Source organism: Excalfactoria chinensis, chromosome 24 (genome assembly GCF_039878825.1).
Source record: "Excalfactoria chinensis isolate bCotChi1 chromosome 24, bCotChi1.hap2, whole genome shotgun sequence".
NCBI classification, from domain to species: domain Eukaryota; kingdom Metazoa; phylum Chordata; class Aves; order Galliformes; family Phasianidae; genus Excalfactoria; species Excalfactoria chinensis.
The window spans coordinates 4,115,688-4,245,890 of NC_092848.1; the positions used below are offsets into that span (position 1 = coordinate 4,115,688).

Genomic DNA, 130,203 nt, shown 5'->3' on the forward strand with positions numbered 1-130,203 from the left:
ACATTGTGTTGCAACTGAAACAGGACTCAAGAGGTTTGTGGTTCAGTATTTCATTAACCCTGTGTGGAGAAAGGATATGGAGTTAACGGTTCTTGTCTCTTCTACCTCAGGGTATTCTATGATTCTGTGATTCCCTGCATTTCACACTTGATGAGACAATCTGTGGACATTGTGGTGTTTGTTTGTTTGTTTAAAAAAAAAAAAAAAAAGGGACCCGGGAGAGGCCTGGCTGAAGGTGTGATTTTAAGTTGATAGGTGGAAAACAGCAGGAAAGGCAAGGCACAGGGATCCTGTGGATTCTCTCATCTTGGGAACAACTGGAACAAGCAAGACACTGCTGAAGAGTGCTATGGTTGGGACATACATCTGCAACAGCATCCAAATCCAGACTTGCCATCATCCCCCAAACACGACCTCTGCACTGTTGAGACTTGGCTGAAGTGTAGGAGATCTGATTGCAGGTGCAAATAGCCTGGAGCTCATGTTAAGCAACTTGTCAATCAACCCCCCCCCCTCCCCCCCCCCCCAGATCCTTTTACTATGCAGATTTTGGCATCACTGGACCAAGGAAAGGTAACTGTGTCTAGACTTCTTCTAGATCCTTGATATGGTCCCACAAAACATTTATTCCTCTAAACTGGAAGTATATGACTTGTGGGACATTCAGTGGATAAGGAATCAGCTGGGTGGTTGCAGCAATTTTGCTGATACCACTAAGCATAGTGGCGCATGGAATGAGTGCATTAAAAAGAGCGTGGCTAGCAGATTGAGGGAGGTGATCCTCCACCTCTACTCTGCCCTGGTGAGGCCTCATCTGGAATACTGTGTCCAGTTCTGGGCTCCTCAGTACAAAAAAGACAGGGATCTCTTGGAAAGAGTCCAGCAGAGGGCCACAAAGGTGGGGAAGGGCCTGGAGCATCTGCCCTATGAAGAAAGGCTAAGTGAACTGGGTCTGTTTAGCCTTGAGAAAAGGAGACTGAGAGCGAACCTGATCCAGATCAGTAAATATCTAAGGTGTGGGGGAAAAGTGGTGAGGCCAGCAGTGTCTGGGGACAGGACAAGGGGAAACAGACAGAAACTGGAGCATAGGAAGTTCTGCACGAATGTACACAAGAACTTCTTTATGGTGAGGGTGACAGAGCACTGGAACAGGCTGCCCAGGGGGGCTGTGGAGTCTCCTTCTCTGGAGATATTCAATACCCACCTGGATGCCTACCTGTGCGACCTGGTGTAGGGAATATTCTTTGTCAGGGGGGTTGGACTCGATGATCTCTGGATGTCCCTTCCAACCCCTATGATTCTGTGATTCTAGGAATGCAACAGAAGGAAGGGATGCCATCCAATGGGATCTTTACAACTCAAAAGAGGGACCCGGGGGAACCTAATGAAATTCAACAAGGCCAAGTGCAAGCTGTTGTATTTGAGCTGGTGCAATCTCAGCTATGTGTACAGAGTGGAAGAAGAACTCTTTGAGAGCATTCCTGTAGAGAAGGTCTTGGGGATCTTGGTGGATAAAGAGCTTGACATGATACAGTGATGGACAGCCAATGGTATTCTGGGCAAGTGAGGTGATTGTTATAAACCCAGGTTAGCCAAGAGTGGCCTGGCTGAAGACTCCACCCAGTAAACAGAGTAGACCAACAGAGAGCCTGGCCAAACTAGGAAGTCAGCAGATGACCTAAGCAGGTTCTCTCATTTGACAGTTTTTTCACTCAAATGACATGCTCCAGGGTCTAGAGGACGTGTCTAAGCAGAGATGCAAGAAGACAACAACTGACAGCCATTAGTTACAAATTAACTGGGGGTGATTTCCTCTGCTTCAAAAGATGGTGACTGAAAAATGAAATCTCTGCAGTGTGCTCTGGCCTCCAGTATCTAGACAAGTGATCAATGCACAGACAGTAAAAAAGCAGGGAGGGACACACTGAAGGATGCAGCAAATGTTTAATAAGTCTGAAGAGGGAAATGATGTCACTCCAAGTGCAGACACCAAGTGTGGGGAGCAGTAGGAACAGACAAGAATCTGTTTTACCTTCCTATATTAGGGCCCCAATTTCCTGGCCAAGGATTGTAAAGAGGCAAGCAGGTCACTTGAGGCTTGTTTTCAGGGGTACTAACAGAGATTAAAAATTAGAAATGATAGCAAAGTAATTAGATAAGAAGAATGAAAGAAAGGAAGGGTTAAGAGACATCTCCACATTGTCAGAGAAGTCAGACTGCCCCCTTCCTTTGTTTCTTGTTCTGCCCACTCTACAGAGTTCTTGTGTGTCCTTGCCTGGGGCAGTGTCCAGCACCTTTAGCAGGGGTTGCACCTTCTGCTACAGTAGCGGTTGGAAATGCAGGAGAGGTCAAGGCTCCCAGAGGAGATGGGCACTCCCTCACAGCTGAGGATGCTGCCAACAGCAGCAGAGGTGGAGGATCCCACGGCGGTGTTCTGTGGGAAGGAGCTGAGGATGGGTCCGGGCAGGGTCACCACCACAGGAGAGGGCTGGATGACAATGGTGGAGGGCGGGCACTGCCTGACACAGGGCTCATTGCAGCTGCTGGCCAGAGGGGTTGGGCCACAGGGCTGGCATGGCTGGCACTGGTCACAGCTGGACATGTCTCAGGGATGGAGGTACACCTGGGAGAGGGGACAGGGAGGAAGCAGAACATGGGAATGCATGAGAAACAGCCTATCATCATGCTGTGAGGGAATCAATGCACATACAGTGCTGGGAACTGAAGACAGTTCAGGGATGTGCAAGGCATTCTTGGTCTCATCCTGACAGAGTGCAATAAAAACCACTGGGACTTATCCAGCTACTGACACAACCATAAGCCATATGGCCATATGCTACCTCCTTACAGGCCCACCCTCCTCCCATGAGAAATGTTCACCTCAGTTCCCTCTCTCATGATAAGCAGAACCAGGCATGGAACAGAGATAATAGCAGCTGAGAGTTCTGCTGAGCTCAAAACTGTTCAGAGAATGAAAAGAACTAGAAGGGGCTTAACTCTCACCTGATTCCCAAGAAGATGAAGACGAGAGAAGTGGATGAGGCAACAAGGAAATGGGCTGGCTTTTATAATGGACCCAAGCTGCCCCATTTCCAGGGGCCTCCCTTACAGCAGTGATTATTTTCTGAGAAGATCCTCATGAATGCAAAACATCCCAGCTAATCATATGGGCTGTTTGTTGGTTTCCTGTGCTGCTGTTTTTCACATCCTGATTTATGTCACTCCCATTCCTCACTGAAGGCATCTGCTGAGTGGCAGAAAGAAAGACCGAGTTTATCCAGGCAGCACACGTCACTGTGGGCAGAACACTCAGTTCACATGCTGAAAGAATCCAGCATAGGCAAATGATATCAGCATGCTTAGTAGGCCATTGGAGTGAAACAATTAAACCCTTTCTGCTATATATATGCAGGTGCCTCTGGGTATAGGTGTTGGCATGATTCCACACATGTGCCTGAGCAGGTGAGTGTTTGTGTGACATGCGTGTCCCACATAACAACACATTCTGGTCACATCAGGGACACTTCAGGATACAGCTGATTCTGTTAATCTCTGTCTTCCTACTAACAGAGCTAATAGAGTGGGAAGAAACTGGAAGTCACGTTCAAAGTTTATGTAGAAGTTGTTAGAAGAATGGGGATTGCAGACACTGTGTCTGGAATAACAAGGCCTATGAAGGCCATAAAGATAAGGCAACAGCCCGAGGATAGTGAGGTGATTAGATGTCCACAGGGCAAGCTGGAACTGGTCTGGGGGGTGTCCATCCCACTGTGCCGAAAGTTTACAGCCAAGAAGAGGAGGAAGACAATGAGACTCCATCCCATGACCACCCCCATGACTCACTATGCACATGCAAGAGGGTGGGACTGCATGCTAATAGGGTCTCAGGAATGTAATGAATACGTATCTGAATTCCTGACAACTACTGATTATGTATTAGTTCAGCCTGTATCTGTAGCACGCTTTCTCCTAATGGTGTGCAAGTACCCTTGCACCAGGGTGTGCATGCATCATTCGTTAAACATACCTGCTTTACGACTACTTTGTGGTTATGGAGTTTGATTTCCACACATCACCACCACCGCAAAAATGTGAACATGTGTGACGAGGCAGAACCCTACATTAACAATTTTGTTGATAAGTATGGAATATCTATGTACTGTCTAGGAAAATGTTTGCATGTGTAACATTGTCAATTGTTTACGGGCTGGTTCAGCCCAGTTACGTGACTAGTGGGGAGGAGGGATTTCTCAAAATCTGTGCCTCCAGAAAAGGGAAACAGGATATATATATAAGCTGGGGATATTTAATGCAACATACGCATGATAGGTGGAGCTTATCCCCCAGATTTCCAACACAGAAAATAATTAATGCCTGCTTTCTAACACTCCAGTTTGAGTCTTAGATAATTTAATCATCGACCAATTTACAGTATCACTACTGTCAGTCCTGAACATCTCCTGGTCCAGTTTTGCGCCAGTCTCCCACATGTCCTGTCATCAGACAACAGGGAGAAGAGACCAGCACCTCCCTCTCTGCTTTCCCTCTTTGGAAAGTTGTAGAGAGCAACAATGTCCCTAAGCTTTGTGTTCTCCAAACTGCACAACCCACATGTCCTCAGGCTCTCCTCATAGAACATGAGGAGGCCATTTCAGCCAAGCCCCACTCAGGCATGATCAGAAAAGGATGTGGGGGAAGGGCCTCAGACTCACGTGGATTCCAGGAAGAAATAGGTGAGAGATGTTGATTAGAGGGTGAAGGAATCAGGCTGCCTTTAATGTAGACCCTGCACTACCCCAGGCCCAGACGTAGCCCTCATGGAAGTGACAGTTTTCTAAGGTGCTTGTTATGAATGGAAAACAGACAATGTCATGAGCTGTGTGTCTGCTTTCCTTAATGCTGTTTGTTCACTTCCTGGCTTATTCCACACCTATTGCCTCATGGAGGCTTCTTCTGAGCACTGGGATTGAGAAGCCTAGGTGTTTGTGGGCTAGGAATGAGTCAGTGATGGCATAGGACTTAGTTCAAAGTGCTGAGATGGATCCATCTCAGACAAGTGATGCTGGCCTGAGGCTAACCTGTACACACATTTGTCTGTCTTTTTCTCCATCCCGTCTTGCTCCAGTGGGCTCATATGATTGGATGCTATAGCATGTGGGATGGACTGCTGGGTTTCAGATCTCTTTCTCATCATGTTGTCCAATGGATAAGTTGCATAACCTTTTGGGCTCCTCTCACTGGGCCATCTGTGTACATCCGCAGATGTGTCAGGGGCACAGTGCTGTCTGAGCCTGCAGTGAACACTGCCTAAAGTGTCACTGAACTCCATCCTGACCAGGGTGCACCTCCCTGAGTTCTCAAGAGAAATGAGCACTGCACCCACAGCAGTGATTCTCTGAGGCCAGTGTCAACCAGACACAGTCGATCCTGGGGTGGTCAGGTCTGCAAGCCATGCAACAGTAGGACTGACTGCATGAGGTGTGTTTTATACCAGGGGGACATTCATGCAATTTTGTTTCATCTCCTATCTTCTTTTCCTTCCCCAATGCAGGATGTATGAAAACAAAAGGACTTCCCTTCACAAGAGCCTGCTGGATGGCCTGAGCCCATGTCTTCCCACACACTCATAGTTTTTCATGTGGGGACAATGGAGGTTATGATCTCCATTTCCAGGACATGTGGGTATAGTGCAAGTGAAAGGCTGATTGTCTCTTACTCTGCAATAGCTAGGATACCTCTTTCAGAGGCAAGGTTTAGTGCCCAAGATTGGAGTCTCTGTAGTGTGACATAACCTCCCTTTTTTCAGGGAATGGAGAAAGGTCACCTTAAACACTCATATCCACTAAGAGCAAAGCCGTTCTCTCTGGGCAGCTCTGGAGAACATACATGGTGGGAGGTAACATAGAAAGCTCAAAGTGAGATGCCAGAGTCTTTACTTAAAGATGAAAAGGAAATCACTCAGAGCAGGGGCTCCACGGTATAGGATTTGTCTTATCCTGTGTTTGAGTTCATGCAGTGCATGGGCCTCCTTTTCCAGCAGATGCTGCTAAGGCAAATATAGGGGAAAAACAAAATGAAAAAAAAAAAAAAAAAAAAAAAAACAACGGAGAGAATGAGGTGGATGAATAGAGGGACATAAGCCATGTTTTCAGAAAGCCCAGGACTGCCCCTTCCTCTCAGCATTTCCTAGGACAGCTGAGTATGACCGGGTACTCTGTTAGCAGGAGCTTGAAGATTCCTTCTTGATACAGAACCGTGTTCATGGTGTACTGGAGAATTTCTCCAGGACCACGGCCAGCGCCTTTAGCAGGGTGGGCACCGTCTGCCGCAGTTGTTGCTGCCGAAGCTGGACAAGTCGAAGCTCTTTAGGTTGATGGGCACTCCCTCATAACTGAGGATTCTGCCATCAGCAGCGGAGGTGGAGGATCCCACAACGGTGTTCTATCACTATCAGTGTTGTCTATCAGATCACGTTCAACCTCAGTCTTCCTGCAGTTTATATGCACCCTTTAAGTACAGGAAGGCTGCAATGAGGTCTCCCCAGGGCCTTTTCATCTCCAGGCTGAACATACCCATTTCCCTCCACTTTTCCTCACAGGAAATGTACTCCAGCCCTTTGATGATCTCCACAGCTCTCCTCTGGAGCCACTCCTGCAACTCTGCATCTTTCTTATGCTGAGGACCCCAGGTCTGTATGCAGGATTCCAGACTGAATCTCACATCATTTAGCACCGCCTGGTACAGAACCTATCCTCAGTAAAGTTACTGACATCCTCACACCATATAGGAACGACCCCATGCTGCATCCGCTGCATCCCAGTTCTGTGGTGCTGGCAGCATATGGAATCTGTGTGGAAGTAAAGCACCCACAGCACAGATCCCTGGGGTGTGCTGATGTGGAAAGAGTCTGATCTCTCAGTGGAGAGCAGCAGTACTGCATGGAGCACATGGGCTGTTTCACCCCAGGGCTCAGGATATGCCGAAGGATCTTGGCACCTGGGGGAAGACATCTCAGTGTTTTGCATTTGAGCTGATGCATTCCCTGTGTGACTGAAGAACATGGATACTGCTGAGTGCAGAATTCAGTCATACTTTCAATGGCATGTCTCAGTGCAGGGGCTGATATCTGCTCTCACAGAGGGTCTTTCTTGGAGGAGGATAAGCTTGTAGCCGGTAGAGGTTCTAACTTCCACAAGCATTCAGCTGTAGGTAACTTCGCAAAATGTGGGCCAGGAAGAAGCTCTGCAGAAGATGTTACAACTGAAGAGGGAAGATTTACCCTGTCCATTCTCAGGCACTACAGATTGTTGTGTCCTGGATCTGGAGGCTGGATACATGGGAAAATGAAGGAGACAGAATGCCATCAAATATGAGAGAAATATACCTTTCCAGTTCCTGATGGCCTCAGAACCAACATTCTCTGAGTCTTTTTCCCCAGCACAGCTCCACCCAAACCATGAGGAACACTTCCCAAAGAGTTTGATGGGAGTTCTGATTTCCCTATGTCATCCTCAGGCACAGAAATCCTCTCCTGTGAATGACATTCATGAGCATTCCCATTCACATGGTGTTCTCAGGTGTTGAGGAGATCTGTGTAAGGAGATACACAGCAAGGCAGGGACAATGGTCATTGGCGGTGGAAGAACATCCTGGAATCTTTCTCCTTCATGTCAGCATGGTTAAAAAGTGATTGTCAGCAGTGTGCACAGACCTCCAATAAACTGAGGAGTGATGAGTCTCCCTAACTTGTTTTCACCAAAGGCATCACATTCTCCTGCTGTAATGTCTATGGTGGTAGGAAAACAAAAACAAGCACAAAAAACAAACAAACAAACAAAGAAAAAAAAAAAAAAAAAAAAAAAACCACCAACACAAAAGGAAACTCAGAAAGGAAACATTTCCCATCCCTACCCTCAGCATGGTTTTTGAAACTAGATGACCATGAGAGTCCCTTCCAACACAAGGACTTCCACGGTTCTGTGATTTCTTGATCACTGCAGTCAAGGCTGTCTTTGACATTCACGTTTCTAACAAACCCATCCTTGCTGATGAGTACGTGTCCTTCACAAGGATATTTCCTTTCAAGTAATACAGCAAGGTAAAGACTGATGGCATTTCCTTATGATGTAATTAAGAATTTCTTTCTCAACTTCAAGTGACAGTGCACGAAAGATTTATCCCTTCTGTGTGTCTCTCCCACCAGTGCCCACAGGAGTGATATAGTGCTCTCAGCTGATTCCCACCAAAGTGATTTTTTTCTCCTAAGGCCATCTCTGTGCAATATATATTTAAAAAAAAAAAAAAAAAAAAAAAAAAAAAAATCACACAGGAGGAAACAACACTTAGGGATGCAGAAAGTGTTTAATGAGTCTGAGAAATGATGTCACACCAAGCAGAGGCCCTGTGTGCAGAGAGCAGCAGAAACAGACAAGAATCTGTTCCCCTTTCCTATGGCAGCATTGCCATAGAGGCCTGTCTCCTAGCTCAGAGATTTAGGGAGATGAGCAGGTCACTCAGGGTTCATTTTGGGGACACTAACAGAGATCTCTAATGGGAAAACATAGTATTGACATGAGATAGGAAGAGTAAGTGGAAGACAGTATCAGTAGATGCTCTCCATGTTGTTAGAGGCACGAGGTGGGCCTGTACATGTCTATTACGCGCGGCAGCACCACAAAATTTTTTCTTCTGTCCATTGCCATTTTCAGCGTTCCTGGGTGTCCTTCTCTGGAGCAGTGTCCAGCTTCTTTAGCAGGGGTTGCACCTTCTGCTACAGTAGCGGTTGGAAATGCAGGAGAGGTCAAGGCTCCCAGAGGAGATGGGCACTCCCTCACAGCTGAGGATGCTGCCAACAGCAGCAGAGGTGGAGGATCCCACGGCGGTGTTCTGTGGGAAGGAGCTGAGGATGGGTCCAGGCAGAGTCACCACCACAGGAGAGGGCTGGATGACAATGGTGGAGGGCGGGCACTGCCTGACACAGGGCTCATTGCAGCTGCTGGCCAGAGGGGTGGGGCCGCAGGGCTGGCATGGCTGGCATGGCTGGCACTGGTTGCAGCAGGACATGTCTCAGGGATGGAGGTACACCTGGGAGAGAGGACAGGGAGGAAGCAGAATATGGGAATGCATGAGGAACAGAGGAACAGCCTATCGTCATGGTATGAAGGAATCAATGCACATACAGTGCTGGGAGCTGAAGACAGTTCAGGGATGTGCAAGGCATTCTTGGTCTCATCCTGACAGAGCGCAATAAAAGCCACTGGGTCCTGTTCAGCTGCAGCCTAGGCCCTAGCCCACGAGCCATCTCCTTACAGGCCCAGCCTCATCCATGATGAACATTCACCCTGCTTCCCTCTCTCATGATAAGCAGAGCCAGGCATGGAACAGAGCTAATAGCAGCTGAGAGTCCTACTGTATTTAGAACTCATTTTTTCAGAATGGAGAGAACAATAAGGAGCTTAACACTCACCTGATTCCCAAGAAGATGGAGGTGAGAGAAGTGAATGAGGCAGCAGGGAGCTTGACTGGCTTTTATAATGGACCCAAGCTGCTCCAGTTCCAGAGGCCTCCCTTACAGCAGTGATTATTTTCTGAGAAGATCCTCATGAATGCAAAACATCCCAGCTAATCATATGGGCTGTTTGTTGGTTTCCTGTGCTGCTGTTTTTCACATCCTGATTTACGTCACTCCCATTCCTCACTGAAGGAATCTGCTGAGTGGAAGGAAGAAAGACCCAGTTTAGCCAGGCAGCACACGTCAGTGTGGGCAAAGCACTCAGTTCACATGCTGGAAGAATCCAGCACAGGCAAATGATATCAGCATGCTTGGTAGGCCACTGGAGTGAAACAACTATAGCTTTTGGCCTGGATTTATGTAGGTGCCTATGGGTATAGGAGTTTGCGTGATTCCACACATGTACCTGAGTAGGTGAGTGTTTGTGTGACTTACATGTCCAACAGTCTCAAGCTGAACAACCTCAGAGCAAGCCTGGCAGAGATGTTTCCCAGCCCTGGCATAGAAATGCAAACTTTCGTATCTTCAGTCCTCTTTTTCTATGCCTGCAAAGTTCACCCTCTAATACTGCAGAACTTAGGCTTCAACAAAGACTGACTCACACCAATTTGTATCCTGAGCTGAATTGCCCATCATAGTACTAGGAATGTATGAGTGCAGTCACATTCACCCCTACTTCTCCAATTCCCACATCCCGCCTCTCCAGGCCAGGACAGAGTGGATCTCTCCAAGACTAAGGATCAAAAGGGTGGGGTCAGCTTAATGCACAGGGAGAAAGGATGAGAAATCCTGCCCACCACTGCTGAGTAGGCATGCTTCCATTGCATTCTCATTGCCACATATGGCAGGAATTATCTCCCATACTAAACCAATCACAAGTATACTTCTGCAGCTCATGGACCTGGTGTGAATTCATGCCAGGGCCAAACACTTGGGCAGTTGCAACATCAAACCAGAGGAACATGAGTCCCAGGGTTGCTGGGCCATGGGAAGAAGGACTGATTCAGTGTCAAATTGGTGAAGAGTTCTTTGGTCATCAGCCAACAGCACCTTCATGGCCCTCATTGGAATCTGAGTGCCCAGGAAGTGCTCCTGGATTGCAAGGGACACCCAATTCATGGCACACAGCCCAAGGCCTGCTACTATCCCCCAACCGTGTCAGGAGGAGGCTGTCTTTCTGAGAGGGTTACTGGGAAGTGTGTGAAGTTCCAGAGTGTGTTCCATCACCCTCAACTCTGTCTCCTTGGGCTCAGGTTCAGGTTAATGATAGCACAGCCAAGGAGCGACCCCTTCTGTTGGGTGACTGTGGAGTGGTTGTTCCCAGACAGCTGCCTGGGGAGGTCACAGGTACAGCTGACAGTTGTAGCACAGTGCACTATAAGGGGGTTCCCAGCCCAGGAGTAAGTAGAAATCTTAGTAGCAAATCTGTAGCCATCCATAATACACTTAAACTCAGAGGCTATATTCATTAAGGAATTAATTGTAGCAGCACATATAAGTAGTATAAAGAAATTCTGAGCTAATCTAACAAGTTTAGACTGATATAGATGTGTTTAACAAACCTATCAATAACAGTATGCATACCAATACATATACAGTATTTCACTGGAGATTCAAAGTGATCCCAGAAGCCCTGGTCAGACTAACATCAATGGGTGATGTTAAGAATCAGACATCAGAGTGACTGACCTCAAAAGTACCTATATAATGATCACAGGAGAGACCAGTTACACCCAGGAATGAGACCAGAAGGAAATCACAATAATGGAGAGAGTCTCTTTACAAAGCTGATCTCTGTTATGGTCTGTAGATTATCACAGAGTTCAGGAGTTGATAACGTAGCATTATGGAGTTAACTCCATGTTTCAGTGAATCTTTATCTTCTATAAGAAGAATAAAAAAAGGGGGAAAAGAAAGATGCAAACAAACAGTAGAGATAGAAGCATACTCAGTGTTGGAAGTAAATAAGAGAGAGAGTCTCCATTTGTGCAAAGTTCAAGTGCTATTCATATCACCGATGTGTAAATGGGTATAGGACATCATCCCCAATTCCGGTAACCAATAGATTCTGTTAATCTCTGTCTTCCTGGTAATACAGTTAGGGGAGAGGAGAGAAGAGGAACTGGAAGGGCACTTCAAATGTCACCAGGTTCATTAGCGCTAACTGCAAGGAAAAGCATATGGACGAAAGCACTGTCCAAACATCTGTCAACACTGACAGGCATGGGGTGTCACTCACATCACTAGGAAGCCTGTTCCACTGTTTGACCACCTACACATTCAACTAATTTTTCCTAGTGACAACAGTTGTGGCAATATTGTTAAGCTTGCTAATACTCCTTGATGGATACACTGGAGTTTGTTTACAAAACAGGAAGACTCTGTGCTCTTGTACCAAGTAGATTATAGTGAGACACCTTGAATTAAGTAGATAAGGGAAGTTCTACTTTGATTCAGCAAATATTGTGAATGCAGTTCTTGTGCTATCAAGTCAAAAAGCCAACTGAGCACTGGTGAAATGGGGTTCAAGCAGTGAGCACAGGAAGGAAAATCACTATGACTTCATCCAGAGGGCTGTGGGATCACCACCACAAAATGTCTGAACATGTGTGATGACACAGAGCCCTACGTTTGTCACCTCCCGATCCAGCGACAAGTTAAGGCTGCCATGTGAAAGTACCGTGCCTCAGCACACGGGGAACAGACGGGACTCACACACAGTGCGTAACGCCGAAAGTACAAGTTTAATGCCTTGCAACAAACCCTATATAGTGGTACAGGTGACTGCCCCTGTCAGACACTTGTGACCTCCCTGACTCCACCCCAGGTGCACGCAGGCACCAACTACCCAATACCCAACAACATTAATGGGAAGTATGGAATATCTATTTACTGTACAGGAAAATGTTTTCATATGTTGCATAAGCAAAGAATAAAAGCTGAAGATATTTTGTGCAACATACACATGATAGGTGGAGCTTATCCCCCACACATCCAGCACTGAAAATAAAGAATGCTTAGCTTCTAGTACTCCGTTTTGAGTTGTTGTGTGTTTCATGATCAACTGATTTACAGTATCGCTACTGTCTGACCTGAACATCTCCTGGTACAGTTTTGTGCCATTCCCCCACATGTCCTGTCAGCAGATAACAGGGAGAAGAGACCAGCACTTCCCTCTCTGCTCTCCCTCTTTGGGAAGTTGTAGAGAGTGATGAGGTCACCTCAGAGCTTTACAGCCCACATGTCCTCAAACTCTCCTCACAGGATATGCCTTCCAGTCCCCCTATCAGTTCTGCTGCCCTCCTCTGGCCGCTTTAAGCACCTTAAAAACCTGCTATGTTTTTGAGCCCAGTACTGCAAAATACATACCAGGTGGGCATACCAAGACAAACAATGGTGAGCGAATAACCTTTATTGATCAGTAGGCTATGGAGTGCTTAGTACATTCAAAAATTCAGTTGGACCCCTTGGCTGCCAGGGCACAAAGTCGTCTCTTGTTTAGCCCAGTGTCAGCCAGCACACCCAGAACCCTTCAGGATGTCTGTGCTACTCAGATGCTCAGCTGCACTTCAAGGGTTTCCCCAGTCTAAGACCAGAGGCTGAACAACACAAAGCAAGGAAGGCACAGAAATTGGTGGCCATGGCAAACACACTATAGATTAAGGTAGTCGGGATGATTAAGGCTGGAAGATGATGATATCCTGGAACAAGAAAAATGCTCTTGATTTAGTTACATAAATGCAGATTCAGAAGAGACACAGCCCTCTAGACCCTGAAAGAAAATATGAAATCCATTGAGGGGGCTCATCAGAAGAGGCTGAACTGGAACATTATCACTGTAGGAAGAAGAAAAGGTGAGTGAGACTTAAAAGAGACATCTCCCCTTCATAGTGGATTCTGCAATTTGATGAAGTCTTGGCTGTTTGATTTCCTTGGCAAGGAATGGCAACTCCAATGCTGCAAAAGGACCTCAAATGTTTGTCTGCATATCAGTGTGCAATCCCTTACAACTCTTCCATGTGTGTCTTCCAGTTCACCACCCCAACAAATGCTGGATTAGCACTATGGCTGCACATCAGGAATTCTGGAGATTTCTGAATTTAAAAGTGGCAGTCCAACTGTGAGCAGCCCTGAGACATTGCTGCCCATGCAGAGATGCAGTCAAGAACACTGCTGGCCAGCCTGACATGACAACTTGCCAGGGAAGAATAGTCAGAAAGGGGTCCTTAAGTCCAATGTGGCAGCAAAAAAGGAAGCTAAGGAGGTTGTATTTCCATGGGACCATGAGATGTCAGAAACAGTGAGAACTATAAGGCTAATAAAATGATTGCTTCTTCTTCCACCATTTTCATTATAATTCTTTTAGACAGACCTACAAGGCCCCTGAGATTCATTCACAAAATTCAAGGAATTGAAGAAACACTCCCTATGAAGAAAGAAAACCAAATGGAGGACTTAATCCAGTTGGACATACTTGTGAACTTGAGATGGTGTGGGATGTATCCAAGGGTGTTTGATAGGGTGCTGTCATTGTGACGCAGCTTTCTGTCATCTCTCAGGAGTCATGACATTGGACGGATGGAGGTCATAGATAGGAAAAAACAACATGCATCAAGAACATTCAGAAGAGCTAAGAAAAGGAACTCGGGGAATTACTGGCCAACTGCATTTAATTCAATCCTTCCTCAACGACGTGTTTCGGAGCACATATAATTAGATGCCATTACGAGATTCCAGAAAGACAACGAGATGGTTCCGAGCAGCCGCGAGGTGGAGCTGGTGGCGGCTGCGGGGTGGAGGCTCCGCGGGCGGAGCAGAGCCGGGGCAGGTGGGGGTAGAGCGGCGCGTGCGGCGGAGCAGCGGGATGCGGCAGTGCCGGGCTGAGGGGCTGGCGGGGCTGGCCGCTGTGCTCCTGGGTGCGTGGAACTGTCGTCGGCGGGGCCGGGAAGATGGCTGCCTGAGGCCGGGGCCGGGCACCTTTTCTGTCCTTCCGACATCTTTTCGACTTCGTGCAACACTCTCTCCTCCTTCATGAAATGTCAGTAGGAGAAAATGGATTTTCTCAGCTTGCTGCTTCTTTTCTTCTCTGCAGTGGTTGTGAGCAGAGCGCAGGTGCAACAGGAGCCGTCGGCAGAGACCAGAGAGGGCACCGGCATCAACATCACCTGCTCACACCCCAACATACAGTCCACTCAGGACATTTACTGGTATCGTCAATTCCCGGGCAGAGGCCCCGCATTCATTGTGAACGTTTTTAAAGGTTCCAAGGAGGTGCCGGACCCGGCGGGGCGGCTGTCGGTGTCGGAAGACCGCCTCTCCAGCGCCCTCTGGCTCGCCCGGCCCCGGCTCGCGGACGCGGCGGTGTATTACTGCGCCGTAAACCCACGGGAAATGAAGCCGGAGCTGCAGCCGGGCATGAACCGCTTTGGACGTGGCGGGGGCACAGTGCCGTCCGTGCCTGCGGGGAGTGCTGCATGTTAGGGCCGCCAAACTCCATCCTGACCAGGGTGCACCTCCCTGAGTTCTCGAGAGAAGTGAGCACTGCAGACATTGCAACCACTGACTGACACCAGTGTCAGTCAGAGTTCCGTTTGTGGTGGACAGGACGGCAAAACTGTCAATTTAAGCTGTGTTTGACATCAGAGAGATGTCCAAACAGTTCTATTCCATCTCCTACTTTCATATTTCCCCAGAGTACATACAAGAGCGGTAGGAGTCCTGTTCCTAAGAGCCTGCATGGTTGTTTATTCCCATGGCCTTACACACAGTCAGAACATTTTCTGTGAGTGCTGCAGAGGTTGTGTTCTCTCTATGTTGGACCTGTATAGTTGTAGGCATAAAAATTATAGTCAAAGGCCAATAGCTGCTTCCTCTGCCGTTCCCAGGAATATCTTCTACATCTGCAAGGGACAATGATGAAGAGAGCAGCCTCTGCAGTCTGTCACACCCTCTCATTCTAATGGGAATGGAGAAGGATCTCCATAAACATTCATCCTATACCCACCAGGAGTAAAGCCATTCTCTCTGGGCCGATCTCGAGGTCACTCAGAGTGGAAATAATATCACAGACATAAATTAAGATGCAGAAATCTTTAATGAATGTCTAAAAAGGAAAATGAGATCACTTTGAGCAGAGGCTCTGCAGTACAGGATTCACACAATCCCTCATTTGAGTTCATGCAGGGAATGTGCATTATTTTGTATTACATTTTGGATTGGTTCTGAGGAACCTCAAATCTCAGGGATCATAGGAAAAAAAAGGATTGGAGAATAAGTGGAGAAAGTGTTAGGTAGGTGAAATGAGGAATGGAAGGTGAGACATGAAGCAGGCTGTCAGAAACCCCATTCCTCAGCATTTCCCAGAGTAGATGAGGATGGTGAGGGCTTCTAAAAGCAGGGGCTTGAAGATTCCTTCTTCATCCAGCACCACATTCAAGGTTTATTATTGTATTTCTCCAGGATCATGGCCAGCGAATTTAGCAGGGCTGGTACCTTCTGCCACAGTAGCGGCTACCGATGCCGGACAAGTCAAAGCCCCCCGAGGTGATGGGCACACCCTCAGAGCTGAGGATGCTGCCAACAGCAGCAGAGGTGGAGGATCCCACAACGGTGTTCTGAGGGAAGGAGCTGAGGATGGGTCCGGGCAGGGTCACCACCACAGGAGAGGGCTCAATGGCAACATTGGAACTCTGGCACTGCCTGACACAGGGCTCATTGCAGCTGCTGGCCAGAGGAGTTGGGCCACAGGGCCGGCATGGCTGGCACTGGGTGTAGCAGGACATCACTTGGGAGAGAGAGATACAAGGATGTAAATCACAAGGATATGTGAGGGACAGCCTGGGTAGCCTCTCATAAGAGAACCAAGGCAGCTACTATGGATGGTCGTGAGAGCTGTAATATGGTGCCACATCCCTTCGTTGTGCCAGGGCCCTATACAGAACAGTGTGGCCCAGGGAGACTCTCACTGACCATATAAATCTGAAGCCATGTAATCTGTGTCACAAACACACTCTGCACAGACATTATCCGTTCTACACTCTCCACCACCACTATCTACTATCACTATCTGGTAACGTTTCTATTGAAGCAAAATCTCACTTTTCAAGAGTACAGCAGAGGGCTTCACACTTACCTGGTTCCCAACAAGGAGACAAGAGAAGAGGATGGAAAAGCTGGAATCTGGGCTGCCTTTTATACTGGTTCTGTATTGCTTCAGGCTAAGAGACACCCTTGATACAGGCAATAATTTTCTGACAAGCTAACCTGGAATACATGCCTTCCCTTCTCATCATATGGGCTCTCTTTTGATTTCCTGTGCTGCTTCCTATTCATTTCCAGGTGTTTTGCCCTGCCCATTCTCTAATGAAGGACTCTTTGAAGTGCTGCAATGAAATACCCAAAGATTTGTAGTGCATGATTGCAGTGTTGAGGCAGATGACACAGCTCATGTGCTGCATGGATCCAAAGCAGGCAAGTGACTTCAGCCTGGTTTACTGCAGTGGGCTGTAGGAAGTGCCTCCCTCACAATGGAGCTCCAGCAAGCATCAGCTGGTTACCCAATGTTTCCTGTACATGATGATGTGAGTTGTGATTCTCTTTCCCTGACTTCTCAGCTTACTATCACGGACACATTTCTTGACTTTGCCATGTGTGTAGATTCTCTGCTAGGATTTAACTCTATCCCATGAAACACTGGTCTCTGGAAGTCAGTTCTTGATTGTCTTGGCTTGTCCCTGCTCTGTGCAATCTGACAGTTCACATACACACACACAAAAATAGAAGAGTTAGTGTTGGAAGGAACCTGGAACATCTTCTAGATCCATTTCCTCCACTAGCAGGGATACATTCCACTAGATTTTATGCCTTGAAGTCTAATCCAACCCGGCCCTGAACACTTCACAGGATGGGGTACCCACAACATCTCTGGGCAGCCTGTTCCAGTGCCTCACCATCTTCATTGGACAGAACTTCTTCCTAATATCTCACCTAACTCTACTTGGTTTTACTTGAAAGCCAGTACACCTTGTCCTATCCTTACTATCACTGATTAAGAATGCCTCCCCATCTCTCTTATGAGCACTCTTACATAATGGAATGCTGTTCTAAAGTCCCCCCAGAGCCTTCTCTTCTCCAGGATAAACAACAACAACAAATCTCTCATAGCAGGAATGCTCCAGCTGTCAGATCACATTCATGGCCTTTCTCTGGAATCAGTCCAACACGTCAGTGTCTTTCGGATGATGGTGGTTGCACAGCTGAACGCTGTACTCCCTGTGGGGTCTCACAAGAACAGAGGAGGAAATTCACATCCCTTGATCTCCTGGTCACGATTCTTCAGATTTTCTCTCATAGCTACTTTGGTGCACTCAATACCAGTGCCCATGTCACTGAGAAGCTGTTTAATAATAACATGGATATTGGGGTCAACTGCATCCTCAGCAAGTTTGGGGATGACACCAAGCTCAGTGGTGCAGTTGATATAACAGAATAAAGAGATGCCATTTTAAGAGAACTGCACAAGCTTGAAGGATGAACCCTTATGCACATATGAGGTTCAACGATGCTGAGTGCAAGGTGTTCCATTTGTGTTGGGGAAACCCCAGATATCTATACCGACAGAGAGAAGGATGGCTTGAGAGCAGCCCTGTAAAGTAGAAATTGGGATGAAAAGCTTCACATGAGCCATCAGCGTTCACTTGCATCCCAGAAAGCCAGAAGTATCTGTGACTGGATCAAAAGTAAAGTTCCCAGCAGGACAAGGGAGGTGACTGTCAGCTCCATCTGGAGTTCTGCATCCCAATCTTCATCTCCAGGTATATCTTTTCACTGAGTGTGTGGTAAAGTGCTGGAACCAGCAACCCAGAGGATTTGTGGGTGCCCTACTCCTGGAGATGTTCACAGGCTAGGTAGGATGGGGCCTTTGGCAACTCATTCCTGTGCTTGATTTAGCAGTTTTAGCACCTGCCAATTTGTTATTTTTAAGAACTAGAAAGATCTCCCTGATGTTCTCAAGTCCCAGGACTCTCAGCCTTTCATCCAAAGGAAGATGTTTGTCACCCTGTAAAACTACACAGGGGACCAAAAGACGGTCTTCACTTAATCCAGAGATTATAATGAAAGGCTGGCCAGATGCAAGAGGGCTGCTGTCTTTCTCTTAGTGGAAAATCCATCCCAGCCAAGCCCAAGGCAGTCATGATCAGAAAAGGATGTAGGAGAAGGGCTTCAGACTCATGTGGCTACCAAGAAGAAAGAGGTGAGAGATGTTGATGAATCAGAAATCAGGCTGTCTTTAATGTAGACCCTGCACTGCCTCAGGCCCAGGCATAGCTTTCATGGAAGTGACAATTTTCTAAGGTGCTTGTGGTGAATGGAAAACAGAAAATGACATGAGCTGCTTCTCTTAATGCTGCTTGTTCATTTCCTGGCTTATGCCTCACCCATTCTCTCATGCAGGCTTCTTCTGAGAGCTGACATTGAGAGGACCCGGTACTTCTGGGACAGGAATGAGTCAGTCTTGGAAGAGAACTCAGCTCAAGTGCTGAGATGGATCCAGCTCAGGCAAGTGATACTGGCTGGGGCTACCCTGCACGCACATTTGCCTTGTCATCCTCTTTTTCTCCAACCCAACTTGGTCCAATGGTCTTATGAGTTCCGATACCAAGGCAGATGGCTTGGACTGCTGGGTTTCAGTTCTCTTTCTCAAACCAATGACCTACAAAGAAACTGTGTGACTTCCTTGGGCTCCACTCACTGGGCTGTCCCTGCACATCTACAGTCTGTGCTGTCATCTCATCTGGAGCCCTATCCTGCTCAGAGCACTGCAGCCTTGCCCTGCCAGAAAGGCCCCCAGTGTCTCCTCAGTCAGCATCCCATATACTCAGCCTGACCCTATCCAGCCATATGTGAGCATGTGCATTGGTGTTGAGTACACACATGTACCCGAAGTGTGCACAAGCTTCTGTTTGTGTGACTGCATTGATTGATTTTTTTCAATTATTTATTTATTTATTTATTTTTGCAGGGCATTGAAGTAACAACACTGGTGTGCAGGCACGGGTGTGTTTTAGTGCATGCACACATGATATGTGCTTCTGCAGAATTAGCCTGACCCCGTGCACAAGTCCAGCAGGTCCCAGGGCCTACAGTGTTCCCTGGCATCAGGTGCTGGTGCAGCCTGGATACCTCAAAATTTGAGCAAATCTAGAGAAGTCTGGAATGTTTGTGTTTATCTGATTAGTGCCTGCAGCCTAGATCTAGTCTTCCCTTGGTGCCCCTAACATCTCCCAACACCCACCTGCTTCCGTAAAGTCATCCCATCTCTCGACCCAGGCATAAAGAAGTTTCCATGGGAATCTGCTGGCTACTTTGAGATGAAGTAGTCCTTATTTTCAGAGGGCTGTTTGCCACAGGATGCAGCAACTGGGAGAGAAGGGAATACCTAGAGAGACCAGGAGAAGGGATATAGTGACACTTGGTCTGGGGACAATGGCTTCAACAAAACAGCAGTGACACTGCAAATTTTAGAGCCATGGCAAAGGAGAGCAGGACATAGGTGACCAAACTGATTCTTCTGGGCTTAAACAGACCACACCAGTTGACACGTGGGCTTGTTTTCATTATCTTTTCCACGTGTCTCCAAATCTTGATGGGAATGGCCTCCCCTTTGTCACTGTGGGAAGTGAAAGGCGCCAAAGAATCCCCTTGTATGTCTTCCTTAGTTCATATTCTTGAGATCTGGTATAGCATTGTTTTCAAAAGTGGAGAATTTCTGTGTCATCAGAAGAAACTTCTGTTTCCAGGTGAAGGACAGACATCTGAGTATCACTGAATGTCTAGTTTTCTCAGTGTTGCTCCTTGATTGACATACACAGTATTCTGAAATACAGCAGCAGTACCGTTGTGCACTTCGGCTGGGTTGCTGGGACTGTTCTTACCCTTGACTCTGGGAAATGAATTTCATGGTTTCTTCCTTATTGAGCAAATTGCTCTGCTTTTTATGGTTGTTTCTGACACCTGCATCATCTTCATAGTTCTCCCTGCTCCCTCTCCTCTCACTCACCAGAAGGCATTCTCCACTTGTGCTTTCGTCACACCACGACTCCCATTTTTTAGTAGATTTCTTGGAATAGACACAAAACAACGTGTTACAAAGGACACAGGACTCAAGAGGATTGTGGTTTACATTTTCTTAAGCCTGTGTGGAGAAAGGTGATGAAGTCACTGACTTTTATCTGTTTGCCTATTCTACCCCAGTGTATGCTATGATTCCCTGATTCCCTGCCTTTCACAGATGGCATGATAATCTGTGGACACTGAGTATTTTATAACAAAAAAGAAATAAAAAGGACCAGGAATGGTCTGGCTGAAGGTGTGACTGCAGGTTTTGAGGTGGAAAACAGCAAGAAAGTCAAGGAAACCTGTGGATTCTCTCATCTTGGAGACAACTGGGCCAAGCAAGACACTGTGCTGAAGAGTGCTGTGATTGCGGTACCCTCACATTCAACAGCATTCAAATCCAGCCCTGCCATCATACCCCAAATTGAACCTCACCTGAGACTCCCAGCAGCTGCTCTTCCATACTACTGAGGCTTGGCTGAAGTGCAAAAGATCTGGATGCAGGTGAATATAGCCCGGGGAATGCAGGGGAATTCCAGTATCAATTTACATCAACCCCCACGGATGAAAACACACTTGTTGTAATATGAAAACTTTCCCTGAAATAATATGCCTAGACACAATATTTTGGCAGATGCCAGATTTAATCTTTCCTTTGGCTACATTACATGTACTTGTTTTTAGCGTCTAAAGAGAACCACATCTATGTCCACTAAGCTTTTACCAACATTGCTGGATTTAGTAGAAGCCACTCTTCTTCCACACAGGCAGGGAAGGACACACTCAAGGATGCAGCAAATGCTTAACGAGTCTGAAGATGGAAATCAAATCACTCCAAGAATGGACACCAACTGTGGGGTGCAACAGGAACAGATGAGAACCATTCCTACGGCAGCATTGCCACAGGGCACTCATTTCCTGGACAAATACTATAGAGCGGTAAGCAGGTAACTTGTGGATGATTTGGAGGGTTATCAAGAGAGATCTCTGAGGGGAAAAGACAGCAATAATATTTTCTGAGAAGCTCCACTTGAATGCCAAACATTGCCAGTATAGACCCCATGTTATTTTCCAATGCTGTTCAATTTTATTCCTGGCTTTATGCTATGTTTAGCCCTAGATGAAGGCACCTTAGGAGTGGCTGGAAGAGACACTCAAGCATTTTTGGGCAATACACATGCATGTGGACCTAAGATTCAGCTCTTGTGCTGGAAGAGTCCTGCAAAGGCAATTGATGTCATGTTGGGTAGCCCCTTAGGGTCTCCATTCCCCTTCTGGTAAGAAGTGGCCCAGCTTCTGAGTCTTATCCTACCTCAAACTGCTCTCAGGAAAATTCTGCCTGCCACTTTTGCATCCTTTTGTTCTGCCCCAGGGATGAGAGTACGGGAACAGAAGTAGTGCAGGATGCTTTCCCAAAGAAAGGCCCATCAATAAAGTGTGAAATCAAGTGTTGGATTTAGTAAGACACAATAGGAAGGGGTCTAGAGACAGCAAATACATCCCAACTCCGTTATGGTAGTGGGAACACCATCTGTCTTCATCATCAGACATAATCAACTCAGATTATTTAGAGAGACATAAACAAGTCACTCTTCCATAGAGAGCTCTATCTTCTCCTCATACAATGGATCACTGTTTTTCCAGCATATAGAGCGCAACCAGGCATGGTGCACCCCTGCTGATTCCATTACAGCATTTTGTCAGGGATAAGGGAAGGGATTCTCAAGCCCTAAATGCAAGGCCCAAAAGGTCTGACTCGTCTAGCCAGCGTCAACAGCATCAGTCTTTGTCAAGGCTCTGACTATACTTCCCCTCTCTCCACAAGCTCTCTGAGTAACACACAATATCAGGAACACACTTTGGACTTTGCTGTCCATTGACATTTACCCAAGATTTCTGCTGTATGGGGCTCTGCTGCTGTGACAAGGTGGGGTCCTTATGTGTCTAATGGAACAGGGGCAGGTCTTGGCACTCAACAAAGTGTGGCTAGGGGAGACTTTATCCCCATAACCAAATTGGGCATACAGCCAAGCATGAGAGATTTGAGCTATAGCCTGCTGAAATGGAGACGAATTGTAGCAGGGCTCGGCCGCGTCGGGTTCTACTATCCGTCTCTTCCCGTCTTACTGAGCTCTCTCTTGCCCATGCGGCTTATGACAATGCAAGTGGGCAAGCAGGCAACACCTCTACGCCCGAGGTGTTTTCGCAGCAGTCCCTCATCTCTTCGCATTCGCGTCCGCACCCGGGCTACGCTGCAGGACACGCAGAACCAAAACCGAGCAAAGGCGCTCAACTCTCGCAGCTCGGAGCAACCCCGAGTGACGCGAGTTCAGGGCGCAGCCCGGGGGCGGACCTGGAGTCGGCGACGGGGAGGAGTCGCCGCGGGTGGAGCAGAGCCTGGCGCGGGCTGCGGGGAGGCGGGATGCGGCAGTGCCGGTGGGACTGGCCGCGGTGCTCCTGGGTGAGCGGCGCTGCCGCAGCCGGGCCGGAATGCGGGAGCCGTTTGGGGACGGGGCCACGGCCGCGCACGCCTGTGTCTGCCCGACTTTTCTCCAATGCTGTGCCTCTCTCTCTTCTGGCCTGAAATTTCTGTTGGAGCACATGGAATTTCTGACTGTGCTGTTTCTTATCTTCTCGGCAGTAGCCGTGAGCAGAGCTCAGGTGCAGCAGGAGCCGACGGCAGAGACCAGCGAGGGCACCGGCATCAACGTCACCTGCTCACACCCCAGTATACAGAGTTACAACATCCACTGGTACCGTCAGCTCCCGGGCCGAGGCCCCACATTCCTCGTCAGCGCTTTTAAAGGCTCCAAGGAGGTGCCGGAACCGGCGGGGCGGCTGTCGGTGTCGGAAGACCGACGCTCCAGCGCCCTGTGGCTCGCCAGGCCCCGGCTCGGCGACGCGGCGGTGTATTACTGCGCCGTGAGCCCACGGGAAGCGAAGCCGGGGCTGCGGCCGGGCACGAACTGCATTGGGCGTGGCGGATGCACGGTGCCTTTCGTGCACGCGGGGGCGCTGCCTGCAGAGCCGCCAAACTCCATCCTGACCAGCGTGCACCTCCCTGAGTTCTCTAGAGAAATGAGCACCGCCGCCATAGCTGGCATGAGGTGAGCAGGAAGGCAAAACTGACAACATAAGCTGTGTTTAACATCAGAGAGACATCCATGCCGTTCTGTTCCATCTCCTACTCTCGTCTTACCCCAAGGCAGTACATATGAGAGCAGGAGGCATCCTGTTCCTAAAAGCCTGTGGGGCTGATTGTTATTATGGCCTACAGCTTTTCCTGTGAGCACTGAAGAGGCTGTGTTCTCTCTCTGCTGCGCCTGTGTAGACAGTTGTAGACAGAAATACTGCAAGTCAAAGGGCAGTAGCCACTAGTTTGGCCTTAGACAGGCGTATCTCCTATGGACTGCTAGGGACAGTGCTCAAGAGTCACTGCGCTGCTTCACAACCTCCCATTCTCCTTCAAATGGAGAAGTGTTTCTTTAAGAACTCATGATCACTGACTACAAAGCCATACTCCCATGCAATTCAGGAGAAAATTCCCTGTGAAAGCCTCTGCAGTGTGTCACAACCTCCTGTTCTTCTGGGAATGGAGGAGGGTCTCAAATATCACTCATACAATATACACCAAGAGCAAAGCCATTTTCCCCGGGCGGTTCTAGAGGCCATAAATGGTGGATAGAAAACTCAAAAGCTCAAATGAGATGCAGAAATATTTAATGAAAGTTTGCAGAGAAAAACGAGGTCACAGGTAGCAGAAGTTTCACAGTACAAAATTAATTCAATCCCATGTTTGAGCACACACAACACTAGTGCCTGTCTTTTTGCAAAGGAACAGGATGATTCTCGGGAAGCACAGAATGCACAGAAGCAGAGAGGGAGGAAAAGAAAAAAAAAAAAAAAAAAAAAAAAAAAAGAGTGTGGGGGGATGGGCGGGGGGAAATGAAAATGGAGAGAAATGTGTCGGTAGAGGGAAAATAAAAGGAGACATGAGACATGTCTTAAGAAAGACCAGGATTGCTCCTTCCACTCAGGACCACGGCCAGCGAATTTAGCAGGGCTGGTACCTTCTGCCATAGTAGCGGCTACCGAAGCTAGACAAGTCAAAGCCCCCAGAGGTGATGGGCACGCCCTCAGAGCTGAGGATGCTGCCAACAGCAGCGGAGGTGGACGATCCCACAACGGTGTTCTGCGGGAAGGAGCTGAGGATGGGTCCGGGCAGGATCACCACAACAGGAGAGGGCTCAATGGCAACATTGGAACTCTGGCACTGCCTGACACAGGGCTCATTGCAGCTGCTGGCCAGAGGAGTTGGGCCACAGGGCCGGCATGGCTGGCACTGGGTGTAGCAGGACATGTCTTGGGGTTGGCGATACACCTGGGGGAGAGAGATACAAGGAAGTAAAGCACAAAGATATGTGAGGGGCAGACTGGGTAGCCTCTCACAAAAGTGCCAAAGTAGCTACTAAGGAAGAAGGAGGAGACTGTAACAGGAGCTCACATCTCTTGCTTGTGCCGGGACACTACAAAGAGCGGTGTGGCCCACGGAGACTCTCACTGACCATATAAATCTGAAGCCATGTAAGCTGTGTCACAAACACACTCTGCACAGGCAATATCCCTTCTATGGTCTCCCACAGGATGGAGCAACACTATCTGATAACATTTCTATTGAGGCAAAATATCACTTCTGAAGAGTAAGACGGAGGACTTAGCACCTACCTGGTTCCCAACAAGATGGAGGAAGAGAAGAGGATAGGAGAGCTGGAATCTGGGATGCCTTTTATACTGGTCCTTTATTGCTGCAGGCCCAGAGACACTCTTGATGCAGGCAAACTTTTTTGACATGCTAACCTGGAATATATGCCACCCCTTCTCATTATGTGGGCTGTGTTTTGATTTCCCTCGGTCCTACCTATTCATTTCCAGGTGTTTTGCCCTGTCCATTCTCTAATGAAGGACTCTTTGAAATGCTGTGATGAAATGTCCAAAGATCTGTGCTGCAGGATTGCATTTTTGAGGCAGATGACTCAGATGTCTTGGAGTCCCATCCATCTTGGCCCTGAACACTTCCCAGGATGGGGCATCCACAAAATCTCTGGGCAAACAGCTCCAGTGCCTCAACATCCTCATAGGTAAGAACTTCTTTCTAATATCTCACCTAATTCTGCTTGGTTTTACTTGAAAGACAGTACATCTTGTCCTATCATTACTATCACTGATTAAGAATCCCTTTCCATCTCTCTAGTGAGCACTCTTTACATAATGGAATACTGCTCCTAAGTCTCCCCAGAGCCTCCTCCTCTCTAGGATAAACAACAAATCTCGCATAGCAGGAGTTCTCCAGCTGTCATTCATGGCCCTTCTCTGGAACCACTCACACAGGTCAGTGTCTTTCTTAGGCTTGAAGATGCACAGCTGAATGCTGTACTCCCTGTGGGTTCTCACAAGAACAGAGGGGTAAAATCACAATCCATGATCTCCTGGTTACGTTTCTTAAGATATTCTCATGTAGTTTCTGTGGGTGATGTCAATCCCAGTGCCCATGTCAAACCCATCCTTGCTGATGAGTATGTGTCCTTCACAAGGATATTTCCTTTCAAGTAATACAGCAAGGTAAGCACTGATGGCTTTTCCTTATGATGTAACTAAGTATTTCTTTCTCAACTTCAAGTGACGGTGCATGAAAGATTATTCTCTTCCATGTTCCTCTCCCTCCAGTGCTTACAGGACTGACAGAGTGCCTTCAGCTGATTCCCACCAAAGCAATTGTTTTGTCATAAGTCCATCTCTGTGCAATACATATATAAATATATATTAAAAACAAAAAAACAAAATAAATAAATAAATAAATAAATAAATATATAAAAAACACAAAATGAAACACCATCTAGGGATGCAGAAAGTGTTTAATGAGTCTGAGAAATGATGTCACATCAAGCAGAGGCCCTGTGTGCAGACAGCAGCAGGAACAGACAAGAATCTGTACCTCTTTCCTATGGCAGCATTGCCACAGAGGCCTGTCTCCTAGCCCAGAGATTTAGGGAGATGAGCAGTACACTCAGGGTTCATTTTGGGGATACAAACAGAGATCTCTAATGGGAAAACATAGTAGTGACATGAGATAGGAAGAGTAAGTAGAAGACAGTATCAGTAGATGCTCTCCATGTTGTTGGAGGCACCAGGTGGGCCTGTACATGTCTATTACGCACGGCAGCACCACAAAATTTTCTCTTCTGTCCATTGCCATGTTCAGCATTCCTGGGGGTCCTTCTCTGGAGCAGTGTCCAGCTTCTTTAGCAGGGGTTGCACCTTCTGCTACAGTAGCGGTTGGAAATGCAGGAGAGGTCAAGGCCCCCAGAGGAGATGGGCACTCCCTGACAGCTGAGGATGCTGCCAACAGCAGCAGAGGTGGAAGATCCCACGGCGGTGTTCTGTGGGAAGGAGCTGAGGATGGGTCCAGGCAGAGTCACCACCACAGGAGAGGGCTGGATGACAATGGTGGAGTTCTGGCACTGCCTGACACAGGGCTCATTGCAGCTGCTGGCCAGAGGGGTGGGGCCGCAGGGCTGGCATGGCTGGCACTGGTCACAGCAGGACATGTCTCAGGGATGGAGGTACACCTGGGAGAGGGGGCACGGTGAAAGCAGAACATGAGCACACATGAGGAACAGCCTATCATCACGCTATGATGGAATCAAAGCAGTTCTGGGAGCTGAAGACAGTTCATGGAAGATGGGCAAGAGATTCTTGGTCTCATCCTGACAGAGCACAATAAAAGCCACTGGGTCCTGTATAGCTACACTCTAGACCCTAGCCCACAAGTTACTTCCTTACAGGCTCACCTCCCTCCCATGACAAATGTTCACCCCACTTCCCTCTCTCATGATAAATGGAGCCAGGCACTGAGCAGACCTAATAGCAGCTAAGACTTCCATTGGGCTCAGAAAACTTCTTGCAGAATGAAGAGAACAAGAACAGGCTTCCCACTCACCTGGTTCCCAAGATGATGGAGGTGAGAGAAGTGGATGAAGCAGCAAAGAGATGGGCTGGCTTTTATAATGGACCCAAGCTGCTCCAGTTTCAGATGCATCCCTTACAGCAGTGATTATTTTCTGAGAAGATCCTCATGAATGCAAAACATCCCAGCTAATAATATGGGCTGTGTGTTGGTTTCCTGTGCTGCTGTTTTTCACATCCTGATTTATGTCACTCCCATTCCTCACTGAAGGCATCTGCTGAGTGGCAGAAAGAAAGACCCAAGTTTAGCCAGGCAGCACATGTCAGTGTGGGCAGAACACTCAGTTCACATGCTGAAAGAATCCAGCATAGGTAAATGATATCGGCATGCTTAAAAGGCCAGTGGTGTGAAACAGCTAAAGCCTGCATGCTGGATATAAGCAGGTGCCTATGGGTAGAGAGGTTTGCATGATTCCACACACATGTTCATGAGCAGGTGAGTGTTTGTGTGACTTGTGTGTCTCACATATTCTGGTCACATCAGGGAAACCTCCACTGTTATGCCCATGAACTCCAGAGAGAAGCCATGGCCAGAAAGGGCCTGAGCATAGCTGAACAACCTCAGAGCAAACCTGGCAGAGATGTTTCCCAGCCCAGGCACAAAAAAGCAAACTTCCGTATCTTCAGTCCTCTTTCTCTATGCCTGCAGTGTTCACCCTCCAATACTGAATGTCTTAGGCTTCAACAAGGACTGCCTCACATCAGTTTGTATCCTGAGCTTAGTTCCCCATCATAGTACTGGGAATAAATGAATGCAGTCCCATGGGGGTTAACCTTCTCCCCCTATCCCACATCCCGACCTCTCCAGGTTAGGACGGAGCAGCTCTCTCCAAGACTAAGAAGTTCAAAAGTGTGGGGTCAGCTTAATGCACAGGGAGAAAGGCTGAGAAATCCTGCCTACCATGTGTGAACCCACTGCTGATTAGGCATGCTTCCATTGCATTCTCTGTTCCGTATAAGACAGGACACGTCTCCTCCATACTAAACCAATCACAAGTATACTTCTGCAACTCATGGGCCTGGTGTGAATTCATGCCAGGGATGAACACTTGGGCAGTTGCAACATTAAACCAGAGGAGCATGGGTCCTGGGGTTGATGGGCCATGGGAGGAAGGATTGATTTCATGTCAAACTGGTGAAGAGTTATTTGGTCATCAGCCAACAGCACCTTCATGGCTTTCACTGATATTTGAGTGTGACTGCCCAGGAAGTGCTCCTGGATTGCAAGGGAAACCCAATTCATGGCACATAGCCCAAAGCCTTCTGATATCCCCCAGCAGCATCAGGAGGAGGCTGTCTTTCTGAGAAGGCTACTGGGAAGTGTGAGAAGTTCCAGAGTGTGTGCCATCACCCTCAACTTTGTCTCCTTGGGTGCAGGTCCAAATCAAAGACAGCACAGCCAAGGAATGACCCCTTCTGCTGGGTGACTGTGGAATGGTTGTTCCCAGACAGCTGTCTGGTGAGGTCACAGGTATGGCTGACCATCGTATCACAGTGCAAAAGCAGGGGGTTCCCAGCCCAGGAGTAAGTAGAAATCTTAGTAGTAAATCTTTAGCCTTTCATAATACAGTTAAACACAGAGGCTATATTCATTAAGGAATTAATCGTAGCAACACGTACAAGTAGTATAAAGGCACTCTGAGCTAATCTAACAACATGTTTATGCTGATACAGTTGTGTTTAACAAACTTATCAATAACAGTATATATACCAATACATATACAAAATTGCACTGGAGATTCAAAGTGATCTCAGAAGCATAGCCCTGGTCAGACCAACATCAATGGGTGATGTTTAGAAACTGACATCAAAGTGACTGACCTTAAAAGTACCTATAAACTGATCACAGGAGAGACCAGCTACACCCAGGAATGAGACCAGAAGGAAATAAAAGGAATGAACAGATTCTCTTCACAAAGCTGATCTCTGTTATGGTCTGTAGATTACCGCAGGGTTCAGGAGTTGATATCATAGCATTGTGGAGTTAACTCAATGTTTGAGTGAATCTTCTTCTTATTTAAGGAGAAAAAAAGGGGTAAAGAAAGAAGCAAACAAACAGTAGAGGTAGAAGCATACTCAGTGTTGGAAGTAAATAAGAGAAAGTGTCTCCATTTCTGCAAAGTTCAAGTGCTATTTATATCACCGTTGTGTAAATGGGTATAGGACATCATCACCACTTCTGGTAACCAATAGATTCTGTTAATCTCTGTCCATCTGCTAATCCAGTTAGATGAGAGGAGAAGAGAGGAAGTGGAAGGGCACTTCAAATGTCATCAGGTTCATTAGCGCTGACCGCAAGGAAAAGCATTTGGATGAAAGCCCTGTCCAAACATCTGTCAACATTGACAGGCATGGGGTGTCACTCACTAGGAAGCGTGTTCCACTGTTTGACCACCTACACATTCAACTAATTTTCCCTAGTATTACCAGTTGTGGTAATATTGTTTAAACTACTAATGCTCCTTGATGGATACTCTGGAGTTTGTTTACAAAACAGGAAGAATCTGTGCTCTTGCACCAAGTAGATTACACTGAGTAGATAAGGGAAGTTCTACTTCGATTCAGCAAATACTGTGAATGCAGTTCTTGTGCTATCAAGACAAAGAGCCAACTGAGCATTGTTGAAAATGGGGTTCATCCTGTGAACACAGGAAGGAAAATCACTGTGACTTCATCCAGAGGGCTGTGGGATCACCACCACCAAAAAAGTCTGAACGTGCACGATGAGGCAGAACCCAACATTAATGATTTTATGGGAAAGTATGGAATATCTACGTACTGTCTGGAAAAATGTTTGCATATTTAACATAAGTCATGTGAATATAGGTTGAAGATGTTTAGTGCAACATATGCATGATAGGTGGAGCTTCTCCCCCGTGCTTCCAGAACCGAAAATAAAGAATGCCTGCTGTCTTACACTCCAATTTGAGTCTTAGAGAGCTTCATGATTATATGATTTACAGTATCACAGGTATCAGGCCTGAACATCTCCTGGTGCAGTTTTGTGCCATTCCCCTACATTTCCTGCCATCAGATAACAGGGAGAAGAGACCAGCACCTCTCTCTCTGCGTTCCCACTTCAGGAAGTTGTAGAGAGCACTGGTGCTGTCCCTTAGCTTTGGCTTCTCCAAACTGGACAAGCCGTTTGTCCTCAGGCTCTCCACACAGGATATGCCTTTCAGCCCCCCTGTCAGCTCTGCTGCCCTCCTCTGGCCACTTTAAACACCTTAACAAACTTGTTATGTAATGTTGCCCAGAACTGAAAAGCATATTCCACACGAGAACACACCAAGGCTAACTAGTGTGGGAGAATAAGCTTTTTTGACCACTAGGCTATGGAGTGTGTAAAGCATTGTAAAATTCAGTTGTATCTCTTGTTGAGCCCAATGTCAGCCAGCACAAGCAGATCCCTTCAGGATGTCTATGCTTCTCAGGTGTTCAGCTGCACTTCAAGGGTGTCCCCAGTTTAAGACTAAAGCCTGAACAATACAAAGCAAGGAAGGCACAGAATTTGGTGGCCATAGAAAATACGACATAGACTAAGGCTAGAAGATGGTGATATCTGGGAACAAGAAAAATGCTCTTGATTTAGTTACAGACATGCAGATTCAGAACAGACACAGCACCCGGAAGACAGCCCCGGGGCGGAGCTGGCTACGGCGGTGGGAGGAGGCACCGCGGGCGGAGCAGAAGCGGAGCTGGCCGTGGTAGAACGGAGCCGGCGGCGGAGAGCCGGGATGCGGCAGTGCCGGGCGGCGGGGATTGCGGGACTGGCCGCGGTGTTCCTGGGTGCGTGGGACTGCCTCCGGCGGGGCCGGGAAAAGGGCTGTGTGGGGCTTGGGCCGGGTTCCTTTTCTGTCAGTCCGGCATCTTTTCGACCTCGTGCAACACTCTCTCCTCCTTCATTTAGTGTCAGTGTGAAAAAATGGATTGTCTGAGTTTGCTGCTTCTTTTCTTCTCTGTAGTGGCTGTGAGCAGAGCTCAGGTGCTGCAGGAGCCGTCGGCAGAGACCAGCGAGGGCACCGGCATCAACATCACCTGATCACACCACAACATACAGTCCTACGACTACATCCACTGGTACCGTCAGCTCCCGGGCCGAGGCCCCGCATTCCTCGTCAGCGCTGCTAAAGGCTCCAAGGAGGTGACGGACCCGGCGGGGCGGCTGTCGGTGTCGGAAGACCGCCGCTCCAGCGCCCTCTGGCTCGCCCGGCCCCGGCTCGAGGACGCGGCGGTGTATTACTGCGCGTTGGTAGCACGGGGAGACGAGACGGAGCAGCGGCCGGGCATGAACCGCTTTGGGCGTGGCGGGGGCACAGTGCCGTCGGGACCCGAAGGGGGCGCTGCCTGTATGGGCCGTCAAACTCCATCCTGACCAGGGCGCACCTCCCTGTGTTCTCGAGAGAAATGAGCACCACCCCCATAGCTGACATTGCCTGGAGCCAATGTCAGCCAGACAGTTAAGTTTGAGGTGGGCAGGACGGCAAAACTGTCAACATAAGCTGTGTAAAGACATACACACCGTTCTACTCCATCTCTTACTCTCTTGACTTTCCCCAGTGCAGTACATATGAGAGCAGGAGGAACCCTGTTGCTAAGAGCCTGGAGGGTTGCTTGTTCCCATGGCCTTACACGCAGTCAGAACATTTCCCTTCAGCAGTGCAGAGGTTGTGTTCTCTCTGCAGGATCTGTGTTGGTAGTTGTAGGCATAAGCATTATAGTCAAAAACCAATTGCTGCTTTCTCTGCCGTTGCCAGGAATATCTTCTTCATCTGCAAGGGACAATGATGAAGAGAGCAGCCTCTGCAGTCTGTCACACACTCTCATTCTAATGGGAATGGAGAAGGATCTCCATAAACATTCACCCCATAACCACCAGGAGTAAACCCAATCTCTCTGGGCTGATCTGAAGGTCACACAGGATGGGAAATAATATCAAAGACTTAAACTAAGATGCAGAAATCTTTAATGAATGTCTCAAAAGGAAAATGAGATCACTTTGAGCAGAGGCTCTGCAGTACAGGATTCACACAATCCCTCGTTTAAGTTCATGCAGGGAATGTGCATTATTTCGTATTACATTTTGGATTGGTTCTGAGGAACCTCACATCTCAGGGATCATAGGAATAAAAGGAATTGGAGAATAAGTGGAGAAAGTGTTAGGCAGGTGAAATGAGGAATGGAAGGTGAGACATGAAGCAGGCTGTCAGAAACCCCAGGAATGCCCCTTCCACTCAGCATATCCCAGAGTAGATGAGGATGGTGAGGTCTTCTGAAAGCAGTGGCTTAAAGATTCCTTCTTCATCCAGCACCACGTTCAAGGTTTATTACTGTATTTCTCCAGGATCATGGCCAGCGAATTTAGTAGAGTGGGTACCTTCTGCCACAGTAGCGGCTGCCGATGCCGGACAAGTCAAAGCCCCCCGAGGTGATGGGCACGCCCTCAGAGCTGAGGATGCTGCCAACAGCAGCGGAGGTGGACGATCCCACAACGGTGTTCTGTGGGAAGGAGCTGAGGATGGGTCCGGGCAGGGTCACCACCACAGGAGAGGGCTCAATGGCAACATTGGAACTCTGGCACTGCCTGACACAGGGCTCATTGCAGCTGCTGGCCAGAGGAGTTGGGCCACAGGGCCGGCATGGCTGGCACTGGGTGTAGCAGGACATCTCTTGGGGCTGGAAGTACACCTGTGGGAGAGAGATAGAAGGATGTAAAGAACAAGGATATGTGAGGGACAGCCTGGGTAGCCTCTCATAAGGGAATCAATGGAGCTACTATGGATGGACGTGAAAGCTGTGATAGGGTGCCACGTACCTGCGTTGTGCCAGGGCCCTACACAGAACAGTGTAGCCCAGCGAGACTCTCACTGACTATGTAAGTCTGAAGCCATGTAAGCTGTGTCACAAACACACTCTGCACAGACATTATCCTTTCTACAGTCTCCACCACCACTATTTACTATCACTATCTGGTAACGTTTCTATTGAAGCGAAATCTCACTTTTCAAGAGTACAGCAGAGGGCTTCACACTTACCTGGTTCCCAACAAGGAGACAAGAGAAGAGGATGGAAAAGCTGGAATCTGGGCTGCCTTTTATACTGGTTCTGTATTGCTTCAGGCTAAGAGACACCCTTGATACAGGCAATAATTTTCTGACAAGCTAACCTGGAATACATGCCTTCCCTTCTCATCATATGGGCTCTCTTTTGATTTCCTGTGCTGCTTCCTATTCATTTCCAGGTGTTTTGCCCTGCCCATTCTCTAATGAAGGACTCTTTGAAGTGCTGCAATGAAATGCTCAAAGATTTGTAGTGCATGATTGCAGTGTTGAGGCAGATGACGCAGCTCAAGTGCTGCATGGATCCAAAGCAGGCAAGTGACTTCAGCCTGGTTTACTGCAGTGGGCTGTAGGAAGTGCCTCCCTCACAATGGAGCTCCAGCAAGCATCAACTGGTTACCCAAAGTTTCCTGAACATTATGATGTGACTTGTGATTCTCTTCCCCTGACTTCTCAGCTTACTATCATGAACACATTTCTTGACCTTGCCATGTGTGTAGATTCTCTGCTAGGATTTAACTCTATCCCATGTAACACTGATCTCTGGAATTCAGTTCTTGATTGTTTTGGCTTGTCCCTGCTCTGTGCAATCTGACAGTTCACATGCACACACACAAAAATAGAAGAGTTAGTGTTGAAAGGAACCTGGAACATCTTCTAGATCCATTTCCTCCACTAGCAGGGATACATTCCACTAGATTTTATGCCTTGAAGTCTAATCCAACCTGGCCCTGAACACTTCACAGGATGGGGTACCCACAACATCTCTGGGCAGCCTGTTCCAGTGCCTCACCATCTTCATTGGACAGAACTTCTTCCTAATATCTCACCTAACTCTACTTGGTTTTACTTGAAAGCCAGTACACCTTGTCCTATCCTTACTATCACTGATTAAGAATGCCTCCCCATCTCTCTTATGAGCACTCTTACATAATGGAATGCTGTTCTAAAGTCCCCCCAGAGCCTTCTCTTCTCCAGGATAAACAACAACAACAAATCTCTCATAGCAGGAATGCTCCAGCTGTCTGATCACATTCATGGCCTTTCTCTGGAATCAGTCCAACAGGTCAGTGTCTTTCGGATGATGGTGGTTGCACAGCTGAACGCTGTACTCCCTGTGGGGTCTCACAAGAACAGAGGAGGAAATTCACATCCCTTGATCTCCTGGTCACGTTTCTTCAGATTTTCTCTCATAGCTACTCTGGTGCACTCAATCCCATTGCCCATGTCACTGAGAATCTGTTTAATAGTAACATAGATATTGGGATTTAATGCATCCTCAGCAAGTTTGCGAATGACACCAAGCTCAGTGGTGCAGTTGTTATATCAGAATAAAGAGATGCCATTTTAAGAGAACTGCACGAGCTTGAAGGATGAACCCTTATGAACATATGAGGTTCAACGATGCTGAGTGCAAGGTGTTGCACTTGTGTTGGGGAAACCCCAGATATCTATACTGACAGAGGCTAGGATGCATTGAGAGCAGCCCTGTAAAGTAGGACTTAGGGATGAAAAACTTAATATGTTGTTAAGTTTTTGTTTTTATGTTTGTTTGTGTATTTGCACACCAGCAGTGTGCACTTGCATCCCAGAAAGCCAGAAGTATCTGTGACTGGATCAAAAGAGAGGTTCCCAGCAGGACAAGGGAGGTGACTGTCAGCCCCATCTGGAGTTCTGCATCCCGATCTTCATCTCCAGATATATCTTTTCACTGAGTGTGTGGTAAAGTGCTGGAACCGGCAACCCAGAGGATTTGTGGTGCCCTACCCCTAGAGATGTTCATAGTCTAGGCAGGATGAGACCTTTGTCAACTCATTCCTGTGCTTGATTTAGCAGTTTTAGCACCTTCCAATTTGTTATTTTTAAGAACTAGTAAGATCTCCTTGATGTTCTCAAGTCCCAAGACTCTCAGCATTTCAACCAAAGGACGATGTTTGTCACCCTGTAAAACTACACAGGGAATCAAAAGACCGTCTTCACTTTATCCAGAGATTATATTAAAAGGCTGGCCAGATGCAAGAGGGCTGCTGTCTTTCTCTTAGTGGAAAATCCATCCCAGCCAAGCCCAAGGCAGTCATGATCAGAAAAGGATGTGGGAGAAGGGCTTCAGACTCATGTGGTTACCAAGAAGAAAGAGGTGAGAGATGTTGATGAGAGGGTGAAGGAATCAAGCTGCCTTTAATGTAGACCCAGCACTGCCTCAGGCCCAGGCATAGCTTTCATGGAAGTGACAATTTTCTATGGTGCTTGTGATGAATGGAAAACAGAAAATGACATGAGCTGCTTCTCTTAATGCTGCTTGTTCATTTCCTGGCTTATGCCTCACCCATTCCCTCATGCAGGCTTCTTCTGAGAGCTGACGTTGAGAGGCCCTGGTACTTCTGGGACAGGAATGAGTCAGTGATGGCAGAGGACTCAGCTCAAGTGCTGAGATGGATCCAGCTCAGGCAAGTGATACTGGCTGGGGCTACCCTGCATGCACATTTGCCTTGTCATCCTCTTTTTCTCCAACCCAACTTGGTCCAATGGTCTTATGAGTTCCGATACCAAGGCAGATGGCTTGGACTGCTGGGTTTCAGTTCTCTTTCTCAACCCACTGAACTACAGAGAAACTGTGTGACTTCCTTGGGCTCCACTCACTGGGCTGTCCCTGCACATCTGCAGACTGTGCTGTCATCTCGTCTGGAGCCCTATCCTGCTCAGAGCACTGCAGCCTTGACCTACCAGAGAGGCCCCCAGTGTCTCCTCAGTCGGCTTCCTATATTCTCAGCCTGACCCTATCCAGCCATATGTGTACACGTGCATGGGTGTTGAGTACACACATGTACCCGAAGTGTGCACAAGCTTCTGTTTGAGTGACTGCATTGCTTGATTTTTTTCAATTATTTATTTATTTATTTATTTTTGCAGGGCATTGAAGTAACAACACTGGTGCGCAGGCACGGGTGTCTTTTAGTGCATGCACACATGATATGTGCCTCTGCAGAATTAGCCTGACCCCGTGCACAAGTCCAGCAGGTCCCAAGGCCTACAGTGTTCCCTGGCATCAGGTGCTGGTGCAGCCTGGATACCTCAAAATTTGAGCAAATCTAGAATAGTCTGAAATGTTTGTGTTAATCTGATTACTGCCTGCAGCCTAGATCTAGTCTTTCCCTGGTGCCCCCTAGCATCTCCCAACACACACCTGCTTCCGTAAAGTCATCCCATCTCTCGACCCAGGCGTAAAGAAGTTTCCATGGGAATCTGCTGGCTACTTTGAGATGAAGTAGTCCTTATTTTCAGAGGGCCGTTTGTCAGAGGATGCAGCAACTGGGAGAGAAGGGAATACCTAGAGAAACCAGGAGAAGGGATATAGTGACACTTCGTCTGGGGACAATGGCATCAACAAAACAGCAGTGACACTGCAAATTTTAGAGCCATGGCAAAGGAGAGCAGGACATAGGTGACCAAACTGATTCTTCTGGGCTTAAACAGACCACACCGGTTGACACGTGGGCTTGTTTTCATTATCTTTTCCACATGTCTCCAAATCTTGATGGGAATGGCCTCCCCTTTGTCACTGTGGGAAGTGAAAGGCGCCAAAGAATCCCCTTGTATGTCTTCCTTAGTTCATATTCTTGAGATCTGGTATAGCATTGTTTTCAAAAGTGGAGAATTTCTGTGTCATCAGAAGAAACACTTCTGTTTTCAGGTGAAGGACAGACATCTGAGTATCACTGAATGTCTAGTTTTCTCAGTGTTGCTCCTTGATTGTCATACACAATATACTGAAATACAGCAGTAGTACCATTGTACACTTCTGCTGGGGTGCTGGGATTCTTCTTACCCTGGCCTCTGGGAGATGAATTTCATGGTTCCTTCCTTATTGAGCAAATTGCTCTGCTTTTTATGGTTGTTTCTGACACCTGCATCATCTTCATAGTTCCCCCTGCTCCCTCTCCTCTCACTCACCAGAAGGCATTCTCCACTTGTGCTTTCATCACACCACGACTCCCATTTTTTAGTAGATTTCTTGGAATAGACACAAAACAACGTGTTACAAAGGACACAGGACTCAAGAGGATTGTGGTTTACATTTTCTTAAGTCTGTGTGGAGAAAGGTGATGAAGTCACTGACTTTTCTCTGTTTGCTTATTCTACCCCAGTGTATGCTATGATTCCCTGATTCCCTGCCTTTCACAGATGGCATGATAATCTGTGGACACTGAGTATTTTATAACAAAAAAGAAATAAAAAGGACCAGGAATTGTCTGGCTGAAGGTGTGACTGCAGGTTTTGAGGTGGAAAACAGCAAGAAAGTCAAGGGAACCTGTGGATTCTCTCATCTTGGAGACAACTGGGCCAAGCAAGACACTGTGCTGAAGAGTGCTGTGATTGTGGTACCCTCACATTCAACAGCATTCAAATCCAGCCCTGCCATCATCCCCCAAATTCAACCTCACCTGAGACTCCCAGCAGCTGCTCTTCCATACTACTGAGGCTTGGCTGAAGTGCAAAAGATCTGGTTGCAGGTGAATATAGCCCAGGGAATGCAGGGGAATTCCAGTATCAATTTACATCAACCCACACGGATGAAAACACACTTGTTGTAATATGAAAACTTTCACTGAAATAATATGCCTAGACACAATGTTTTGGCAGATGCCAGATTTAATCTTTCCTTCAGCTACATTACATGTACTTGTTTTTAGCATCTAAAGAGAACCACAGCTATGTTCACTAAGCTTTTACCAACATTGCTGGATTTAGTAGAAGCCACTCTTCTTCCACACAAGCAGGGAAGGACACACTCAAGGATGCAGCAAATGCTTAATGAGACTGAAGATGGAAATCAAATCACTCCAAGAATGGACACCGACTGTGGGGTGCAACAGGAACAGATGAGAACCATTCCTACGGCAGCATTGCCACATGGCCCTCATTTCCTGGCCAAATACTATAGAGAGGTAAGCAGGTAACTTGTGGATGATTTGGAGGGTTACCAAGAGAGATCTCTGAGGGGAAAAGACAGCAGTAATATCTTCTGAGAAGTTCCACTTGAATGCAAAACATTGCCAACATAGACCCCATATTATTTTCCAATGCTGTTCAATTTTATTCCTGGCTTTATGCTATGTTTAGCCCTAGATGAAGGCACCTTAGGAGTGGCTGGAAGAGTCACTCAAGCATTTTTGGGCAATACACATGCATTTGGACCTAAGATTCAGCTCTTGTGCTGGAAGAGTCCTGCAAAGGCAATTGATGTCATGTTGGGTAGCTCCTTAGGGTCTCCATTCCCCTTCTGGTAAGAAGTGGCCCAGCTTCTGAGTCTTATCCTACCTCAAACTGCTCTCAGGAAAATTCTGCCTGCCACTTTTGCATCCTTTTGTTCTGCCCCAGGGATGAGAGTACGGGAACAGAAGTAGTGCAGGATGCTTTCCCAAAGAAAGGCCCATCAATAAAGTGTGAAATCAAGTGTTGGATTTAGTAAGACACAGTAGGAAGAGGTCTAGAGACAGCAAATACATCCCAACTCCGTTATGGTAGTGGGAACACCATCTGTCTTCATCATCAGACATAATCAACTCAGATTGTTTAGAGAGACATAAACAAGTCACTCTTCCATAGAGAGCTCTATCTTCTCCTCATACAATGGATCACTGTTTTTCCAGCATATAGAGCGCAACCAGGCATGGTGCACTCCTGCTGATTCCATTACAGCATTTTGTCAGGGATAAGGGAAGGGATTCTCAAGCCCTAAATGCAAGGCCCAAAAGGTCTGACTCGTCTAGCCAGCGTCAACAGCATCAGTCTTTGTCAAGGCTCTCACTACACTTCCCCTCTCTCCACAAGTTCTCTGAGTAACACACAGTATCAGGAACACACTTTGGACTTTGCTGTCCATTGACATTTACCCAAGATTTCTGCTGTATGGGGCTCTGCTGCTGTGACAAGGTGGGGTCCTTATGTGTCTAATGGAACAGGGGCAGGTCTTGGCACTCAACAAAGTGTGGCTAGGGGAGACTTTATCGCCATAACCAAAACGGGCATACAGCCAAGCATGAGAGATTTGAGCTATAGCCTGCTGAAATGGAGACGAATTGTACCAGGGCTCGGCCACGTCGGGTTCTACTATCCGTCTCTTCCCGTCTTACTGAGCTCTCTCTTGCCCATGCGGCTGGTGACAATGCAAGTGGGCAAGCGGGCAACACCTTTACGCCCGAGGTGTTTTCGCAGCAGTCCCTCATCTCTTCGCATTCGCGTCCGCACCCGGGCTGCGCTGCAGGACACGCAGAACCAAAACCGAGCAAAGGCGCTCAACTCTCGCAGCTCGGAGCAACCCCGAGTGACGCGGGTCCAGGGCGCAGCCCAGTGGCGGACATGGAGTCGGCGACGGGGAGGAGTCGCCGCGGGCGGAGCAGAGCCGGGGCTGGAGGACGCAGAGTGGCGCGGGCTGCGGGGAGGCGGGATGCGGCAGTGCCGGTGGGACTGGCCGCGGTGCTCCTGGGTGAACGGCGCTGCCGCGGCCGGGCCGGAATGCGGGAGCCGTTTGGGGACGGGGCCACGGCCGCGCACGCCTGTGTCTGCCCGACTTTTCTCCAAAGCTGTGCCTCTCTCTCTTCTGGCCTGAAATTTCTGTTGGAGACATGGAATGTTTGACTGTGCTGTTTCTGATCTTCTCGGCAGTAGCCGTGAGCAGAGCTCAGGTGCAGCAGGAGCCGACGGCAGAGACCAGCGAGGGCACCGGCATCAACGTCACCTGCTCACACCCCAGTATACAGGGTAGCGACAACATCCACTGGTACCGTCAGCTCCCGGGCCGAGGCCCCACATTCCTCGTCAGCGCTTTTAAAGGCTCCAAGGAGGTGCCGGAACCGGCGGGGCGGCTGTCGGTGTCGGAAGACCGACGCTTCAGCGCCCTGTGGCTCGCCAGGCCCCGGCTCGGGGACGCGGCGGTGTATTACTGCGCCGTGAGCCCACGGGAAGCGAAGCCGGGGCTGCGGCCGGGCACGAACCGCATTGGGCGTGGCGGATGCACGGTGCCTTTCGTGCACGCGGGGGCGCTGCCTGCAGAGCCGCCAAACTCCATCCTGACCAGCGGGCACCTCCCTGAGTTCTCTAGAGAAATGAGCACCGCCGCCATAGCTGGCATGAGGTGAGCAGGAAGGCAAAACTGTCAACATAAGCTGTGTTTGACATCAGAGAGACATCCATGCCGTTCTGTTCCATCTCCTACTCTCGTCTTACCCCAAGGCAGTACATATGGGAGCAGGAGGCATCCTGTTCCTAAAAGCCTGTGGGGTTGATTGTTCTTATGGCCTACAGCTTTTCCTGTGAGCACTGAAGAGGCTGTGTTCTCTCTCTGCTGCGCCTGTGTAGACAGTTGTAGACAGAAATACTGCAAGTCAAAGGGCAGTAGCCACTAGTTTGGCCTTAGACAGGCGTATCTCCTATGCACTGCTAGGGACAGTGCTCAAGAGTCACTGCGCTGCTTCACAACCTCCCATTCTCCTTCAAATGGAGAAGTGTTTCTTTAAGAACTCATGATCACTGACTACAAAGCCATACTCCCATGCAATTCAGGAGAAAATTCCCTGTGAAAGCCTCTGCAGTGTGTCACAACCTCCTGTTCTTCTGGGAATGGAGGAGGGTCTCAAATATCACTCATACAATATACACCAAGAGCAAAGCCATTTTCCCCGGGCGGTTCTAGAGGCCATAAATGGTGGATAGAAAACTCAAAAGCTCAAATGTGATGCAAAAATATTTAATGAAAGTTTGCAGAGAAAAACGAGGTCACAGGTAGCAGAAGTTTCACAGTACAAAATTAATTCAATCCCATGTTTGAGCACACACAACACTAGTGCCTGTCTTTTTGCAAAGGAACAGGATGATTCTCGGGAAGCACAGAATGCACAGAAGCAGAGGGGGAGGGGGGGGGGGGGAAGTTCAGAGTGTGGGGGATGGGTGGGGGGAAATGAAAATGGAGAGAAATGCGTCGGTAGAGGAAAAGAAAAGGAGACATGAGACATGTCTTAAGAAAGACCAGGATTGCTCCTTCCACTCAGGACCACGGCCAGCGAATTTAGCAGGGCTGGTACCTTCTGCCATAGTAGCGGCTACCGAAGCCGGACAAGTCAAAGCCCCCAGAGGTGATGGGCACTCCCTCAGAGCTGAGGATGCTGCCAACAGCAGCGGAGGTGGAGGATCCCACAACGGTGTTCTGCGGGAAGGAGCTGAGGATGGGTCCGGGCAGGATCACCACAACAGGAGAGGGCTCGATGGCAACATTGGAACTCTGGCACTGCCTGACACAGGGCTCATTGCAGCTGCTGGCCAGAGGAGTTGGGCCACAGGGCCGGCATGGCTGGCTCTGGGTGTAGCAGGACATGCCTTCGGGTTGGCGATAAACCTGGGGGAGAGAGATACAAGGAAGTAAAGCACAAAAATATGTGAGGGGCAGACTGGGTAGCCTCTCACAAAAGTGCCAAAGTAGCTACTAAGGAAGAAGGAGGAGGCTGTAACAGGAGCTCACATCTCTTGCTTGTGCCAGGACACTACAAAGAGCAGTGTGGCCCACGGAGACTCTCACTGACCATATAAATCTGAAGCCATGTAAGCTGTGTCACTAACACACTCTGCACAGACAATATCCCTTCTATGGTCTCCCACAGGATGGAGCAACACTATCTGATAACATTTCTATTGAGGAAAAATATCACTTCTGAAGAGTAAGACGGAGGACTTAGCACTTACCTGTTTCCCAACAAGATGGAGGAAGAGAAGAGGATAGGAGAGCTGGAATCTGGGATGCCTTTTATACTGGTCCCTTATTGCTGCAGGCCCAGAGACACTCTTGATACAGGCAATAATTTTTTGACATGCTAACCTGGAATATATGCCACCCCTTCTCATTATGTGGGCTGTGTTTTGATTTCCCTCGGTCCTACCTATTCATTTCCAGATTTTTTGCCCTGTCCATTCTCTAATGAAGGATTCTTTGAAATGCTGTGATGAAATGTCCAAAGATCTGTGCTGCAGGATTTCATTTTTGAGGCAGATGACTCAGATGTCTTGGAGTCCCATCCATCTTGGCCCTGAACACTTCCCAGGATGGGGCATCCACAAAATCTCTGGGCAAACAGCTCCAGTGCCTCAACATCCTCATAGGTAAGAACTTCTTTCTAATATCTCACCTAATTCTGCTTGGTTTTACTTGAAAGACAGTACATCTTGTCCTATCATTACTATCACCGATTAAGAATCCCTTTCCATCTCTCTAGTGAGCACTCTTTACATAATGGAATACTGCTCCTAAGTCTCCCCAGAGCCTCCTCCTCTCTAGGATAAACAACAAATCTCTCATAGCAGGAGTTCTCCAGCTGTCATTCATGGCCCTTCTCTGGAACCACTCACACAGGTCAGTGTCTTTCTTAGGCTTGAAGATACACAGCTGAATGCTGTACTCCCTGTTGGTTCTCACAAGAACAGAGGGGTAAAATCACAATCCATGATCTCCTGGTTACGTTTCTTAAGATATTCTCACGTAGTTTCTGTGGGTGATGTCAGTCCCAGTGCCCATGTCAATTTATTGCTGCAGGCCCAGAGACAACCATTTTTAATTTAATTTAATTAATTTAATTAATTTTAATTTTTAAATTTTTAATAATAACATAGATATTAGGATTGCATGCATTCTCATCAAGTTTGTGGATGACAGCAAGCTCAGTGGTGCAGTTGATATAACTGAAATTGAGTTGCAATCCTAAGGGACCTGCACAAGCTTGAAGGATGAGCCCTTATGAACATAATGAAATTCAATAAGGCAGAGTGCACGGGGTTGCATTTGTGTTAGGGAAACACCAGGCATCTATACAGACTGAGAACAGGATGGTTTGAGAGCAGCCCTGTAAATTAGGACCTGGGGATCCTGGTAGATGAAAAACTTCACATGAGCCAGCAGCGTGCATTTGCATCCCAGAAGGCCAAAAGTATCCATGACTGGATCAAAAGAGGGGTGCCCAGCTGGGCAGGGTTAGTCAGCCCCATCTGGAGTACTGGATCTGGATCTACAGCCACAGATATACCCTCTCACTGAGTGGGCACCAGCCAAAAGGTGCTGGAACAGCAATCCAGAGGATTTGTGCTTGCCCTATCTCTGGAGACATTCAAAGCTAGGTGGGAGGGTGCCCGAACAACTTCTACTCCTGCCTGACATAACATTTCTCATCCCTACCCTCAGCATGGTTTTTGAAACTAGGTGACCATGAGGATCTCTTCCAACACAAGGACTTCCACGGTTCTGTGATTTCTTGATCACTGCAGTCAAGGCTGTCTTTGACATTCACGTTTCTAACAAACCCATCCTTGCTGATGAGTATGTGTCCTTCACAAGGATATTTCCATTCAAGTAATACAGCAAGGTAAGCACTGATGGCTTTTCCTTATGATGTATCTATTTCTTTCTCAACTTCAAGTGACAGTGCATGAAAGATTATTCTCTTCCATGTTCCTCTCCCTCCAGTGCTTACAGGACTGACAGAGTGCCTTCAGCTGATTCCCACCAAAGCAATTGTTTTGTAATAAGTCCATCTCTGTGCAATACATATATAAATATATATTAAAAATAAAAAACAAAGCAAAATAAATAAATAAATAAATAAATAAATAAAAACCACAAAAGGAAACACCACTTAGGGATGCAGGAAGTGTTTAATGAGTCTGAGAAATGATGTCACACCAAGCAGAGGCCCTGTGTGCAGAGAGCAGCAGGAACAATCAAGAATCTGTTTCCCTTTCCTATGGCAGCATTGCTGCAGAGGACCGTCTCCTAGCCCAGAGATTTAGGGAGATGAGCAGGTCACTCAGGGTTCATTTTGGGGATACAAACAGAGATCTCTAATGGGAAAACATAGTAGTGACATGAGATAGGAAGAGTAAGTGGAAGACAGTATCAGTAGATGCTCTCCATGTTGTTAGAGGCACCAGGTGGGCCTGTGCATGTCTATTACGCACAGCAGCACCACAAAATTTTTTCTTCTGTCCATTGCCATGTTCAGCAATCCTGGGGGTCCTTCTCTGGAGCAGTGTCCAGCTTCTTTAGCAGGGGTTGCACCTTCTGCTACAGTAGCGGTTGGAAATGCAGGAGAGATCAAGGCCCCCAGAGGAGATGGGCACTCCCTGGCAGCTGAGGATGCTGCCAACAGCAGCGGAGGTGGAGGATCCGACAGCGGTGTTCTGCGGGAAGGAGCTGAGGATGGGTCCGGGCAGGGTCACCACCACAGGAGAGGGCTGGATGACAATGGTGGAGTTCTGGCACTGCCTGACACAGGGCTCATTGCAGCTGCTGGCCAGAGGGGTGGGGCCGCAGGGCTGGCATGGCTGGCACTGGTCACAGCAGGACATGTCTCAGGGATGGAGGTACACCTGGGAGAGGGGGCACGGTGAAAGCAGAACATGAGCACACATGAGGAACAGCCTATCATCACGCTATGAGGGAATCAAAACACATGCTGTTCTGGGAGCTGAAGACAGTTCATGGAAGATGGGCAAGAGATTCTTGGTCTCATCCTGACAGAGCGCAATAAAAGCCACTGGGTCCTGTACAGCTACTGCCTACACCCTAGCACACAAGTTACTTCCTTACAGGCCCACCCTCCTCCCATGGCAAATGTTCACCCCACTTCCCTCTCTCATGATAAACGGAGCCAGGCACTGAGCAGAGCTAATAGCAGCTAAGACTTCCATTGGGCTCAGAACACTTCTTGTAGAATGAAGAGAACAAGAACAGGCTTCCCACTCACCTGGTTCCCAAGATGATGGAGGTGAGAGAAGTGGGTGAAGCAGCAATGAGATGGGCTGGCTTTTATAATGGACCCAAGCTGCCCCGATTCCAGATGCATTCCTTGCAGCAGTGATTATTTTCTGAGAAGATCCTCATGAATGCAAAACATCCCAGCTAATGATATGGGCTGTGTGTTGGTTTCCTGTGCTGCTGTTTTTCACATCCTGATTTATGTCACTCCCATTCCTCACTGAAGGCATCTGCTGAGTGGCAGGAAGAAAGATCTGAGTTTAGCCAGGAAGCATATGTCAGTGTGGGCAAAGCACTCAGTTCACATGCTGGAGGAATCCAGCAACGGTAAACGATAAAAGCATGCTTTAAAGGCCAGTGGTGTGAAACAGCTAAAGCCTGCATGCTGGATATAAGCAGGTGCCTATGGGTAGAGAGGTTTGCATGATTCCACACACAGGTTCATGAGCAGGTGAGTGTTTGTGTGACTTGCATGTCCCACATGTTCTGGTCACATCAGGGAAACCTCCACTACTATGCCCATGAACTCATGAACATGAGAGAAGAGGCTGGCCCCCAGCTCACCACAACCTCCCTTCAGGAAGTTATAGAGAGCAATAAGGTCTTCCCTGAGCCTCCTCTTCTCCAGGCTGAACATCCCCAGCTCCTTCAGCCTCTCCTCATATGGCCCCTCATATTATCACTGTAGGAAGAAGAAAAGGCAAGTGAGACTTGAAAGAGACCCCTCCCCTTTGCAGTGGATTCTGTAATTTTATGAAATCTTGGCAGTTAGATTTTCTTGGTAAAAATTGGTAACTCCAATGCTGCAGAAGGACTTCAAAAGATTGTATGCATATCAGTGTACAGTCCCTTACAACTCTTCCATGTGAATCTTCCAGACAGTGGTGACTTTAATGACCCCAGCAAAGGCTGGGTTAGCAATATGGCTGCACATCAGGAATTCTGGAGATTTCTGAATTTGAAAAGGAGCAGTCCAACTGTGAGCAACCCTGAGACATTGCTGCCCATGCAGAGATGCAGTCAAGAACACCGCTGGCCAGCCTGACATGACAACTTGCCAGAGAAGAATAGTTAGAAAAGTATCCTTAAGTTCACTGTGGCAGCAAAAGGGAAGCTAAGGAGGCTGTATTTCCATTGGACAATGAGATGTCAGAAACAGTGGGAAGTAAACTTGTAATAAAATGATGGCTTCATTTTCCACCATTTTCATGATTATTCTTTTAGACAAATCTACAAAGCCCCTGAGCTTCATTCCCAGAATTCAAGGAAGTGAAGAAGCACTCCCTATAAAGAAAGGAAACCTAATGGAGAACTTAATCCAGTTGGACATACTTGTGCCCTTGAGATGATGTGGGATGCATCCAAAGGTGTTTGACAGGATGCTGTCATTGTGGTGCAGCTTTCTATCACCTCTCAGGAGGCCTTCATGGGAGGGATGGAGTTCGTAGCAAGGACAAAAAAACATGCATCAAAAACATTCAGAAGGACTGAGAAGGGGAACTAAGGGAATTACTAAACAAATGTACTCCACTCAACCCTTTCTCAACGACGTGTTTTGGAGCAGACCTCTGTAGATTCCATCCGGAAGACAGCCCCGGGGCGGAGCTGGCTACGGCGGTGGGAGGAGGCACCGCGGGCGGAGCAGAAGCGGAGCTGGCCGTGGTAGAACGGAGCCGGAGGCGGAGAGCCGGGATGCGGCAGTGCCGGGCGGCGGGGCTTGCGGGACTGGCCGCGGTGTTCCTGGGTGCGTGGGACTGCCTCCGGCGGGGCCGGGAAAAGGGCTGTGTGGGGCTTGGGCCGGGTTCCTTTTCTGTCAGTCCGGCATCTTTTCGACCTCGTGCAACACTCTCTCCTCCTTCATTTAGTGTCAGTGTGAAAAAATGCATTGTCTGAGTTTGCTGCTTCTTTTCTTCTCTGTAGTGGCTGTGAGCAGAGCTCAGGTGCTGCAGGAGCCGTCGGCAGAGACCAGCGAGGGCACCGACATCAACATCACCTGCTCACACCACAACATACAGTCCTACGACTACATCCACTGGTACCGTCAGCTCCCGGGCCGAGGCCCCGCATTCCTCGTCAGCGCTGCTAAAGGCTCCAAGGAGGTTACGGACCCGGCGGGGAGGCTGTCGGTGTCGGAAGACCGCCGCTCCAGCGCCCTCTGGCTCGCCCGGCCCCGGCTCGGGGACTCGGCGGTGTATTACTGCGCGTTGGTAGCACGGGGAGACGAGACGGAGCTGCGGCCGGGCATAAACCGCTTTGGGCGTGGCGGGGGCACAGTGCCGTCTGGGCCCGCAGGGGGCGCTGCCTGTAAGGGCCGTCAAACTCCATCCTGACCAGAGCGCAACTCCCTGAGTTCTCGAGAGAAATGAGCACCGCCCCCATAGCTGACATTGCCTGGAGCCAATGTCAGTCAGACAGAGATCCGTTTGAGGTGGGCAGGACGGCAAAACTGTCAACATAAGCTGTGTTTGGCATCAGTAAGACATCCACACCAATCTACTCCATCTTCTACTCTCTTGTCTTTCCCCATTGCAGTATATATGAGAGCAGGAGGAGCCCTGTTGCTAAGAGCCTGCAGGGTTGCATGTTCCCATGGCCTTACACGCAGTCAGAACATTTCCCTTCAGCAGTGCAGAGGTTGTGTTCTCTCTGCAGGATCTGTGTTGGTAGTTGTAGGCATAAGCATTATAGTCAAAAACCAATTGCTGCTTTCTCTGCCGTTGCCAGGAATATCTTCTTCATCTGCAAGGGACAATGATGAAGAGAGCAGCCTCTGCAGTCTGTCACACACTCTCATTCTAATGGGAATGGAGAAGGATCTCCATAAACATTCACCCCATAACCACCAGGAGTAAACCCAATCTCTCTGGGCTGATCTGAAGGTCACACAGGATGGGAAATAATATCAAAGACTTAAACTAAGATGCAGAAATCTTTAATGAATGTCTCAAAAGGAAAATGAGATCACTTTGAGCAGAGGCTCTGCAGTACAGGATTCACACAATCCCTCGTTTAAGTTCATGCAGGGAATGTGCATTATTTTGTATTACATTTGGATTGGTTCTGAGGAACCTCACATCTCAGGGATCATAGGAAAAAAAGGATTGGAGAATAAGTGGAGAAAGTGTTAGGCAGGTGAAATGAGGAATGGAAGGTGAGACATGAAGCAGGCTGTCAGAAACCCCAGGAATGCCCCTTCCACTCAGCATATCCCAGAGTAGATGAGGATGGTGAGGTCTTCTGAAAGCAGTGGCTTAAAGATTCCTTCTTCATCCAGCACCATGTTCAGGGTTTATTGGTGTATTTCTCCAGGATCATGGCCAGCGAATTTAGTAGAGTGGGTACCTTCTGCCACAGTAGCGGCTGCCGATGCCGGACAAGTCAAAGCCCCCCGAGGTGATGGGCACTCCCTCAGAGCTGAGAATGCTGCCAACAGCAGCAGAGGTGGAGGATCCCACAACGGTGTTCTGCGGGAAGGAGCTGAGGATGGGTCCGGGCAGGGTCACCACCACAGGAGAGGGCTCAATGGCAACATTGGAACTCTGGCACTGCCTGACACAGGGCTCATTGCAGCTGCTGGCCAGAGGAGTTGGGCCACAGGGCCGGCATGGCACACACTGGGTGTAGCAGGACATCTCCTGGGGCTGGAGGTACACCTGTGGAAGAGAGATACAAGGATGTAAATCACAAGGATATGTGAGGGACAGTCTGGGTAGCCTCTCATAAGGGAATCAAGGGAGCTACTATGGATGGACGTGAAAGCTGTGATAGGGTGCCACGTTCCTGCGTTGTGCCAGGGCCCTACACAGAACAGTGTAGCCCAGCGAGACTCTCACTGACTATGTAAGTCTGAAGCCATGTAAGCTGTGTCACAAACACACTCTGCACAGACATTATCCTTTCTACAGTCTCCACCACCACTATTTACTATCACTATCTGGTAACGTTTCTATTGAAGCGAAATCTCACTTTTCAAGAGTACAGCAGAGGGCTTCACACTTACCTGGTTCCCAACAAGGAGACAAGAGAAGAGGATTGGAAAAGCTGGAATCTGGGCTGCCTTTTATACTGGTTCTGTATTGCTTCAGGCTAAGAGACACCCTTGATACAGGCAATAATTTTCTGACAAGCTAACCTGGAATACATGCCTTCCCTTCTCATCATATGGGCTCTCTTTTGATTTCCTGTGGTGCTTCCTATTCATTTCCAGGTGTTTTGCCCTGCCCATTCTCTAATGAAGGACTCTTTGAAGTGCTGCAATGAAATGCCCAAAGATTTGTAGTGCATGATTGCAGTGTTGAGGCAGATGACACAGCTCAAGTGCTGCATGGATACAAAGCAAGACAAGTGACTTTAGCCTGGTTTACTGCAGTGGGCTGTAGGAAGTGCCTCCCTCACAATGGAGCTCCAGCAAGCATCAACTGGTTACCCAATGTTTCCTGTACATGATAATGTGACTTGTGATTCTCTTCCCCTAACTTCTCAGCTTACTATCATGAACACATTTCTTGACCTTGCCATGTGTGTAGATTCTCTGCTAGGATTTAACTCTATCCCATGTAACACTGATCTCTGGAATTCTGTTCTTGATTGTTTTGGCTTGTCCCTGCTCTGTGCAATCTGACAGTTCACATACACACACACAAAAACAGAAGAGTTAGTGTTGAAAGGAACCTGGAACATCTTCTAGATCCATTTCCACCACTAGCAGGGATACATTCCACTAGATTTTATGCCTTGAAGTCTAATCCAACCTGTCCCTGAACACTTCAATGGATGGGGCAACCACAACATCTCTGGGCAGCCTGTTCCAGTGCCTCACCATCTTCATAGGCCAGAACTTCTTCCTAATATCTCACCTAATTCTACTTGGTTTTACTTGAAAGCCAGTACACCTTGTCCTATCCTTACTATCACTGATTAAGAATGCCTCCCCATCTCTCTTATGAGCACTCTTACATAATGGAATGCTGTTCTAAAGTCCCCCCAGAGCCTTCTCTTCTCCAGGATAAACAACAACAACAAATCTCTCATAGCAGGAATGCTCCAGCTGTCAGATCACATTCATGGCCCTTCTCTGGAATCAGTCCAACAGGTCAGTGTCTTTCGGATGATGGTGGTTGCACAGCTGAACGCTGTACTCCCTGTGGGGTCTCACAAGAACAGAGGAGGAAATTCACATCCCCTGATCTCCCAGACACGTTTCTTCAGATTTTCTCTCATAGCTACCCTGGTGCACTCAATCCCATTGCCCATGTCACTGAGAATCTGTTTAATAGTAACATAGATATTGGGATTTAATGCATCCTCAGCAAGTTTGCGAATGACACCAAGCTCAGTGGTGCAGTTGTTATATCAGAATAAAGAGATGCCATTTTAAGAGAACTGCACGAGCTTGAAGGATGAACCCTTATGAACATATGAGGTTCAACGATGCTGAGTGCAAGGTGTTGCACTTGTGTTGGGGAAACCCCAGATATCTATACTGACAGAGGCTAGGATGCATTGAGAGCAGCCCTGTAAAGTAGGACTTAGGGATGAAAAACTTAATATGTTGTTAAGTTTTTGTTTTTATGTTTGTTTGTGTATTTGCACACCAGCAGTGTGCACTTGCATCCCAGAAAGCCAGAAGTATCTGTGACTGGATCAAAAGAGAGGTTCCCAGCAGGACAAGGGAGGTGACTGTCAGCCCCATCTGGAGTTCTGCATCCCGATCTTCATCTCCAGATATATCTTTTCACTGAGTGTGTGGTAAAGTGCTGGAACCGGCAACCCAGAGGATTTGTGGTGCCCTACCCCTAGAGATGTTCATAGTCTAGGCAGGATGAGACCTTTGTCAACTCATTCCTGTGCTTGATTTAGCAGTTTTAGCACCTTCCAATTTGTTATTTTTAAGAACTAGTAAGATCTCCTTGATGTTCTCAAGTCCCAAGACTCTCAGCATTTCAACCAAAGGACGATGTTTGTCACCCTGTAAAACTACACAGGGAATCAAAAGACCGTCTTCACTTTATCCAGAGATTATATTAAAAGGCTGGCCAGATGCAAGAGGGCTGCTGTCTTTCTCTTAGTGGAAAATCCATCCCAGCCAAGCCCAAGGCAGTCATGATCAGAAAAGGATGTGGGAGAAGGGCTTCAGACTCATGTGGTTACCAAGAAGAAAGAGGTGAGAGATGTTGATGAGAGGGTGAAGGAATCAAGCTGCCTTTAATGTAGACCCAGCACTGCCTCAGGCCCAGGCATAGCTTTCATGGAAGTGACAATTTTCTAAGGTGCTTGTGATGAATGGAAAACAGAAAATGACATGAGCTGCTTCTCTTAATGCTGCTTGTTCATTTCCTGGCTTATGCCTCACCCATTCTCTCATGAAGGCTTCTTCTGAGAGCTGACGTTGAGAGGACCCGGTACTTCTGGGACAGGAATGAGTCAGTGATGGCAGAGAACTCATCTCAAGTGCTGAGATGGATCCAGCTCAGGCAAGTGATACTGGCTGGGGCTACCCAGCATGCACATTTGCCTTGTCATCCTCTTTTTCTCCAACCCAACTTGGTCCAATGGTCTTATGAGTTCCGATACCAAGGCAGATGGCTTGGACTGCTGGGTTTCAGTTCTCTTTCTCAACCCACTGAACTACAGAGAAACTGTGTGACTTCCTTGGGCTCCACTCACTGGGCTGTCCCTGCACATCTGCAGACTGTGCTGTCATCTCATCTGGAGCCCTATCCTGCTCAGAGCACTGCAGCCTTGCCCTGCCAGAAAGGCCCCCAGTGTCTCCTCAGTCAGCATCCCATATACTCAGCCTGACCCTATCCAGCCATATGTGAGCATGTGCATTGGTGTTGAGTACACACATGTACCCGAAGTGTGCACAAGCTTCTGTTTGTGTGACGGCATTGATTGATTTTTTTCAATTATTTATTTATTTATTTATTTTTGCAGGGCATTGAAGTAACAACACCTGTGTGCAGGCACGGGTGTGTTTTAGTGCATGCACACATGATATGTGCTTCTGCAGAATTAGCCTGACCCCGTGCACAAGTCCAGCAGGTCCCAGGGCCTACAGTGTTCCCTGGCATCAGGTGCTGGTGCAGCCTGGATACCTCAAAGTCTGAACAAATCCAGAGAAGTCTGGAATGTTTGTGTTTATCTGATTACTGCCTGCAGCCTAGATCTAGTCTTTCCCTGGTGCCCCCTAGCATCTCCCAACACACACCTGCTTCCGTAAAGTCATCCCATCTCTCGACCCAGGCGTAAGAAGTTTCCATGGGAATCTGCTGGCTACTTTAAGATGAAGTAGTCCTTATTTTCAGAGGGCCGTTTGTCAGAGGATGCAGCAACTGGGAGAGAAGGGAATACCTAGAGAAACCAGGAGAAGGGATATAGTGACACTTCGTCTGGGGACAATGGCATCAACAAAACAGCAGTGACACTGCAAATTTTAGAGCCATGGCAAAGGAGAGCAGGACATAGGTGACCAAACTGATTCTTCTGGGCTTAAACAGACCACACCGGTTGACACGTGGGCTTGTTTTCATTATCTTTTCCACATGTCTCCAAATCTTGATGGGAATGGCCTCCCCTTTGTCACTGTGGGAAGTGAAAGGCGCCAAAGAATCCCCTTGTATGTCTTCCTTAGTTCATATTCTTGAGATCTGGTATAGCATTGTTTTCAATAGTGGAGAATTTCTGTGTCATCAGAAGAAACACTTCTGTTTTCAGGTGAAGGACAGACATCTGAGTATCACTGAATGTCTAGTTTTCTCAGTGTTGCTCCTTGATTGTCATACACAATATACTGAAATACAGCAGTAGTACCATTGTACACTTCTGCTGGGGTGCTGGGATTCTTCTTACCCTGGCCTCTGGGAGATGAATTTCATGGTTCCTTCCTTATTGAGCAAATTGCTCTGCTTTTTATGGTTGTATCTGACACCTGCATCATCTTCATAGTTCTCCCTGCTCCCTCTCCTCTCACTCACCAGAAGGCATTCTTCACTTGTGCTTTCGTCACAACACGACTCCCATTTTTAAGTAGATTTCTTGGAATAGACACAAGACAATGTGTTACAAAGGAGACAGGACTCAAGAGGATTGTGGTTTACATTTTCTTAAGCCTGTGTGGAGAAAGGTGATGAAGTCACTGACTTTTGTCTATTTGCCTATTCTACCCCAGTGTATGCTATGATTCCCTGATTCCCTGCCTTTCACAGATGGCAAGATAATCTGAGGACACTGAGTATTTTATAACAAAAAATAAATAAAAAGGACCAGGAATGGTCTGGCTGAAGGTGTGACTGCAGGTTTTGAGGTGGAAAACAGCAAGAAAGTCAAGGCACAGGGAACCTGTGGATTCTCTCATCTTGGAGACAACTGGGCCAAGCAAGACACTGTGCTGAAGAGTGCTGTGATTGCGGCACCCTCACATTCAACAGCATTCAAATCCAGCCCTGCCATCATCCCCCAAATTCAACCTCACCTGAGACTCCCAGCAGCTGCCCTTCCATACTACTGAGGCTTGGCTGAAGTGCAGAAGATCTGGTTGCAGGTGAATATAGCCCGGGGAATGCAGGGGAATTCCAGTATCAATTTACATCAACCCACCCGGATGAAAAAAACACTTGTAATAATATGAAAAATTTTCCATGAAAGAATATGCCTAGACACAATGTTTTGGCAGATGCCAGATTTAATCTTTCCTTTGGCTACATTACATGTACTTGTTTTTAGCATCTAAAGAGAACCACAGCTATGCCCAATTAGCTTTTGCAACCATTGCTGGATTTAGTAGAAGCCACTCTTCTTCCACACAAGCAGGGAAGGACACACTCAAGGATGCAGCAAATGCTTAATGTGACTGAAGAAGGAAATCAAATCACTCCAAGAATGGACACCGACTGTGGGGTGCAACAGGAACAGATGAGAACCATTCCTACGGCAGCATTGCCACATGGCCCTCATTTCCTGGCCAAATACTATAGAGCGGTAAGCAGGTAACTTGTGGATGATTTGGAGGGTTACCAAGAGAGATCTCTGAGGGGAAAAGACAGAAATAATATTTTCTGAGAAGCTCCACTTAAATGCAAAACATTGCCAATATAGACCCCATATTATTTTCCAATGCTGTTCAATTTTATTCCTGGCTTTATGCTATGTTTAGCCCTAGATGAAGGCACCTTAGGAATGGCTGGAAGAGACACTCAAGCATTTTTGGGCAATACACATGCATTTGGACCTAAGATTCAGCTCTTGTGCTGGAAGAGTCCTGCAAAGGCAATTGATGTCATGTTGGGTAGCTCCTTAGGGTCTCCATTCCCCTTCTGGTAAGAAGTGGCCCAGCTTCTGAGTCTTATCCTACCTCAAACTGCTCTCAGGAAAATTCTGCCTGCCACTTTTGCATCCTTTTGTTCTGCCCCAGGGATGAGAGTACGGGAACAGAAGTAGTGCAGGATGCTTTCCCAAAGAAAGGCCCATCAATAAAGTGTGAAATCAAGTGTTGGATTTAGTAAGACACAATAGGAAGGGGTCTAGAGACAGCAAATACATCCCAACTCCGTTATGGTAGTGGGAACACCATCTGTCTTCAGCATCAGAGCATCAGACATAATCAACTCAGATTGTTTAGAGAGACATAAACAAGTCACTCTTCCATAGAGAGCTCTATCTTCTCCTCATACAATGGATCACTGTTTTTCCAGCATATAGAGCGCAACCAGGCATGGTGCACCCCTGCTGATTCCATTACAGCATTTTGTCAGGGATAAGGGAAGGGATTCTCAAGCCCTAAATGCAAGGCCCAAAAGGACTGACTCATCTAGCCAGCGTCAACAGCATCAGTCTTTGTCAAGGCTCTCACTACACTTCCCCTCTCTCCACAAGCTCTCTGAGTAACACACAATATCAGGAACACACTTTGGACTTTGCTGTCCATTGACATTTACCCAAGATTTCTGCTGTATGGGGCTCTGCTGCTGTGACAAGGTGGGGTCCTTATGTGTCTAATGGAACAGGGGCAGGTCTTGGCACTCAACAAAGTGTGGCTAGGGGAGATTTTATCCCCATAACCAAAACGAGCATACAGCCAAGCATGAGAGATTTGAGCTATAGCCTGCTGAAATGGAGACGAATTGTACCAGGGCTCGGCCACGTCGGGTTCTACTATCCGTCTCTTCCCGTCTTACTGAGCTCTCTCTTGCCCATGCGGCTGGTGACAATGCAAGTGGGCAAGCAGGCAACACCTCTACGCCCGAGGTGTTTTCGCAGCAGTCCCTCATCTCTTCGCATTCGCGTCCGCACCCGGGCTACGCTGCAGGACACGCAGAACCAAAACCGAGCAAAGGCGCTCAACTCTCGCAGCTCGGAGCAACCCCGAGTGACGCGAGTTCAGGGCGCAGCCCGGGGGCGGACCTGGAGTCGGCGACGGGGAGGAGTCGCCGCGGGCGGAGCAGAGCCTGGCGCGGGCTGCGGGGAGGCGGGATGCGGCAGTGCCGGTGGGACTGGCCGCGGTGCTCCTGGGTGAACGGCGCTGACGCGGCCGGGCCGGAATGCGGGAGCCGTTTGGGGACGGGGCCACGGCCGCGCACGCCTGTGTCTGCCCGACTTTTCTCCAAAGCTGTGCCTCTCTCTCTTCTGGCCTGAAATTTCTGTTGGATACATGGAATTTTTGACTGTGCTGTTTCTTATCTTCTCGGCAGTAGCCGTGAGCAGAGCTCAGGTGCAGCAGGAGCCGACGGCAGAGACCAGCGAGGGCACCGGCATCAACGTCACCTGCTCACACCCCAGTATACAGGGTAGCGACAACATCCACTGGTACCGTCAGCTCCCGGGCCGAGGCCCCACATTCCTCGTCAGCGCTTTTAAAGGCTCCAAGGAGGTGCCGGAACCGGCGGGGAGGCTGTCGGTGTCGGAAGACCGACGCTCCAGCGCCCTGTGGCTCGCCAGGCCCCGGCTCGGGGACGCGGCGGTGTATTACTGCGCCGTGAGCCCACGGGAAGCGAAGCCGGGGCTGCGGCCGGGCACGAACCGCATTGGGCGTGGCGGATGCACGGTGCCTTTCGTGCACGCGGGGGCGCTGCCTGCAGAGCCGCCAAACTCCATCCTGACCAGCGGGCACCTCCCTGAGTTCTCTAGAGAAATGAGCACCGCCGCCATAGCTGGCATGAGGTGAGCAGGAAGGCAAAACTGTCAACGTAAGCTGTGTTTGACAGTGGGGCTGATTGTTATTATGGCCTACAGCTTTTCCTGTGAGCACTGAAGAGGCTGTGTTCTCTCTCTGCTGCGCCTGTGTAGACAGTTGTAGACAGAAATACTGCAAGTCAAAGGGCAGTAGCCACTAGTTCGGCCTTAGACAGGCGTATCTCCTATGGACTGCTAGGGACAGTGCTCAAGAGTCACTGCGCTGCTTCACAACCTCCCATTCTCCTTCAAATGGAGAAGTGTTTCTTTAAGAACTCATGATCACTGACTACAAAGCCATACTCCCATGCAATTCAGGAGAAAATTCCCTGTGAAAGCCTCTGCAGTGTGTCACAACCTCCTGTTCTTCTGGGAATGGAGAAGGGTCTCAAATATCACTCATACAATATACACCAAGAGCAAAGCCATTTTCCCTGGGCGGTTCTAGAGGCCATAAATGGTGGATAGAAAACTCAAAAGCTCAAATGAGATGCAGAAATATTTAATGAAAGTTTGCAGAGAAAAACGAGGTCACAGGTAGCAGAGGTTTCACAGTACAAAATAATTCAATCCCATGTTTGAGCACACACAACACTAGTGCCTGTCTTTTTGCAAAGGAACAGGATGATTCTCGGGAAGCACAGAATGCACAGAAGCAGGGGGGGGGGGGGAAGTTCAGAGTGTGGGGGATGGGTGGGGGGAAATGAAAATGGAGAGAAATGCGTCGGTAGAGGAAAAGAAAAGGAAACATGAGACGTCTTAAGAAAGACCAGGATTGCTCCTTCCACTCAGGACCACGGCCAGCGAATTTAGCAGGGCTGGTACCTTCTGCCATAGTAGCGGCTACCGAAGCCGGACAAGTCAAAGCCCCCAGAGGTGATGGGCACGCCCTCAGAGCTGAGGATGCTGCCAACAGCAGCAGAGGTGGAGGATCCCACAACGGTGTTCTGCGGGAAGGAGCTGAGGATGGGTCCGGGCAGGATCACCACCACGGGAGAGGGCTCGATGGCAACATTGGAACTCTGGCACTGCCTGACACAGGGCTCATTGCAGCTGCTGGCCAGAGGAGTTGGGCCACAGGGCCGGCATGGCCGGCACTGGGTGTAGCAGGACATGTCTTGGGGTTGGCGATACACCTGGGGGAGAGAGATACAAGGAAGTAAAGCACAAAGATATGTGAGGGGCAGACTGGGTAGCCTCTCACAAAAGTGCCAAAGTAGCTACTAAGGAAGAAGGAGGAGGCTGTAACAGGAGCTCACATCTCTTGCTTGTGCCAGGACACTACAAAGAGCAGTGTGGCCCACGGAGACTCTCACTGACCATATAAATCTGAAGCCATGTAAGCTGTGTCACTAACACACTCTGCACAGACAATATCCCTTCTATGGTCTCCCACAGGATGGAGCAACACTATCTGATAACATTTCTATTGAGGAAAAATATCACTTCTGAAGAGTAAGACGGAGGACTTAGCACTTACCTGTTTCCCAACAAGATGGAGGAAGAGAAGAGGATAGGAGAGCTGGAATCTGGGATGCCTTTTATACTGGTCCCTTATTGCTGCAGGCCCAGAGACACTCTTGATACAGGCAATAATTTTTTGACATGCTAACCTGGAATATATGCCACCCCTTCTCATTATGTGGGCTGTGTTTTGATTTCCCTCGGTCCTACCTATTCATTTCCAGATTTTTTGCCCTGTCCATTCTCTAATGAAGGATTCTTTGAAATGCTGTGATGAAATGTCCAAAGATCTGTGCTGCAGGATTTCATTTTTGAGGCAGATGACTCAGATGTCTTGGAGTCCCATCCATCTTGGCCCTGAACACTTCCCAGGATGGGGCATCCACAAAATCTCTGGGCAAACAGCTCCAGTGCCTCAACATCCTCATAGGTAAGAACTTCTTTCTAATATCTCACCTAATTCTGCTTGGTTTTACTTGAAAGACAGTACATCTTGTCCTATCATTACTATCACCGATTAAGAATCCCTTTCCATCTCTCTAGTGAGCACTCTTTACATAATGGAATACTGCTCCTAAGTCTCCCCAGAGCCTCCTCCTCTCTAGGATAAACAACAAATCTCTCATAGCAGGAGTTCTCCAGCTGTCATTCATGGCCCTTCTCTGGAACCACTCCAACAGGTCAGTGTCTTTCTTAGGCTTGAAGATGCACAGCTGAATGCTGTACTCCCTGTTGGTTCTCACAAGAACAGAGGGGTAAAATCACAATCCATGATCTCCTGGTTACGTTTCTTAAGATATTCTCACGTAGTTTCTGTGGGTGATGTCAATCCCAGTGCCCATGTCAATTTATTGCTGCAGGCCCAGAGACAACCATTTTTAATTTAATTTAGTTAATTTAATTAAAAATTTAATTAATTTTAACTTTTAAATTTTTAATAATAACATAGATATTGGGATTGTGCGCATTCTCATCAAGTTTGTGGATGACAGCAAGCTCAGTGGTGCAGCTGATATAACTGAAATTGAGTTGCAATCCTAAGGGACGTGCACAAGCTTGAAGGATGAGACCTTATGAACATAATGAAATTCAATAAGGCAGAGTGCACGGGGTTGCATTTGTGTTAGGGAAACACCAGGCATCTATACAGACTGAGAACAGGATGGTTTGAGAGCAGCCCTGTAAAGTAGGACCTGGGGATCCTGGTAGATGAAAAACTTCACATGAGCCAGCAGCATGCATTTGCATCCCAGAAGGCCAAAAGTATCCATGACTGGATCAAAAGAGGGGTACCCAGCTGGGCAGGGTTAGTCAGCCCCATCTGGAGTACTGGATCTGGATCTACAGCCACAGATATACCCTCTCACTGAGTGGGCACCAGCCAAAAGTTGCTGGAACAGCAATCCAGAGGATTTGTGCTTGCCCTATCTCTGGAGACATTCAAAGCTAGGTGGGAGGGTGCCCGAACAACTTCTACTCCTGCCTGACATAACATTTCTCATCCCTACCCTCAGCATGGTTTTTGAAACTAGGTGACCATGAGGATCTCTTCCAACACAAGGACTTCCACGATTCTGTGATTTCTTGATCACTGCAGTCAAGGCTGTCTTTGACATTCACATTTCTAACAAATCCATCCTTGCTGATGAGTATGTGTCCTTCACAAGGATATTTCCATTCAAGTAATACAGCAAGGTTAGCACTGATGGCATTTCCTTATGATGTAACTAAGTATTTCTTTCTCAACTTCAAGTGACAGTACACGAAAGATTACTCTCTTTCATGTTCCTCTTCCTCCAGTGCTTACAGGACTGATAGAGTGCCTTCAGCTGATTCCCACCAAAGCAATTGTTTTGTCATAAGTCCATCTCTGTGCAATACGTATATAAATATATATAAAAAACAAAACAAAAAACAAAATAAATAAATAAATAAGAACCACAAAAAGAAACACTAATTAGGGATGCAGAAAGTGTTTAATGAGTCTGAGAAATGATGTCACACCAAGCAGAGGCCCTGTGTGCAGAGAGCAGCAGGAACAATCAAGAATCTGTTTCCCTTTCCTATGGCAGCATTGCTGCAGAGGACCGTCTCCTAGCCCAGAGATTTAGGGAGATGAGCAGTTCACTCAGGGTTCATTTTGGGGATACAGAGATCTCTAATGGGAAAACATAGTAGTGACATGAGATAGGAAGAGTAAGTGGAAGACAGTATCAGTAGATGCTCTCCATGTTGTTAGAGGCACCAGGTGGGCCTGTGCATGTCTATTACGCACGGCAGCACCACAAAATTTTTTCTTCTGTCCATTGCCATGTTCAGCAATCCTGGGGGTCCTTCTCTGGAGCAGTGTCCAGCTTCTTTAGCAGGGGTTGCACCTTCTGCTACAGTAGCGGTTGGAAATGCAGGAGAGATCAAGGCCCCCAGAGGAGATGGGCACTCCCTGGCAGCTGAGGATGCTGCCAACAGCAGCGGAGGTGGAGGATCCGACAGCGGTGTTCTGCGGGAAGGAGCTGAGGATGGGTCCGGGCAGGGTCACCACCACAGGAGAGGGCTGGATGACAATGGTGGAGTTCTGGCACTGCCTGACACAGGGCTCATTGCAGCTGCTGGCCAGAGGGGTGGGGCCACAGGGCTGGCATGGCTGGCACTGGTCACAGCAGGACATGTCTCAGGGATGGAGGTACACCTGGGAGAGGGGGCACGGTGAAAGCAGAACATGAGCACACATGAGGAACAGCCTATCATCACGCTATGAGGGAATCAAAGCAGTTCTGGGAGCTGAAGACAGTTCATGGAAGATGGGCAAGAGATTCTTGGTCTCATCCTGACAGAGTGCAATAAAAGCCACTGGGTCCTGTACAGCTACTGCCTATACCCTAGCACACAAGTTACTTCCTTACAGGCCCACCCTCCTCCCATGACAAATGTTCACCCCACTTCCCTCTCTCATGATAAATGGAGCCAGGCACTGAGCAGAGCTAATAGCAGCTAAGACTTCCATTGGGCTCAGAACACTTCTTGCAGAATGAAGAGAACAAGAACAGGCTTCCCACTCACCTGGTTCCCAAGATGATGGAGGTGAGAGAAGTGGATGAAGCAGCAATGAGATGGGCTGGCTTTTATAATGGACCCAAGCTGCCCCGATTCCAGATGCATTCCTTGCAGCAGTGATTATTTTCTGAGAAGATCCTCATGAATGCAAAACATCCCAGCTAATGATATGGGCTGTGTGTTGGTTTCCTGTGCTGCTGTTTTTCACATCCTGATTTATGTCACTCCCATTCCTCACTGAAGGCATCTGCTGAGTGGCAGGAAGAAAGATCTGAGTTTAGCCAGGAAGCATATGTCAGTGTGGGCAAAGCACTCAGTTCACATGCTGGAGGAATCCAGCAACGGTAAACGATAAAAGCATGCTTTAAAGGCCAGTGGTGTGAAACAGCTAAAGCCTGCATGCTGGATATAAGCAGGTGCCTATGGGTAGAGAGGTTTGCATGATTCCACACACAGGTTCATGAGCAGGTGAGTGTTTGTGTGACTTGCATGTCCCACATGTTCTGGTCACATCAGGGAAACCTCCACTACTATGCCCATGAACTCATGAACATGAGAGAAGAGGCTGGCCCCCAGCTCACCACAACCTCCCTTCAGGAAGTTATAGAGAGCAATAAGGTCTTCCCTGAGCCTCCTCTTCTCCAGGCTGAACATCCCCAGCTCCTTCAGCCTCTCCTCATATGGCCCCTCATATTATCACTGTAGGAAGAAGAAAAGGCAAGTGAGACTTGAAAGAGACCCCTCCCCTTTGCAGTGGATTCTGTAATTTTATGAAATCTTGGCAGTTAGATTTTCTTGGTAAAAATTGGTAACTCCAATGCTGCAGAAGGACTTCAAAAGATTGTATGCATATCAGTGTACAGTCCCTTACAACTCTTCCATGTGAATCTTCCAGACAGTGGTGACTTTAATGACCCCAGCAAAGGCTGGGTTAGCAATATGGCTGCACATCAGGAATTCTGGAGATTTCTGAATTTGAAAAGGAGCAGTCCAACTGTGAGCAACCCTGAGACATTGCTGCCCATGCAGAGATGCAGTCAAGAACACCGCTGGCCAGCCTGACATGACAACTTGCCAGAGAAGAATAGTTAGAAAAGTATCCTTAAGTTCACTGTGGCAGCAAAAGGGAAGCTAAGGAGGCTGTATTTCCATTGGACAATGAGATGTCAGAAACAGTGGGAAGTAAACTTGTAATAAAATGATGGCTTCATTTTCCACCATTTTCATGATTATTCTTTTAGACAAATCTACAAAGCCCCTGAGCTTCATTCCCAGAATTCAAGGAAGTGAAGAAGCACTCCCTATAAAGAAAGGAAACCTAATGGAGAACTTAATCCAGTTGGACATACTTGTGCCCTTGAGATGATGTGGGATGCATCCAAAGGTGTTTGACAGGATGCTGTCATTGTGGTGCAGCTTTCTATCACCTCTCAGGAGGCCTTCATGGGAGGGATGGAGTTCGTAGCAAGGACAAAAAAACATGCATCAAAAACATTCAGAAGGACTGAGAAGGGGAACTAAGGGAATTACTAAACAAATGTACTCCACTCAACCCTTTCTCAACGACGTGTTTTGGAGCAGACCTCTGTAGATTCCATCCGGAAGACAGCCCCGGGGCGGAGCTGGCTACGGCGGTGGGAGGAGGCACCGCGGGCGGAGCAGAAGCGGAGCTGGCCGTGGTAGAACGGAGCCGGAGGCGGAGAGCCGGGATGCGGCAGTGCCGGGCGGCGGGGCTTGCGGGACTGGCCGCGGTGTTCCTGGGTGCGTGGGACTGCCTCCGGCGGGGCCGGGAAAAGGGCTGTGTGGGGCTTGGGCCGGGTTCCTTTTCTGTCAGTCCGGCATCTTTTCGACCTCGTGCAACACTCTCTCCTCCTTCATTTAGTGTCAGTGTGAAAAAATGCATTGTCTGAGTTTGCTGCTTCTTTTCTTCTCTGTAGTGGCTGTGAGCAGAGCTCAGGTGCTGCAGGAGCCGTCGGCAGAGACCAGCGAGGGCACCGACATCAACATCACCTGCTCACACCACAACATACAGTCCTACGACTACATCCACTGGTACCGTCAGCTCCCGGGCCGAGGCCCCGCATTCCTCGTCAGCGCTGCTAAAGGCTCCAAGGAGGTTACGGACCCGGCGGGGAGGCTGTCGGTGTCGGAAGACCGCCGCTCCAGCGCCCTCTGGCTCGCCCGGCCCCGGCTCGGGGACTCGGCGGTGTATTACTGCGCGTTGGTAGCACGGGGAGACGAGACGGAGCTGCGGCCGGGCATAAACCGCTTTGGGCGTGGCGGGGGCACAGTGCCGTCTGGGCCCGCAGGGGGCGCTGCCTGTAAGGGCCGTCAAACTCCATCCTGACCAGAGCGCAACTCCCTGAGTTCTCGAGAGAAATGAGCACCGCCCCCATAGCTGACATTGCCTGGAGCCAATGTCAGTCAGACAGAGATCCGTTTGAGGTGGGCAGGACGGCAAAACTGTCAACATAAGCTGTGTTTGGCATCAGTAAGACATCCACACCAATCTACTCCATCTTCTACTCTCTTGTCTTTCCCCATTGCAGTATATATGAGAGCAGGAGGAGCCCTGTTGCTAAGAGCCTGCAGGGTTGCTTGTTCCCATGGCCTTACACGCAGTCAGAACATTTTCTGTGAGCATTGCAAAGGTTGTGTTCTCTCTGCAGGATCTGTGTTGGTAGTTGTAGGCATAAACACTATAGTCAAAAACAAATTACTTCTTTTTCTGCCATTTCCAGGAATATCTTCTTCATCTGCAAGGGACAATGATGAAGAGAGCAGCCTCTGCAGTCTGTCACACCCTCTCATTCTATTGGATCTCCATAAACATTCATCCTATACCCACCAGGAGTAAAGCCATTCTCTCTGGGCCGATCTGGAGGTCACTCAGAGTGGGAAATAATATCACAGACATAAATTAAGATGCAGAAATCTTTAATGAATGTCTCAAAAGGAAAATGAGATCACTTTGAGCAGAGGCTCTGCAGTACAGGATTCACACAATCCCTCGTTTAAGTTCATGCAGGGAATGTGCATTATTTTGTATTACATTTGGATTGGTTCTGAGGAACCTCACATCTCAGGGATCATAGGAAAAAAAGGATTGGAGAATAAGTGGAGAAAGTGTTAGGCAGGTGAAATGAGGAATGGAAGGTGAGACATGAAGCAGGCTGTCAGAAACCCCAGGAATGCCCCTTCCACTCAGCATATCCCAGAGTAGATGAGGATGGTGAGGTCTTCTGAAAGCAGTGGCTTAAAGATTCCTTCTTCATCCAGCACCACGTTCAGGGTTTATTGGTGTATTTCTCCAGGATCATGGCCAGCAGCTTTAGTAGAGTGGGTACCTTCTGCCACAGTAGCGGCTGCCGATGCCGGACAAGTCAAAGCCCCCCGAGGTGATGGGCACTCCCTCAGAGCTGAGAATGCTGCCAACAGCAGCAGAGGTGGAGGATCCCACAACGGTGTTCTGCGGGAAGGAGCTGAGGATGGGTCCGGGCAGGGTCACCACCACAGGAGAGGGCTCAATGGCAACATTGGAACTCTGGCACTGCCTGACACAGGGCTCATTGCAGCTGCTGGCCAGAGGAGTTGGGCCACAGGGCCGGCATGGCACACACTGGGTGTAGCAGGACATCTCCTGGGGCTGGAGGTACACCTGTGGGAGAGAGATAGAAGGATGCAAAGCACAAGGATATGTGAGGGACAGCCTGGGTAGCCTCTCACAAGGGAACCAAGGCAGCTACTATGGATGGTCGTGAGAGCTGTAATATGGTGCCACATACCTTCATTGTGCCAGGGCCCTACACAGAACAGTGTAGCCCTCAGCGAGACTCTCACTGACTATATAAATCTGAAGCCATGTAATCTGTGTCACAAACACACTCTGCACAGACATTATCCCTTCTACAGTCTCCACCACCACTATCTACTATCACTATCTGGTAACATTTCTATTGAAGCAAAATCTCACTTTTCAAGAGTACAGCAGAGGGCTTCACACTTACCTGGTTCCCAACAAGGAGACAAGAGAAGAGGATTGGAAAAGCTGGAATCTGGGCTGCCTTTTATACTGGTTCTGTATTGCTTCAGGCTAAGAGACACCCTTGATACAGGCAGTAATTTTCTGACAAGCTAACCTGGAATACATGCCTTCCCTTCTCATCATATGGGCTCTCTTTTGATTTCCTGTGCTGCTTCCTATTCATTTCCAGGTGTTTTGCCCTGCCCATTCTCTAATGAAGGACTCTTTGAAGTGCTGCAATGAAATAGCCAAAGATTTGTAGTTCATGATTGCAGTGGTGCGGCTGATGACACAGCTCAAGTGCTGCATGGATCCAGAGCAGGCAAGTGACTTCAGCCTGGTTTACTGCAGTGGGGCTGTAGGAAGTGCCTCCCTCACAATGGAGCTCCAGCAAGCATCAACTGGTTCCCCAAAGTTTCCTGAACATGATGATGTGACTTGTGATTCTCTTTCCTTGCCTTCTCAGCTTACTATCATGGGCACTTTTTTTGACCTTGCCATGTGTGTGGATCCTCTGATAGGATTTAACTCTATCCCATGTAACACTGGTCTCTGGAAATTAGTTCTTGATTGTCTTGGCTTGTCCCAGCTTTGTGCAATCTGACAGTTCATGTACACACACAAAGAAGTAAAGAACTGTTTGTGTTGGATGGAACCTGACTGACCATCTAGATCCATTTCCTTCACAAGCAGGGATACTTTCCACTAGATCAGATGTCTTGGAGTCCAATCCAGCCTTGATCTTCTGGTTGCATTTCTTCAGATATTCTCTCATAGTTACTGTGGGAGATGTCAGTGTCAGTGCACTGAGAAGCTGTTTAATAATAACATAGATATTTGGATCGAATCTATCCTCAGCAAGTTTCTGGATGACAGCAAGCTCAGTGATGCAGTTGATATAACAGAATAAAGGGATGCCATTTTAAGGGACCTGCACAAACATGAAGGATGAACCCTTATGAACATAATGAGGTTGAATAAGGCCAAGAGCAAGGTGTTGCACAATAGTTGGGGAAATCCCAGATATCTATACTGACAGAGGGGAGGATGGCTTGGGAGCAGCCTTGGAAAGTAGAACTTTGGGATCATGGTAGATGAAAAACTTCACATGAGCCAGCTGCATGCACTTGCATCCCAGAAGGCCAAAAGTATCCATGGATCAAAAGAGAGGTGCCCAGCAGAACAAGGGAAGTGATTGTCAGCCCCATCTGGAGTACTGCATCTGGATCTGCAGCCGCACATATACCCTTTTACTGAGTGTGTGGTGAAGTGCTGGAACAGGCAATCTAAAGGATTTGTGGGTGCCCTACCCCTGGAGATGTTATGGGCTAAGTTGGATGGAGGCCTGGCAACTTCTTGTGCTTGATTTAGCAGTTGTCACAACTTTACGCAGTATGGCATTTGAAACTTGATGAACTTTGAGGTCCCTTCCAACACAAGGAATTTCATGGTTCTATAATTTCATAGTCCCTGCAGCTAAGGGTGTCTTTGACCTTCGCAGTTCCAACAAAACCCTCCTGGCTGACGAGAAAGTGTCTTGCATAAAGATGTTTCTTTTCACATGACACAGCACGGCAAAGACTGATTGTTTTTCTTTTTAGACTAACTATGGATTTCTTTTTCAGCTTTAAGTAACAGAGCATGAGAGATGGACATCCCACCCTCCAATGCATAGAGGGGTGATAGAGTGACCTCTGCAAATTCCCACCAAAGCAATGGTTTTCTCCTAAGGCCAGCTCTGTGCAGATGTAAACATCACACAGAGAAACACTCAAGAATGCAACAAAATGAAAGCATGGAGTGTTGAAAGTATCAGGAGAAGAAGACACTGTTACACTACGAACCGAGGTGTTTCAATGCTCATCCATTTACCACGCACAAAACTGGAGAGAGGCATGTTGTACATCAGTCCAGATCATTTGTAGGTGTATCTAAAAGTGTTCTTAGAGGAAAAAAAGAAAAAGGAGAATGTAAAGAAAAGTGAGAATGTGTGAGTGGAAGAGAGTAATGGTAGACATTGTTCATGTTGTCAGAGAAGCCAGAGTAGACACTTCCCCACATGTAAAACCACCTAACCCATTGCTTCTCCAATAAGAAGGCCAACAATCAAATCCACATCTCTTCGTCTCTCCAGAGGATGAAAATCCCTCATCATTCCCCATTTAGCCAGTCAACAAGGATAGCAGATCCCCCAGAGTCTTTTGGGGTCCTCAGGTCTACAAGGACAGAAGACAGGGAAGACAGAAGGCAGAGGAAAAGGCAAGGAAATTATGCTTTAGACATGTTTTCAGAGAGCTGTAGCTGACCTCTTTTAGAAGAGAGGCCATCCTTCCTGACATCAATGGCCAGGATCTCAGGCATCTGTCAGGCATCAACTTCTGTGTTCAGAGAGTACCTGGCCTGGGCTCTCATCTTTGGCTTTATCACCATGGGGACCTGTGTGCTGCAGTCAGTAGCATCTGTAAATGCAGGACAGATCAGAGCACCTGGAGCTGATGGGAACTCTATCTCTGCTGAGGATACTAGCAACATCAGCAAAGGTGGCAGATCTCACAATGGTGTTCTGCATGAAGGAGCTGTGAATGTGGGCAGACTATTGCACAGTATTGCAGGAGGGGGCACTGTTATCACAAAGGAGTTCTGGCAGTGTGTCATTGCAGCTTTTGGTGAGCAGAGTCAAGCCACGAGGCAGGCAAGACAGGTTCTGGGTGTGGCAGGACATGGATAAGGGCTGAAATTGTACCCAGGAGAGACACGGTGGAGAAAGCAGAGCACAGGGACGTGTGAAGAGCAGTCCATGAAACTCCCAGTAGATAGACAATGAGCCATCCTTGTTCATTGCTAGAATCATGGAATGACAGAACTGTAGAGGTTGGGAAGGACATCTGGACATCATCAAGACCAACTGTCATGCTAAAGCATGTTCACATCAGACAGGAAAGCATACTAGTGGGTTTTGAGTATTTCTAGAGAAGGAGATTCCAAAACCTCTCTGAGCAGTTTGTTCCACTGTTCTGCTTTTCAAGCTCAAAGTAAATGAGTTCTTCCCCTTATTTGGATGGAGATTGCTGTGTACGAGTTTGTGCCTATTCCCACATGCCCTGTCACAGGGAAGCACCAAAAAGAGCCTGGTCCCCACTTGACACTTGCTGATTAGATATTTATAAGCACTTGGTCTTCTCAGGTCCCAGGACTCTCAGCCTTTCATCCAGAGGAAGATGTTTGTCACCCTGTAAAATTTCAAAGGGGAGCAAAATGTGGTCTGCACTTTATCCAGTGATTATAATAAAAAGATGGCCAGATGCAACAGGGCTGCTGTCTTTCTCTTAGTGGAAAATCCATCCCAGCCAAGCCCAAGGCAGACATGATCAGAAAAGGAAGTGGGAGTAGTGCTTCAGACTCATGTGGCTACCAAGAAGAAAGAGATGAGAGATGTTGATTAGAGGCTGAAGGAATCAGGCTGACTTTAATGCAGACCCTGCACTGCCCCAAGCCCAGGCATAGCTTTCATGGAAGTGACAATTTTCTAAAGTGCTTGTGATGAATGGAAAACAGACAATGACATGAGATGTGTGGCTGCTTCTCTTAATTCTGTTTGTTCATTTCCTGGCTTATGCCGCACCCATTCCCTCATGGAGGTTTCTTCTGAGTGTTGAAATTGAGAGGCCCCAGTACTTCTGGGACAGGAATGAGTCAGTGATGGAAGAGAACCCACTACCTATGGAGAAACTGTGTGACTTCCTTGAGCTCCACTCACTGGGCTGTCCCTGCACATCTGCAGACTGTGCTGGCAGCTCATCTGGAGCCCTGTCCTGCTCAGAGCACTGCAGCCTTGCCCTGCTAGAGAGGCCCCCAGTGTATCCTCAGTCAGCTTCCCATATACTCAGCATGACCCTATCCAGCCATGTGTGTGCCTGTGCATGGGTGTTGAGTGCACACTTGTACCTGAAGTGTGCATGAGCTTCTGTTTCTGTGCCTGCATTGCTTGAATATTTTTTTTTTGCCATGGCATTGAAGTAACAACACCGGTGTGCAGGCACGGGTGTGTTTATATGTATCCACACATGATATGTGCTTCTGCAGAATTAGTCTGACCCCGTGCACAAGTCCAGCAGGTCCCAAGGCCTACAGTGTTCCCTCCGTGCTCTGGTATCAGGTGCTGGTGCAGCTTGGATACCTCAAAGTCTAAACGAATCTAGAGAAGTCTGGAATGTTTGTGTTTATCTAATTACTGCCTGCAGCCTAGATCTAGTCTTTCCCTGGTGCCCCCTAGCATCTCCCAACAACCACCTGCTTCCACAAGGTCATCCCACCTCTCGACCCAGGTGGAAAGAAGTTTCTATGAGAATCTGCTGGTTCCTTTGAGATGAAGTAGTCCCTATTTTCAGAGGGCTGTTTGTCAGAGGATGCAGCAACTGGGAGAGAAGGGAATACCTAGAGAGACCAGGAGGAGGGATGTAGTGACACTTCGTCTGAAGACAATGGCTTCAACAAAACAGCAGTGACACTGCAAATTTTAGAGCCATGGCAAAGGAGAGCAGGACATAGGTGACCAAACTGATTCTTCTGGGCTTAAACAGATCACACCAGTTGACACGTGGGCTTGTTTTCATTATCTTATCCATGTGTCTCCAAATCTTGATGGGAATGGCCTCCCCTTTGTCTCTGTGGGAAGTGAAAGGCGCCAAAGAATCCCCTTGTATGTCTTCCTTAGTTCATATTCTTGAGATCTGGTATAGCATTGTTTTCAAAAGTGGAGAATTTCTGTGTCATCAGAAGAAACACTTCTGTTTTCAGGTGAAAGGTAGTCACCTGAGTATCACTAAATGTCTAGTTTTCTCAGTGTTGACTCTTGATTGACATACACAGTATTCTGAAATACAGCACAAGTATCATTGTGCATTTTGGCTGGGTTGCTGGGACTGTTCTTACCCTTGACTCTGGGAAAGGAATTTCTTGGTTCCTTCCTTCCTGTCTAAAGTGCTCTGCTTTTTATGGTTGTTTTTGACACCTGCATCATATTCATAGTTCTCCCTACTCCCTATCCTTTCACTCACCAGAAGGCATTCTCCACTTGAGCTTCCATCACGCCACGATTCCCATTTTTAGTAGATTTCTTGAAATAGACACAAGACAATGTGTTTCAAAGGACACAGCACAGAAGAGGATTGTGGTTTACCTTTTCTTAAGCCTGTGTGGAGAAAGGTAATGGAGTCACTGACTTTTGTCTGTTTGCCTATTCTACCTCAGGGTATGCTATGATTCCCTGATTCCCTGCATTTCACAGGTGATGAGATGATCTGTGGACACTGTGGGTTTTTTGTAACAAAAAAATAATGGACCAAGAGTGTCCTGGCTGAAGGTTTGACTGCAGGTTTTGAGGTGGAAAACAGCAAGAAAGTCAATGTACAGGGAACCTGTGGATTCTCTCATCTTGGTGACTACTGGATCAAGAAAGGTACCGTGGTGAAGAGTGGCCTGGCTGAAGGTGTGACTGTATGCTTCGAGGTGGAAAACCATCTCACTCAGTCTTCTGCACACCGGATGGACAAATTACCAGTTACTGGGGAGAGTGGCATGAGTGGCTTGGCTGCAAATGGAGGAATCAGACTGGGACTGAAGATGGCGCTGCCATGTGCTGTGTGCTTCTACAAGAAGAGGGGTCCACAATTCTCTGATGGAACACATGCAGGTCTTGTACCCCAACCAGATGTGGCAGGGACAGATTTTATCCACATAACTACCCGGTTGTACAGCCAATACTGAGAGAGATGTGGGGTTTACCACGTACAGCTGGAGTCAGGGATGGATTGCCCAGATCCTCCCTAGAAGAGATTTTGTAGTGTGGATATCTCTGTGATCCGGGCTCAGCTTTGGATGCGGTTGATCCCGTCAGGGAATCTGTAACCGTGCCTCCAGGCTCCCTCTCAGACTCTCCTACGCATTCAAATCCTGAAGCTACACATTCCCAGCCGTCGTCCCAGCGCCTTTGCCGGCTTTTCTGGTGCTCCTCAATCACCGACATCAGCACCACGGGCAGCAGCAGCCTGCAGGACCCGGGGCTCGGGGAGATCCCAGGTTGCCGCGTTTCCGGGCAGCAGCACACGACCCGGATTTCGGGATCTGCGTCAGCGCCTGGCACAGCGGGGGTAACAGTCCTCGGCCACTTCGCGCTCCCTGACCATTCCCGTCCCGTCCGTATTCTCTCCTGCCCCTCTCGCAGGGGACACTGCAGGCGGGAAGGTGGTTTCTTCTATACTGCAGGAGCTTTCGCAGCTGTCCCTCAGCTCGCTGCCTACTTGGCCGTGCAGGGTTTCCTCTGCAGGAAGAGCCCAAACCCCGCTGCCCGAGCACAGGTGCCCAGCACACGCAGCCCGGAGCAACCCCGAGTGACGCCAGCGGAGACAGGGAGGAGCAGGGCGGAGCAGGGCGGCGGGATGCGGCTGTGCCGGGCGGGGCTGACCGCGGTACTCCTGGGTACGCGGGGCTGCTGCCGGCGGGGCCGGAGCCGCGCTCGCCTTTATCCGCCCCACTTCTTTCCGTCTTCCTCCTCTTCTCTCCGCTGCATTCAGACCGGTTGTTTCCGGCGAGCTCAGCCCACCGTTCTCTCCCTTCCTCCCCACGTTCCTGACTATAGATATCCCTTCCCATACTGGTGCATCCTGCACGGCCTTTTCCCCTCAGCTGCTTTTGCTGCTGGTATGTGATATTTTTTGTAGGAGCAATGGATATTCTGAGATTGCATCTTCTTTTCTTCTCGGCAGTGGTTGTGAGCAGAGCCCAGGTGCAGCAGGAGCCGACGGCAGAGACCAGCGAGGGCACCGGCATCAACATCACCTGCTCACATCCCAGTATACAGGTCGACGAGAACATCCACTGGTATCGTCAGCTCCCGGGCAAAGGCCCCGCATTCCTCGTCAGCGCTTTCAAAGGCTCCAAGGAGGTGGCGGACCCGTTGGGGTGGCTGTCGGTGTCGGAAGACCGACGCTCCAGCGCCCTGTGGCTCGCCCGGCCCCGGCTCGGTGACGCGGCGGTGTATTACTGCGCCGTGAACCCACGGGAAGCGAAGCCGGGGCTGCGGCCGGACACGAACCTCTTTGGGCGTGGCGGGGGCACACTGCCGTCTTGACTCGCAGGGGGCGCTGCCGCTCCTCACGCCGTGTTTGATGCGCACGAGCTGAACATGTCCCTTGCCCTGCTCGGCATCCCAGTTACGGTTCCCAGCTTCACGTCATCTTGAGTGTTGAATGTATGTGCTGATGTCACAGACACCTTCATGTGATCTCCTCAGTGGCACTGATTTGAGAGTACGAGACTGAGAGGACTCAGATCCTGTGGCATCCTCTTCCAGGAGGCACTGAGGTCTGTGTCTTGAGAGGAATGAAAAGTGTTGCAAGAGAACCTGACCTAGAATACCTCTTCCTTTGCTGTCCCAGACAACACAGTTTTTCCATGGGCAGTGCAGAGAACACATGCTGCATTGTGATTTCTGTGCTGTGCTGTGCTGTGCCCTGAGGGCTTTAAGGGACTGGTCTGAAACTTACCTGAGCTTTGCAGTCCCGTGCAGATTGCTTCTTTTGTCCAAATTCTCAGCAGGTTGGGCCTTCACAGAGTGGACCTTTCTGTATAATGCATTTGTACTGTTACGCTGCTTCCTGCCCTAACCTTCATGCAGAAATCTCAGAGCTGGGGGGAGCACAGGAGATGATGCATGGTTTTCTTGTAGTAATTCTTCCACATGAATGCTTTCTACATAATGAAAGATTTCCACTATGCCTCACCATGAGGCATCATTTGCAGTCCAGGTCTGCCCTTTATTCCTAGTAAATTGAAACCACCATGAAAAGGATCGTGTGCAGGCTGAGGCTGGGATGCAGTTAACATTAGTGACTCTGAAGAGGGAAATGAGTTTTCTTCCAAAGGGAGCTGTTGTGCAGGCAGCAACAGAGCTACCAAAAATCTGTGCGCAACACACCTGTTGAAGATCCTATAGGACATGCATATGTCAGTTCCATACCACCCAGTTTGTCTATGGGGAATTAGACACTCAAAAGAAGTGAATACAAGGGAAAGAGAGGAAAGAGTAGATGATGAAGAACATAGCTTTGAGCATGGCTGGTGCTTTCTGCCATTGTACTATCTGGAAACAAATCAAATCAAAGCACCCAGAGGTGATGCAGACTCCATCACAGCTGAGAATGTCCTGTTTGTCGTTATCTACTCCATGTCTCTCCTAATTCTGGCCTGACCTTTATCACAGCAGGGTGTGATCAGTACCTGTGGATCTCAACATCGTCCTGTTGCCATGGTACAGACCAGGTATAAGGAATATCACAGTCAGTTTCTACTGGGATGATGGGGCTCTTCTTGGGCTGGCCTGCAGGACTAAAGTCAGACTTTACCCTGGTTCCTGTCATCATCATCATCCCTGTGCTATGCCTTGCATGATAGTTACCTACATCTGCATCACCTCCAGAATTCTCTCTATTCCCTCAAATTTCACTTACCAGAAGGCAATCTTCACTGTCCCTCCTGTCCCAGCACAGTTCCCTGTGTATCAGAGGCCTAGTCCAGATCCAACCAAAGCCTACCTGAAAACTCCATCCCTTGAATGTCCTGGACCTTCAAGGAGCCTGGAAGGGCAGGATGACTGCAGTATGTTGGGCCATAGAGACATAGACCTGCAACAGAGCAAGGGGAAGGCCATGCTGTGTAGAGACCTCTGGACAAGGACTAGGCCAGAGCTATTCTTAATGGTTACACTGGGCTTTGGTGGGCTTGGTTATGATGCTTCTTGTCTTGTGATCCCACCTGAGCTAGCACTGTCTGACACAACAACTGGACTGAGGAGAGATGCTGTCATCCTCATGTTATGTAGAAATGATTCTCCATGCCATTGCTGTGGTGCTGGCATCACACAGGATTGGTGTGAAAGTAAATCCCTCACAAAACAGATCTCCTGGGTGTGCTGATGCATGAAGTTTGTGTGTGGGGAGCAGTGATATCACTGCCTGGGGATGTAGCGCAAGGTCTTTTTCAGCCCAAATGCACAGGGACTATGAAAGGATCTTGGTGCCTGGGGAAAGACACCTCAGTGTGAGTCCAGCAACATGTCACACTCTCACTGATGTTTCCCACTGGAGACTGGGATATCTTCTCTCACATGAAGCCTTCAAAGGAGAAGGGTAGTGTTGGGTCACTTCGAAGGCCTTTCAATTCCTCAGCCGGGGGAGAATTGTTCCATTTTGGGGAAGATGTGACAACACCAAGAAGCTGTGAGTGTTTGGGAATGAGTCACTTTCCTGGGCCTTCCTGAACCCATTGGAGTGTTGAGTTCTGAGGGATTGGGGGGTCCAGTGTGTAGCCATCTGTAGCTGGAAGCAATACTGCCCTGTGGAAGCCCTCAAACTCAGGCAGCTTGGCAAAAGTATGGCAGGAGCAGGAGCTCTGCAGAAAGCTGTTAGGAGCACCCAGAAAAGCTGCCCAGGTGCAGCAGGAGTCGTTGGCAGAGACCAGCAAGGGCACTGGCATCAACATCTCCTGCTCACACCCCAGTATACAGGCCAATTACATCCAGTGGTACAGTCAGCTCCTGGGCCAAGGCCCCACATTCCTCATCAGCACTTTCAAAGGCACTAAGGAGATTCTGGATCAGGCGGGATGGCTGTCAGTGTTGGAAGACTGCCACTCCAGCGCCCTGTGACTCGCCCAGCCCTGGCTCGCAGACACTGCCGTGTATTACTGCACGTTGGTAGCATGGGGAGAGGAGCCGAGGCTGCGGCCGCTTTGGGCTTGACGAGGGCATAGTGCTGTCTGGGCCTGCGTGGGACGCTGCCTACATGGCAACCAAACTCCATCCTGACCAGAGTTCTTGAGAGAAGTGAACACCACACACACGGCAGTGATTCACTGAGGCCAATGTGAGTCATACACACCTATGCTCACCTAGGTGAGCAAGATGGCATAAATGACAATACAACCTCATGTACACCATGAAGATGTCCTCATAGTTCTACTACATCTGCTATTCTCTCTTTCCTCCCTGGTGTCACACTGATGATAGCAGAAGGAACCCAGTTTCTAGGAACCAGCAGAGTGGCTTGTTCCCATGGCCTCCCACACAGCAGTTGGAAGAAAAAACAAAAGGTCAAATGAGATGCAGAAATCTTTAATGAATATATTTATAGGAAAATGAGATCACTCTGGGCAGGGACTTCACAGTGCAGGATTCACTCATTCCCATGATTGAGCTCCTGCAAGGCTAGTGCCTGCCTTTTAGGGAGGGAAGGAATGATCCTTAGGAGCCACATAGGAGCAGAAGTGAAAGGTAAAAAATATAAGAAAAAGAAAACAGAGATAAAGGGTGAGGTACAGGCAAAAAAGAGACATGAGCCATGTTTTCAGAAAGCCCAGGATTGCCCCTCCTGCCAGCAGTTCCTAAGGTAGCTGAGCATGGTCTGGAATTCTGAAAGCAGTGGCTTGAATATTCCTTCTTGATCCAGCACCATATTTCTGGTTTATGGACGAATTTCTCCAGGATCACAGCCAGTGGCTTTAGCAGGGAGGGTACCTTCTGCCACAGTAGCGGCTGCCAAAGCCGGACAAGTCAAAGCCCCCTGAGGTGATGGGCACACCCTCAGAACTGAGGATGCTGCCAACAGCAGCGGAGGTGGAGGATCCCACAACGGTGTTCTGCGGGAAGGAGCTGAGGATGGGTCCAGGCAGGGTCACCACCACGGGAGAGGGCTCGATGGCAACATTGGAACTCTGGCACTGCCTGACACAGGGCTCATTGCAGCTGCTGGCCAGAGGAGTCGGGCCACAGGGCCGGCATGGCACACACTGGGTGTAGCAAGACATGTCTTAGGATGGCAGGTATACCTAGGAAAGAGGAAGAGAAGGAAATAGAGCATGATGGTACGTGAGGAACAGCCTGGGTCGTCTCACAAAGGAGCCAGGGCAACTACTAAGGATGGAGGAGAAGACTGAGAAAGAAAGTCAGATGGCTTCATTATGTCAAGTCCCAACAATGAGATGTCTAACCCTGACAGACTCTCTGAGTGTATCAGTCTAAAGCCATGTAAGCTGTGTCCCAAGCACTCTCTGAGCAGACGTCATCTCCTCCATGGTCTCCCATAGCATAGAACTCAACTATCTCATAACGTTTCTATTCAGGCAAGAGGAGAAGAGAGGGCTTCACACTTACCTGGTTCCCAGTGAGGAGAAGGCAAGACAGGTGGATGGCAAAGTACGGAACTCAGCTGCCTTTTATGCTGGTCTTTCATCGCTGCAGGTCCAGAGATCCGGTTGATGCAGGTCATAATTTTCTGACCAGCTAACCTTGAATGCAAGCTGTCCTTTCTCATTATATGGTCTGGTTTTTGATTTCCTGCAGTGCTACCTTTTCATTTCCAGATTTATGATGAGCCCATTCTCTAATGAAGGTTTCTTTGAAGTGCCATCCACAAACAAAACCCTGCACTGCCCCAGGTGTTGCCTATATGGAAGTGACAATTTTCTAAGGTGCTTGTGATGAATGGAAAACAGCCAATGGCATGAGCTGTGTGACTCCTTCCCTTAATGCTGCTTGTTCACTTCCTGGATTATGCCACACCCATTCCCTCATGGAGGCTTCTTCTGAGTACTGGCATTGAGAAGGACCTCAGTGTTTGTGGAGCAGGACTGAATCAGTGATGGCAAAGGACTCATGGATCCCGCTCAGTCAAGTGACGCTCTCTGGGGCTACCCTCCATATGCATTTGCCATGTCCTCCTCTTTTCCTCCATTCCATCTTCCTCCAGTGGGCTCATGTGATTGGATGCTATGGCACATGGGCTGGACTGCTGGGTTTCAATTCTCTGTCTCATTATGTTTTCCTCTGGATAAGTTGCATTACCTCTTTGGAGCCCTCTCACTGAGACATCCCTGCACACCTGCAAATTGTGCTGGCAGCTCATCAGGAGCCCTGTCCTGCTCAGAGCACTGCAGCTTTGCCCTGCCAGAAAGGTCGCCAGTGTCTCCTCAGTCAGCTCCCCATAGCCTCAGCCCATGCCTCTCCAGCTTTGTGTCTGCTTGAGCATGAGTGATGAGCGTATGCATGTACCTAAATTGTGCGTGCACTTTTGTTTCCATGTGTGCCTGCACTTTTTTGAGTGCATTGATGTAACCTTTATTTTCAGAGGGCTGTTTGTCAGAGATTGCAGTAATTGGCAGAGAAGGGAATTCCTGGAGAGACCAGTAGGAGGGATGTGATGACGCTGTGTCTGAGTGCAATGGCTTCAACAAGACAGCAGTGAACCAGAAAAAGAACCATGACAAAAGAGAGCAGGAGATCAGTGATCAAATTGATTCTTCTGGGCTTTAACAGACCACCCCAGGTGGCACATGGTCCTGTTTGTCATTATCTTTCCCATGCCTCTCCTAATCTTGATGAGAACGACTTCTCCTTTGTCAGTGTGTGAAGTGAAAGGCACCTGAGGATCCCACTCTATATCTCCCTTAGCAAGTTCATCTTCATGGAGATCCGGTATAACATTATTCACAAAAGTGGAGAATTTCTTTTGTCATATGGGAGAATTATCATTTCCATGTGAAATGCACAGTCATCTGGGAATCTGGAATGTCTAGTCTTCTCAGTGTTGCTCTTTGCTTCACATTTACATATATATCATATATATATTGCGTATCTCCAGGTATATCACTGTCCATTTCGCCTGTATTTCTGGTCAGTTTGTAGCCTGGTCTTTAGGACAGGAACTTGATTGTTCTCATCCTCATTTTACAAAATGCCCTGCTTTTCATCATATGTTCTGACATCAGCATTATCTTCATAGTTCTCCCTGCTCCCTCTCCTTTTACTCACCAGAAGATATTTTTCAATTGTGCTTGCATCACAACACGATTCCCATTTTTTAGTAGGTTAAATGAAAGAGACGAAAAACAAGCTGTTAGAAATGAGATCGGACTCAAGAGGATTGTGATTTAGCTTTCCTTAAGCCTATGTGGAGAAAGGTGATGGAGTCACAGACTTTTGTGTGTTTGCTCTACCTCAGATTATGCTATGATTCCCTAATTCCCTGCATTTCACAGGTGATTAGATGATCTGTGGACACTGTGGCTTTTTTAACGAAAAAAAAGGACCAGGAGTGGCCTGTCTGAAGGTGTGAGTGCAGGTTTTGAGGTGGAAAACGGCAAGAAAGTCAAGACACAGGGAACCTGTGGATTCTCTCATCTTGGGGACAACTTGGTCAAGAAAGGCACTGTGCTGAAGAGTGCTGGGATTGCAGCACACTCACATGCATCACTGTTGAAATCCAGCCCTGCCATCATTTTCCATATTCAACCCCACCAGATACCCTCCAGCAGCAGCCCTTCTGCACTGTTGAGGCTTGGCTGAAGTGCAAAAGATCTGGTTGCAGACACACGTAGCCCATGGGAATGCAGGGAAATTCCAGTAACAATTTACATCACCCCACAGGGCAAAAAGCACACTTGCTATCCTTTGGAAATCATTCAATTAAAAAAATATGCCTAGACAAAATGGTTTGGCAGTTGCCAAATTTAAGCTTTCCTTTGAATACATTACTTGTACTTGTTTTTATCATCCAGAGAGTACCACTGCTATGTCCAGTTATCTTTTGCCATCATTGTCGGACATAGTAGAAGCCACTCTTCTTCCACAGAAGAAGGGAAGGACATACTAAGGGTTACAGCATATGTTCAATGAATCTGAAGAAGGAAATAAAATCACTCGAAGAGTGTGGGGTGCAGCAGGAAGAAACAAGATTCATTCCTACAGCAGTGTTGCCACAGGGCCCTCATTTCCTGGCCAAGAAGTGTAGAGGGGAAAGGAGGTCGCTTCAGGCTGGTTTTGAGGGGTTCTAACAGAGATCACTGAGGAGAAAAGACAGCAATAATATTTTCTGAGAAGCTCCACTTCAGTGCAAAACATTGCAGACATAGGCCTCAAGTTGTTTTCCTATGCTGTTCAATTTCATTTCTGGCTTTATGCTATGTTCAGTCCTTGCTGAAGGCAACTTAGGAGTGGCTAGAAAGGAGACTCAAGTATTTCTGGGCAATACAAATCCATCTGGACTGAAGATTCAGCTCTTGTGCTGGAAGAATTCTGCAAAGGCAAATGGTGTCATGCTGAATCACTCCTTGGGGGCTTTCTGGCAAGTGGCACAGCTCTGGAATGTGACCTTATTCCACCTCAAACTGTTCCCAGGACAATCCTTCTGGCCTCTTTTGCCTCTTTCTTTTCTGCCCCAGAGATCAAAGTAGGATTAGAGTAGTGCAGAGTAGTGCGGGATCTTTTCCTGATCCCCAGAGAAAGGAACGTAAACACAGTGTGAAATTAAGTGTTGGATTTATTAAGACAGAGTAGGAAGAGGCCTAGAGACAACAAACACATCCTAACTTCCTTCTGGTGCTGGGAACCCCATCTTTCTTCAGTTTCAGGAAGAGCCAGTGAATTTACCCAAGTCACACTGCACAGAACCTGTCCACATGGAGCTCTATCTTTTCCTTCATTGATGGATCTCTACTTCTGCCATTATACCCTCTGGCACATGGAGCACAGCCTGGCATGGTGCATTCTGTCTGATTCCATTCCTGAATTTTGTCAGGAATAAAGGAAAGGTTTCTCAATTCCAAAATGCAAGGCCCAACATAGAAGACTTTTCTAGTCATGGTCAACACCTTCAACATCTTCAACATCTGCAGCAAGGCTCCCACTACACTTCCTTCTCTTCACTGACTCTCTGAGAAACTAAATGGAAAGCAATGAAATACTGAATGTTTCCCTTTCCTCCATTCCCAGGGGTAAGGCTTGTCTTCAGGCCTCCCAGTTCCCTGAATTTCTTCACAGAATTTTGGAGAGTGGAACACTATTTCCTGTAAGGGAGAAATCCTTATGGAAAACTTGTTCCAGTTGAACATACTAGTGTCCATGAAATGAGGTGGGATGCATCCAGTGGTGTTTGGTTGGGTGATGCCATTGTGAGGCTGCTCTCTGTCACCTCTCAATGGCTGTCCTAGCTAAAAAAATAAAAGCACAAAACAAAACGTAACAAAAAACAGGGATCACATCCATCTTCAGAGGGGAAAGAAAGAGGATGCAGGCAACAACATGTCAACTGTATTACCTTCATTCCCTCCCACAGTGCTTCAGAGGAAATATATCCAGATGCCGTTGCTAAAAGCATAAAACATCACAGAAATAAGCACCAGCTAGCATGTTTGTGCAGAGGGCAAATAATGTCTAAGTGACATCAGTTCATTTTGTACACTACTCAGGAGACAGTGAAAAAATCAAGGATGCTGAATGTTATATGCCTATATTTTGGCATGAAATCACTGCCTGTTGTATAGTCCTCACACAAAAAATAGGTGAGTTATGACTTGAGTTAATGCATAATGTAGTTGGAAAACTAGATGATCTGCTGGGTTCTAACTGTTGCGACTGCTACTCAGAGTACAGCTGGGGACAGGAATCTATTAAGGGGTTTCTCAGGGATGAGTGCTGGACCAGTAGTCATTGATTTTCCATTAATGCTCTACATGACTGGAAGAAGTGCCTTATAAGCATATATACACACACATACATACACATAGGATATATGGAGTGTCCCGTCTCACTAGCAGAACAGAGGTCGAAAAGCAGAAGTCAAAGCCTGTTGCTCCACATTCCCAGCCGCCCGTCTCGGTGACACTGCCGGCTTTTCCGGGCCTCCTCGAGCAGCGACATCAGCACCAAGTGGAAGCAGCAGCCTGCGGAACCCGGAGCTCGGGGAGCTCTCGGGGTGCCGCGTTCCCGGGCAGCAGCACACGAACCATTCCCGCAGCTCCGGGCACAGACGGGCCACAAAGGCTCAGAAGCGTCGCGCTCCCCGAGCCGTCCCATGCCTCTGAGCTCTCGGCTGCCCTTCTCGCTGGGGACGCTGTAGGCGAGCAGGTGCTTCCTCCTGTACCGAAGGAGCTTTCGCAGCCTTTCCTCAGCTCTCCGCCTACACCGCAGTGCCCAGCCTACGCTGTAGGACATGCAGAGCCCAAACCCCGCTACCAACAGGAGCCCAACACTCGCAGCTCGGAGCAACCGCGAGTGACGCCGGCGCAGGGCGCAGCCCCAGGGCGGAGCTGGCGGCGGCGGAGGTGAAGATGCGCCGCAGGTCGAGCTGAGCAGGGGCTGGCTGGGCAGCGCGGAGCGGGCGGTGGAGCGGCGGGATGTGGCAGTGCCGGGCCGCGGGGCTGACCGTGGTTCTCCTTGGTGCGCGGGACTGCTGGGATGTTCTTTCCGACATTATGACCTTCTCTTTCCACCCGGCTGCATTCAGACCGGAGAGCGCAGCCCTCCTTTTCCACCTGTCTGCCCTTTCTCCTTGCGCTCCTTAAAAATTCCCTCCCTACACTACTGCTTCCCGCACCGACTTCCGCTCTCACCCCTTGCTCTTTCTGGTTTGGAACCTCTATAAACATATTTCAGCTTATTTTTTTTTCGCCAGACAACAAGTTAGTGAGATTTTCCATCTACTCAGAAAATATTCATCTCTGTGAACTTTTATTTTCTCCACTGCATAACATTTCTTTTACAGTGAAGGGATTTCCTGAGCTTGGTGTTTATTTTCTTTTCAGCATTGGCTGCGTGCAGAGCCCAGGTGCAGCAGGAGCCTTCAGTAGAGACCAGCGAGGGCACCGGCATCAACATCACCTGCTCACACCCAAACATGCCCCAAGCCATCCACTGGTACCGACAGCTCCCGGGCCGAGGCCCCGCATTCCTCGTCAGCGCTGTTACAGGCTCCAAGGAAGTGCCGGACCCGTTGGGGCGGCTGTCGGTGTCGGCGGACCGCCGCTCCAGCGCCCTGTGGCTCTCCAGGCCCCGGCTCGGGGACGCGGCGGTGTATTACTGCGCCGTGGACCCACGGGAAGCGAAGCCGGGGCTGCGGCCGGGCATGAACCGCTTTGTGCATGGCGGGGGCACAGTGCCGTCCGTGCCCGCAGGGGGCGATGCAGCACCTCCGGCTGGGGCCTCCCGAGCTGACATTACTGACATGAACATGTCCCTTGCACTGCTCGGCATCCTCCGGAGTAAGGCCTTCCAGCTGCACACCTTCATGAGTACAGCATGTCGAGGTCGCAGACACATTCAAGCAGTCCCTACAGTGGCTATTCTTTAAAACCACCAGATGATGTGACAGGATTTAGGGCCCCTGCAGGTGAGGTGTAGGTTCAGTAGAGGCTACTGTAAGGTGTGTTGGTTGTGAGGGCTACTGGTTCATGCTGGCTGAGAGTCAAGTCCCTTCTCAGTTCCAAGGGAAGTACAATTAAAAGGGGCAGTGACAAAGCATAGAGCAAACCAAAAATGTAAGCATAAGGGAGACAAGGAGGGAGACCAGAACTCTTCAGCACCTAACTGGTGCCATTAGGGAACCACTCCTGTTAGATTAGAAGTGAGTGACTGAGTTTTGTGAGTGACAAGTGACAAGATGAAAAGAAAGATGGAGAATGCTCTTGAGGGACTTGTGGGGCTATTCATGCATATTAAGGAATGTTTAGGGAAAGGTCAAAGGTGTCACAAAATGGGTTGTAGGAAGGAAAAACAAGATGCACTGCACAGGAAGGAGAACAAAAATTTCCAATCAGTACACCTTCAGGGATAAGCCCTGTAACTGACCACCATAGTACATCCTGTCTTCTTCTTAATTCCTGACTTTTTGTTTGCAACGTTGAAACTGTGCTCTCTTTCTCCTGTGGGAGTGCACCAAGGTCTAAGCCAGTAGATGCAGAGACTGCTCTGCAGTAGAGATCTGGCTGCCAGAGAGCAAAACCACATCCAAAGCACATCAGGAGTAAATCAGTGACTGGGAAGAAAGAGTATTAAAGTCTGGGACAGAGTTGGGAAAGGAATCACAAAGCCTGGGAGTGGAGGTTTGGCAGGCTGTGATCCCATTTAATATCTGAGGGATCAGCAGAAATGGGGGGATGTGTGTGAGAGGAGTGGGTGACTGCCCACATCTGATTGCCAGTGAACAACAGAATGGCCTATCCTAAGCAAAGGAGGAGAGCCACAAGCAGTGTAGGAGAAGCCAGGCTCCAGGCAGGTGCATTGGATGTGGCTGTGCGATTGTGAGAGTCCTTGAGAAGCCAGTGGGTGAAAGTATGTACTTCCACTGGGGAACTACAATCCTCGTTAGCCAGAGAGGAGGAATAGGGCTTTGCTCTGTGCTTAAGGATTATAAGAGAAATAGTGGTGTTACCTGTGGGTGTTGCTAATGGCAGTGAGCACCCTGCCTGTGGAGCCAGCAGAGTCATTTCCGGCAGCTCTGTCATCTTGGGCTGGGAGGTGGTTTTCTGCCTCTTTCTCACTCAGCAAACAGGAGGGTCGGTCTCAGCATGTACCGCAGCTATCTCGTCCTCACTGCCTTCCTGGGACAACTGCTGGGTAAGTGCTGGCTTTTAATCAAGGCATCCATCTTCTCCTCAGGAAGCGCTCACCAGCCTCACCAAGTCTTTGTGGTAAACAGCTCCTCACTTACAAAAAACCTTGGGCAAATATTGATGTACAGTTGTGGTTTTTTACCAGTTCTCTCTAGATTCTGCTGTTGTCCAAAGTGATGAGGGAAGATAGTGAGACCTCAGGACTCTCTCTTGCTTTTCTCTTCTCTTTTTTCTTTTTCTTCCTTTCTCTTCTGACCCACCTCCTGCCACCCACAGAGATCGCAGCCATCCCCTTAGTCCTACATTTCAGTCTTTTCCATAGAAAGAAGCAGATATTGTCAAAGTCACAAGAGTAACATGAAACATTTAATCCCATCAGCATTAAGTGGATGTTGCCTGGTGCATACTGACCATGGCTTTCCGTGTTCTCTTGGATTCCAACGTAGCCAGAGATCGCACTTGTCAATCTTCGGCTCATCTTTGTATACAATAAGGGACTTAGGAGCTCTCCAAGAGGATAGGGATGAGGAAGCAGGATGCATCTTTTCCCAGTAGCTCCATGGGTCCTTCAACCTGCAGAACCAGGACATGTTGCTCCCTGTTGCTCTCAGCGGGAACAGAGCACAGAACCTGATCTGGCCTACAAGCTCAAATCTCCTTCTGGATTTAATCCACCTTGCCTAGGCCTCAATACTTTTCTGCAGGAAAAAGGACAGCCAGTCTTCTATCTCTCTGTTTTGTGCCCACACAGTGTTGTCAGCCCAGAGCCTTTGCTGCAGAGCTACTCACCTTTGATTTCTTCTTCAAGATGTCGTGGGGCAGACCATTGTCACCCAGCAAGAAGGACAAGTCACAGTGGAGGAGGGAAACACCTTACAGTCCACCTGCACATACCAGACCTCCAACTTTTATGGCTTGTTTTGGTACCAGCAGAAGAAAGGCCAAGCCCCACAGCTGGTCACATATCAGGCAGCACCAGGCCCCAAGCACAATGGCCGTTTCACCACGTGGCTGAACACCACCACGAAATACAGCCTCCTGCAGCTGGCAGAAGTCGAGCTCTCTGACAGCGCCTTGTACCTCTGTGCTGTGAAGGACACCCTGGTGCAGGGAGCTTCCTTGGCTGTGCAACAACCCCGGGGATGGAGGGGCTGAGTCTGTGCAAGGCGGAGTTCTGGGGAAGGGGCCCTCAGCTCTCCCGTGGCAGTGCTGCTTCCCCTGTGCACACAGAGATCTGCAGGTCAACATCCTCTTCCAGAAGGCGCTGATGTCTTTTTCTTGAGAGGAATGAAAAATGATGGAAGAGGTCCTGACTTGGAACTCCCCTTCCTTTACACTCCTGGACAACACTGTTTTTCCATGGGCTGTGCAGAGATCACATGCTGCATTGTGATTTGTGTGCTGTGCACTGAGGGCTATAAGCAGCTGGTCTGAAAGTCACCTGAGCTTTGCAGTCTGATGCACAGAATCACAGAATTTTTCAAGGTTGGAAAAAACCTAGAAGATCATCCAGTCCAAACTTTACCAATACTTCCCAGCTAAATCATATCCCTCAACACAACACCCCAACATTTCTTGAACACCCCCATGGTCGGCGACTCCACCACCTCCCTGGGCTGTGCATTCCAGTGCCTCACATCCCTTTCTGAGAAGTAATACTTCCTAATGTCCAGCCTGAATCTCCCCTGGCGCAGCTTGAAACTATTGCCTCTAGTTCTATCACTAATTACACAAGAGAAGAGGCCAATCCCTAGCTCACTACAACCTCTCTTCAGGAAGTTATAGAGAGCAATAAGGTCCCCTGAGCCTCCTCTTCTCCAGGCTGAACAATCCCTGCTCCCTCAGCTGCTCCTCATAAGGCCAATGCAGATTGATTCTTTGTTCTCTGACATTTGCCCAATTTCCCAGCAGGGTGAACATCGCAGTTGTGACACTTCCTGGAGAAAGCAATGTTGCTGTTACACTGCTTCAGCTCTATGTGGAAATCTCAGAATTGGGATGGGCACAGGAGATAAGGCATGGTTTTTCAGTAGTAATTCTTCCACATGAATGTTTTCCACATGATGAAAGACTCCCATAAGTCCTCACCATACCATATGCAGTCCAGGGCTGCCCTTCATTCCTAGCAACTTGTGTCCTCCAACATTGTCCCTTTTGCCTGGGTACAGAATGAATACCAGGAATATTACAGTCAGATTCTACTGGGATGACGGGCATCTTCTGGGGTACAGTCTGCCCTTACCCCTGGCTCCATGGCTCCTATCCTCATGCTGTGCTTTCCAAGACAGTTTCCTACAACTGCATCGCCTCTACTGTTCTCTCTATTCCCTCTAATTTCACTTACCGGAAGACATTCTTCTCCCGTCCTTCCCATCTTAGCATGGTTCCCTCAATTGGAGGCCAAGGCCATTTCCAGCACTATCCTACCTGAAAGCTCCACCCCTTGACTTCCCTGGACCTACAAGGAACCAGGCAGGGCAGGACGAGTGCAGTATGCTGGGCCATAGAGACATAGACCTGCAGCACAGCAAAGGGAGGGTCGTGCTACTGTGTAGAGGCCCCTGACTGGGGAACAGGACAGAGCTATTCTTTATGGTTACATTCTTTATGAACTCTGGTGGGCTTTGTTCTCATTCTCGTTGTCTTGTGATCCCACCTGAGCCAGCACTGCCTGACACAACAGCTGTCCTGAGGAGAGATGCTGCCATCCTCATATTATGTAGAAATGATTTTCGATGCCATTGCTATGTTGCTGGCATCAAACAGAATCTGTGCGAAACCAAAGCACTAACAAAACAGATCCCCGGGATGTGCTAATGTATGAAGTCTCAGGCGTCTGTGTGGGGAGCAGTGATACTGCATGGGTCACAACGACAATTTCAGCCCCAGGGCTCAGGGAATATCAAAGGATCTTGGTGCCTGGGGAAAGACACCCCAGTGTGAGACCTGGATTTGGCTGGTGCATGCCCTGGGTGACTGGGAGAAGTACAAAGATCCCGTTGGGTCCAGAAACATGTCACACTTTCACTGCCATGTCCCACTGGAGTTGGGGATATTTGCTCTCAAATGGAGTCTTCAGTGGACAAGGGTAAGGTTGGGGCACTTTGAGGGTCTTCCAGACCCTGAGCCCCAGGGGAACTGTTCCATATTTGGAGGTCCCTTCCACACTCTAGAGGTCCCTTCCAACCCCTACAATTCTGTGATTCTGTGATTCTGTGAAGACATGACACCACTGAGAAGCTGTGAGTGTTTGGACATGAGTCACTCTCCTGGGCCTTCCTGCAACCATGGCAGTGTTGAGTTTAGAGGGACTGGGAGCTCCAATGTGTGGCCCTCTGTAGCTCGTAGCAGTAATACCCTGTGGAAGCCCTTGAGCATAGGCAATTTGGCAAAAGTATGGCAGGGACAGCAACTCTGCGACAGCTGCTAGGACCATACAGGGAAGCTATACTCTCAGTGATGGGCAAGTCAAAGTGATGGGAACGTACAATAGAGACATAGACCCATGAAAATGATATCTTCCCAGTTCTAGATGGCTTTGTGGGAACATCAGCACTGCCCCTCCCAAGGCCAGAGGAACAGATTTCTCCAGAGTCTGTGGAACTTCTATCTTCTCTGAGCCTCCCCCATGAACTGAGATCGTCTCATGAAGATGTCATTTGTCAGGGTTTCCATCCACTTGACATGCTCAAGGATCAAGGAGATCTGTGTAGGGAGAAAAACAGGAAGGCAGGGACTGATGGTAATTGGTGGTGGAGGATCATCTAGCAATGTCTTCCTCTCCTTCAAGAGAGTATGCTTGAAAGATGAACATCTGCAGTGTGCCCTGACCTCCAATAACCTGAGGAGTGATGGAGTCTCCCAAGCTTGCTATCACCAAAGGCATTGCTTTATCCTTTGGCCATCTCTACGGATGTAGGGGAAAAAAATCCACACCAACACAGAAGGAAACACTGAGGGATGCAGAAAGTGTTTAATGAGTCTGAAGAGAGAAATGTTGTCACTTCAAGCAGAGGATCTGAGGGCGGTGAACAGCAGGAGCAGACATGATTCTGTTCCCATTTCCTATGTCCGCAGTGTCAATGAGCTGTATCTTCCAGCCCAGCTTATTTGAGAGATGAGCAGGTCACTCAGGGCTCATTTTAGGGGGTTACAACAAAGGTGTCTAAAGGGAAAAGAACAGAAATGATATTAGATAGAAAGAGTGAGTAATAAGGAGTATCAGTAGACTTTCTCCATGTTGACAGAGAGCCAAAATGCTGCCTCCATATGTCTGACTTGCAGAGCAAAAACAGCAGCACATTTCTTCCTCTGTCCATTGCCATGTTCAGAATTCCTGGGAGTCCTTGTCTGCACCACCTTTAGCAGGGGTTGCACCTTCTGCCACAGTAGCGGTTGGAAATGCAGGAGAGGTCAAGGCCCCCTGAGGTGATGGGCACTCCCTCACAGCTGAGGATACTGCCAACAGCAGCAGAGGTGGAGGATCCGACAGCGGTGTTCTGTGGGAAGGAGCTGAGGATGGGTCCGGGCAGGGTCACCACCACAGGAGAGGGCTGGATGACAATGGTGGAGTTCTGGCACTGCCTGACACAGGGCTCATTGCAGCTGCTGGCCAGAGGAGTCGGGCCGCAGGGCTGGCATGGCTGGCACTGGTCACAGCAGGACATGTCTCAGGGATGGAGGTACACCTGGGAGAGGGGGCAGGGTGAAAGCAGAACATGAGCACACATGAGGAGCAGCCTATGATCATGCTGTGAAGGAATCAAAGCACATGCAGTGGTGGGATATGAAGACAGTTCAGGAATGCGCAAGGGATTCTTGTTCTCATCCTGACAGAGCCCAGTAAAAGCCTCTGGGAGCTATACAAGCATTGCCTAGACCCTAGCCCACAAGTTACCTCCTTACAGGCCCACCGTCCTCCCTTGACAAACATTCTCCCTAATTTCCTCTCTCATGATAAGTAGAACCAGGCATGGAATAGAGTTTATAAAAGCTGAAAGTTCTGCTGAGCTCAGAGCTTTGTTCGGAGAACAAAGAGTACAAGAAGGGGTTTCACACTCACCTGGTTCCCAAGAAGGAGGAGGTGAGAGAAGTGGATAAGGCAGCAAGGAGCTGGGCTGCATTTTATAATGGACCGAAGCTGCCCCATTTCCAGAGGCACAACTTGCAGTAGTGATTATTTGCTGACAAGCTCCTCTTGAATGTAAAACATCCCAGCTAATGATATGACCTATGTATTGGTTTCCTGAACTTTTCATATCCCAATTTATGTCACTCCCATTCCTCACGAATGACATTTATGACATTCCCATTCCCATATTTTAGTTGGCAGGATGAAAAACCCAAGCATTTCCAGGCAACACACATCAGTGTGGGTAGAACACTCCATTCACATACTGGAAGATCCAGCAAAGGGAAATGAGATCAGTGCAGTAATTTTTAGTGTATTGGTGTGAAACAACAGAGACTGTGTGCTGGATTTATGCAAATGCCTGTGGGTACAGAGGTTTGCATGATTCCACACGGGTGTGAATGAGCAGGTGAGTGGTAGTGTGATTTGTGTGGCCCACATAGCAACAAGTGTTCTGGTCACATCAGGGGCAATTCAGGATCCCAATAGATTCTGCTAATCTCCGTCTTCCTGCTAACAAAGCTAATGCAGAGAAGATGACCTGGAAGGCATCTTCAGGTTCAACTACCAGACCTCATTAGCATTCCCAGGCACTTGTACAGGCTGGGAGGAGTTGTCCTTGAGAGCAGCTCGGCAGAGAAAGACCTAGGGGTCCTAATAGATGAGAAACTTAACATGAGCCAGCAGTGCGCTCTGGCAGCCCGGAAGGCAAATGGGATCCTGGGCTCCATCAGGAGAGGGGTGGTCAGCAGGGATAGGGAGGTGATTGTCCCTCTCTACTCTGCTCTTGTGAGGCCCCATCTGGAGTACTGTGTCCAGGTGTGGAGCCCTCAGTACAAAAAAGATATGGAGATTTTGGAAAGGGTCCAGAGGAGGGCCACGAAGACGATCAGGGGGCTGGAGCACCTCCCCTATGAGGACAGGCTGAGGGAGTTGGGTTTGTTCAGCCTGGAGAAGAGAAGGTTGCGGGGTGACCTCATTGCAGCCTTTCAATACCTGAAGGGAACTTACTCCCAGGAGGGGAGCAAACTCTTCGAAAGGGCTGATAATAGCAGAACTAGGGGAAATGGTTTTAAGTTAAAAGAGGGAAGATTTAGGTTGGATGTTAGGGGGAAGTTCTTTACTAGGAGAGTGGTTAGGTCCTGGAACAGGCTGCCCAGGGAGGTTGTGGATGCCCCGTCCTTGGAGGTGTTCAAGACCAGGTTGGACGGGGCTCTGGGCAACCTGATCTAGTAAAGGCGTATGTTTGGTGGCCCTGCTAGGCAGGGGGGTTGGAACTACATGATCCTTGAGGTCCCTTCCAACCCGGGTCATTCTGTGATTCTGTGATCTGTGATTAACCACAAGGAAAAGCATATTCATGAAAGCATTATAAAAATGTCGGTCAACACAGATAGGCATGGGGCATCATCCACATCTTTAGAAAGCCTGTTCCAGTGTTTGACCATCTTCACATTAAACTCTTTTTATCCTAGTGATACCAGTTGTGGCAGTAGTGTTAAGCTTGCTAATGCTCATTGATGGATACTCTGGATTTTGCTGAGAAAACAGAAAAAATCTGTGCCCTTGTACCAACTAGATAACTATGGTATACTGAACTGCTTGTATCAAGTGGACAAGGGGAGATCTGCTTTGAACCAGCTCAATTTGTGTAAGGAAGCATTACGTAATCAAGGCCAAGAGCTAACTGAGCATAGGGGAAGATGTGATTCAAGCAGTGGGCACAGGGAGTAAGAGTACTGACTTCATCCAGAGGGCTGTGGGACCACCACCCCAAAATGTCTGAACATGTGCAACAAGGCAGAACCCTACATTAATGATTTTATGGGGAAGTATGGAATATCTTTGTACTGTACAGGAAAATGTTTGCCTATGTTACAGAAGTAATGAATATAGGCTGAGGATATTTTATGCAACATACACATGAAAGGTGGGGCTTATCCCCCATGCATCCAGCACAGAAAATAGATAATGCTAGGCTTCTAGCCCTCCAATTTGAATCTCTGAGTGTTTCATGATCAACTGATTTACAGCATCACTACTGTCTGACCTGGTACAGTTTTGTGTCATTCCCCCACATGTCCTATCACCAGATAACAGGGAGAAGAGACCAGAACCTCCCTTTCTGTATTCCCTCTTCAGGAAGTTGCAGAGAGCAATGAGGTCATCCCTAAGCTTTGTGTTCTCCAAACTGCAGAGCCCACGTGTCCTCAGGCTCTCCTCAAAGGATATGCCTACCAGCCACCCTATCAGCTCTGCTGCCCTCCTCTGGCCGTTTTAAAGCACCTTGATCACCCTTCGTTGTGTAGTGCAGAGCAGTCAAATATGTTCCAGGTAAAGACACACCAAGGTTAACTAATGTGGGAGAATAATGTTTTATTGACCAATTAGGTGTGGACTTTGTAATGCATTCTGAAGTTCAGTTGGACCTCTTGGCTGCCAAGGCATGGCAGGTGAAGTCCATTGCAAACAGGCCATAGAGAGAGGCAGTCAAGATGTTAGAGGCTGGAAGATGGTGATATCCTGCAACACGGAAGAGGCTCTATTTTTAATCACAGACATGCAAAGAGGATGCAGGGATGCAGTCAGGAAGACCACAGCTCCTCCTGAAGTGAAAACTTGCCAGGGAAGAATAGTGAGAGAAGTATCCATCATGGCAGCAAAAAGATAGCTAAGGAGATTGTATATCAACTGGACCTTGAGATGGGGGAAATAATGAGAAGTGAATGTCTAACATAATGAATGTTTCTATTTCCTACATTTTCATGAGTAGTCATGAAACTTGGATATACTTGTGTCCTTGAGCTGATGAGCAATGCATCCAAGGGCGTTTGATTGTGTAATATCATTGTGATGCAGCACTGTCATCCCTCAGGGATCTTATATCTAGGGAGGAAGAATTGCATGCGCCAGTACAGGCTGGGGGATGACCTGCTGGAGAGGAGCTCTGCAGAGAGTGACCTGGGCATCCTGGTGTATGACAGGTTGGCCATGAGCCAGCAGTGTGCCATTGTGGCCAAAAAGGCATTCTGTGGTGCATTAAAAAGAGCTTGGCCAGCAGGTCGAGGGAGGTGATCCTCCCCTTTTACTCTGCCCTGGTGAGGCCTCATCTGGAATTCTGTGTCCAGTTCTGGGCTCCCCAGTACAAAAAAGACAGGGACCTCATGGAATGAGTCCAGCAGAGGGCCACAGGTGGTGAAGGGACTGGAGTATCTCCCCTGTGAAGAAAGGCTAAGTGAACTGGGTCTGTTTAATCTTGAGAAATGATGACTGAGAGGGAATCTAATCCAGGTTTATAAATATCTGAGGTGTAACGGCCATAGTGGCAAGGCCAATCTCTTTTCAGTGGTATGTGGGGACAGGACAAGGGGAAACGGACCTAAGCTGGAACACAGGAAGTTCCTCGTGAATGTGCGCAAGAACTTCTTTAGAGTGAGGGTGAGGGAGCACTGGAACAGACTGCCCAGGGGGGTTGTGGAGTCTCCTTCTCTGTAGACATTCAAGTCCCACTTGGACGCCTACCTGTGCGACCTGGTGTAGGGAATCTGCTTTAGCAGGGGGGTTGGACTCTGTGATCTCTGGAGGTCCCTTCCAACCCCTACAATTCTGTGATTCTGTGATTCTGTGATGACAGTTGAAGTCATAGCTAGACTGAGAAAGGGAAATCAAGGAACTACTGGCCAACTGCACTCCACGCAATCCTTCATCAACGATCTGTTTTATAGCAGATGTCTTTAGATGTCATTGCTGGACATCCAAATGACAGCGAGGTAGTTCCGAGTAACCGCGGGGCGGAACTGGGGGCAGTGACGGGGAGGAGGCACCGCGGGCGGAGCAGAGAGCCAGGGCTGGCGGGGACAGCGCTGCGCGGGCGGCGGAATAGGGGGCTGTGGCGGTGCCGGGAGGGGCTGGCGGGGCCGGCCGCTGAGCTCCTGGGTGCGCGGAGCTACCGCAGGCGGAGCCAGACTTTGGGTCCTGCGGAGTCGGGTGGCGCGAACGCTTCTGGATCGTTGGTTGATTTTCCAGCTCGTGCATCTCTCTGCCCCAGTGTGAAATTTCATCCGGAGAAAATGCATTTTCTCAGTTTCCTTCCTCTTTTCTTCTCAGCAGTCGCTGTGAGCAGAGCCCAGGTGCAGCAGGAGCCTTTGGTAGAGACCAGCGAGGGCACCGGCATCAACATCACTTGCTCACACCATAACATAGGAACCCAGGAGTACATCCACTGGTACCGTCAGTTCCCGGGCCGAGGCCCCACATTCCTCGTCAGCGCTTTTAAAGGCTCCAGGGAGATTTCGGATCAGGCAGGATGTCTGTCGGTGTCGGAAGACCGCCGCTCCAGCGCCCTGTGGCTCGCCCGGCCCCGGCTCGGGGACGCGGCGGTGTATTACTGCGCGTTGGTAGCACAGGAAGAAGCTCCAGGGCTGTGGCCAGGCATGAACGGCTTTGGGCGTGGCGGGGGCACAGTGCCGTCCGGGTCCGCAGGGGGCGCTGTCTGCAGGGCCACCAAACTCAATACTGACCAGAGTGCAGCTCCCTGAGGTCTCGAGAGAAATGAGCACCGCACACACAGCAGAGATGCACTGAGGCCATTGTCAGTCAGACACATCTATGTTTGAGGTGAGCAAGATGTCATGAATGACAATACAAGCTCTGTTGTACACCACGGCAATGTCCTCACAGTTCTACTACATCTGCTATCATCTCTTTCCAACCTGGTGCCACACTGATGATAGAAGAAGGAACCCAGTTTCTATGAGCCAGCAGAGTGGCTTGTACCTATGGCCTTCCACACAGCTGTGCCTTTTTATATGAGCAGAGCAGGGGTTGTGTTGTCCCTACAAATAACCTTTGGGCTGAGTTATAGGTGGAAACATTGCAAGACATGTCCGACCTTGTTCTGCCATAGGCAGAGAGATCTCCAGCTGCAAGGAACAGTGCACAAGACAGCAGCCTCTGCAGTGTGTCATAATCTCCCATTCATCTGGGAATAGAGAAGGGTCTCAATAAAAGCTCCTCTAATATATACCAAGAGCAAAGCCATATTTCCTGGGCAGTTCTAGAAGCCATGCAAGGTGGAAAGAAAAATCAAAAGCTCAAATGAGATGCAGAAATCTTTAATGAATATATTTACAGGAAAATGAGATCACACTGGGCAGGGGCTTCACAGTGCAGGACTCACCCAGTCCCACGTTTGAGCTCCCTCAAAGCTAGTACCTGCCTTTTTGGAAGGAAAGGGATGATTCTATGGATCCACATAGGAGCAGAATGGAAGGGAAAAATAATATAAGAAAAGAGAAAAAGGAGTAAAGGTGTTAGAATGAGGCAAAAAAAAAATAAAAATAAAAATAAAAAAGAGACATGAGCCATGTTTTCTGAAAGTCCAGGATTGCCCCTCCTGCCAGCATTTCCTAGGGTAACTGAGTATGTTCTGGTATTCTGAAAGCAGTGGCTTGAAGATTCCTTCTTGATCCAGCACCTTGTTCATCGTTTATGGATGAATTTCTCCAGGATCATGGCCAGTGGCTTTATCAGGGCAGGCACCTTCTGCCACAGTAGCGGCTGCCAAAGCCAGACAAGTCAAAGCCTCCAGAGGAGATGGGCACACCCTCAGAGCTGAGGATGCTGCCAACAGCAGCGGAGGTGGAGGATCCCACAACAGTGTTCTGTGGGAAGGAGCTGAGAATGGGTCCGGGCAGGGTCACCACCACAGGAGAGGGCTCAATGACGATGGTGGAGTTCTGGCACTGCCTGACACAGGGCTCATTGCAGCTGCTGGCCAGAGGGGTCGGGCCACAGGGCCGGCAAGGCACACACTGGGTGTAGCAGGACATGTCTTGGGACAGAAGGTATACCTGGGAGAGAGGAAGAGAAGGAAGTAGAGCATGATGGTATGTGAGGAACAGCCTGGGTAGCCTCTCACGGAGCAGCCATGGCAACTACTAAGGAAGTAGAAGGCTGAAAAAGTCAGATGTCACGTCCTGAAATGAGCTGTCTGACCCAGACAGACTCTTTGTGAGCATCAATCTAAAGCCATGTAAGCTGTGTTCCAAGCACTCTGAGCTGACATTATCTCCTCCGTGGTCTCCCATAGCATAGAACTCAACCATCTGATAACATTTCATTGAGGCAAGAGCAGGAGAGAGGGTGACGCAACCAACAATTAACCCAACTTATCCCAGGACCTTGACCGTCCAGGGAAGAGAGACATAAAAATGGATGCCTTGATGTCTTCTCTCAATTACTGCTGCATCACACTTCTTATATAACATCATAAATCCTGTGCAGACGCGTACACCCACTATGCAAAACCTGATGCACGTGAGAGAACCTATACACACACCTACCTAAACCCCCTGCCCACTAACTCTTAAACCAACAGGCCTAACTCAGCTATCCTAGAACACTCCATCTACTCAGAACTACTGTATGCACTCATAAATCCTTACAAAGACAACTTAGTACCCCAACAAGAGGACATCACACTTACCTGGTTCCCAATGAGGAGAAAGCAAGAGAAGTGGATGGCAGAGTTGGGAACTGGGCTGTCTTTTATACTGGTCCTACACTGCTGTAGCTCCAGAGGTAAGGTTGATGCAGGCCGGAATTCTCTGACTAGCTAACCTTGAATGTGAGCTATCCCTTCTCATTATATGGGCTGATTTTAGTTTCCTGCAGTGCTACCTTTTCATTTCCAGATTTCCACTGTGCCCATTCTCTAATGAAGGTTTCTTTGAAGTGCTGTGATTAAAGACTCAACGGCATATTGTGTAGAATTGCACTGGTGAGGCCAATGACTCAACTCAAGTGCTGATCAGGTCTGGAGGAGGAAAGCAAAGTCAGTCTGTTACAGTGTAGTGGGGCTGTCATGCTTGTATGGATTTTGTTATCAGTGTTCCACATCATAGCATCGTCTAGTGCACTGGGAGTTAAAGAGTTAATTCTGGAGTTCCATGGATTGTTGATAGTTCCGTTATCTGTCACAGAAGAGAAGAATGAACTACAGCTCCCAGAAGACTTGACTGTTCCTTTTCCATTTTCTGTTCAGAAGATAAATCTGCCTGGCAGTCACAGGACAGTTTCCTTAAGACTGCATCAAAGAGGGTGCAAAAAATCAAAAGTAGGTCAGTCCAGACTCGTTGTAGATCTGGCTAAAAGAGATCTTTGAGAAAAAGGGACTGTAAACAGAACAGATGTTAAAAGTGAGTAGAAGAGAGTCATGGTAGACACCAGACGTTGTCAGAGAAGCCAGAGTAGACAGTTCCTCTCAAATGTAACCATCCAACCAATTGCTTCTCCACTCAGTGCACCTTCTATCAAATCCACATCTCTCCATCTCTCCAGAGGATGGAAGTCCCCCTTCATGTTCTCACCTTATCCCCTGACAACAAACATTGCCTTTCTTCCTTAGCTACACGAGACTACCACAACAATGGATCATGTGGAGGTGAAGGTTGGGATGCAGGAACTTGTGAAGGCTTTAGGACAGGAACTTGATTGTTCTGATCCTCGTTGTCCAAAATGCTCTGCCTTTCATCATATATTCTGACACTGGCATCATCTTCATAGTTCTTTCTCTTCCCTCTCCTTTCACTCATCAGAAGGCATTCTCCACTTGTGCTTCCATCACATCACATTTCCCATTTTTCAAGAGATTTCATGAAATACATAAAAAACAATGTGTTGTAATGGAGCCAGGACACAAGAGGATTGAGATGAAGTATTTCCTTAAGCCTGTGTACAGAAAGGCAATGCAAATGTTAGGAAGAAATAAATGTCACCAATCACAACAGCTGATGAGGAATCAAGCAATCTCCAGGCAACCTCCAGGAAGACAAGCCTGGCCTTTGCAAGAGTTGCAGCTGTGAATCAGGACACAGACAGGGACTGGTGTGAGACAGGCCTATAGAATCGTACCTTGGGACATACAGAGAAAGGGATGAACACTTGGGGAGTGATAGGGTGCTGTGCAACCGGTGCCCCGCACATCAAGTTGAACCACATATTTGATCCCAACAGATTTTTCTCTCCTCTTATGAATCATTTCTTAACTCTGCACCATCTCACTCAGTCTTGTGCACACTGGATGGACAAATTACCAGTTACTGGGCAGAGTGGCATGAGTGGTTTGGTGTCAAATAGTGGAATCAGACTGGGGCTGAAGATGTCCCTGCCACGTGCTGTGTGCTGCTACAAGAAGAGGGGTCCACGATTCTAATGGAATACATGCAGGTCTTGAACCCCAACTAGATGTGGCAGGCACAATTTTTATCCCCATAACCACCAGGGTGTACAGCCAATACTGTGTGAGATGTAGGGTTCAGCACGTGCAGCTGGAGTCGGGGATGGATTTTCTGAATTTTCCTGAAATGAGATTTTATGGTGTGGATATCCCTGTGATCCGGGCTTAGCTTTAGATCCGGCTGATCCCGTCAGGGAATCTGTAACCGTGCCTCCAGGCTCTCTCTCAGACTCTCCTACGCATTCAAATCCTGTTGCTCCGCATTCCCAGCCGCATGACCCGGCGCCTCTGCCGGCCTTCCTCTGGCTCCTCGATCAGTGACATCAGTACCACGGGCAGTAGCAACAGCCTGATGGACTCGGAGCTCGTGAAACTCTCGGGGTGCCGCATTTCCGTCCAGCAGCACACGACCCGTTCCCGCTGCCAGGTTTGCGGATTTGCGGCAGCGCCGGGTACAAGCGGGGCACCAGGGGTCGGCCGCATCGCCCTTGCCTATCCGTCTTTTCCCGTCTCTCTCTCCTCTCTCCTGCTCATGTCGCGGGGGACTCTGTAAACGGGTGGCTGGTTCTTCTGCTCCGAAAGAGCATTCACAGCAGTCCCTCAGCTCTCCTCTTACGCATCCGCCCCCGGGCTACGCTGCGGGACACACAGAGCCCGAACAGCGCTACCAGAGAACAGTCGCTCAGCACTCGCAGCCCGAATCAAGCCCGAATGAAGCTGGCGCAGAGCGCAGCGCACTGGTGGAGCTGGCGGAGGAGGAGGGGAGGCGGTTCCGCGGGAGGAGCAGAGCCGGGGCTGGCGGAGGCAGCGCGGTACGGCCGGCAGAACGGCGGAATGCGGTGTGACTTCCGCGGGGCTGGGGGGTTGGCCGCGGTGCTCCTGGGAGCTGCAGGTGGGACCGCACTTTGCGGGAGCTACGGGAGGACGGGGCTGGGCACTAATCTTGCCCTTCAGCATCTCTCCTGCCTGGTGCAACTCTCTCATCCTGCATGAAGTTCCAGCGGGAGAAAATGGATTTTCTGAATTTGCTGCTGTTTTTCTTCTCAGCAGTGACTGTGAGCAGAGCCCAGGTGCAGCAGGAGCCTTTGGTAGAGACCACCGAGGGCACCGACATCAACATCACCTGCTCACACCCCAGTATACAGACCAATTTCATCCACTGGTACCGTCAGCTGCCGGACCGAGGCCCCGCATTCCTCGTCAGCGCCGTTAAAGGCTCCAAGGAAGTGCCGGACCCGGCGGGGCGGCTGCATGTATCGGAAGACCGCCGCTCCAGCACCCTGTGGCTCGCCCAGCCCCGGCTCGCGGACGCGGCGATGTATTACTGCGCCGTGAACCCACGGGAAGCGAAGCCGGGGCTGCGGCCGGGCACGAATCTCTTTGGGCGTGGTGGGTGCACAGTGCCGTTCGGTCCACCAGGGGACGCTGCCTGCAGGGCCACCAAACTCCATTCTGACCAGAGTGCACCTCCCTGTGTTCTGGAGAGAAAAGAGCACTGCAGCCATTGCATCCACTGACTGAGGCCAATGTCAGTCAAACACACCTGTGTTTCATGTCAGCAAGATAGCATAACTGGCATTGCAACCTGTGTTGGACACAGAGACCTCCACACAATTCTACTACATCTGCCATCCTCTCCTACTTCCCCTGTGCAGCATGGATGAGAGCAAGAGGAGCCCTATTTCTATGACCCAGCAGACTGGCCTCCTCTCATGGCCTTCAACACCATAGTTTCTGTTCTGTAACTGGAGTTGAGGTAGTGTTCTCACTTGACTGGGCATTTGGAGGTAGTTGTGGGCAGAAGCGTAGCAGGGAAATGGCTGATAGTCTATTGTTCTGCCACAGGTCTCTAGAGACTTGTGGCAGAACATCTATCTGTCTTCTTCAGCTGAAAGGACAATGCCCAAGACAACAGCCTCAGCAGTGTGTCACAACCTCCTGTCCTTTTGGAAATGGGAAAGGGTCAAAATGAATACTCATCTAATACACATCAAGATAAAAACCATACTCCCACTACACTTCTGGAGGCAATTAACTGTGGAAAGTAACATCAAAAGCTCAAATGAGATGCAGAAATATTTAATGAATTTTAAGAGAGGAAATGAATTTTTACAGAGCCTCATAGCACACAGGAGCAGAAGGGAGAAAAAACTAAAATGGGGTATGTCAGAGGATGGAAGGAATAAACAATTTGAAAGGGATTGGAAGAAAAATGAGCTATGATTTCAGAAAATCCAGGCTTGCCCCTTGCTCTCAGCAATTCCCAGAACAGTTAAGGATGGTCAAGGACTCTGAAAGCAGTCTTGAAGATTCCTTCTAGATCCAGCACTATGTTTGCGGTTTCAAGAATTTCTCCAAGATGAAATTTCTCCAGCGGCTTTTTCAGGGCAGGCACCTTCTGCCACAGTACCGGCTGCCAAAGCCAGACAAGTCAAAGCCCCCTGAGGTGATGGGCACTCCCTCAGAGCTGAGGATGCTGCCAACAGCAGCAGAGGTGGAGGATCCCACAACGGTGTTCTGTGGGAAGGAGCTGAGGATGGGTCCAGGCAGGGTCACCACCACGGGAGAGGGCTCAATGACGATGGTGGAGTTCTGGCACTGCCTGACACAGGGCTCATTGCAGCTGCTGGCCAGAGGGGTCGGGCCGCAGGGCCTGCATGGCACACACTGGGTGTAGCAAGACATGTCTTGGGACTGGAGGTAAACCTAGAAGGGAGGGATAGAAGAAGTAGAGAAACAGGGTACATAAGGAACAGTCTGGGTAGCCTCTCACAAAGGAGTCAAGGCAAATACTAAGGAAGGAGGAAAAGGCTGAGAAGGACAGATAGTTTCATTATGTCAAGTCCTACCAATGAGCTGTCTGACCCAGACAGACTCTTTGTGTACGTCAATCTAAAGCCATGTAAGCTGCATCCCAAGCATTCTGTGCAGATGTTATCTCCTCCGTGGTCTCCCACAGCATAGTACTCAACTATCTGATAACATTTTATTGAGGCAAGAATAGGAAAAAGGTCTTCACACTTACCTTGGTTCCCAATGAGAAGGCAAGATAGGTGGATGGCAGATTTGAGAACTGGGCTGTCTTTTATATTGGTCCTTCATCGCTGCAGGTCCAGAGGTAAGGTTGTTGCAGGCCATAATTTTCTGACTAGCTAACCCTGAATGTGAGCTATCCCTTCTCATTATATGGGCTGATTGTTAGTTTCCTGCAGTGCTACCTTTTCATTTCCAAATTTACGATGTGCCCATTCTCTAATGAAGGTTTCTTTGAAGTGCTGTGATTAAAGACTCAAAGATTTATAGGGCAGAATTACACTGTGCCTCAGCTCTAGTGGTGATCAGGTCTGGAGGAGGAAAGCAAAGTCAGTCTGTTACAGTGTAATGGGGCTGTCATGCTTGTATGGATTTTGTTATCAGTGTTCCACATCATAGCATCGTCTAGTGCACTGGGAGTTAAAGAGTTAATTCTGGAGTTCCATGGATTGTTGATAGTTCCGTTATCTGTCACAGAAGAGAAGAATGAACTACAGCTCCCAGAAGACTTGACTGTTCCTTTTCCATTTTCTGTTCAGAAGATAAATCTGCCTGGCAGTCACAGGACAGTTTCCTTAAGACTGCATCAAAGAGGGTGCAAAAAATCAAAAGTATGTCATTCCAGACTCGTTGTAGATCTGGCTAAAAGAGATCTTTGAGAAAAAGGGACTGTAAACAGAACAGATGTTAAAAGTGAGTAGAAGAGAGTCATGGTAGACATCGGACATGTTGTCAGAGAAGCCAGAGTAGACAGTTCCTCTCAAATGCAACCATCCAACCCATTGCTTCTCCACTCAGTGCACCTTCAATCAAATCCACATCTCTCCAGAGGATGGAAGTCCCCCTTCATGTTCTCACCTTATCCCCTGACAACAAACATTGCCTTTCTTCCTTAGCTAAAAGAGAATACCACAACAAAGGATCATGTGGAGGTGAAGGGTGCTATGCAGACAGCGGTAAGGACTCTGAAGATACAACTGATCTCTCTTTGACAGATCCCTGTCAGTGCAGGCAGTAAACAGAAACTGACACATATTTCTGCACACCATCTATTGCAGACATTCCACCGAAAACCTGTCTGACCATCCCACCAAGGGAGAACAGCCAGCAGAACCCAAGGAAGTATTTGAGTCCTTCAGGTCTTCAAGGATAGTAGAAAGGAATGAGAAATGATAGTAGAAGACAGGGAAATGAGGTTGTAGCAATGTCTTCAGTGTGTCCTTGCATCCCTTTTTTTAGAAGAGAGTACTTGACACTCAGTCTTTCTGACATGCGTGGCCAGGATCTCAGTCCTCAGTTCATAGAATCATAGAATTACCCGGGCTGGCAAAGAACTTGAAGATCATCAAGTCTAACCGCAGCCTAACCATAGTACCCTAACTCTAAAAACCCTCTGCTAAATCATATCCCTGAGCACCACATCCAAACGGCTCTCTCAAACACATCCAGGGATGGCGATTCAACCACATCCCTGGGGAGCCTATTCCAGTACTTAACTACCCTTTCTGTAAAGAAGTTCTTCCTAATGTCCAACTTAAACTTGCCCTGGCGCAACTTGAGGCCATTTCCCCTCATCCTGTCACATGTCACTAGTGAGAAGAGACTTGCCCCACTCTCACAGTAATAATCTTTCAGGTACTGGAAGACGGCAATAAGGTCTCCCCTCAGCCTCCTTTTCCCCAGACTAAACAGCCCAGCTTCCTTAGCCTCTCCTCGTAGGGCTGATTCTCCAAGCCCTTCACGAGCCTCGTTGCCCTTCTCTGGACCTGCTCCAGTACCTCCATGTCTTTCCTGTGCTGAGATGCCCAAAACTGGACACAGTACTCGAGGTGAGGCCTCACCAATGCCGAATACAGGGGCTGGATGACTTCCCTAGTCCTGCTCACCTCACCATTCCTGATCCAAACCATGATGTCATTGGCCCTCTTGGCCACCTGAGCACACTCCTAGCTCATAATCAACCAACTGTCCATCAGCACACCAAGGTCCCTTTCTGTCTGGGAGCTTTCCAGCCACACCTCCCCCAGCCCATAGGGTTGCCTGGGGTTGTTGTGACCAAAATGCAGGACCTGACATTTGGGCCTATTGAAACTCATGCCATTAACCTTGGCCCATCGATCAGGTCTATCCAGGTCCCTCTGTAGTGCCCTTCTCCCCTCAGGCAGATCAACACTCCCTCCCAACTTAGTGTCATCTGTGAACTTACTGAGGGTGCCCTCAATGCCCTCATCCAGATCATCAATGAAGATGTTAAACAGAAGCGGTCCAAGCAACGAGCCCTGGGGGACACCGCTCATAACTGGCCACCAACTGGATTCCATTCCATTGACCAAATCTCTCTGGGCCCAGCCGTCCTGCCATATCTTCACCCAGTGTGCGCTCATCCAGACCATGGTGTCTCGCTCCAATTTGTAGGAGGGAGGCAAGGTTCTGTGATATGTGTATACCCGGCGTGAGATTAAGAAGCAACGGTTCAAATGTTGGTCCAACCAGTTTATTAAAGTCCTAACAGTTTTAGGGAGATGGGGAAAGGAAGGTGGGCGATAGGAAAAGTAGGAAAAATAAGCAAGGAGTCTGTAGAGAGCAAAAGAGATAGTCACCACCGTGGGTCCAGCGAGGTACACCGTAGGTCCGTTGATTTCAGGAACTCGTCTGATCACCGCGGGGGATGGGAGAAAGTCAGGAAGTTCTGCAGCAATCCAGCTTTCCGAAGAAGTTTTCCCCTCAGGGAATTCTCTGTCAAAGGTGTCTTTGGGAGTTCGTTTCCAAAGTCCGCAGTTTAGCGAGGGCCTTTTATCCCTCATTTTGGTGGGGTTGTTTTTCTTTCTTCTTTGAAGTTTGAGGATTACAGGTCAGCATTTTTGGGAATGTATCTCGGACAAACACTGAACGTCTAAACAAGCATCTTCTGATGGCAAACACTCTTTGTAAAATGGTTTAAAACCAGCTTTTGTGACATTCTTGGCCCACAGATAAGCCAGCAGGGGTTGGTGGTGCCTCTGTTTGCCAGACATAAGCATTATCGCCTTCTGCAGTGGTCAGCTCCTTCAAGCAGCACTCCTGAAAAAGCCTGCTTGTCTTGTCTCTGCTTATCTTTGCAGTCATAATCAGGGATGGCACAGTAACACCCACCATTCATCCTCCTAGATAGTTAGCAGTCGCCAGTCAGAGTCTTATCATCAGAAAAGCTTCACAAAGCAAGCTTTGAGACAACAAAAGAAAACCAGTTCTGTCCTTCACACATGGGCAGCCAGCTTCTCTACCAGAATGTTATGGGGGACAGTGTCAAAGGCGTTACTGAAATCCATGTAGACCACATTGACAGCCTTACCTTCATTTACGAAGCGGGTCACCTTGTCATAGAATGAAACCAGGTTAGTCAGACAGGATCTACCATTCATAAACCAATGCTAACTAGGCCTGATCCCTTGGCTGACCTTTAGTTGATAAGCATAACTTACCAATTCTGAGTGGACCTGGAATAGACCCTCACTAGTGGTTTTAGCACAGTAGGCTTCCATCTGATGCAGTAGCACCTGGCAGTGCTGGAGAGTTCACTGTACCCAAAACTGAAGGAGACTCCATCACTGCTGAGCATGCTGCCAATAGCAGCAGACTTGGAGATTCTCACGGCAGTCTTCTGCATGAAGGAGCTGTGGATGTGGTCAGACTGGACCACTATCACAGAAGGGATTACAGTTGTGACAGTGGAGTTCAGGCACTGCATCACTGCATCTTTTGACCAGCAGCATGAGTCCAGAAGTCCTGCATGGCATGTATTGGGCATGGTGGGCACTAGTCATAGGGGTACATAGATCAGGGCTGAAGCTGTACCTGGGAGAGATGGTGAGGAGAAAGCAGAGCACAGGGACATAAGAGGAGCAGTCCATGAAGCTCCCAGGAACACAGCAATGAGCCATTTTAACTGGCAGGTAGAATCAAAGAATCACAGAAATGTAGGGGTTGGAAGGGACATGTGGACATCATCTTGTCTAACTTCCATAGTAAAGCACATTGCCTAGATCAGCCAGAATAGGAAAGCATCCAGGTGGGTTTTCAGTATCTCCCAAGAAGTGGATTACAAACCTCTATGGGCAGCTTATTCCAGTGCATTGCTCCTTCACGCTCATATGCAAGATGTTCTTTCCCATGTTTAAATGGATATTCCTGTGTATGAGTTTGTGCCTGTTACCACACTGAGCACTACTGAAAAGATCTTGGTCCCATCCTCTTGACATCTTACCTTTCAATAATTATAAGCATTGATATGAACATATCTTAGATTCCTCCAGGCTGAACAATGCCTGGTCTGTTGGAATTTCATTTGTAGGAAGATGTTTATGGCTGCATAATAATTAACAAATAGGTAAAAGACTGTCTTCACTTAATCCAGATGGGATGTGAAAATGCTGGCCAGATGCAACAGGTGAGCTGTCTCTCTCAGTGGAAAATCCATCTCATCCAAGCCCCACAGAGGCCTTAGAATAGGAACTGGGAGAAGGGCTTCAGACTCATGTAGTTACTAGGAAGAAATAGGTGAAAGATGTTGATTAGAGGGTGAAGGAATCAAGCTGCCTTTAATGTAGACCCTGCACTTCCCCAGGCAAAGGCATAGTCTTCACAGAAGTGACAATTTTGAAAGGTGCTTGTGATGAATGGAAAACAGCCAAAGACATGAGCTGCGTGGCTGCTTCTTTTAGTGCTGCTTGTTCATTTCCTGGATTATGCCACACCCATTCCCTCATGGAGGCTTCTTCTGAGTGTTCTTCTCACTCTCAGGAACCAGTGTTGGACCAGTACTGTTTATTTTTCCATTTATACTCTCCATGACTGGACAAAGTGCTCTCTAAGCATATGTGTAGAGGACCCCTGAATGGGAAGAGTTGTCAGGACCTCATGAAACAGGATGAGAGAAAATGGGAGCCAATCAAGATGCATACAGAGACTGACAGTCAAGGGTTGCATGGAAATGATAGGAAGAAATAAATCTCACCATTCACAACAGCTAATGAGGAATCAAGCAATCTCCAGGCAACCTCCAGGAAGACAAGCCTGGCCTTTGCAAGAGTTGCAGCTGTGAATCAGGACATGGAAAGGGATTGGTGTGAGACAGACCTATAGAATCACTCCTTGGGACATATAGAGAAAGGGATGAACATGTGCGGTGGGATAGAGTGGCATGCAGAAGGCACCCCTCAGATCTGGTTGAGCCACGTGTTTGATCCCAACAGATTGTTCTGTCCTCTTATGAATCATTTCTTAACTCTGCACCATCTCAGTCCTGTGCATACTGGATGGACAAATTACTAGGGAGGGTGGCATGAGAGGTTTTGGTGCCAAATAGTGGAGTCAGACTGGGGCTGAAGATGTCCCTGCCATGTGCTGTGTGCTGCTACAAGAAGAGGGGTCCACAGTTCTAATATAAGACGTGCAGGTCTTGAACCCCAACCAGATGTGGCAGGCACAGTTTTTATCCCCATTAACACCTGAGTGCACAGCCAGTACTGAGGGAGATGTAGGGTTTAGCATGTGCAGCTGGAGTTGGGGATGGATTGTCTGAATCCTCCCTAAAGGAGATTTTATAGTGTGGATATCTCCTCGACAGACCTCGACAGGCTGGAAAGTTGGGCTCAGTTGAAACTAATGAGGTTCAACATGGCAAAGTGCAAGGTTTTGCACTTGGGCTGGAAGAACCCCAGGCACCTGTACAGGCTGGTAGGAGTAGTCCTTAAGAGCAGCTCGGCAAAGAAGGACCTGGGGGATGGTCTCATCCAGAGATGGACGAGAGACTCAACATGAGCCAGCAGAGCGCTCTGGTGGCTCAGAAGGCAAATGGGATCCTGGGCTTCATCAGGAGAGGGGGTGGTCAGCAGGCATAGGGAGGTGATTGTCCCTCTCTACTTGGCTCTTGTGAGGCCCCATCTGGAGTACTGTGTCTAGGTGTGGAGCCCTCAGTACAAGAAGGACATAGAGATTTTGGAAAGGGTCCAGAGGAGGGCCATGAAGATGATCGGGGGGCTGGAGCACCTCCCCTATGAGGACAGGCTGAAGGAGTTAGGCTTGTTCAGTCTGGAGAAGAGAAGGCTGCGGGGTGACCTCATTGCAGCCTTTCAATACCTGAAGGGAACCTACACCCAGGAAGGGAGTAAACTCTGAAAGGGCTGACAATAGCAGGACTAGGGGAAATGGATCCAAGTTGAAGGAGGGAAGATTTAGGTTGGATGTTAGGGGGAAGTTCTTTACTAGGAGAGTGGTTAGGCCCTGGAATAGGCTGCCCAGGGAGGTTGTGGATGCCCTGTCCTTGGAGGTGTTCAAGGCCAGGTTGGACGGGGCCCTGGAGAACCTGATCTAGTAAAGGTGTATGTTTGGTGGCCCTGCTAGGCAGGGGGGTTGGAACTACATGATCCTTGAGGTCCCTTCCAACCCGGGTCATTCTATGATTCTGTGATTCTGTGATCCGTGCTCAGCTTTGGATACGGCTGACCCCGTTAGGGAATCTGTAACCGTGCCTCCAGGCTCCCTCTCAGACTCTCCTACGCATTCAGATCCTGGTGCTCCACATTCCCAGCCGCCGCCCGGGCGCCTCTGCCGGCTTTCCTCCGGCTCCTCGATCACCGACATCAGCACCACGGGCAGCAGCAGCCTGCAGGACGCGGGGAGATCTCAGGATGCCTCATTTCCGGGCAGCAGCACACGACCCGTTTCCGCTGCCGCGTTTCGGGATCTGCGTCAGCGCCTGGCACAGCGGGGGTAACAGTCCTCGGCCACTTCGCGCTCCCTGACCATTCCCGTCCGGTCCGTATTCTCTCCTGCCCCTCTCGCTGGGGACACTGCAAGAGGGAAGGTGGTTTCTTCTGTATTGCAGGAGCTTTCGCAGCTGTCCCTCAGGTCACCGCCTACTCGGCCGTGCAGGGTTTCCTCTGCAGGAACACTAAGAGCCCAAACCCCGCTGCCCGAGCACAGATGCCCAGCACTCGCAGCTCGGAGCATCCCCGAGTGACGCCAGCGGAGACAGGGAGGAGCAGAGCGGCGGGATGCGACTGTGCCGGGCGGGGCTGACCGCGGTACTCCTGGGTACGCGGGGCTGCCGCCGGCGGGGTCGGGGCCGCGCTCGCCTTTATCCGCCCCACTTCTTTCCGTGTTCCTCCTCTTCTCTCCGCTGCATTCAGACCGGTTGTTTCCGGCGAGCTCAGCCCACCGTTCCCTCCCGTCCTCCCTTCCCACCTTCCTGACTATAGACATCCCTTCCCACACTGGTGCATCCTACACGGCCTTTTCCCCTCAGCTGCTTCTGCTGCTGGGATGTGTTATTTTTTGTTGGAGCAATGGATATTCTGAGATTGCTTACTCTTTTCTTCTCGGCAGTGGCTGTGAGCAGAGCTCAGGTGCAGCAGGAGCCGACAGCAGAGACCAGCGAGGGCACCGGCATCAACATCACCTGCTCACACCCCAACATACAGATCGGAGAGTACATCCACTGGTACCGTCAGCTCCCGGGTCGAGGTCCCGCATTTCTCGTCAGTGCCATTAAAGGGTCGAAGGAGGTGCCGGACCCGGAGGGGAGGCTGTCGCTGTCGGAAGACCGTCGCTCCAGCGCCCTGTGGCTCTTCCAGCCCCGTTTCGGGGATGCGGCGGTGTATTACTGCGCCGTGGGCACACGGGAAGAGAAGCCGAGGCTGCGGCCGGGCACGAACCTCTTTGGGCGTGGTGGGGGCGCAGTGCCGTCTTGACTCGCAGGGGGCGCTGCCGCTCCTCCCGCCGTGTTTGCCTCTCCCCTCCCGGCTGCGCACGAGCCGATACTGCTGACACGGAACATGTCCCTCGTGCTGCTCTGCATCTCACGGAATTATGGGTTCCACTTGCACACCTTCTTGAGTGTTGAGTGTATATGCTGATGTCACAGGCACCTTCGTGTGATCTCCTCAGTGGCACTGATTTGAGAGTATGAGACGGAGAGGATTCAGGGCCTGTGGCATCCTCTTTCAGAAGGCACTGATGTCTGTGTCTTGAGACAAATGGAAAGTACTGAAATAGAACCTGACCTGGAACTCTTCTTCCTTTAATCTCCCGGACAGCACAGTTTTTCCATGGGCAGTGCAGAGAACACATGCTGCATTGTGATTTGTGTGCTGTGCTGTGCACTGAAGGCTTTAAGGAACTGGTCTGAAACTCAGCTGAGCTTTGCAGTCCCATGCGGATTGCTTCTTTGTTCTCTGTCTTTTGTCCAAATTCTCAGCAGGTTAGGCCCTCACAGAGTAGGACCTTTCTGTATAATGCATTTGTACTGTTACGCTGCTACCCTTCCCTAAGCTTCATGCAGAAATCTCAGAGCTGGGAGGAGCACAGGAGATGATGCATGGTTTTCTTGTAGTAATTCTTCCATATGAATGCTTTCTACATAACGAAAGACTCCCACTATGCCTCACCACGAGGCATCATCTGCAGTCCAGGCCTGCCCTTTATTCCTAGTAAACTGAGACCACCATGAAAAGGATCGTGGGGAGGCTGAAACTGGGATGCGGGTAACACTAGTGACTCTGAAGAGGGAAATGAGTTTTCTTCCAAAGGGAGCTGTTGTGCAGACAACAAAAGAGCTGCCAAAAATCTGTGCACAGCACACCTGTTGAAGATCCTATAGGACATGCATTTGTCAGACCCATACCACCCAGTTTGTCTATGGGGAATTAGACACTCAAAAGAAGTGAATACAAGGAAAAGAAAGGAAAGAGTAGAAGATGAAGAACATAGCTTTGAGCACGGCAGGCACTTTCTGCCATAATACTGTCTGGAAATTTAGTAGAGATCAAAGCAGGCAGAGGTGATGCAGACTCCATCACAGCTGAGAATGTTGTCAATCACAGCAGGGGTGGAGGATCCCATGGTGGTGTACGGCAGGTAAGAGCTGAGGTTGAGGCTAAGCAGGGGCACTGTCATGAGAAGGGGAATAACAATGACAGTGTGTTATCTGCAGTGTTTATAATGGATGGAAAACATCCCAGATAATCACACGAGCAGTGTTGCTGTTTCCATTCACACTGCCTTTTCATTTTCTGGGTTCTGTTACATCTCTGCCCTCACGGAAGCTGCTTCTGAGTTTTAGGAATTAGAGTCCCCAGGATTACTAGAACAGGTATGAGATAGAAAAGTTATGGAACAAGAAAAATTCTATATTTCATAGTCTGTAATTTGTAGCTCTCTTCCAGAAAGGGTCATGAAGAATGGCTGAATGAATGCCTGGAGGAGGATGGACAAACCTTTCTATACCTTTGTCTGTGGAAGAAGTGAGAGAGAGACAGGACATGGAGAGAGACTGATATCAGCAGTGATCATCAGAGGACATGAGAAGACCACATAAGCCAGGAAAAGAGATCCTGGTTGAAGTTTGCTGCTGCTCTTGTTGACCTATAAAACCTCCCTGTGACATCATTGTCTGAAAGCACAGAGCCATGGCAAAAGAGAACAGGACTTCTGTGATTGAGTGCATTCTACTGGTCTAAACAAACCATCCCGGGTGTCACATGGCCCTGTTTGTCATTATCTACTCCATGTCTCTCCTAATTGTGGCCTGAACTTTGTCACAGCAGGGTGTGATCAGTACCTGTGGATATCAACATTGTCCTATTGCCATGGTACAGACAGGGTGTAAGGATTATCACAGACAGTTTCTACTGGGATGATGGGGCTCTTCTTGGGCTGGCCTGCAGGGATACAGTCAGACTTTACTCTGGGCATTATGGTTCCTGTCATCATCATCATCCTCATGCTGTGCTTTGCAAGATAGTTACCTACATCTGCATCACCTCCAGAATTCTCTCTATTCCCTCAAATTTCACTTACCAGAAGGCAATCATCACTGTCCCTTCTGTCCCAGCACAGGGAGAGGCCTAGTCCAGATCCAGCCAAAGCCTACCTGAAAGCTCCATCCCCTGAGTGCCCTGGAACTTCAAGGAACCAGGCAGGGCAGGATGAGTGCAGTATGTTGGGCCATAGAAACAGACCTGCAACAAAGCAAGGGGAGGGCTGTGCTGTTGTGTGGAGCCCCCTGGACAGGAACCAGGCCTGAGCTATTCTTTATGGTTACACTGGGCTTTGGTGGGCTTGGTTCTGATGCTCCTTGTCTTGTGTTCCCAGCTGAGCCAGTACTGTCTGACACAACAGCTGGCCTGAGGAGAGATGCTGCCATCCTCATGTTATGTAGAAATGATTTTCCATGCCATTGCTGTGGTGCTGACATCACACAGGATTGGTGTGAAAGTAAATCCCTCTCAAAACAGTTCCCCCGAGTGTGTTGATGTGTGAAGTCCCCAGTTTGTGTGTGGGTAGCAGTGATACTTAATGTAGCGCAAGGTCTTTTTCAGCCCAAATGCACAGGGACTATGAAAGGATCTTGGTGCCTGGGGAAAGACACCCCAGTGTGAGTCCTGGATTTGGGCTGGTGCATGTCCTGCATGACTAGGGGAGGTACAAAGATCTCGATGAGTCCAGCAACATGTCGCACTCTCAATGCCATGTCCCACTGGAGGTAGAGATATTTTCTCTCACATTAAGTCTTCAGAGGAGAAGGGTAGTGTTGGGTCACTTCGAAGGCCTTCCAATTCCTCAGCTGGGGGAGAATTGTTCCATTTTGAGGACAATGCGACAGCACCAAGGAGCTATAAGTGTTTGGGCATGAGTCACTATCCTGGGCCTTCCTGAACCCATGGGAGTGTTGAGTTCTGAGGGATTGGGGTCTCCAGTGTGTGGCCTTCTGTAGCTGGTAGCAGTGCTGCCCTGTGGAAACCCTCGAACTCAGGCGACCTGGCAAAAGTATGGCAGGGCCAGGAACTCTGCAAAAAGCTGTTAGGAGCACCCAGAAAAGCTGCCCAGGTGCAGCAGGAGTTGTTGGCGGAGACCAGCGAGGGCACCAGCATCAACAGCACCTGCTCAAACCCCAGTGTACAGTCCTATTAACTCCAGTGGTACTGTCAACTCCCAGGCCAATGCCCCACATTCCTCATCTGCACTTTTAAAGGCTCCAAGGAGATTCCAGATAAGGCGGGATGGCTGTCAGTGTCAGAAGACCACCGCTCCAGTGCCCAGTGGCTCACCCAGCCCTGGCTCGCGGACGCTGCCATGTATAACTGCACATTGGTAGCACAGGGAGAGGAGCCGCGGCTGCAGCCGGTCAAGAACTGCTATGGGCTTGACGGGGGCACAGTGCTGTCTGGGCCCACATGGGACGCTGCCTGCACAGCCACCAAACTCCATCCTGACCAGAATTCTCGGGAGAAATGAGAACCGCACACGCGGCAGTGATTCATTGAGGCCAATATGAGTCATACACACTTATGCTCACCTAGGTGAGCAAGATGGCATAAATGACAATACAAGATCTGTTGTACAGCACGAGGATATCCTCACAATTCTACTACATCTGCTATCCTCTCTTTCCTCCCTGGTGTCACACTGATGATAGCCGAAGGAACCCAGTTTCTAGGAACCAGCAGAGTGGCTTGTACCCATGGCCTCCCACACAGCAGTTGGAAGAAAAATCAAAAGGTCAAATGAGATGCAGAAATCTTTAATCATAGAATCATACAATTACTCAGGTTGGAAAAGACCTTGAAGATCATCAAGTCCAACCGCAGCCTAACCAGTAGCCTATCTCTTAAAAAACAACCACAAAACAATACCACAACAACAAACCTCTGCTAAATCATATCCCTGAGTACCACATCCAAGCGACTCTTAAACACATCCAGGGATGGCGATTCAACCACCTCCTTGGGGAGCCCATTCCAGTACCTAACCACCCTTTCTGTAAAGAAGTTCTTTCTAATATCCAACCTAAACTTGCCTTGGCGCAACTTGAGGCCATTTCCCCTCGTCCTGTCACAAGTCGGTAGTGAGAAGAGACCTGCCCCACTCTCACTGTAAGAACCTTTCAGGTACTGGAAGACAGCAATAAGGTCTCCCCTCAGCCTCCTCTTCCTCAGACTAAACAGCCCCAGCTTCCTTAGTCTCTCCTCATAGGGCTGATTCTCCAAGCCCTTAACAAGCCTCGTTGCCCTTCTCTGGACCTGCTCCAGTACCTCCATGTCCTTCTTGTGCTGAGGTGCCCAAAACTGGACACAGTACTCGAGGTGTGGCCTCACCAATGCTGAGTACAGGGGCAGGATGACTTCCTTAGTCCTGCTCACCACACCAATCCTGGTACAAGCCAGGATGCCATTGGCCTTCTTGGCCACCTGGGCACACTGCTGGCTCATATTCAGCCGACTGTCCATCAGCACACCAAGGTCCCTTTCCGTCTGGGAGCTTTCCAGCCACACCTCCCCAAGCCTGTAGGGTTGCCTGGGGTTGTTATGACCAAAATGCAGGACCCGACACTTGGCCCTGTTGAAACTCATTCCATTAACCTTGGCCCATCGATCAAGTCTATCCAGGTCTCTCTGTAGTGCCCTTCTCCCCTCAGGCAGATCAACACTCCCTCCCAGCTTAGTGTCGTCTGCAAACTTACTGAGGGTGCACTCAATCCCCTCATCCAAATCATCAATGAAGATGTTAAACAGAAGCGGCCCAAGCACTGAGCCCTGGGGGACGCCACTTGTGACCGGCCGCCAACTGGATTCCACTCCATTGACCACAACTCTCTGGGCCCGGCCATCCAACCAGTTCTTCACCCAGCGGAGCGTGCACCCATCCAAACCACGGGCAGCCAGCTTCTCTACCAGAATGTTATGGGGGACAGTGTCAAAGGACTTACTGAAGTCCAGGTAGACTATGTCGACAGCCTTTCCCTCATCTACTAAGTGGGTCACCTTGTCATAGAATGAAATCAGGTTAGTCAGGCAGGATCTACCATTCATAAACCCATGCTGACTAGGCCCGATCCCATGGCTGACCTTTAGTTCGTCCATGATGATACCTGAGATTATCCTTTCCATAACCTTCCCAGGCACCGAGGTGAGACTGATGGGCCTGTAGCTGCCAGGATCATCTTTCCGGCCCTTTTTGAAGATAGGCGTCACATTTGCCAGTCTCCAATCCACCGGGACATCCCCAGTCAGCCAAGACTGCTGAAAAATTACGGACAGTGGTTTGGCGACCACATCCGCCAACTCCCTCAGAACTCTAGGGTGCAACCCATCCGGCCCCATGGACTTATAAACATTCAGCTTTCTAAGTAGGTCCAGAACCATCTCATCACGGATCACGCAAGGCTCTTTTGGTTCCCCCTTCCCGTCTACCAGTGTAGGGGGCTGCGTTCCCAGGGAGTTACAAGCATAACTATTGAAGACCGAGGCAAAGAAGGTATTAAGTACCTCAGCCTTGTCCCGATCCTCAGTGACCAAGTTGCCCTCAGAATCCAACAAGGGATGGGGATTTTCCTTAGCCTTCCTCTTGGTATTGATGTGTTTATAAAAACATTTACTATTCTCCTTAACCTTAGAAGCCAAGCTCAGTTCTAGCTGCGCCTTGGCCTTCCTAATTTTCTCCCTGCACAGCCTCACTACAAACCTGTAATCCTCATAAGTAGCTCCCCCATTCTTCCAGAGACCGTAAACTCTCTTTTTGTTCTTTAGATCAAGCCAAAGGTCTCTGGTCAGCCAGCCCGGCCTCCTCACCCGTCGGCTCATCTTTCGCGATTTTGGGACAGTCAGCTCCTGCGCCTTTAGGATAATTTCCTTAAAGTATTCCCAACCTTCCTGGGCTCCCACACTCTCCAAAGATACTCCCCAGGGGGCCCTCTCAACCATAGTCCTGAGGAGGTTGAAGTCCGCCCTCCGGAAGTCCAAGGTGGCAGTTCTGCTGACTCCCCTCCGCAGTTCGACAAGGATCGAGAAATCTAGCATTTCATGATCACTTTGTCCCAGACGGCCTCCAACCTTTACATCCCTCACCAGACCATCTCTGTTAACAAACAGCAGGTCCAGAGTTTTGTTTCCCCTCGTCGGCTCCTTCACCAACTGTGTCAGGAAGTTATCTCCCACACACTCTAGGAACCTCCGAGACTGTTCCCTGTCTGCTGTATTGTAATCCCAGCAGATGTCTGGGAAGTTGAAATCCCCCACCAGAATGAGGGGGAGTGACCTTGAGACCTCCCCCAATTGCCTATAAAGCATCTCATCTACCTCATCATCCTGGGTAGGTGGCCTGTAGCAAACTCCCACAATAACATCGGTATTGTTGGCCTTGGTTTTTATTCTGATCCATAAGCTTTCAACCCTGTCATCATCATTATTGATTTCCACACATTCACAATCTTTTTTAACATAGAGAGCTACACCACCACCTTTCCTACCTAGCCTATTTTTTTTAAAAAGTTGGTAGCCCTCAATCACTGCACTCCATGTGTGGGAGTCATTCCACCATGTTTCAGTGACGGCAACTATATCAAAATTTTCTGAACAAACAATGGTCTCCAGCTCCTCTTGTTTATTACCCATGCTGCGTGCATTAGCATAAAGGCACCTGAGCTTGGCCTCCTTGCGATCAGCAGCAGCCCTAATAGCCTTGTGACTACTATTAGGCGTTTCCACAGCCACCAGCTTAACACCAGCCCTCGTGTTTTTCCTACAAGGAGGCAAGTCATCCTCCTCCTTCACCAAGGGCCATGACCTTAGGGGTTTAGAAGCATACCCCTCTCCTGCAAGCACAGGGACATTGCATGCAGTTTCCATTTTGGTGACCCCAGCTACTGCCCCACCCCCCTTCATAACTAGTTTAAAGCCCTCTGGATGAACCTACCCAATTCTCTCCTTAAGATCCCTTTTGACCGGTGGAACCCAAGGTCAAAAAACCCAAACCCCTGCCGGGCACACCAAGCTCGGAGCCAGGTATTGATCTGTTGGCCCATTATATTGAATCCCTCATTCTTCCCTGAAGCAGGTTGGATAGAGTTGAACACAACTTGTGCTCCCGAACCCTTTACCTGTCGCCCCAAGGCTCTGAAATCCTTTTTCAGAGTCCTCATGGAAGTTCTGCCTACCTCATCACTACCAACTTGGAACATTAATAGGGGATAGTAGTCAGAGGGGTGGACTAGGGAAGGAAGCTTCATCCTTACATCCTTAACCCGGGCACCCGGGAGGCAGCAGACCTCTCTATGTAGAGGGTCTGGCCGACATATTGGCCCTTCTGCTACCTTCAGCGCAGAGTCACCAATAACGATGACCCGTCGTTTTTTCTTTGTTGGTGATGTTCTAATGGTGGGTGAGGAACGGATGGACTTGGGGGGCACCACCAACTGAGGAGTACTACCATCATCACCATCCGAGGACCTACTCAGCTTAGGGTACTCAGCTTTTAGGTAGTTCCTCCACCCTCTCTCTACTCACCTCCTGATTGATTTCCAGTGCCTGAAACCTATTGCTCAGGGAGAGTGGTGGACATGGGGCAGGTAGGCAGGGGGGATAGCCACGACGGCGAGTTGGAATTCTCTGCCAGCCCTCCTCAGTGGTAGGGATTGTCCTCCTGTGGTAGGGCAGGGGGTCCACCACCTTCCCGGTGTTTTTTCCATGCTCCTCACCCTGCTTCTTACTCCCACGTTCTCTGGTGGTCCTTAGCCGCTGCACTTCCTCCCTGAGTTCCACCACCAGGCTTAGCAGCTCGTCTACCTGCTCACATCTCACGCAGGTGGGGGCCCTGCCACCCTCCCCAGGCAGCAACAACTCCAGGCACTCCATACAGCCAGAAACCTGAACTGCAGCATTCCTGGCCTGGCCCTCTGTCTGAGTTGCCACAGTTTTGGAAGAGTAGGATCTCTTCCTGGTGGAGACCATGATTATACTGTAGTCCCAAGAACAGCAAGAAGAGCGTAGGAAAAACTAAAGGCTAATACTTACAGCCCCTGCTACTTCAGCCACTACCTATAAGCACAGCTTACTATGAGCAGAGATAGTGACTACCACGCTGGGGTAAGCTCCTTGAGGCTCTTTAAAGCTTGTTGTCAGGTGCTGACGTTAATGACCAGCAACAACAACACGTTTGCAGGCTGTTTACAGGCTGTTTAAACTGCCCGGCAGTGTCAGCTCCACCCCGATGACTCAGGAGCCTGCCTACAGCTGACAGCTCCCCAGCACAGGCAAAGCAAGGCACTGCTACTGCCTTCACAGAAGCCTTAAACAGAGTTTTTCTTGAGGAAGAAGAACTTACTTTTGGTTTTTTCTACTCCAGATCCCTTCTACTCCAGATCCCTTGCCCAGTGCAGTCTTACCTGCTCTGTAGCTAGTCTCCGCAGAAAGTGATCAGTGGCTGATGCAGGCCATAATTTTCTGACTAGCTAACCTTGAATGCAAGCTATCCCTTCTCATTATATGGGCTGATTTTTAGTTTCCTGCAGTGCTACCTTTTCATTTCCAGATTTACGATGTGCTCATTCTCTAATGAAGGTTTCTTTGAAGTGCTGTGATTAAATGCTCAATGACTTATTGTGTAGAATTGCACTGGTGAGGCCAATGACTCAACTCAAGTGGTGATCAGGTCCAGAGAAGGCACATCATAACATCATCTAGTGCACTGGAAGTTAAAGTGTGTCAATGGTTTACAGGCTGGTTTGGCTCGGTTCCATTTCTAGTGGGGTGGAGGGCTTTTTCAAAATCCAGCCCTCTGGAGAAGGGAAACAGGGGACCCCAAAATAAATAGTAATAATAATAATTAAAAAAAAGCGGCAACGATCTGATGAGAAACAAATTTACTAAATATGGTACTGGAATGCAAGATAATTAGAATTTAAGCTAATAAATCAGATATAATGAGGGAGTATCTGAAAGCTTATAGTGATACTGAAGTTGTGTGCAAAGGCAGGACAGTCGGCAGTGTGGAGAGACAAAGGAGAAGAGTGGCAAAGAGAAAAGTCTAAGGAAATTGGGAGTCAGATGTCCCACCTCTGCCTTATATGCACTCCCCCCTGTGCAGGAATTATATCAGCACAGTGAACAATCTTCTGGGGAACGTAGTTTCTTCTCTTTGGTGTGTGGAACTGGGGCATTAACACTTTAATTCCCAGTATATTATATGATGTTATGATGTGGAATACCGATGATCATAAAACCATGAGAAAGTGTTGATTCTGGAGCTCCATGGATTGTTGATAGTTCCGTTACCTGTTTCAGAAGAGAAGAATGAACTACAGCTCCCAGAAGACTTGACTGTTCCATTTCCATTTTCTGTTCAGAAGATCAATCTGCTTGGGAATCACAAGACAATTTGCTTATTTTCTGCATCAAAAAGGGGTGTGAAAAATTAAAAGTAGGTCTGTCCAGACATGTTGTAGGTCTAACTAAAAAAGATATTTGAGAAAAAGGGGTTGCAAACAGAACTGATCTTAAAAGTGTGTAGTAGAGAATAATGGTAGACACCAGAGATGCTGTAAGAGAAGCCAGGTTAGACACTTCCTTTCAACTGCAACCATCCAACCCATCACTTCTCCACTGAGTGCACCATCTACAAAATCCACATCACTCCAGAGCATGTCCTCACCTTACTCTCTAACAAGAAAAAATTGCCCTTCTACATGATGCTGCCACAAAAATGGATCATGTGGAGGCAAAGGTTAGGATGCAGACAGCTGTAAGGACTCTGAAGAGAGAAATGATCTCTCTTTGAGAGGACCTTGTCAGTGCAGGTAGTAACCAGGAGTTGACAGATATTTGCGCTCATCATCTATTGCAGAGATTCTACCGAAAACCTATCTGACTGTCCCACAGAGACAGCAACAGAAGAGAGCAGACAGCAGAATATCAGAAAGGCTTTCGTGTTCTTCAGGTCTTCAAGAATAGTAGAAAGGGAAGAGAGAAGAGAGTGTAGAAGACAGGGAAATGAGGCTTTATCCATGTTTTCAGTGAGCCTTATCTGCCCTGATTTTAGAAGAGAGCGCTAGACACTCAGTGTTTCTGACATCAATGGCCAGGATCTCAGTCCTCAGTACAGCATACTTTCTGGGTTTCCATCCTGCCCTGGGTTCACTTCAGTGGCTTTAGCACACCATCTGCTGCAGTAGCATCGGGCAGTGCAAGGGAGTTAACTGTACCCAGAACTGGTGGGGACTCCATCACTGCTGAGGATGTTGCCAACAGCAGCACACTTGGAGGTTCTCACAGCAGTCTTCTGCATGAAGTAGCTGTGGATGCGGGCAGACAGGATCAGGATCACAGGATGGGGCACAGTCATGACAGTGGAGTTCTGGCACTGCATCATTGCAGCTTTTGACCAGCAGGGTGAAACCAGAAGAGCAGCAAGGCAGGTACTGGGCATGGTGAGCACTTGTCATAGGAGGACATAGATCAGGGTGAAGCTGTACCTGAGAGAGATGCTGAGGAGAAAGCAGAATACAGGGACATATGAGGAGCAGTCCATGAAAATCCTAGGATCACACCAATGAGCCATTCTAGTTGGCTGGTAGAATCATAGAATCACAAAACTGTAGGGGTTTGAAGAGGCATCTGGACTTCATCTAGACAAACAGCCATGCTGAAGCCCATTCCCTAGATCAGGTCAAACAGGAAAGCATCCAGCTGGGTTTTCAATATATCCCAAGAAGGAGATTACAAAACCTTTTTGGGCAGTTGTTTCCAGTGCTCTGCTCTTTCACAGTCAACGTAAATAAGTTCTTTCCCATGTTCATATGGAGATTCCTGTGTTTAAGTTGGTGCCTGTTCCCACACTGGGCTCCACTGAAATGATCCTGGCTCTGTCCTCTTGATAACTCCCCTTTCAATATTGGCAAGCATTGATATGATCTTATCTTAGACTCCTCCAAGCTACACAAACTCTCAGCCTTTCATCCAAAGGAAGATGCATATGGCCCTGTAAAAAGGAACAAAGGGGTAAAAGATTGTCTTCACTTTATTCAGGTGTGATATTGTCATGGTTTTGTGCTGTTGCTGTCAATATTCTACATCATGACATCATGTGCAGTATGAATCATTAAATGAGGGTACAAATAGTGGCAAACTGTTTTGGTGGTATAAGGAAGTGTAGTTGTTAATAGCATACGGAAGTGTAACAGAGGGTATGTGGAAGTGTAACAGAGGGTATGCGGAAGTGTAACAGAGGGTATGCGGAATTGTGGAAGGTTCATGCTCCAGTTCCGTGGAATGGCAGCATCCCGAGTACTCAGCTCTTGGAGGAGAACTACATATCCCAAAGGATGATGCGGCCAGAGACAAATCACTGGAGGAGGACACATATATAATCTCACTCCCAGGCCAGAACGCTCTCTCTTTCACTCTATCTCTCGGAGCACTCCGTCCCTGTCGTCTCTCTCTTACAACATTCCAACCCATCGCCTAGAGATCACAGTAGGCCTCCCAGTTCTCGGGGACTCCTTTTTTTCTCTCTTTCTCTCTTTCTCTCTCTGTCTTGTTCGATTTAGTAGTCACAATTATATTGTATCATATTGTGTCATCTTGTATTCCAATATCGTATTTAGTAAAATAAGTTTTCTCCTTAGATTGCTGCCACTGTTTTTGTCCATTTCCCTCCTTCCAGGGGCATAGGCCTCTATCACAGGTAAATCTAGATAACCTGATTACAGGTTAAAAAGCTGGCCAGATGCAACAAGGCTACTGTCTCTCTTAGTAGAAAATCAATCTCATCCAAGCCCCACAGAGACATCATCTGAAACGGATGTGGGAGAAGATCTTCAGACTCATGCGGTTACTAAGAAGAAATAGGTGAGAGATGTTGAATAGACGGTGAAAGAACCGAGCTGTCTATGATGGAGACCCTGCACTGCCCCAGGCCTAGGCGTTGCCTACATGGAAGTGACAGTTTTTTAAGGTGCTCGTGATGAATGGAAAACAGCCAAAGCTACTTCCCTTAATGCTGCTTGTTCATTTCCTGAATTATGCCACACCCATTCCCTCATGGAGGCTTCTTCTGAGTGCTCAGATTGAGAAGCCTCAGTGTTTGTGGGACAGGACTGAGTCAGTGATGGCAGAGGACTCATGGATCCCGCTCAGTCAAGTGATGCTGACTGGGGCTACCCTGCATATGCATTTGCCATGTCTTCCTCTTTTTCTCCATCCAGTCTTTCTCCAGTGGTCTCATGTGATTGGATACTATGGAATGTGGGCTGGACTGATGGGTTTCAATTCTCTTTCTCATCATGTTTTCCTCTGGATAAGTTGCATTACCTCTTTGGAGCCCTCTCACTGAGCCATCCCTGCACATCTGCAAATTGTGCTGGCAGCTCATCTGGAGCCCTGTCCTGCTCAGAGCACTGCAGCTTTGCCCTGCCAGAAAGGTCCCCAGTGTCTCCTCAGTCAGCTCCCCATAGCCTCAGCCCATGCCTCTGCAGCCATGTGTGTGCATGAGCATGAGTGATGAGTGCACGCATGTACCTGAAGTGTGTATGCACTTTCGTTTCTATGTGTGCCTGACTTTTTTGAGTGCATTGATGTAGCCTTTATTTTCAGAGGGCTGTTTGTCAGAGAATGCAGTAATTGGCAGAGAAGGGAATTCCTAGAGAGACCAGTAGGAGGGATGTGATCACACTGCATCTGATGGCAATGGCTTTAACAAATCAGCAGTGAACCAGAAAATGTTGAGCCATGACAAAACAGAGCAGGAGATCAGTGATCAAATTGATTCTACTGGACTTTAACAGACCACCTCAGGTGGCACATGGTACTGTTTGTCATTATCTTTCCCATGACTCTCCTAATCTCAATGAGAATGACTTCTCCTTTGTCAGTGTGGGAAGTGAAAGGCACCTGAGGATCCCACTCTATATCTTCCTTAGCAAGTTCATCTTCATGGAGATCTGGTATAACATTGTTCCCAAAAGTGGAGAATTTCTTTTGTCATATGGGAGAAGTATTGTTGTTTCCAGGTGAAAGGCACAGTCATCTAGGAATCTAGAATGTCTAGTCTTCTCAGTGTTGATCTTTTCATTACATATACATATACATATATATACTGCACAACACCAGGAATATAATTGTCCATTTTGCCTGTAGATCTGGGTCAGTTTGTAGCCCAGTCTTTGGGAGAGGAAGTTGATTGTTCTCATCCTCATTTTACAAAATGCCCTGCTTTTCATCATATGTTCTGACACCGGCATTATCTTCATAGTTCTCCCTGCTCCCTCTCCTTTTACTCACCAGAAGATATTTTTCACTTGTGCTTCCATCACAACACAATTCCCATTTTTTAGTAGGTTAAATGAAAGGGACGAAAAACAAGCTGTTACAAATGAGATCGGACTCAAGAGGATTGTGGTTTAGCTTTCCTTAAGCCTGTGTGAAGAAAGGTGATGGAGTCACTGACTTTTGTGTGTTCGCTCTACCTCAGATCATGCTATGATTCTCTGATTCCCTGCATTTCACATGTGGTGAGATGATCTGTGGACAATGTGGCTTTTTTAACAAAAACAGGACCAGGAGTGGCCTGTCTGAAGGTGTGAGTGCAGGTTTTGACATGGAAAACAGCAAGAAAGTCAAGACACAGGGAACCTGTTGATTCTCTCATCTTGGGGACAACCAGGTCAAGAAAGGCACTGTGCTGAAGAGTGCTGGGATTGCGGCACCCTCACATGCAACAGTGTTGAAATCCAGCCCTGCCATCATTTTCCATATTCAACCCCACCAGATACCCTCCAGCTGCAGCAGCCCTTCTGCACTGTTGAGGCTTGGCTGAAGTTCAAAAGATCTGGTTGCAGGCACACATAGCCCGGGGAATGCAGGGGAATTCCAGTATCAATTTACATCACCCCCACATGGAGAAAAGCACACTTGCTATCCTTTGGAAATCATTCAATTGAAAAAACCTGCCTAGACAAAATGGTTTGGCAGTTGCCAAATTTAAGCTTTCCTTTGAATACATTACTTGTACTTGTTTTTATCATCCAGAGAGAACCACTGCTATGTCCAGTTATCTTTTCCCACTGTTGCTGGATTTAGTAGAAGGTACTCCTCTTCCACAGAAGCAGGGAAGGACACACTAAAGGATACAGCGTATGTTCAGTGAGTCTGAAGAAGGAAATAAAATGACTCAAAGAGTGGCCTTTGAGTGTGGGATGCAGCAGGAAGAAACAAGATTAATTCCTACAGCACTGTTGCCACAGGGCCCTCATTTCCTGGCCAAGAAGTGTAGAGGGGAAAGGAGGTCGCTTCAGGCTGGCTTTGAGGGGTTCTAACAGAGATCACTGAGGAGAAAAGATAGCAATAATATTTTCTGAGAAGCTCCACTTCAGTGCAAAACATTGCAGACATAGGCCTCAAGTTGTTTTCCTATGCTGTTCAATTTCATCTGTGGCTTTATGCTATGTTCAGTCCTTGCTGAAGGCAACTTAGGAGTGGCTAGAAGGGAGACTCAAGTATTTCTGGGCAATACAAATCCATTTGGACTGAAGATTCAGCTCTTGTGTTGGAAGAATCCTGCAAAGGCAAATGGTGTCATGCTGAATCACTCCTTGGAGGCATTCTGGCAAGTGGCACAGCTCTGGGGTGTGACCTTATTCCACCTCAGACTGTTCCCAGGACAATCCTGCTGGCCTCTTTTGCCTCTTTCATTTCTGCCCCAGAGTTTAGAGTAGGATCAGAGTAGTGCAGAGTAGTGCGGGATCTTTTCCTGATCCCCAGAGAAAGGAACGTAAACACAGTGTGAAATTAAGTGTTGGATTTATTAAGACAGAGTAGGAAGAGGCCTAGAGACAACAAACACATCCCAACTTCCTTCTGGTGCTGGGAACCCCATCTTTCTTCAGTTTCAGGAAGAGCCAGTGAATTTACCCAAGTCACACTGCACAGAACCTGTCCACAGGGAGCTCTACCTTTTCCTTCTATGATGGAACTCTGTTTCTGCCATTATACCCTCCGGCACATGGAGCACAGCCTGGCACGGTGCATTCTGTCTGATTCCATTCCTGCATTCTGTCAGGGATAAGGGAAGGGCTTCTCAATTCCAAAATGCGAGGCCCAACAGAGAAGACTTTTCTAGTCATGGTCAACACCTTCAACATCTTCAACATCTGCAGCAAGGCTCCCACTACACTTCCTTCTCTTCACTGACTCTCTGAGAAACTAAATGGAAAGCAATGAAATACTGAATGCTTGCCTTTCCTCCATTCCCAGGGGTAAGGCTTGTCTTCAGGCCTCCCAGTTCCCTGAATTTCTTCACAGAATTTTGGAGAGTGGAACACTATTCCCTATAAGGGAGAAATCCTTATGGAAAACTTGTTCCAGTTGAACATACTAGTGTCCATGAGATGAGGTGGGATGCATCCAGGGGTGTTTGGTTGGGTGATGACATTGTGAGGCTGCTGTCACCTCTCAATGGCTGCCCTAGCTAGGAAAATAAAAGCACAAAACAAAACGTAACAAAAAACAGGGATCACATCCATCTTCAGAGGGGAAAGAAAGAGGATACAGGCAACAACGTGTCAATGTATTACCTTCATTCCTTCCCACAGTGCTTCAGAGGAAATATATTCAGGTGCCATTGCTAAAAGCACAATACACAGCACAGAAATAAAAAGCAGACAGCGTGGTTGTGTAGTGGGCAAATAATGTCTGAGCAACATCATTGTATCCTGTACACTATTCAGGAGACAGTGAAAAAATCAAGGACTGTGAATGTTATATGCCTATATTTTGGCATCAGTTCACTGCCTGTGGTAAAGTCCACTCACAACCTAATAGGTGATGCATAATAATGTAGGTGGAAAACTAGATGATCTGCTGGGCTCTAACTGTTGTGACTGCTATTCAGAGTACAGCTGGGGACAGGAATCTATTAAGGAGTTTCTCAGGGATGAGTGCTGGACCAGTAGTCTTTGAATTTCCATTAATGCTCTACATGACTGGAAGAAGTGCCTTATAAGCATATATGCACACAAATACATATATGGGAGTGTCCCCGTCTCCCTAGTAGAACAGAGGTCAAAAAGCAGAAGTCAAAGCCTGTTGCTCCACATTCCCAGCCGCCCGTCCCAGTGACACTGCCGGCCTTTCTGGGGCTCTTCGAGCAGCGACATCAGCACCAAGTGGAAGCAGCAGCCTGTGGAATTCGGAGCTCGGGGAGCTCTCGGGGTGCCGCCTTCCCGGGCAGCAGCACACGACCCGTTCCCGCTGCCGTGTTTCGGGAGCTGTGGCAGCTCCGGGCACAGACGGGCCAAGAAAGCCTCAGAAGCGTCGCGCTCCCCAAGCCGTCCCATGCCTCTGTGCTCTCGGCTGCCCTTCACGCTCTACGCGGGCAGCTGCTTTCTCCTGTACCGAAGGAGTTTTGGACCCTTTCCTCCTACACCGCAGTGCCCAGCCTACGCTGCAGGACATGCAGAGCCCAAACACCGCTACCCACAAGAGCCCAACACCCGAGCCCAGCTCGGAGTAACCGCGAGTGACGCCGGCGCAGGGCGCAGCCCCAGGGCGGAGCTGGCGGAGGGGAAGAGAAGCGGCGGGACGAGCTGAGCAGAGGCTGGCAGGGCAGCGCGTAGCGGGCGGTGGAGCGGCGAGATGCGGCAGTGCCCGGCGGCGGAGCTGGCCGTGGTGCTCCTGGGTGCGCGGGGCTGCCGCCGGCGCGACCGGGCCGGGGGCTGCGGGGATGTTCTTTCCAACATGATGACCCTCTCTTTCCTCCCGGCTGCATTCAGACCGGCTGTTTCCGTAAAGCTCAGCCCACCGTTCCCACCTGTCTGCCCTTTCTCCTTGCGCTCCTTAAAAAAATCCTTCCCCACACTGCTGCTTACCGCACCGACTTCTGCTCTCACCCCCTGTTTTTGCTGGTTTAGAACCTTCTTAAAAATATCCCATCTTATTTATTTATTTATTTATTTATTTATTTATTTATTTATTTTCCTCAGACAACAACTTAGTGAGAATTTCCATCTACTCAAAAAATGTTCATCTCTGTGAACCTTTTATTTTCTCCTCTGCATAACATTTCTTTTACAGTGAAGGGATTTCCTGAGCTCGATGTTTATTTTCTTCTCAGCACTGACTGCGTCCAGAGCCCAGGTGCAGCAGGAGCCTTCAGTAGAGACCAGCGAGGGCACCGGCATCAACATCACCTGCTCACACCCAAACATACAAGCCACTTACATCTACTGGTACCGACAGCTCCCGGGTCGAGGCCCCGCATTCCTCGTCAGCGCTGTTACAGGCTCCAAGGAAGTGCCGGACCCGTTGGGGCGGCTGTCGGTGTCGGCGGACCGCCGCTCCAGCGCCCTGTGGCTCTCCAGGCCCCGGCTCGGGGACGCGGCGGTGTATTACTGCGCCGTGGACCCACGGGAAGCGAAGCCGGGGCTGCGGCCGGGCATGAACCGCTTTGTGCATGGCGGGGGCACAGTGCCGTCCGTGCCCGCAGGGGGCGATGCAGCACCTCCGGCTGGGGCCTCCCGAGCTGACATTACTGACATGAACATGTCCCTTGCACTGCTCGGCATCCTCCGGAGTAAGGCCTTCCAGCTGCGCACCTTCATGAGTACGGCATGTCGAGGTCGCAGACACATTCAAGCAGTCCCTACAGTGGCTATTCTTTAAAACCACCAGATGATGTGACAGGATTTAGGGCCCCTGCAGGTGAGGTGTAGGTTCAGTAGAGGCTACTGTAAGGTGTGTTGGTTGTGAGGGCTACTGGTTCATGCTGGCTGTGAGTCAAGTCCCTTCTCAGTTCCAAGGGAAGTATAATTAAAAGGGACAGTGATAAAGCATAGAGTAATCCGAAAATTTAAACATAAGGGAGACAAGGAGGGAGACCAGAACTCTTCAGCACCTAACTGGTGCCATTAGGGAACCACTTCTGTTAGATTAGAAGTGAGTGACTGAGTTTTGTGAGTGAAAGGTGACAAGATGAAAAGAAAGATGGGGAATGCTCTTGAGGGACTTGTGGGACTATTCGTGCATATTAAGGAATGTTTAGGGACAGGTCAAAGGTGAACAACAAAATGGGTTGTAGGGAGGAAAAACAAGATGCACTGCACAGGAAGGAGGACAAAAATGTCCTATCAGTACACCTTCAGGGATAAGACCTATGCCTGACCACCATAGTACATCCTGTCTTCTTCTTAATTCCTGACTTTTTGTTTGCAACGTTGAAACTGTGCTCTCTTTCTCCTGTGGGAGTGCACCAAGGTCTAAGCCAGTAGATGCAGAGACTGCTCTGCAGTAGAGATCTGGCTGCCAGAGAGCAAAACCACATCCAAAGCACATCAGAAGTAAATCAGTGACTGGGAAGAAAGAGTATTAAAGTCTGGGACAGAGTTGGGAAAGGAATCACAAAGCCTGGGAGTGGAGGTTTGGCAGGCTGTGATCCCATTTAATATCTGAGGGATCAGCACAAATGGGGGGATGTATGTGAGAGGAGTGGGTGACTGCCCGCATCTGATTGCTAGCGAACAACAGAATGGCCTATCCTAAGCAAAGGAGGAGAGCCACAAGCAGTGTAGGAGAAGCCAGGCTCCAGGCAGGTGCATTGGATGTGGCTGAGCGATTGTGAGAGTCCTTGAGAAGCCAGTGGGTGAAAGTATGTACTTCCACTGGGGAACTACAATCCTCGTTAGCCAGAGAGGAGGAATAGGGCTTTGCTCTGTGCTTAAGGATTATAAGAGAAATAGTGGTGTTACCTGTGGGTGTTGCTAATGGCAGTGAGCACCCTGCCTGTGGAGCCAGCAGAGTCATTTCCGGCAGCTCTGTCATCTTGGGCTGGGAGGTGGTTTTCTGCCTCTTTCTCACTCAGCAAACAGGAGGGTCGGTCTCAGCATGTACCGCAGCTATCTCGTCCTCACTGCCTTCCTGGGACAACTGCTGGGTAAGTGCTGGCTTTTAATCAAGGCATCCATCTTCTCCTCAGGAAGTGCTCAGCAGCCTCACCAAGTCTTTGTGGTAAACAGCTCCTCACTTACAAAAAACCTTGGGCAAATATTGATGTACAGTTGTGGTTTTTTACCAGTTCTCTCTAGATTCTGCTGTTGTCCAAAGTGATGAGGGAAGATAGTGAGACCTCAGGACTCTCTCTTGCTTTTCTCTTCTCTTTTTTCTTTTTCTTCCTTTCTCTTCTGACCCACCTCCCGCCACCCACAGAGATCGCAGCCATTCCCGCAGTCCCACGTTTCAGCCTTTCCAGCAGAAAGAAGCAGATCTTGTCATAGTCACAAGAGTGACATTAAACATTGAATCCCATCAGCATTAAGTGGATGTTGCCTGGTGCATACTGACCATGGCTTTCTGTGTTCTCTTGGATTCCAACGTAGCCAGAGATCACACTTGTCAATCCTCGGCTCATCTTTGTATACAATAAGGGACTTAGGAGGTCTCCAAGAGGATAGGGATGAGGAAGCAGGATGCATCTTTTCCCAGTAGCTCCATGGGTTCTTCAACCTGCAGAACCAGGACAGGTTGCTCCCTGTTGCTCTCAGCGGGAACAGAGCACAGAACCTGATCTGGCCTACAAGCTCAAATCTCCTTCTGGATTTGATCCACCTTGCCCAAACCTCAATACTTTTCTGCAGGAAAAAGGACAGCCAGTCTTCTATCTCTCTGTTTTGTGCCCACTCAGTGTTGTCAGCCCAGAGCCTTCACTGCAGAGCTACTCACCTTTGATTTCTTCTTCCAGATGTTGTGGGGCAGACCATTGTCACCCAGCAAGAAGGACAAGTCACAGCGGAGGAGGGAAACACCTTCCAGACCACCTGCACATACCAGACCTCCAGCTTTTATGGCTTGTTTTGGTACCAGCAGAAGAAAGGCCAAGCCCCACAGCTGGTCACATATCACCCAACAGCAGGCCCCAAGCACAACGGCCGTTTCACCACGTGGCTGAACACCACCGCGAAATACAGCCTCCTGCAGCTGGCAGAAGTCGAGCTCTCTGACAGCGCCTTGTACCTCTGTGCTGTGAAGGACACCCTGGTGCAGGGAGCTTCCTTGACCATGCAACAACCCCGGGGAGGGAGGGGCTGAGTCTGTGCAAGGCGGAGCTCTGAGGAAGGGGCCCTCAGCTCTCCCGTGGCAGTGCTGCTTGCCCTGTGCACACAGAGATCTGCAGGTCAACATCCTCTTCCAGAAGGCACTGATGTCTTTTTCTTGAGAGGAATGAAAAGTGATGGAAGAGGTCCTGATTTGGAACTCCCCTTCCTTTACTCTCCTGGACAACACTGTTTTTCCATGGGCTGTGCTGAGATCACATGCTGCATTGTGATTTGTGTGCTGTGCACTGTGGGCTTTAAGCAGCTGATCTGAAACTGACCTGAGCTTTGCAGTCCCATGCAGATTGCTTCTTTGTTCTCTGACATTTGCCCAATTACCCAGCAGGGTGTACATCTCCAGATGTAGACACTTCCTGGAGAAAGCAATGTTGCTGTTACACTGCTTCTATAAGAACTTCTTTCTCTAAGCTCTGTGTGGAAATCTCAGTGTAGGGGGAGCACAGGAGATGATGCAGTAGTAATTCTTCCACATGAATGCTTTCCACATGATGAAAGACTCCCATAAATACTCACCTTACCATATGCAGTCCGGGACTGCCCTTCATTCCTAGCAACTTGTGTCTTCCATGTGCTGCCAAAAAACTTTGCCTATCACCCATGGTTCAGATCTGATAGGACAGCTTTCTGATGGTCCCAGAGAGAGAGAGTTGCATACAATCTGGGTTGGCTATGGGGAATTACACACTTGGAAGAAGGGAATACAAGGAAAAGAGAGAAAAATGTAGCAGATAAGGACCTTAGTATTCTGCACGATGGGCAATTTGTGCCATAGTTGTGTCTGGAAATAGAGTAGAGATGAAAGAACACAGAGGTGATGGAGACTCCATCACAGCTGAGAATGCTGCAAATCACAGCAGATATGGAGGATCCCACAGTGGTGTTCGGCAGGTAAGAGCTGAGGGTGAGGCCAAGCAGGGCCACTGTAATAGGAAGGGATTTAATGATGACAGTATATACTTTCAGCTGTTGGCTGGTGAGTTTGTACAATAGGATGGTCATGGCAGGCCCTGGACACAGCAGGACATGTCTCAGAGAGGCAAGAGGGTTTCTTGTCTTCATCCAGACCGGACCCTTCTTTAGTTAATATGTTCGTCCTGCACTACCCTTGGCCTGGGGTGAGCATCCATAGGAGTGACCATTTTCCACAGTGTCTGTAATGAATGGAAGACATCCCAACTAATCATACAGGCTTTGTGGCTGTTTCCACTTACACTGCCCTTTCATTTTCCAGATTTTGTCACACCCATCTGTTTGTCACAGAAGCTTCATCTGAGTGTTAGGTTTGAGAGGCCCCAGGATTTCTAGGCCAGGTATGAGACAGAAGAGAAAAAGTCAGGAACAAGAAAAATGGTATACTAGAGAGACTGTAATTTGTAGCTCACGTCCATGAAGGGTCATGAAGAATGGCTGAATGAATGCCTGGAGGAGAATGGAAGGTGTACTTCCCACACTCAGGTGTACTACTCCCACACTCATGGAAGTTGTACTCTCAGTGACGAGCAAGTTGAAGTCATGGGAATGTACAATAGAGACATAGGCAAATACCCATGAAAACACTGCCTTCCAAGTTCTAGATGGCTTTGTGGGAATACCAGCACTGCCCCTACCAAAGCCAGAGCAACAGATTTCCACAGAGTCTATGGCACTTCTGTCTTCTCTGGACCTTCCCAATGCACAAAGATCATCAAGTCCAAGTCCAACCACAGCCTAACCAGTAGCCTATCTCTTAAAAAAAAAAAAAAAAAAAAAAAACTCTGCTAAATCATATCAGGATTTCCATTCATTTGACATGCTCAGGGCTCAAGGAGATCTGTGTAAGGATAAAAACAGGAAGGCAGGGACTGATGGTAATTGGTGGTGGAGCAATGTCTTCCTCTCCTTCAAGACAGTGTGCTTGAAAGATGAATGTCTGCACTATGCCCTGACCTCCAATAACCTGAGGAGTGATGGAGTCTCCCAAGCTTGTTCTGACCAAAGGCATTGCTTTCTCCTTTGGCTGTCTCTATGGATGTGGGGGAAAAAAATCCACACCAGCACAGAAGGAAAGACTGAGGGATGCAGAAAGTGTTTAATCAGTCTAAGGAGAGAAATGTCACTTCAAGCAGAAGCCCTGCGGGAGGTGAACAGCAGGAGCAAACAAGAATCTGTTCCCCTTTCCTATGTCCGCATTGCCATAGAGCTCTATCTCCCAGCCCAGAGTATTTTGGAGATGAACAGGTCACTCAGGGCTCATTTTAGGGAG

General features: G+C 48.6%; 8 protein-coding genes, 4 pseudogenes and 4 gene segments (V, D, J or C); 5 read left to right on the forward strand and 11 right to left on the reverse strand.

Moving 5' to 3' along the window:
- The first annotated feature begins 14,375 nt into the window (after positions 1 to 14,375).
- Positions 14,376 to 14,992, forward strand: LOC140262522 (T cell receptor alpha variable 4-like). The segment is given in 2 exon segments: positions 14,376 to 14,427; positions 14,604 to 14,992. Coding segments are annotated over 2 exon segments (441 nt in total).
- A 995-nt stretch (positions 14,993 to 15,987) lies between these two features.
- LOC140262523 (feather keratin Cos1-2-like) lies at positions 15,988 to 16,843 on the reverse strand (annotated as a pseudogene).
- Positions 16,844 to 31,386: 14,543 nt separating this feature from the next.
- LOC140262525 (T cell receptor alpha variable 4-like) lies at positions 31,387 to 32,024 on the forward strand (annotated as a pseudogene).
- A 986-nt stretch (positions 32,025 to 33,010) lies between these two features.
- Positions 33,011 to 33,908, reverse strand: LOC140262526 (feather beta keratin-like; annotated as a pseudogene).
- A 7,865-nt stretch (positions 33,909 to 41,773) lies between these two features.
- Positions 41,774 to 42,079, reverse strand: LOC140262527 (feather keratin Cos2-3-like). Its single transcript, XM_072356911.1, has one exon. The coding sequence runs from the start codon at positions 42,077 to 42,079 to the stop codon at positions 41,774 to 41,776; it is 306 nt and encodes a 101-aa protein (XP_072213012.1).
- A 2,708-nt stretch (positions 42,080 to 44,787) lies between these two features.
- Positions 44,788 to 45,093, reverse strand: LOC140262528 (feather keratin Cos1-1/Cos1-3/Cos2-1-like). The gene has a single exon (XM_072356913.1). The coding sequence runs from the start codon at positions 45,091 to 45,093 to the stop codon at positions 44,788 to 44,790; it is 306 nt and encodes a 101-aa protein (XP_072213014.1).
- A 2,084-nt stretch (positions 45,094 to 47,177) lies between these two features.
- Positions 47,178 to 47,832, forward strand: LOC140262529 (T cell receptor alpha variable 4-like). The segment is given in 2 exon segments: positions 47,178 to 47,246; positions 47,423 to 47,832. Coding segments are annotated over 2 exon segments (462 nt in total).
- Positions 47,833 to 48,828: 996 nt separating this feature from the next.
- LOC140262530 (feather keratin Cos1-2-like) lies at positions 48,829 to 50,755 on the reverse strand. The gene is made up of 2 exons (XM_072356914.1): positions 50,729 to 50,755; positions 48,829 to 49,155 (listed from the first exon to the last, which is right to left on the reverse strand). Exons 1-2 carry the CDS (start codon positions 50,753 to 50,755, stop codon positions 48,829 to 48,831), a joined length of 354 nt encoding a protein of 117 aa, XP_072213015.1.
- A 6,725-nt stretch (positions 50,756 to 57,480) lies between these two features.
- On the reverse strand, positions 57,481 to 57,786 carry LOC140262531 (feather keratin Cos2-3-like). The gene has a single exon (XM_072356915.1). It carries the CDS (start codon positions 57,784 to 57,786, stop codon positions 57,481 to 57,483), a length of 306 nt encoding a protein of 101 aa, XP_072213016.1.
- A 2,708-nt stretch (positions 57,787 to 60,494) lies between these two features.
- Positions 60,495 to 60,800, reverse strand: LOC140262532 (feather keratin Cos1-1/Cos1-3/Cos2-1-like). Its single transcript, XM_072356916.1, has one exon. The coding sequence runs from the start codon at positions 60,798 to 60,800 to the stop codon at positions 60,495 to 60,497; it is 306 nt and encodes a 101-aa protein (XP_072213017.1).
- Positions 60,801 to 62,878: 2,078 nt separating this feature from the next.
- Positions 62,879 to 63,533, forward strand: LOC140262533 (T cell receptor alpha variable 4-like). The segment is given in 2 exon segments: positions 62,879 to 62,947; positions 63,124 to 63,533. Coding segments are annotated over 2 exon segments (462 nt in total).
- Positions 63,534 to 64,517: 984 nt separating this feature from the next.
- Positions 64,518 to 64,977, reverse strand: LOC140262174 (feather keratin Cos1-2-like). Its single transcript, XM_072356363.1, has 2 exons — positions 64,972 to 64,977; positions 64,518 to 64,844 (listed from the first exon to the last, which is right to left on the reverse strand). The coding sequence occupies exons 1-2, from the start codon at positions 64,975 to 64,977 to the stop codon at positions 64,518 to 64,520; spliced, it is 333 nt and encodes a 110-aa protein (XP_072212464.1).
- Positions 64,978 to 75,764: 10,787 nt separating this feature from the next.
- LOC140262175 (feather keratin Cos1-2-like) lies at positions 75,765 to 76,070 on the reverse strand. The gene has a single exon (XM_072356364.1). It carries the CDS (start codon positions 76,068 to 76,070, stop codon positions 75,765 to 75,767), a length of 306 nt encoding a protein of 101 aa, XP_072212465.1.
- Positions 76,071 to 88,009: 11,939 nt separating this feature from the next.
- LOC140262177 (feather keratin Cos1-1/Cos1-3/Cos2-1-like) lies at positions 88,010 to 90,859 on the reverse strand (annotated as a pseudogene).
- A 3,448-nt stretch (positions 90,860 to 94,307) lies between these two features.
- Positions 94,308 to 94,610, reverse strand: LOC140262178 (feather keratin Cos1-1/Cos1-3/Cos2-1-like). Its single transcript, XM_072356365.1, has one exon. The coding sequence runs from the start codon at positions 94,608 to 94,610 to the stop codon at positions 94,308 to 94,310; it is 303 nt and encodes a 100-aa protein (XP_072212466.1).
- A 12,766-nt stretch (positions 94,611 to 107,376) lies between these two features.
- On the forward strand, positions 107,377 to 107,781 carry LOC140262179 (T cell receptor alpha variable 4-like). The segment is given in 1 exon segment: positions 107,377 to 107,781. A coding segment is annotated over 1 exon segment (405 nt).
- Positions 107,782 to 130,203: the final 22,422 nt, after the last annotated feature.

Bases quoted from the DNA above. Each gene is read 5' to 3' on its own strand.
- LOC140262527 (XM_072356911.1), bottom strand. From the start codon at position 42,079: ATGTCCTGCTACACCCAGAGCCAGCCATGCCGGCCCTGTGGCCCAACT.
- LOC140262528 (XM_072356913.1), bottom strand. From the start codon at position 45,093: ATGTCCTGCTGTGACCAGTGCCAGCCATGCCAGCCCTGCGGCCCCACC.
- LOC140262530 (XM_072356914.1), bottom strand. From the start codon at position 50,755: ATGGGCAATGGGATTGAGTGCACCAGG. The intron at 49,156-50,728 runs GTAGCTATGAGA...TCTCTTCCACAG, and splicing joins ATGGGATTGAGTGCACCAGG to GTGTACCTCCAGCCCCAGGA.
- LOC140262531 (XM_072356915.1), bottom strand. From the start codon at position 57,786: ATGTCCTGCTACACCCAGTGCCGGCCATGCCGGCCCTGTGGCCCAACT.
- LOC140262532 (XM_072356916.1), bottom strand. From the start codon at position 60,800: ATGTCCTGCTGTGACCAGTGCCAGCCATGCCAGCCCTGTGGCCCCACC.
- LOC140262175 (XM_072356364.1), bottom strand. From the start codon at position 76,070: ATGTCTTGCTACACCCAGTGTGTGCCATGCCGGCCCTGTGGCCCGACT.
- LOC140262178 (XM_072356365.1), bottom strand. From the start codon at position 94,610: ATGTCCTGCTACACCCAGTGTGTGCCTTGCCGGCCCTGTGGCCCGACC.